The following is a 121,896-nucleotide window of genomic DNA, read 5'->3' as shown; positions in this document are numbered from 1 at the left end:
TTTGAATTCAAGATTAAGGATGCATTATTTGCATCAAAATTAAAAATTAAATGTCAAATATACCATTATCATTTTCATTTTCATCTTCAAGACTGCAATCTGTGTGACATAATTCAAATTAAAATGAAAAAGGGTTGTTTGCATTTTAATTTTCAAGAAATTGTCCAGTTTATTCATGACACAATTTGAATGAAAATGCAAACATGAAAATGAAAATGCAATACTGACTTGACATATACATTTCAGGATCAAAGGTGCGCTAAGTGTGACAAAACTCAAATGAAAATTCAAATGACTCCTTGGTTGTACATCCTATTCAACACTAGGGGGCAGTGTGTACATATGGCACTGTCATCAAGTAGCCTACCAAAAGAGGAGAAAAGGAAGCGCCAAGTTCTACCGCGAGCGGAAAGAGGACAGGCAGAGAGATGGCAAGCCAGCAGCAAAATTTAGCGGTGGGAATGGAGAGATCGGTGGTCGAGCTGCTCAGGGAGGCTGCGGCTGCTCTGGAGCAGCAGCATCAACAACAACAGCGGAATTGCCCGACACCTACGGTTTGCCCGACACCTACGGTTGTCACACCCAGTTCTTCCTCAACTCCAACAGCTCCTGACCGCCGCACCAGTACGCGGGGTAAGATATTATCTTTTCGGCTATGGTTGCATGAAAAGAAGGAGATTGGTGGTACCATGGACGGTTACAATCAATTATCAATCAATTATTCGAGTAAAAAAATAATTAATGTGATCTTGTAACGTTCGGAATGCTCTCTGCTGCTTCAGTAGTTTTTTTTTTTAAGTCCACATGTGTATGATATGTATGTATTAACGCTACTGGTTATATTTGCAGGGGTGTATGGGCTGAACAGCTTCATAACCTTGGCTGGTGAAGACATGAAAAGAAAAGAAAATAATTAATGATCAGATTCATTTTGATTAAACATACATTTTATTATTCAAAAAGTAATGGTACAATGAGCAACGGCAACAGGAAAATGTGTCTCACATTTCCACTAGGCTCATTCTAAATTAATAATGTAATGTGTAATGACATTGCAGGACACAAATCAGGAAGCAGTCATGTTTTGGTGCATATTTCAGAGAAAAACGTTTCACACAAGAATATTTTGATAGAATACTCAAAATCACAACTAAAAGTATCAGAAAAATAGATAAAACTACAATAAATTAGCAAAAAAAAAAAGAAGTAAATACAGCCCACTAATACTACTGGTACAAACTACAATGGATTAATGAACTGTCCTCCCTCTAACTCAGTGTGGATGAGCTTGTATGAGTGTCTGTGTACTGTGAACCATAGGGGTGAACTCAGGGAGACAGAAAAAGCAAACAGCTCCCAACGAATCGCGTTTCGGATCACATCGTTCATGTTAATAAGTTGTTCAAAAGATTCGATTTGAATCGTGAACGTCACATCACTGCTGCAAGGCTACCTCACTTAGCAACCTGACGTCCATTTTTTCTTGCGATGGTGTCGCATTTTGAGCAAGCCTTGAGTATGGTATAACCAGTAGTGGTAATACATACATATCATATACATGTGGACTTACAAAACAAAAACTACTGAAGCAGCAGAGGGCATTCCGAACGTTATGAGATTACATTAATTAAAATGCAAACACCCTTTTTCATTTTAATTTGAATTATGTCACACAGTTTGCAGTCTTGAAGATGAAAATGAAAATGATAATGGTATATTTGACATTTAATTTTCATTTTGACTCAAATAATGCACCTTTGATCCTGAAATGTAAATGTTAAGTTACTATTGCATTTTCATTTTCATGTTTGCATTTTCATTTGAATTACCGTAAAATACCAAATAAACGCCGGGTTCCAATTAAACGCCGGGTTCCAAATAAACGCTGGGTGTAGCAGCACATTTAGCAAAATAAACGCCCGTTCCAAATAAACGCCGGGGGTATGGTATGTTACTCGGCGCAGCCTACGAGCCGCAGTCAATTTCTTTTGTTTTTTTTTTCATTCCACGTTCGTAGTTACAGAACACACATGCAAACGCTGAGCTCACAACTGACAGTTGACTCTTGAAAACTGTTGTAAAAGAAACATAATCAGACCGTACCTTATTAGTCCATATGGTTTATTTTTCTCAATGAACATCCTGCCGGCTTCTCCTCCCTCTGCATGTCAATACGTGTTGTTGTGTGACCGTGCAGTTACACACGTCGATCATAGAGGCCCCTAGAGAGCTGAAAGCTGGACTCTGGGGCTTTGGAGAGTCAAAGAAGAAGACGTTACCACTCCCGCTTAATGTTATTTTCCCCTTTCACGTTTTTACGTGCTTTTTAAAAAGAAGGGGGCAAGACATCAGTTAACGTAGCTGTACTTTGCTGCTGTTCGCCATGGCGCCAGTACAAAGAAAAAAATACGACCTCAACTTTAAATTGTCTGTCGTCAACTATGCCTATCAACACTCTGGACAAGCAGCAGCTTGATACTTTTCTGTTGACCCCAAGAGAATAAGAGATTGGCGAAAATACAAAAGGGAACTTCAGCACCTCTCTGAGGAGAACAGCAAGAGGAGAAGGCTACGTGGTGGAGGTAGGAAGAAGGCTAGTGAGGAGCTGGAGATAAACATGCGTGAATGGATCCTCAGCAATCGGGCGCTCCACGAGAGAGTGTCCCGAAAAATGATCAGGACGAAGGCCAGAGACATGTACGCCACCGTGGGTAACAGCAGAGACGGGAGATTTGAAGCTAGTGCTGGCTGGCTAAACCGTTTCCTTCGCCGGAACAACTTTACTTGCAGAAGACGTACAACTGTTGCCCAGAAGGACGCCAGAGAGTTCACAGAAAAGTTGGTGAAGTTTGTGAGATTTTCTTCACGGATCATTCAAACAAAGAAGATACCAGAGAGGGGCATCATAGCCATGGATGAAACGGCCGTCTGGTTTGACATGGTGGGGTCAACTACTGTGGAGATGCGGGGGATGCGCAGTGTTCCCCTGAAAACAACCAGTCATGAGAAGAGTCACTTGACTGTGGTGCTGACGGCAAAAGCAGACGGGACTAAACTTAAGCCTTATGTGGTTTTCAAAGGAGGTGTCAGGGAAGTAAAAGCGATGCAAAACATCAGTGGAGTTGTAATAGCATCCTCTCAAAATGGTTGGATGAATGACGACCTGACTGCAGACTGGCTGCAGAAAGTTGTGGGGAAATTCAACTTTGGTCCTCGCCTCCTCGTCTGAGATTCATACCGATGTCACATCAGCCAGGCCACCAAAAAGGAGCGTCAGCGGGGCTACAAAATAACTACAGCTGTGATACCGGGAGGATGTATAAAATATATCCAGGCACCAGACGTTGTGTGGAATCAGCCGTTCAAAGCCAGTCTGCATGAATCATATGACAATTGGATGGCTGACGATGTGGACAAGACCTACACCGCTGGAGGAAATCTGAGAGCCCCAGCTCGTTGCTTGCTGGTTGACTGGGTCCTAAAAGCTTGGGAGGTGTTGGATATGGAGCTGGTCAAGAAATCATTTAAGGTGACTGTGTGTGTGCATGTGTGTGATTTCATCATGTTTTATAGTGTGTGTGAATTAGAGCCCGACCGATATGGGATTTTTGGGGCCGATGCCGATACCGATACTGAGGGCAAAAAAAGGCCGATATCCGATATATCGGCCGATATCTGATATATAGACCAATATCCGATATAATGGCTGATATATATAATAAATTCATTGATATACACAGGATATATACTGTATATAAACACAAATTATTATAATACCCATATGATTCAAGACAGAGACAAAACACTATTAAATTAAGACAAGGAACTTTAATTAAAAAACTGTCAACGTAAGAACTGTAGTTTAAACAAATGATAAATAAGAACAAGCTGTAAACACAATAATAAATAAATAAGTCAAACTTTAAACACAATAATGAATTAAAAAAAAAAGTCAAACTTTAAACACAATAATGAATTAAAAAAAAAGTCAAACTTTTAACACACAATGATTAATAGGAAAAATTAAACTGTAAACACACAATGATAAATAAGGCAATAAGGCAAGTTTGTGCGAACAAACTAGTGCAAACTGTATTTTAAGAGTACAATGAAAATAAATATTCAAAAATAAAGTTTTCAAACTGTAAACATGTAGACAGTGGCATAATGCATATATCATTTCACAAAGATGCAACTTACACTACGTTAAAAGGTCGTATTATACTCTTACATTAGATAATGGTGGGTGTGTGAATTAACACTAGCATTTATCTCTCTTTATCTCACAGAAAAACAACCTACACGACGTTAAAACGCCATGTTATACTCTTGTATTAGATAATGGTGGAGGTATGAATTAACAGTTCCAATTATCTCTGTTTATCTCACGAAAAAAAAAAACTTACACGACGTTAAAACGCCGTATTATACTCTTACATTAGATAATGGTGGACGTGTGAATTAACAGTAGCATTTGTCTCTGTTTATCTCACAGAAAAACAACTTACACAACGTTAAAACGCCGTTCTATAGTCTTACTGTAGATTATGGTGAACGTGTGAATTAACAGTAGCATTTATCTCTGTTCATCTCACAAAAGATACAACTTACATGGCGTTAAACATTGTTACACACTCTTTAAAACTTGCGTGAAAAAACCTTGAATGCTCTTCCTGGCATGTCTTAACAGTGTGTTTTTGTCAAGGAGCACTAAAGTGTAGAGTTACATTATTTTGAAAAGTCACAGCTGACGATGGAGTAATTAAAGTTATTGCCGTCCTCTCCCGTAGCAGAGTGAGTGGGGGAGACGAGCGGCTGCAAAGCATGGTCTGCGTGTGAGGGGGAGGGGCCGGGCACTCGGGCAGCGTGCAGCCCAACACACAGACTCACAGGAGCAGGAGCGGCAGAATTTCCGCGGAGCAAAATTTTTTTTATAATCGGCTACGTTTGGGCCGATGTTGATTATTCTGTGACAGGCTCGGTCGGGCTCTAGTATTTTGTGTTTCTTTTTATTTTTTTTTTATTACGGAGACGTCCACTGTCGCGGGCGGTAAGGAAGCAACAAGGAGTGTTTCGTATTTTTGTTAATAATGATTTGTGGTTATTGTATTTCGTTATTTAAAAAAAACGGGAGGGGTTATAGGGTTATTTTCAAAGTTTGTAAAAATAAATCGGAGATTATCTAACTCTATCATCGCCCCAACGAGTCCCCCTTTTTCGATGTAATGCAAGGACATAGGCTGAGCGTTACAAGAGGAGGAAGCACTGACCCTATATCATGAGCTCATGTCTGTATGTGCTAAAGGAGGATTCTGTTTGACAAAGTGGCTGAGTAACAGATCTGAAGTGCTCAAGGTCATCCCAGAGCCACACAGAGCTAAAAATGTGAGGCAGTTGGACCTGGAGTAGGAGTTTGTGCCTGTTGAAAGAGTGCTGGTTGTGGAGTGGTGTATCAAGTCAGACACCTTTAAATTCAAAATCCTGTGGAAAGACAGACCACTCAACCACAGAGGCATTCTTTCTGTGGTGAGCTCCATTTATGATCCTCTGGGTATGCTAAGTCCCCTTGTTCTGTCCACATAAAAAGATCTTGAGGAATTTGTGCAGAATAAGAGTTGGTTGGGATGACCCCATACCAGAGATTGTCTCCAAAGAGTGGCTTAAGTGGGTGCAAGGGCTCCACCTGCTGGACAACTTTGAGCTACACAGGTGTTTGAAACCTTTGGAATTTGGAGATCTCATTACTGCCCAACTACACCATTGCAATGCTGCAATGCTATTGAGGAAGGCTATGGTACAGTCACTTACCTGCTGCTACAGAATGAGCACCTCCAAATGCACAGTGCTTTCATAATGGGAAAAGCTTGTGTTGCCCCACTGAAAACAGTTACAATTCCAAGAATGGAACTGATTGCAGCAACAATGGATTTCCTGTGGAAGAAGGAGCTACACACGAGTCTTCGGGAATCTGTGTTTTGGACATATAGTGCCTCTGTGCTGAAATACATCAACAGCGAAGGCTCCAGATTCAAGGTGTTTGTTGCCAATCATGTTTCAGAGATATTGAAATCATCTCACCCTGCTCAGTAGAGGTATGTGGATACAGCTCCAAACCCAGCAGACACAGCATCCATTTTTGAATGACAGTCTCTGGTTAACAGGACCTCTTTTTTCTTTGCCAACCTGAAACAGAGTGGCCTGTGAACTCTGTGTCTGTGAGCCGTCTCTCTCAAGACAATCCAGAGGTGCTGTTGTCAATGCTGTACAAACCTGAAACATTATTCCTCATGGATCCGATTAAAGAAAGCTATGGCATGGTGGCTGAAATTCAAGGGATGGTTGTTGTCTTGCAGCAGGGAGAAGAAAAGACAAGCAGCCGATCAGAGTGAAGAGAGCATGCAGCAACAGAGAACAGAGGTGCAGGAAAGGTGCACATCTAAAAGTGCAGCTGTCCTGGGAGTTCTCACTGTGGAGGACATTGACAGGGCTGAACTGGCCATAGTTCAATTTTGCCAGAGGAGAACATTTTCAGAGGAGCTTTTGTGTCTGGAAAAGGGACAAAATGCCAAGAAAAGTAGTCACCTATACACCTTGTGTCCTAGGCTGGAGGATGGAGTCTTGCTTGTGGGAGGACAGCGCAGTAAGGCAGCACTACCTTTGGAGTCTAAGCATCCTATCATTCTGTCAAAAGACCTTCATATTTCTACCCTGCTGCTGAGGAATATACATCAAGAGGTAGGACACAGCTGCCGCAACCACATGTTGTCCAAGCTCAGGGAGGAATACTAGATGACAGGAGTAAGCACTGCCATTAGGTCAGTTTTGTCTAAGTGCACCATCTGCAGAAGACTTAACGCCACTCCAGTTTACCAGCAGATGGCAGACTTGCCCACAGATAGACTCAAGTCTGATGAACCTCCTGTCACTTGTGTGGGAGTTGATTATTTTGGACCCTTTGAAGTGAGGAGCAGGAGGAGTACAGTGAAAAGGTATGGTGTCATATTTACCTGTCTTGCATTGAGAGCTATTCACATGGAGGTGGCACCTTCCCTGGATACTGATTCCTTCATAAATGCACTGAGGCATTTTATATCCTGAAGAGGACAGGTCCAGATCTGACAACGGGACAAATTTTGTGGGAGCAGAACGTGAGCTAAAAACAGCAATTGCACAGTGGAACCAGGCACAGGTGCAGGATGTGTTACTTCAAAAGGGCATCATTCAACCCCCCTGCTGGTTCACATCATGGAGGAGCATGGGAAAGGCTGATCAGATGGGTGAGGAAAGTCCTGAACTCCACCCTCAGAGTACAACGCTTGGATGAGGAGGGACTTTACACAGTTCTCTGTGAAATGTGAGCCATTATTAACAGCAGGCCCATCACCAAGGCCTCCACCAGGGGCTGACTGGTCATCTGGATGTTCTGGAGAATTCCAGAATGGCCGACGGCCGGTGCTGTCAGGGGAGGGGGCCCAGGGGACATGTCCTGTTGTTGTGGGCTGGGCAGAGTCAAAGTCCAGGGCTGCTTTTCAGTTCCTGTCCGCCACTTGCCTCCACAGATCCTAACAAACTGGAAGCACTGATACCAAATCATCTCTTACTGCTTAAAAACCAGCCTGGAGAGTTAACATACTCAATTTTCAATCACTAATCACTGTACAGTGTCATATATCTCCTGTTTCTTTAACTCAAGTGTAACTATCTATACTGCTTTTAAAATTAATGATGAACTTTAATTTGAGGCATTAAAACATTAAACATTATGTGTTAGTATTAAACAATCATGTTACACAAACTTCGATTGGTTTTTAATTTAAATGAAATTGGTCTTAGTCAGCAAAATGTCAACCCTTGTAAAAGATGTTCATTTCACGTCCGCAAGCCATTGGCAACATACTAACTAAAACATTCACCTCGATCATAGACAAAACGACAGAAAACAGCTACAGCCACAGCAGTTTGGAACTCTTTGGCAGCAACTTCAGACACGTGAAACTCAAAAAATCATGAATAGAAAGCAATATTTCTTCCCCAGAAAACATCTCCAACTGCACTCTTGACTACATCGTGGTCACATTTGCAACAGGATTAGCTGCAGTGAATGTTAAATCCAGCGTGCAACGCTTGTCCACTGAAAAAAAAAAAAAGCACATGGCACATAGACAAGGCGCCCCCTAGCGGCTGTTTTATCTCAAAACGAAATCTTTAAAATAAATTCAGACATTAAAATTGAAATCACAAATCATATTCACAGGTGCACAAATCCAGTTCTACAAGTCACATATTTTAACACTGACACGCTTACATTTGCCCCTATTGTTGCAGCGCACAAGGTGCAAAACATACTTGTGCACCTGTATCGTATGAAGTGAAGTTGTGGTGAGAATTTGAATCTGTGCATATCTGAATGTGAACTTGTGCAATAAGTATGTGAAATAATTTACCACGAGATAGCTGTGTCCTCCAACACAGGAACACAGATTGCTACTTACAACCTCTCGAATCCTCCCCACAAGTCCCACATTGGCTGTTTCTCAATTCAGGGGTTGCAGCCTCCGTAGGCTGTAGCCTTCAGAGGACCCGGCCTTTGTAGCCTGTGTAGCCTCAAAGGATGAACTGAATTGAGATGGTCTGGCCCACGAAGCATTTCCTGTTTGTCACCCTCAATGTCAAACAACCCTGCCCTTATCTGTCAGGCTTACATTACTTTTTAAACACACATAAACCTCATTTTTAAAATGGGATGATTTTTACTTTTTTTTTTTTTTTTTTTAACGGGCGCGCCCCCGCAAAGTCTGTGAAGGCTTAGGGCTGTCCCTCTGTCATATCATAAAGTGCGAGAGGGATCTCTTGCTGACTTTATGAGCCCTTACTGCACCCTTCCCGTGAGTCACCAGGGTTGCAGAGTTACAGTGAAGGAATTACCCAGAATTCATTTTAATTTGACGGGAAACCATAAACATGGCAGGTTAAGCTAACGCATAATATGGAAATTGAAGAAAGAGAGATGGCAAACAAGAACCACAGAAATTAGACCAATGTAGATGCTTCATGAATATAAGTTTACCTGTCTTTGAGAATAAATAAATAAAACTGCTGTTATCTTCCAAAATATTTATATCTGTACACAAACGGTATGTGCAGTTCAATGAATTAATTCTGATTTTGCATATTCATATTCTTTCAGTTTGGTGGATAAACTGTATTGACTTATGGGAGCATACAGATAAAATATCTGTTTTAATTTAAAGCTTGTTTAATAACAGTTCATACTGCTGCTCAGGTGAGCTACATTATGACATGCAAGTTGTGTGAGTAGTGGCAAAGTGCTATCCAAATCTGAGACACCATATTGAGCCCTTGTAGACTCACGCACTCGAACACTTTTCAGGTGATCTTAATTAAGGCTGTATTCAGACCAGAAAAGTCCTTTGGTCCACTTGTTTGGTCCGGACCAAAAGCGGATTTTATTTTTTTCGTTTGGTGCGGTTCGTATTCAGATTGTACTTTTTGCAAGTGGACTATATTCTGTAAACACATCCACATGTGTGACAGTCAGTGCTCTCATTGGACAGCACTGACAAAGGCGGTACACAGAATACAGACTCGGAAATGGAGGTAAACATGTGAGTTTGTGCTCTTATTAGAGCTGCAAAATCATTTTCAGTTTCAAGAGCAGCTCCTTCAAAGAAGGCTTAACAAGACTGTTTCAAATTTTGGAACAGCGAAGACGAATGCGCTCAGCAAGGAGACGCTATGCTCTGCGTGTCCTGACCCACAACATGCCAGCAACAGCGTGGCTAAACAGAAGACAGAGGATCAGGTATGAACCAAAGACTGTCAGGTTACGGTGGCTTTACAGGCCAAAAAGGCTCATGTATCCTGTAGTTAGTTCGGATGGACCTTGGTTTGTATTCAGACCTGCACCAGAGAACCACGAACCGCACCAGAGTTCGTTTGGAAGCGGACCGAGACCACCTCAAAAAGTGGGTCTTGGTCCGGTTGTTTGGTCCGCACCAGGGTTCGTTTGTGTCTATTCACACCTGCATGAAAAGTCCGCACCAGCGTGGGAAACGAACCCTGGTCCGTTTAAAGTGGACCAAACAGTCCAGGTCTGAATACGCCCCAAGTCTGTAAGGGCCAGTGGCGGCTGCTGGTCAGTCAAGGAGGGGAAGCTCTTTTTTTTCGGTCTACATCATAAATTTATTTATTTATTTAAATGTAAATCCTACCCTCTGTGTCAGCTTGTTCCCTATAACGATGGATGGAAGGACAGGTCCATGTTGTCACTTCTTAGCTCACACATGAGAACCATCATGTCGTCCTCACCTCCTTCTCTTCACCCTGTGGGAAGACAACAGGCCTTACACCAGTTAGCATTGACATTCTACAGGCTGCTAACTGCTGAGTTCACATGTAAACAATAGTGCCGAGGTTACATGTAGGATCTCCAGACAAACACAAGAGGCAAAAGTAGTAAAAATATCGCTGAAGCCACAAAAGGTTTGGTGTCCATAACCAACAAATGAGCAATAGAAAGTAATGACCCACTCCAAATACAGAGATAACGAAAAAGAGACAAAAAATTACAAGAAACGGACAAAGAAGAGAGAGCTGCTGCAAAAGGCAGCCATAGCCACCAGGGTGATGCCTAGCATCATGTAAATAATGGCATACATTGACATATAAATGAATGAATAACGTGTTAATTGTTTTTATTTATTTATTCTTTCAATAGGGACAGCGCACATTAATATACATCTATTCAAAGAACAATAGATGTAAATATGCCGGATTACAGCATCAGTGCTGATTTACGTTCGTAGTTCCTAGGCAGGTAACACTTAAACATTATGGCACTAAGACACCACACACACAAAAGCAGGACATAGAAAAGGACAATAGATCATAATAAGAGCACAATACAACAAAGTTCATTTCTAAAACCCTGGATGTTCATGGTTACAGAACTGGTTTGCTTTGCTTAACATGTATTTTAAAAGTTTGTAATGTGGGGCACTCCCTTATGGCGAGTGGGAGACTGTTTCAGATCTCACTGGCTTTTACAGAAGTAGAGTTTCGTCCAAAAGCTGTTTTTCTGTAAGGCACCTCGCAGTCCCCTCTCGATGAGGCCCTGGAGTTGAGGCCGCTGTGAACCCTTATTTTGAAAAAGTCAGACATATATATATATATATAAATATATATATGTGGGTGTATAAATATATATGTATATATATATATATATATATATATATATATATATATATATATATATGTGTGTATATATATATATATATATATATATATATATATATATATATATATATATAACAACTATTCTTTCACAGAATCAGAAGTGATGAACAGGATGCTGAAGCCTCCACCTTGAATTCAACTGATGAAGCTGCATCGCATCTCAGTGTCAGAGAAACTAACCATGGTAAGAGTTTAACAAAGGGTGTTTTCACTATTTTTTTGTCATTACTGTTGGCATGTGCTGAGGAAGTACTCAAAGAAAAACAGGTCTAATTTGTTTTTCATATGACCCCATTCTGCTGCATCAAAACAAATGTGCTGTAGTTGATAGTCTTTTGAGCACATGACAGAGAAATCACACCACCGCATGCCTATGAGTCCCAACTGTCCTGTTATTTAGTAGTGATATGTGTGGCTCTCCTTTAGCTTGTAGCTACCATCTACATGCTTCACAAGAAAAGGACAATCTTTGCAGCTCTCCTTTGATGGACACTTGATCTCCAAAAGGCCGTGACTTCTTATGTCCCCTAGCTCTATGACCTTCCTGTCAGGTGAAGTGCCAAGGTGAGGAGCATGAGGATTTCCCACAAATCCACATGAGAGCACTGCATTTCTTGTGACCACACAGTAATACTTTTCTACAGTGGGCTCAAGATGTACCCCTCTTTTCATAGTGCTTGTCTGTCAGTGGTTGTGCTCTAATAGTGGCTGCAAGACTTTCATAGTTTGATTTTCTTGCGCAAATTCTTTTAAAAGGAGACATAAGCCGAGCAGACCGCGCAAGGTGCCAGACATTGTTTGTCTCCTGTTGTCTGGTCTCATGCTCCAGGGTGATGGATTGTGGCAAAGTGATGGAGATCTTTGTTTCATGTTTATTCATTACTGTAGTGAAATTTGATGATTGAGCTGGTAAGGGGGGAATCTGGGAATTCACAAGCTTGCTTTGCTGGTGGTGACGGTACCACAGTGTAGAGCTCATACACAGTCTTGTTTCTTCCCTGCATCTTGAGATTCAGTTCGTTCAGGTGCTGCGTAATGTCACATAGGAACGCAACAGACAGCACCTACTCTTTATCATCCAAAAAGGAAAACCGGGAAGTCTCCCCTTGGCCGACAATGAAGGATTTCAGGGGTTCAAGCAGGCCCATGAAATGTGCAAGCATGCGTCCTTTAGACAGCCATCTGATCTCGGTGTGTAACACCAAATCTCCATAGTGAGTGTCAAACTCCTCACACAGCAGTTTAAAATTTAGGTGGTTTCTTGCACCACTTCGATTACATTTGCCATCACTTCATTCAGACATTTGAACTTGGCAAACAAAGCTTGTTGATGCACAATACAATGGTATGAGAAAATATCCTCAGCAGCAACCCCGCCATGCATCAGCGTTTCTTTCAGCAAAGCCACGGCTCTGTTCCTCTTACCAAGCATCGCCGGTGCCCCATCTGTTGTGAATGCTGTGATTTTTTCTGGTCCAATGTTAAACTTTTTGATTGTTTCCATCACAGCGTTTTTTATTTCAAAGCCCGTTGTTCCATCTTCCATTGAAACCATGTCAAGCAGTTCTTCTGTAATGTCAAACTTGCTGTTGATTGCTCGGATAAAGATGAGTAATTGCGGCGTGTCATTAATATCCAAGCTTTTGTCCAATGCAAGGCTGACAAATTCAGCGGATGACAGTTTGTCCTTGAGAGTATGTGCAATGTTCTCTGAAATGTCTGATGCCCTCCTAGCTACAGTAGAATCCGACAGTTGATTTTTTTTTACCTCTCGTTCAAGGTCTTTTTTCTCAGGAAACAACGTTGAACAAGCTAGCAATATGCAATCCTTCACCATTTCTCCATCAGTATATGGCTTCATCTTTTTCATCAGTTCATGTGTGATTTTGTAGGATGCCTCTGTCGCTCTTTCGATTGTATTAACGTGGAATACGTTCGTTTGAGCAGTTTGGTTCTGTTTGAGCCTCGCTAGCTTTTCCGCCCTTAGCTCTCCACCCTTTGGAAAGTCGGTAACGAACTTTGGGTGTTTAGTGTCGTGATGGTGCTGCAAATTGGACAGTTTAAATTGAGAAATGACGTCACAAAGCAGGCAAATGCATTTTCCCGAGCCGGTGGAGACGAAGAAAAACTCAAGTTCCCAGTCCTCTTTAAATGTCCGATATTCCTCTTCATATTTTCGTTTTCTGTATTCCTTCGCCATTTTTGCATGGTGCTGTAAGCTAGTGATTTGTGATTGGTTGTTCAGAGGGATGGGGGGCGGTGGTTTAATAGACTGATGTGTGTGATGACTGACGTGTGACTTTTGAGTGAGAACGAAAGGTTGATGAAATCTGCTGACTTTGTTTTTTCGTTTTAAATTTTTTTTTTTTTTTAAGTGGGACTTAAAAGAGCCGCAACTAGTCTTAAAAAAGCCGCATGCGGCTCAAGAGCCGCGGGTTGAGTACAGCTGTCTAGTGTTTTTGACTAGAGCAAGCTGTGATAGAGAACATTATGTCATGAACTGACTGTTTTTTTCATATATGCATTTACAGAGGCAGACAACAACACACTAAGGCCACTAAGACGAGAAGCTGAAAACTGTAAAGGAGAGACTTGAATGACAAAAGAAGGAAATGATAAATTTGAAGACGGTACTTGAAGAAAAAAACGGCCAGCTTAAGTTACTTGAAGGGAAGTTTAAAAATGCACTGAAATTAACTCCAGAGTCTGTGAACCAATGTCATGTGCCTGGTTATTTCCAGTACTGCACTGGTTTCACATATGAACAGTTTAACAGCATGCCACATGACCCCAATGCACCACAAACACATAAAGTGGTAGACATCGAGGCCCAAAACATGCCTTTGTGGAGATTCATCCAGTTCTTTGGTTATGCACTTCTCAAGAATCACCCAAAGAGGAACTATTTCTCAGTTTAGCACTTAGTCTGATCACAAGTAAAGTGTACTGCGCTGGTCCCAAAAGAATGCGCCTCGATATCCCAGAGCAATACAATTTTATAACAATCATTGCTATGCCTTTCCAGAAGTTGAGTTAAACTAAACACCCGAGAGTAATTGGCCAAAAAAACATGACTGACACCACTGTCTCAACTCACAGTTGGTGTCAGGTTTCGGAGTGATGTGCTATCAAAGTGTGTGACTGTTGAATCAGAGTATGCAGCTACGAGACTGGGTGAAAGTTTACACAGGGTCAAGGAGACCTCACAGACACACAGCTAAAGACAGAAGCTATCCTTCTATCTGCCAGATAAGCATACATCAACCCTGAACATAGCATGTGACTAGAATAAAATGCTAAATTATGTCAATTATTATAAAAAATATATAACAATCCCCCTCTTGACTTTATTTCATTAACTCAATCAAAAAGTGAGAAAAGACTCCTGATTGGCACGTGTCAGGCCTAGCTATTGATCTGGGGATCAATGATTGTTTTGTTTTCTTCTGTACTTGTTTTACCTTTTCTCACCCTTCCAGGGATGCGTCTCAATGTACTAACTTCATGTCTCCTCCGTCCTATCTCCTCCACAGCACCGTAAGTACTTTCCCAGTCGCCATTTGAAGACTGTCCCAAAGCGATAATTTTGCTCGAAGGAGAGAGGAGAGAGGATGGAGGAGACTGATCGGAGGAGCTATGATCGCGGAAACACGGGAGCTGGATTTGTGGAAGTCTTTTCACTGACAGACACGCCCCCATATGGAATATCACTCTCTGATTGGACGCTGCAACGGCTCAGACTTCATATGAAACTTCACAAACACAAGAGAGGTTAATGAGAGAAAAGATAAGCTTAGGACAGGCACAGAGGATGGTTCAGAAACTGATCATAAATCTGATAACAAAGGTTTTGTTGTGAGTTTAAAACATAAAATACTGAACACAGCCATCATCACATCAATATTATGGAGGATTAATACAGAAAACTGATATCTGATAAATAATATCTTCCTGAGACACAACAAACTAGGTTATATTAATAAGTTTCAGAGTTCACGATTAGATTCGCTCTAGATAAAGGCTAAATAATTCATGAATAATCTCACAATCACGCATTTTACCGGTAAAGTGATCCGTGTGCTTCTAAACTGCACACAGGATAAACAGAGAGCTTGTTTTCTTCATGGTAAAGTGTTTGTTAAACAGGTTAAAAGAACAGACAAACCTCTGTTACTGTTTATGTTTTATCAGAGTTATTACAGCGCATATGTGCAGACACACATACAGCTGTCAGAGCTGACTGACAAATGATCCAGAGGTGATCAGATGATGCCGTCATCGCTGAAACACGTCGCTTTGTGTGACACTCCGGAGGAGAGGATGTCCCATTGCTCTCTAAAACGAATCTCTTCCATCCTCTGTCCTCTCTACTTTTCCTTGCGTCTCAGGTGGAGGAAGGAAGGATGGAACTTTGGAGCTTAGAGACGCACCCCAGGTCACTTCACTCCTGTCTGCTCCTTCTCACACCTGCTTGATTGCTTCAGCGCCTCCCCTCCCACCACCTGTGGCTTGTTAGCAATCACCACCCTGTGTATTTAAACCCCTGTCTCTTTGTGTTTTGTGCCACATTGTCTTCGTCCCTAGTGAAAGTTTTGTTCCTCGAGTGACTCAGTGTTTTTTGACCCTTCCTTCTGCCTAGTGTAGGATACCTCTGCTTGTTTTTTGGCCTGCCTGTTTTTTTGGACAGTTTCTGGCTGACCTTATCTTCTGCCTGTTCCTTGTTGATATCTCTGCATGCTTGTTGCTAATAAAAACTGGACTTGGTATCTATGCTAGACTGTGCCGTGCTATTGGGTTCTTTTACCAGGTTCCTGACATGTCTACCCTTCCAGTTACAGTCACATGAATCGGATACCTGGGCCCCAGTGGCATATCCAGGACAATTTCACTGGGGTAGCCAGAATGGGACACAAAGTTGGTCTGGGGTGGCCATGGTATCACGGAATTAGACCCTTTCTCACACACACACACACACCACACACATACATTTTATATATATATATATATATATATATATATATATATATATATATATATATATATATATATATATATATATATATATTCTACAAATTAAAGGTGTTCATGGGGCCCTGGGACCCTTTAAATAACAACTTTGACTTCATTTAAAAAACTTCAAAAAGCAAGGAAGTGTCAACAATGTGTATAATTATGTTTTTTACTCTTAATAGCACAATAAACACACATTGTATCTCTAACATTTGTGGCATTTGAATGCAAGTTGAACTGCCTATTGTCTAAAACGTGAGCTGTGAAAATGAGCTAAGTCCTTAATCCCCAAGAGAAAAAATTCTCTAAACAGCATTTAAAACACAGAAAATACAGTGCTGGATAAAGTGCTGAGACAACCTTAACCCTTAAAAGGCCAATTTCATAGATTATAGCCAGAAAATTCGTATTTTTTGGAGCTGAAATGTTAGTTTCACTTTCTGCTAAAACACTAAAATTATCAAAGTGTCAATAAATTTCAACATATAGATTTGTCGAGTGATTTGTTGTCTCATTAGGTGTTTTTGGCAACTGATAATCCATTAGAGGACATTTTTATCTTTTATCTGATTGAATACAGATGGGATTTTTTTGTAATTGGTTGATCATATTGAGTAGATAGAGGTATTAGTTAGTAATAGTAGAGAGATTAGTTAGTAATAAAAAAAAATTGCAATTGAAGACCTAAGAATGATTTTTAATGCAATATTTTAAACTGTATGGTGTCCCGATTGTCCCCCCCCCAGCACTGCAAATAAGCCCTTTTGCTGTTAACTTCATGACTGTGATATTTAATTTCATACACTGGTTAGTGAAAAATAAAACATCAGCTTTAGATATTGTGTGGTGATTCCTTGGCTGTGTGGAGTTGTTCCTCCTCTCTCTCCTCCCCTCTCTGAAGCTGCTGCACGAGGTCCTGGCACACCTGCGCCGCATGAGCAATCAGCCGCTCCTGCTCTTAAGCTCTGGCTTGAGTGAAGACCGGTGCCAGAGTATTGAAGCTTCGACCGCGGTACCAGTGCTGAACCTATCTAAGTATAGCTTGAGATTGTTTGATCTTTTGTATGCCTGCTTACCAGTCCCTAACGCCTGCTCTCCCTCTTTTCCTTTCAGTGCCTCCTCTTCAACCTGCAGCAGCCCTGAAAACATTCACACAGCCTCAACTCTCTGACAAAGGAACTCTGGATTTGGACTCACCTTTTCATCTACAACTCTCAATAAAAACTCATCTACTGTCTCTACTGCCTCCGCCTGCTTTTGGGTCACTTAAAAACACATCGGTTCCTCTGAACCATAACATATTGAACATACACATCAGCAAAATAACTCCGGTCTTCAGTCTAGAACCAATTCAAATTCAGTTTATCCTGTTAACAACAACAAAAAAGCAACTGATGTTAATACCAACTTGGTTTGCAGGATGCTGCTACATTAGCTTACTTTTTGCAGTATCTCATCTTTTAGCTGCTGCTACTTATATAAAATTTGCTAAATAAAGTTTTCCTACACATTCAGAACAAATCACAACAAAATTAAACATTAAATACCATACCTCTTAATTGTCTTCATCCGTTTTTCATCCGCATTCATTTCAGTGGATACTAAAATGAATGCTTTTGTCTCTGTCCTGCCTCGTTGTAGCTGCAGGTGACAGGAGATGCAGTGTGCTCATCTCATGGCTCTACTGACCCCAGATCTGCATGGTGACTGGAAAAACCTCCGCTGATCAGAAATCAGCTCTCTGCAGCCTCAGTCCGACCATATCGTGGTACTTTAAAAGTGTTAAACTGACCCTAAATTCGTCAGTCGGCCATCCCCATTGATTGACAGCATTTCTCTTGTTTCTTGTGTTGACGAACTTGACCAACTACCTATCGGATCTGGGGTGGCAACAGGGGTGGCCGGTGAGATTTCAGGGGTGGCACCTGCCACCCGGGCCACCCCCTAAAACCGCCACAGCTGGGCCCCCCTCAAACCTGGTACACTTCATCAGGAACTATTGTAGGAGAGCAGAGATGCTGACCTATATGTGATGCATGTAAGCTGGTCATCATTGCAACTACAGCACAAGAGTTCTTTATCTCCAAGTCACTACACATTTAAACAGTAAACAGTAAATATAGTAGATAGAAAGAATTAGCAAATTAATATTCTGAGTCAAAAACAATTTAAATCTTCCCATTATACTATGATTACAGCTTAGAGTCACGTGCTCCTAAGTGTGTGCAAGAGGGATAGAAAAGAGAGGAAAGCAGCTATATATGGTTATGTGGTATCATTAGCATAGCAGGTGTATTTACAATGGGGTGGGGAAGAAATATATGGTATTCAGGATTCTCTTCATCCTTGGAAGTCTGGCAACCTGTCAAAGGAATCATTTCAGGTGCATGCTGTATTACTTGATAAGATGATAACGCTGCAAATTTATCTTTGGTGGTAAGGTATTTGAGCCATAGGTGTCTTATGCAGGGAATACAGCAACAACAACAAAGGGTCAATAGGGCCACTGCAGATATTAGAGAGATCACTACTGAGGTAATTAACGATTTCCATTTACCAAATATTTTATCTAACCAGTCAGACAAAAGGATTAGCTATGCCTGAGTTTTGGGTTAATTCTTCTGATAGTGCTTGCAGGCCATTCGGAGTGGTATTGTTTGGAATAAAAACACAACAATCTTATTGGAATAGTGCACAGATGCCCCCTGTCACAGCCGATAAGAAATCTAGAGCCAATCAGTTTTGATAAGACATGAGAGAAGTTGTTGCAAATTGTTCATAGATTTCCAGTGAGTGCATCTCTTGTCATGTTACTGAGTCTCTGAATATTAAAATGGGTGTAATCAATTCTATCTACATTTTTGGGTAGCACTTTAGATTGCAGCCCGCGTCTTACAGTGTAGTTTCCCGTCTCTTACATTGCAGTTTCCTCAACTGTTGGGGTAACTCTCACACATGTACCATGACATTTTGCGGTATCTATGGGGTAGTTACGCTCGCATCTTACAGTGTAAGTCCTGGAGTCTTACAGTGTAGTAGTTTGCTGTGCAAACCTTGATGTGCCACTTCCTCTTAAGAATCAGTATGGATACGGATAATTTAGACCAGTGATGAACTTAAACACTGTAATGTATTGATGAGTATGTGTTTCACACAATAATGGCAAGACACGCTGACGTATAAAATATCTTTATTTTTTAAACACACAGAGACCCGGAATAGTAATTCACCTTTTGAGTAACCCAGCCATTAAGTTTAAACTTGTCTTTGCTTACTGTCTAACTGTCCAGTAGTTTCACTGAGTAACTACCAAGCACTTTACCTGTAACTACTGGTCAACATCTGGAACCAGTCTGGATTATAAAGTGCGCACTTGTTGGCTTTACTTACCGGGTAACTAACCACTACTTTACCTGTAACTACTAGTCAACTTCTGGAACCGGGCTGGATTATAAAGTGCACACTTGTTGGCTTTACTTACCAGGTAACTACCCAGCACTTTACCTGTAACTACTGGTCAACATCTGGAACCAGGCTGGATTATAAAGTTAACATTTGTCTGCTTTACTTACCAGGTAACTACCCACTACTTTACCTGTAACTATTGGTCAACATCTGGAACCAGGCTGGATTATAAAGTGCACACTTGTTGGCTTTACTTACCGGGTAACTACCCACTACTTTACCTGTAACTACTAGTCAACATCTGGAACCGGGCTGGATTATAAAGTGCACATTTGTCGGCTTTACTTACCAGGTAACTACCCACTACTTTACCTGTAACTACTGGTCAACATCTGGAACCAGGCTGGATTATAAAGTGCACACTTGTCGGCTTTACTTACCGGGTAACTACCCACTACTTTACCTGTAACTACTGGTCAACATCTGGAACCAGGCTGGATTATAAAGTTAACATTTGTCGGCTTTACTTACCAGGTAACTACCCACTACTTAACCTGTAACTACTGGTCAACATCTGGAACCGGGCTGGATTATAAAGTGCACACTTGTTGGCTTTACTTACTGGGAAACTACCCACTACTTTACCTGTAACTACTGGTCAACATCTGGAACCGGGCTGGATTATAAAGTGCACATTTGTCGGCTTTACTTACCAGGTAACTACCCACTACTTTACCTGTAACTACTAGTCGACATCTGGAACCAGTCTGGATTATAAAGTGCACATTTGTCGGCTTTACTTACCGGGTAACAACCCACTACTTTACCTGTAACTACTGGTCAACAACTGGAACGGGGCTGGATTATAAAGTGCACACTTGTCGGCTTTACTTACTGGATAACCTATAAGTACCCCGCACTTCCCCTGCAACTTTTTGTGTTCAAACTATGGACCAAAGTCTAGCTGTTTGAATCTTTAAAAAACAAACACCATGCAAAACATTACTATGGATTGCATCGAGAAAGAATACTCACTCTGATTAAAACATTTTAATTTAAAAAAACAACACAATTATTTTGCATTTCTAACAACAGCAAAGTAACTTGAAAGAACAGAAACAATATTTCTTAACTCAGAAAATAATTTAAGAACTTTAAATGAACATCATTACTATTTTCTATACTTTTTCTTTCTTTCTTTCTTTCTTTCTTTCTGTTTCTTTCCCTTGGTCTTCTTCTTGTTTTTCTTCCGTCGTTCCTCTGACGAGGAACTGGCGGATGAATATTGACGTGTAACTTCAAGGTCTTTCTTTTTTGCTGTTGCTAGTAATGAAGAAAAAAACAAAATATTTTAATAAAAAACTGTGTGCTAACACTCAACACTGCTTCCAAGTTATTAATGTATTACAGCTTGATCAAGTACCATATCACATGCTTAAGGCTTACAAGCATAGACATTACATACAGACGCCTCATTACATGCTTGAGTGTGATGCACTGCACCGCCAGGATGGGTCTCTTTATTGCAGTCCAGCATCAGAAACAACTTGAGTGAAAGCATCTACACCTGTATTCTGAGCAGCCTAAAGTTACAGTTAACGGCGCTGTATTGAAAGCAGATGACGTGTCTTAGTTTAATTCTACCACAACTGAGTAAAAATCTTATTTAAACTTTAATACGCATGTCAACAGGATTAATATGAGATGTCTTGTTTGTGCGTGCAAGCGCACATACATGTGCCAGTGTCTGAAATAGTTACACTGAATAAACTCACAGTACAAAAAAAATCAAAAAAAAAAATCTTGTTTTAATGGTGTCTTAACAAGGGTCATGATTGTGTGTGTATATGTTTGTGTGACAGAGAGATAAATTCAATCGCTAACATACTACAATGACAGCGATGATGATTTACAAAATAAAGTAAAATAAGATTTACAGAATTACTATTAAGTTATTTGTACTGTTATTATTAGTAATATTATTACTACCTATAACTATAATATTATCAACATTGTTGGCATTACTATTACCATTACTATCATTGCAATTATTACTCACTCATCTGACTTTCTCATCTATTTGTTTATTTTCCTGATCCACTTCTTATATTATTGTTAATATTATCAACATACCTTCCCTTTTTTCTACTATTAATATATAATTTATTCTTTCTGTTGTTCTTTCTATCCATATTTAACTATATTACTATATTTTATTTATTCACCCTACTTATTTACTGCCTCCTTTACATCTTCTTCTCTCCCTACAACCAATGCTACACCATTGGCAAACCCCCCCTTCCCCGACCGTCTACCTATCTTCCTGGTAATGCTGTTGCTATTCTCCTCTCATTTAAACTCCACCCGATGTTTATTGCTGTGAATGCAGCAATGCATTCACAGCATATGTTCTTCTGTGACAAAAAAATGTATTCTTCTTCTTCTTCTTCTTCTTCTTCTTCTTCTTCTTCTTCTTCTTCTTCATTCTTCCACCCGCTTTTTTGGACCGCTAAAACTCTGACAAACTTCAACCGATTTTCACCGTTCAAACTTCAAAACGTGTGTTTCAGTGGGGACAAGGGGGCTATGACTCTTCAGAAACTTTTCACAAATACTTTCCGACATATTTAAAGATTTATGAAATTTCGGTCCCATAGAGATGAATGCGAAATTTTCAAAATTTCCTCTCTTCAGGACATTTTTTCCGCCTGCTTCAAACCCTTCTCATTCAGTCATACATTCAGCTACAAACTCCATTCGAACTTCAAAATATTCAGCTATCTTTTGGCTTCATTCAGTGGGTTTCAAATGTTTCCTAGCATTCATAGGTTCTTCACAATGACCCTTCAAAGGTCATGATGCATTTCAGCTCTTTGAGCCGTTTAACATTGGTGTGTATTGGACGGAATGTTTTGGCTTAGAGTGGGAGATTCAAACGACAGAGCAGGGAGAGGGGGAAACAAGACCTGGAAAAATTCTGGGTAAACTGCTCTTTTGGTCACAATTTTCGCTCCACATAGGCATATCATATGTCAAAATGGAGGAGGGCTTGTCCTGCTTCTGACAAAGTGGTTTTTAAAGCAAAAGGATGGAGCACTTTTTCACAAAATGGCCAACTGTCATGAGAAGTTAAAAAAAATCCTCATATACCTCCATGTTAATTCCTGAGGGGTTTTCTCAGAGATCAGTAAATTTTCCCTCATCTATCTATCGCTCTCGTGGGTTCGTTTCTTGACCTTCATGCATGAAATTTAGACGGACAGCTTCCTCTGGGTCTCAGGATTCCTACGGTGTGTTCATTTTTATTCTAGCCCTCATGGTTTTGGCAAGGTGACAGGAGATTCGGACTCTTGCTTTGCCACAAAATCTTCAGAAGATTACAGTAACAAGGGCAAAGTTGTGCACCTGCACCTGCTGCCCTTGACGAGCTGGTCACCGTGGAAACCTTTGATCTCATGCAGCTGTTTATAGTAACTCATCAAAACATCCAGGACCAATGACAAGCGAGTGTGTTAATTTATCATTGATCACTAATGCAAAATCTGGCTTCAGAAAAGCCTCAGCAGACAGGTTTACATGATTGAACACACACACACACACACACACACACACACACACACACACACACACACACACACACACACACACACACAGGGAAGAAAGTATCACACTTTAACAGCATTTGACTTCCATTTCCCTGAGTCAGCTCCTTATTTTCCTAGATTTTTTTCTTTAAATTTAAATCCCTTCCTTTAATTCCTGAATTGATTCAGCCATTCAAACTTTTAAATCCAATTTTAGATTACACTGATTCATGCTTCATCATCATTCTTTTTGTCAGAATTGCAAGCACCTTTACACCCTGATTTCAAAGGGAATGTGTTGGGAATCAACAGACTCCACCAGCTCTCTGATGGCAGTTGGTAAACAATGATCACCATGGCAACATCTGGCTTCAGATGGGCCTCAGCCTACAGGCTTACATGGTTAAAAAACTCACACACAGGACACACAGGATTACATTTTAACAGGGTTTAAGATAGCCAACTTACATTTACCCTCAGTCAGGTCATTATGTCCATCAATTTTCTTTAAAATTTCATACATTCCTTTAATTTTTGAATAGACGCAACTATTTCAACTTTAAATTCATTCATCCATTCAATTTATTGTCCATTTATTTCCTTTCATCCAAGAGTTCATGGCAGGCTAATTCAGCATTCTGCATTAGCAGTTGAGCGCAAGCTTTTACAGGAGTTCTTTAAACAATTTTCAGACATATCCTCAGTCATTCATGATCAGCATTCTGCATCAGCAGTTGAGCACAAGCTTTTCAAGACTTCATTCAACCATTTCAGACACATCTTCAGTCATTCATGTTCAGCTTCTGCTTTAGCATTTCAGCGCGAGTTATTAAAGACTTCATTCAGCCATTTTCAGACACATCTTCAGTCATTCCTGGTCAGCATTCTGCATTAGCAGTTCAGCGCAAGCTGCTTCAGCATTCTGCATTCACAGCGCAATTTCTTCAGAAATTGCTTTTCTAGTTTTTATTACTCTTTTATTCTCTCTTTTCTTGATGTCTTTACTACAATTTATTTATGTATTACCATTACCACCCCTATTACTGCAGCTAAGCTATCCTTCTCCCTATTATAAGAAACTTTTCACATTATTATGGTTCTAGTGATTATTGATTTTTTTTTAAACCTGTTATTTACATAAGCATCCATATTAAAATTTAATCTAATTTAACAATTATTGTGGCTGATATTGCCATTGTTATTATTATTATTTTTTAATTTATACAACAATAATAATAATAGTATCATTTAGATGTGTTAAGTTGGCAATGTCAGTTACTTATTTGTGTGTGTGTGTGTGTGTGTGTGTGTGTGTGTGTGTGTGTGTGTGTGTGTGTGTGTTTATATATATATATATATATATATATATATATATATATATATATAAAGAGATAGATAGATAGATAGATAGATAGATAGATAGATAGATAGATAGATAGATAGATAGATATGAGTTACACCCTACACACACACACACACACGTAGAATGCACCAACCTTTGTCCACTTGCTCTTGGAGAAACGTGCATTCCTCCTTGAGCTACGCAATCTCCACTTTAATATTTGAAATCTCGATTTTAGCTGAAATTTTTTATAGAAAACAAACAACAAAAAAACAGTAAAATAATGTCAGTATATTCCAACACTCTCCAAAAATTGTAATTGCATTTCAAAACTTACTTCTTACCTAAACTGTCTGTCAAAGGTTAGTTGATGGCAACAGCAACATAAAAAAACCCTGACATGCTATAAAAAAACGTTGTTTTTGGCCATTCCTGCTACTTATTGCTCATTTTGTGAGCTGAAGTAGTTAAGGCACAGTTTAAGAGTTATGTTCATTGATTTGAATTCAAAGGGCAACTCTGTTTTTTGGGGCGTCAGTGGCACAGTTGGAGAATGCGCTTGTGGTGATCAGAAGGTTGCAGGTTCAAGCCCAGCTCTGGGCGACACATGGCGATGTGTCCTTGGGCAAGACACTTAACCCCTAGTTGCTCCCACTGCTGTGTCAGTGGTGTGTGAATGGGTATGAAAAGGCGTGACTGTGTTAGACCTACTGATGGATAGCTATCATAGTAACGATCGGATCCATCAGTGTGTGAATGTGGGCGCGAATGGGTGTGAATGGGTAAGTGTGACCTGTGGTGTAAAGCTGCTTTGAGTAGTCCATGACTAGAAAAGCGCTATATAAGCTCAAGTCCATTTACCATTTAACATTTACACCTGGACCTTATTTATAGGTGTGTGCATGCTCATATACTCACTCAGACAAGCATCGTGCAGCTCGGAGTCCTTCAGAAGTTATTTGTTATTTGTCTGAAGACGGTACACGAACTGACTTTATGATAACACTGGCGATGGATGAAAAAATATAGCCGAAATGAGCGATTTTGCAAAGATTATGTCCTGTGCTGAAGCTCCCTTGCCATGGCCCCGCTAAGTGCGGCTAAAATCGGTTGGATCTAAACAACTTCTGAAGGACTCCGAGCTGCACAATGTTTGTCTGAGTGAGTATATAAGCATGCACACACCTATAAATAAGGTCCAGGTGTCAAAAAAACGGAGTTGCCCTTTAACAGACCACACTCAAAATTTTTACAGTCCATCCCAAAAGAAACGTGGCATCTATTATTACAATCAAGTAATTATAAGTAGTTAATGTAGACATTCAGTAAGATACATATGTACATATAAGATACATAAGATACATATAAGCAAACTATGGCTGTCTTACCTGTCCCCAGACCTGTTTCCTTGTCATTTTCCTTTCCGTCGTTGTACCTTTGGGGCACACATTTTCTTCTTTTCGGTCTTGACATGACTTCAATAAGGGAAAAGGCAGAAAAATTTACATTTTATCATTATAATGGGACATAACTTTAAGAATCATCATACCACCGTGATATTTATGTCGTAATTGTAATTAGCATTTATGTTCGACAACCTACCTCAATGCAAACTGCTCCCAAAAATGGATGCCTGCATCTCCTTCGCTTGAACCATGACATTGCATTGCGCCAACTACTGGACTGGAGTCAGCATTTTCAAGACGTATTGTCGTAATCAATTGTTCAAAAGATTAGACCACATTGACGTTTTTTGAAGTATAGAATATGCTGTAATAATGCCAAAGACCGAAAACTTAATATGTTTTAAGTTAAAAATGTCTAATAATTGTCATATTGATAGATGAAGTTATCTCTGTGATGAATTGGTTTTGTCTGAGTTTTGTTGTCTTTGGGCACTTCCTGTTTTGGCGAGGAGCTTGTTGCACGTGGCATCTCATTACATCAGTACAACACCGGCAACAATTGGTTTTCTTTCGTTCGTCCTTCCCCTGCTGTACAGGTAATAAAAAAAGTGTGTTTTAATTAATCTACAAGATTTTAAATGGCAGTCTAAAGTGTTATTGTGCATGTGTAAGTTTTATGTTCAATGAATTCATTACATTACTGAATGAAAGCCAGCAACAAGCGTGTTTTCTTTTGTTCGTCTGGTGTAACAGTTGCCATTGTGCCACGTTCATGCTCAAATTCCGGAGATTGACTGTAAGGATCTTTTCATCATTAGACATCTATTAAAGTGATACTCCGGGATGGAACAAGTTGGGTCCTATCACAAGGTTTAGGGCAGAAATTACCCCTACAGCAGTGTTTTTGTGCAGCAGAAGACCAGAACACTCACACCAAAGACCCCTGGCCCTGCTCGTCAGCCGGTTTCCTCTGCACTCAGATGGGGCCATTTTTTACTTGACCAAAAACACAAATAAACAGTCCCACCAAAAAAAATTCTGATATCGGTCTGCATTTAAGCTTTATTTAGAGAATTTTCAGCATGTTACTTTCACACAAAACACCGCTAAATAAGGCTCTGGTTCTCATCGTGTCTCTTCGTCCTGGCAGACTACCTGAACCAACTACCTGAACTAGAGCCTTATTTAGCGGTGTTTTTGTGTGAAAGTGATGCGCTGAAAATTCTCTAAATAAAGCGTGAATGCAGACCGATATCAGATTTTTTTTTGGTGGGAGTCCGTTTATTTGTGTTTTTGGTCAAGTAAAATATAGCCTTGTCTGAATGCATAGGAAACCGGCTGACGAGCAGGGAGGGGGTGTTGGGTGCGAGCGCTCTAGTCTTCTGCTGCACAAAAACACTGCTGTAGGGGTAATTTCTGCCCTAAACCCTGTGATAGGACCCAACTTGTTCCATCCCGGAGTATTATTTTAAAGGTCTTGTATACATGTCTAAAAGGCTTTCATTTCTTTGCCACTGGTTGATTGATTGTAGACCAGACGTCAATCAGACGTCTAATAGACCTTAAAAATAAGCTCAGTGTTTTGTCAATATTTTAATTTAAAAAGTCACATTAGACGGTTAATATCACTTGTTGACGTTATTTACACTGTTTTATGAATGATTTGAATTAAAGTACTGCTCTGTATCTCTTAGACGTGGCCAAGCTCGTGAGAGAGTTGCTTCGGAAAGCAGCTGTAGGAGACCCATACCCTTAGCTTTAAGTCCATACAGTGGAAGTATTTAGAGAGAAATAGCTCCACTCTTCATTATTCTCATATTTAATTATTTTTATAAGTCATTTCCTAATGTTTTTTTTCTAAGTAAAACTTAAAAATATAGCTAGCAAAGGAAAACAGGGAGAAAAAATCGATAATCTTTGAAGAAGTTCATTTCTAACAGAGAAGTACAACATAGATGACAATATGGTTTAGGACAAAAGTGTATTATATCTGTCTAACCTGTGTAATCCTTTATTTCAAATGTGTCTCTCCAGTTTTGCCCAAGGTATCAGGAGGAGGCATGTCGATCTTATTGAAGATGGCATTTGTGGAAGCAGCACATCCATAACAAAAGTTTATGACTGCCTCCGTGAGGCCTGCGTCCAGAGGCGTCGCCTGGCCCAGGCATCTGGGGCTTCAGCCCCGGATGTTTTTTCCTCAGCCCCGGATAATTCAACTTCAGAATGAACATTGAGCCATCAAAGAAGTTGTAGTTTCCGTTTTCATGAACGCAACACAGGATGACGTCTTGTTGATGCCAAGACCAATCAGAGAGGGGTTGCGTGAAGGATCCGTTTTCTATTGGCTAACGACGCGCTGGATTCAGCGAGGCATTAAAAAAACTGCACCTGACAGCCACAGAAAAAATGGACATAAGTAGATTTTTTAAACAGAGCGAGGCTGAGGCTCACGTCTCCTGGAAGAATTCAACGGACGAAGGTAAATCCATCCATCCATCCATTTTCTATACCGCTTATCCTGTTTAGGGTCGCGGGTGGCTGGAGCCTATCCCAGCAATCATTGGGCGAGAGGCAGGGTACACCCTGGACTGGTCGTCAGTCAATCGCAGGGCTGACATATAGACAGACAACCACGCACGCTCACACTCACACCTAGGGACAATTTTGGTGTGACCAATTAACCTGGTAAGCATGTTTTTGGACTGTGGGAGGAAGCCGGAGTACCCGGAGAGAACCCACGCATGCACGGGGAGAACATGCAAACTCCACACAGAAAGACCCACCGGCCGAGGTGGGGATTTGAACCGGTGACCTTCTTGCTGTGAGGCTGCAGCGCTAACCGTTGCACCACCGTGCAGCCCGACGAAGGTAAATGAAAAATTTAATTTTCATTTGTGATCACGCTCCAATTACATTAACATTAGATACAGGCAATGACAAACATTTCAAATACTGGAGACTTAATGTCTCACTACTGTCTGATGATAAGGTGCTAAATGAGCTGAAATTACAAATGAGGGAATATTTTGATATAAATGACACTGGGGAGGTGTCCCCTTCAGTTTTATGGGAAGGGGCGAAAGCTGTATTAAGGGGGAAAATAATCGAAATATCTTGTAGACTTAGAAGAGCTCGATTGGAACAGCAACAGAGACTGGAAGGTAAATTAAAGGAATTAGAACTAAATCATAAGAGAACAACAGATAAGATGATACTCCTTGAAATGAAAAAATGTAAAAAGGAACTTGAAGAACTACTTACATACAAGGCTGAAGGGGCTCTGCGTTATTTAAATCAAAAATACTATGAAATGGGCAACAGAGCTAGCAGATTGTTGGCATTTCAGCTCAGAAAAGCACAATCAAACAGGACGGTTACAAAAATTATCCACCCTATCTCTAAACAAAAGATGACAAAACCCACAGAAATAGCTGAAGCATTTGCAGAATATTACAAATCACTATACTATGATTCAGACTCTAAAGATATAGGAGATAAAACACAAACATTTTTGAACAATTTACAGTTACCATCATTAACAAAGGAAGATGCCTCAGAAATTACCCAATTAATTTCAATACAGGAAATATCAGATACGATTAAAAAGCTAAAAAGCAATAAATCTCCTGGCGTAGATGGCTTCCCGGGAGAATTTTATAAATGTTTCAGGGAAGAAATTACACCAGTACTGTTTAAAGTTTTTAATTATGTCTTATCCTCAGGAATTCCACCAGCAACATGGTCAGAAGCCATTATTTCAGTATTACACAAAGAAGGGAAAGGTCCAGTGTTGTGTGAGAACTATAGACCTGTTAGCTTACTATGTACTGATTTAAAAATACTGACAAGCATCTTAGCACAGAGAATACAGAAACATATTAAAAAAATAATTAAACCTGACCAAACGGGATTTATTCCTGGGAGGCAGGGGGCTAATAATATCAGACGAACACTAAATCTTATTTCATGTGCTACTAAACAAAACAAAGGAAGTAATATGCTGCTTAGTTTAGATGCACATAAGGCATTTGATAGTGTGAAATGGCATTTTCTGTATAACACACTGGGAAAATTTGGGTTCAATAATACATTCATAGACTGGATAAAAATTGTTTATAGGAATCCAAAATCAAGGATAAGAGTAAACGGTTGTTGCTCTGATTTCTTCCCTTTGAGAAGAGGTGTCAGACAAGGAGATTGTCTTAGTCCCTTATTATTCGCCATAAGCATCGAACCATTGGCAGAATCAATAAGAATAAATGAGAAAATTAAAGGAATTCTAGATCAGGGAGGTATAGAACATAAGCTGTCTTTGTTCGCGGATGATATACTCGTGTACATATGCAAACCAGTATCATCTATTCCAGCATTACTGCAAAACCTTGAAGAATATGGAGAAATATCAGGATATGTAGTTAATGAATCTAAATCTGTTTCCATGATGCTTTCGGGGACATTTCCGGTAGAATTGGAGGAAATAGTGAAATTTAAATGGTCCAATAATGGATTTAGATATCTAGGTGTCATTATTACTCCATTCATCTCACAACTTTTTGAAGCAAATTATGGAAAATTGATCAATGAATTTTATAGGGATATAGCCAGATGGGATATTTTGCCACTAACTTTGATGGGAAGAATTGAAGTAGTGAGAATGAATATATTACCTAGACTGCTATTTTTGTTTCAATCACTACCTATTAAAGTACCAAACAATTTCTTTAAAATATTAGACAAAAATATATCAAAATTTGTGTGGCAAAATAAAAGGGCAAGAATTAAATATAATATCCTTCAATGCCCTTAAGAGAAAGGAGGGTTGAATTTACCAAACTTAAAAAACTATTACTGGGCAGCTCAACCTAGAGCAATTGTTTTGTGGATAACTAAGGATACAGAATCTATATGGGTAGAAATGGAAAACAGCTCTTGTCCAAATTTTCCTTTGGAATGCCTCCCATTTTTAAGTAAAAAAACACTGCATGGGGTGAAAATTACAAATGAGTGCATCAGGGAAACAAAGAAGGTTTGGTCCATTGTTAGGAAGAAGCTAGGTCTTTCAAACTCCATCTGTAGAATTACTAAAATAGCAATAAATCCAGAGTTCATACCCTCCACTATGGAAATGGGTTATAACAGGTGGGCAGAAAAGGGTCTGATATACATTGCTCAAGTGTTTTTAGAACAGAACATGAAATCATTTGAACAACTCAGAAGAGAGTTCAATTTATCAACTCAAGATTTCTACAAGTATTTACAACTAAGGAGCTATCTTCAGAAACATGAAGAATGGATTAACATAAGCAAGACACCATCTAAACTTGAAGAAGTATTAAGGGCATTTACAGAAACAGAAACAAAAAAGGGAGTTGTCTCTAAGCTTTATAGGGCAATACAAAGTGAATCTGGAGTTAATAACTTGAATGTGAAGGAAAAATGGGAATTGGAAGCGAATATTACTATAACAGATGAACAGTGGGAGGACTCTTTCAAGGAGGGCCATAAATTAACAAATAGCCCAGTGTGGAGGGAGTTTGACTGGAAAGTAAAGATGCGTTATTTTAACACTCCTTTCATTACTTCGAAATTTAGTAAAACATCTGAGTTGTGCTGGAGTGGCTGTGGAAAAGTCGGAGATTTTACACATATATTCTGGGATTGTCCCAAAATTACAAATTTTTGGAAAAATATTCAAAATGAAATCAATATAATTTTGGGCATTAATTTTGCTTTAGACCCGTCACTTTTTATACTAGGTATAGCATCCGAAGAATGTACAAATACAGATTTAATTTACTCGTTGAGAGTTTTACTTCTAATTGCAAAAAAAACAATAACAGCATCCTGGCTGAAACCACAGCCTCCTAGCATAGCGGAATGGAGAGAAAGACTAAGGAATGTTTTGACTATGGAGAAAATTACAGCAAAGCTACAGGGGAAAACAGAAAGGTTTTATGACAAATGGTCTTCAGTAATTCAAACAACATATGGATTCTAGATACCTCTATAACTTAAAAATTTTTTTTTTTTTTTTTTTTTTCCTTTCTCCCTTTTTTTTTCTTTTTTTTTCCCCCTTAATTTTAGTTTATGTATGTATTTATTTTCAAGTATTATCTCATTCATCTTCATTTACTGACATTAGTCTTAAATACACTTGTCCAGAATGGGATGACTACTTAGGTTCATCATGTAATGAAATGAACATTAAGCAAGTTAAATTGAGATCTGTAAGATGAACTTCTGGAAAAAAAAAAAAACAACTAAGGAATAATATGGAAAATGTAGAAATGATATTGATTGTCTGTATTATTGCTGTTGAATGTGAAAGCATCTTCTAAATGATATTTGTGTATGTAAATATAGATGTCAAATAAAAATTAAGTTAAAAAAAAAAAGAAGACAGAGCGCCGTCGCGTACGCGAAGCGTCTGTTTACATGAAGCGCGGTCTCATCAGAGTCAGCAAAATGAGACACAGAGAGCACTGCTACAACTTTAGAGACTTTTAGACTTATGGTAAGTTGTTTTCAGCCAACACAGCCCTCTAACAACCCCGCTTTGATTTAAACGATCGTCGGGAGATGCACTCGAGGTGATCTTAAGTCATGGATCACATGCACTGTCCGCGTGCTTGTGCTCGTGCATGAAGCAAGCCGTGCTGAAGTCCACCTCACTGAAGTCTGCTAAAGCAGAGAAGTGAATTGTGCTTAAGCACGACACGGTTGCGGTCACACTGGCCATTCAAAGCATGCTTAGGGGTTGAAACCTGCTTAAAACCCTTAAAATCCCAAGCACTCTCTGAGCGTTTTTTGCTTCTGTCATATTTTACTCACTGTGGTCTCATTTTTCTCTGTGAAGTAAAGTGCAGCACCTCTATAGACTCAGGACAACCGTGGCTATAGGCTGATGTAACTCAATTATGTCTATATGCAGTGTAACGAAATTCAAAAGCTGTAATTCATTAGAAAAAAAGCGATATGAAAAAAATGTTTTTTTTCTGATTTAATTTTTTCTAATAAGGTGGGTGTTTATACAACACACTTTTAGGTACCCCGAGTCATAAGGAACGCAGGAAAAACGTGTTGTGGTTCCATCTTTACAGAATCTACACATTCTGGTACCTAAGATAAGTTGATTTGAATTTAAGGCCGGTTTTTGCTTCTGTCACATTTTTACTCACTGTGGACTCATTTTTCACTCACTCACTCACTCACTCACTCACTCGCTCACTCACAGTTTGTGAGTTCAATGCTCAAGTTCTTTCTTGCATCCTGCTCAAAATGAATTGTATTATTAATAAAACAAAAAAAATAATAAGGAAATGCAACTAATCCTGTTGTAATGGCCAGTTGTTCCCTTAAATTATTGCTTTTTGATAACACCTATTGTGATAAAATGAATCTGCTGTTATATTCTGTTTACAGATGACATTGACACTACAGGAAAGGAGAATAAAAAGGAAGATCCAAAGCAAAGGGAGGTAGAAGGAGACTAAGAAGACAATCATTACACTGAGGTCAGTGATTTGGGAACAGCAGAAACAGGGCCAAGACGCATAAAGCATCACTGCTTTCCCTCCAGCATGTTTGGCAAGCAAAAAAGATCATTTCAATCAAGTTGGTTTGAAACATTTGAATGGCTGGAGTACTCAGAAGCTGCCGCCGCAGCGTTCTGCTTTGCTTGTAGATTGTACGGAAAACAAAAACAGACAAGGGATCAAAAGGATTCACTCAACACAAAAGGACACATTAACTAGAAGAGAGCATTAGACTCTTTTAGAGAGCATGAAAAATCCAACCTGCATAACGCCTCAATGATTCAGTGGAAGAGCTTTAAAGCGACACAGGTCCACGGGGACATCACAGAGCAACTACAAGCCGCACATTTTGGATCGCAGGGAGTATCTGAAACGTATAGCAGCAGTGACAGCCTTTCTCGGGAAGCAGGGCATTGCTTTTAGAGGGCACAATGAATCACTAGAGAGTAGCAATAAGGGGAATTTTATTGAATGCATGCAGCTTCTTGAGAAATTTGACCCTTTTCTGCAAAAGTATAAACCAGCTTCATGTGCAACTTACCTTTCACCCTCATCCCAGAATGAGATGATCCAAAGCACCTCTGAGCTTATTATTTCAAGGATCATCTCTGAAATCAAAGAGGCAGAAATGTTCGCGATAATGGTGGATGAAGCAAGGGATCATCGGTCAGAGCAGCTTGCGTTGTGTGTGCGGTATGTTTCTCCACAAGGCATTGTGAAAGAGAGATTCCTTGGATTTTCCCAGCTTGACTCATTTGATGCAAGGTCTATAGCTGACACCATAGAGCAGCAGCTTGAGAAACATGGACTAGGACACCTAAAATGTGTTGCTCAGTTCTATGATGGTGCTGCGGTTATGAGCAGAGCAGTGAGTGGTGTACAAACCAGATTCAGAGAGAAGCATCCAGAGGCATTATACATTCACTGCCATGCCCATGAGCTTAATCTTGTTCTCTGTGCCAGCTGTAAAGCCATCCCAGAGGCACGCGACCTCTTCAATCTCCTGGAATGTCTCTACTCTTTCTTTTCCACATCTCCTCTTCATCATCACAAGTTGCAAGAATTTCAGAGGCAACTTGGGTTGGACATTAGGGAACTTGTTCAGTTGTCTACAACTCGCTGGGCATGTCGGGTTGAGAGTGTGAAAGCCACTCTACAAAACCTTCCTGCTTTGATTCAGGCTTTCGGGAGCATTTCAGCACCTGTAGCTAAGGGGCTGGAAAGCAAGCTTTGCCAATTCAGTACCATCTACATGCTAGTCATGTTTGACACACTGCTCTCAGTAACTCAGGGTCTGCACAAATACTTGCAGAAAGAGACAATCGACTTGGTGCAAGCAATGGAATATAAAACAGCTGTTCAGAACACAGTCAAAAGCTACAGGTGCGATGAGAAAGCAGATGAAATCTTTGACAAGACCAAGACCCTGTGCGACGATCTTGAGATTCATTCAACTGAGACAAAGAGGAAGAAGAGAAAAAACATGGACGACTTTATAGTTGAGACATTTTGCGGTGCAATCTTGACAGGTTTGCAGGCATGTCAACCTGCTTCAGAGCATTTCTTGGAGGCAGAGGCACTCAAACATCTGGCTGAACACTACAGCATCCCCTTGAAACCTGAAGAAATTGTTGTTGCCAAAAATTACCTTGAAAAAAAAAAGGCAAACTCACCATTGAGAGTGTGTTTTCCCTTTTGGACAAGGATATGTTCCCCTCTCTACAGGCCATCTTTCAAGGTGCCTTGACAATCCCAGTCACCAGCTGCAGTTGTGAAAGATCTTTCAGTGCCCTCCGACGACTACACACATGGCTGAGAAATACTATGGGTCAAGAGCGTTTAAGTAATTTGGCTATAATGTCAATTGAGAAGGAGGTTCTGCAGGCTCATGTTGACCATGAGGAGGTCATAGATAGATTTGCAAAGCTACAACCAAGGCGTTTCAGCCTTACACTTCCACCTTCAAAGCACTAACAAGAGAGACTACGGTGGATGATGGAGAAGGAGAAAAGATAACAGCAAATGAGAGGCAGAGAGAAGAAATGTCTGACAAATGTTATGTATTTTTAGTTTTAACACAATATGAAGCATCCTGTTCAAGTGCAAACACTAACACAAAAATGTGAAAGAAGAGAAGACAAAAACAAAGAGAGAAAAAAAATGAAGGAAAGAAGCAAGTGAATGAAGGAAAAAAGCAAGTGAATGAAAAAAAAGCAAGTGAAAGAGCAAGTGAAGGGTGGAAAGCAGCAAGAGAACAAAGGAAAAAAGGAAGTGAATGAAGGAAAAAAGCAAGTTAAAGATCAAAGGAGCAAGAAAATAGGGGAAACAAGTAAAAGCTGAAAGAAGGAGAAAGTAAATGGAGGAAAGAAGCAAGTGAATGAAGGAAAGAAGCAAGTGAATGATGAAAAAAGCAAGTAAAAGAGGGAAAAGAGCTAGTGACTGGAGAAAAGAAGCAAGTAAATGAAGGAAGAAGCAAGTGACTGAAGGAAAAAAGCAAGTAAAACAGGGAAAGAGCAAGTGATGAATGGAAAAAAGCAAGTGAAAGAGAAAAAAGAGCAAGTGAATGGTGGAAAGAAGCAAGTGAATGAAGAAAAGAAGCAAGTAAATGAAGGAAAAAAGCAAGTGAATGAAGGAAAAAAGCAAGTGAATGAAGGAAAGAAGCAAGTGAATGGAGGAAAAAAGCAAGTGAATAAAAGAAAAAAGCAAGTAAACGAAGGAAAGAAGCAAGTGAATGAAGGAAAGAAGCAAGTGAATAAAGGAAAGAATCAAGTGAAGGAAGGAAAAAAGCAAGTGAATGAAGGAAAGAAGCAAGAGAAGGGAGAAAAGGAGCAAGAGAATAGAGGAAACAAGTAAAAGCTGAAAGGAAGAAATTAAATGGAGGAAACAAGCAAGTGAATAAAGGAAAGAAGCAGGTGAATGAAGGAAAAAGCAAGTGAATGGTGGAAAGAAGCAAGTGGATGAAGAAAAAAGCAAGTAAAAGAGGGAAAGAGCAAGTGAATGAAGGAAAAAAGCAAGTGAATAAAGGAAAGAAGCAAGTGAATGAAGGAAAGAAGCAACTGAATGAAGGAAAAAAGCAAGTGAATAAAGGAAAAAAGCAAGTGAATGATGAAAAAAGCAAGTGAAAGAGGGAAAAGAGCTAGTGAATGAAGGAAAGAAGCAAGTGACTGAAGGAAAAAAGCAAGTAAAACAGGGAAAGAGCAAGTGATGAATGGAAAAAAGCTAGTGAAAGAGAAAAAAGAGCAAGTGAATGGTGGAAAGAAGCAAGTGAATGAAGAAAAAAAGCAAGTGATTGAAGGAAAGAAGCAAGTGAACGGAGGAAAAAAGCAAGTGAATGAAGGAAAAAAGCAAGTGAATGAAAAAAAGCAAGTGAAAGAGCAAGTGAAGGGTGGAAAGCAGCAAGAGAACAAAGGAAAAAAGGAAGTGAATGAAGGAAAAAAGCAAGTTAAAGATCAAAGGAGCAAGAAAATAGGGGAAACAAGTAAAAGCTGAAAGAAGGAGAAAGTAAATGGAGGAAACATGCAAGTGAATGAAGGAAAGAAGCAAGTGAATGATGAAAAAAGCAAGTAAAAGAGGGAAAAGAGTGACTGGAGAAAAGAAGCAAGTAAACGAAGGAAGAAGCAAGTGACTGAAGGAAAAAAGCAAGTAAAACAGGGAAAGAGCAAGTGATGAATGGAAAAAAGCAAGTGAAAGAGAAAAAAGAGCAAGTGAATGAAGGAAAGAAGCAGGTGAATGAAGGAAAAACCAAGTGAATGGTGGAAAGAAGCAAGTGGATGAAGAAAAAAGCAAGTAAAAGAGGGAAAGAGCAAGTGAATGAAGGAAAAAAGCAAGTGAATAAAGGAAAGGAGCAAGTGAATGAAGGAAAGAAGCAAGTGAATGAAGGTAAAAAGCAAGTGAATAAAGGAAAAAAGCAAGTGAATGATGAAAAAAGCAAGTGAAAGAGGGAAAAGAGCTAGTGAATGAAGGAAAGAAGCAAGTGACTGAAGGAAAAAAGCAAGTAAAACAGGGAAAGAGCAAGTGATGAATGGAAAAAAGCAAGTGAAAGAGAAAAAAGAGCAAGTGAATGGTGGAAAGAAGCAAGTGAATGAAGAAAAAAAGCAAGTGATTGAATGAAAGAAGCAAGTGATCGGAGGGAAAAAGCAAGTGAATGAAGGAAAAAAGCAAGTGAATGAAAAAAAAGCAAGTGAAAGAGCAAGTGAAGGGTGGAAAGCAGCAAGAGAACAAAGGAAAAAAGGAAGTGAATGAAGGAAAAAAGCAAGTTAAAGATCAAAGGAGCAAGTAAATAGGGGAAACAAGTAAGAGCTGAAAGAAGGAGAAAGTAAATGGAGGAAACATGCAAGTGAATGAAGGAAGAAGCAAGTGACTGAAGGAAAAAAGCAAGTAAAACAGGGAAAGAGCAAGTGATGAATGGAAAAAAGCAAGTGAAAGAGAAAAAAGAGCAAGTGAATGGTGGAAAGAAGCAAGTGAATGAAGGAAAGAAGCAAGTGAATGGTGGAAAGAAGCAAGTGAATGAAGGAAAGAAGCAAGTGAATGAAGGAAAAAAGGAAGTGAATGAAGGAAAAAAGCAAGTGAATGAAGGAAAGAAGCAAGTGAATGGAGGAAAAAAGCAAGTGAATAAAAGAAAAAAGCAAGTAAACGAAGGAAAGAAGCAAGTGAATGAAGGAAAGAAGCAAGTGAATAAAGGAAAGAATCAAGTGAAGGAAGGAAAAAAGCAAGTGAATGAAGGAAAGAAGCAAGGGAAGGGAGAAAAGGAGCAAGAGAATAGAGGAAACAAGTAAAAGCTGAAAGGAAGAAAGTAAATGGAGGAAACAAGCAAGTGAATGAAGGAAAGAAGCAGGTGAATGAAGGAAAAAGCAAGTGAATGGTGGAAAGAAGCAAGTGGATGAAGAAAAAAGCAAGTAAAAGAGGGAAAGAGCAAGTGAATGAAGGAAAAAAGCAAGTGAATAAAGGAAAGAAGCAAGTGAATGAAGGAAAGAAGCAACTGAATGAAGGAAAAAAGCAAGTGAATAAAGGAAAAAAGCAAGTGAATGATGAAAAAAGCAAGTGAAAGAGGGAAAAGAGCTAGTGAATGAAGGAAAGAAGCAAGTGAATGGTGGAAAGAAGCAAGTGAATGAAGAAAAAAGCAAGTCAAAGAGGGAAAGAGCAAGTGAATGAAGGAAAGAAGCAAGAGAATAGAGGAAACAAGTAAAAGCTGAAAGGAAGAAAGTAAATGGAGGAAATAAGCAAGTGAATGAAGGAATCAAGCAAGTGAATGTAGAGCAGCAATTGATTGGGCAATAGAGAAGAGAGGATCAGATGGAGAGGTAAAACATACAGCAAGGTGAGTTAGCTTCATCTGAAATGGCATGTGACTAAAATCAGTTTATGTTTTCTTTTTTCAGAGATGTGTGACAGAGACAATCAAGTCATTGAGGGAAATGAAAGTGGTCTGGAAAAGTGAAAGGTACACAATCACAGAATGACATTTATCTTGAATTTTTTTTTTAGTAATAAAAATATTTTAAATATTTTATTGCTGTGAATGCAGCAATGCATTCACAGCATATGTTCTTCTGTGACAAAAAAATGTATTCTTCTTCTTCTTTTTCTTCTTCTTCTTCATTCTTCCGCCCGCTTTTTTGGACCGCTAAAACTCTGACAAACTTCAACCGATTTTCACCGTTCAAACTTCAAAACGTGTGTTTCAGTCGGGACAAGGGGGCTATGACTCTTCAGAAACTTTTCACAAATACTTTTCGAGATATTTCAGAATTTGTGCGTTTTTTGGTCTCATAGAGATGAATGAGGAATTTTCAAAATTTTCTCCTTTCAGGACATTTTTTCAGCCTGCTTCAAACGCTCCTCATTTAGTCATACATTCAGCTACAAACTCCATTCAAACTTTAAAATATTAAGCTACCTTTTGGCTTCATTCAGTTGGTTTCAAATGTTTCCTAGCATTCATAGTTTCTTCACAATGACCCTTCAAAGGTCATGATGCATTTCAGCTCTTCGAGCCGTTTAACATTGGTGTGTATTGGACGGAATGTTTTGGCTTAGAGTGGGAGATTCAAACGACAGAGCAGGGAGAGGAGGAAACAAGACCTGGAAAAATTCTGGGTAAACTGCTCTTTTGGTCACAATTTTCGCTCCACATAGGCATATTATATGTCAAAATGGAGGAGGGCTTGTCCTGCTTCTGACAAAGTGGTTTTTAAAGCAAAAGGATGGAGCACTTTTTCACAAAATGGCCAACTGTCATGAGAAGTTAAAAAAAAAACCCATATACCTCCATGTTAATTCCTGAGCGGTTTTCTCAGAGATCAGTAAAATTTCCCTCATCTATCTATCGCTCTCGTGGGTTCGTTTCTTGACCTTCATGCATGAAACTTAGATTGACAGCTTCCTCTGGGTCTCAGGATTCCCACGGTGTGTTCATTTTTATTCTAGACCTCACGGTTTTGGCAAGGTGACAGGACATTCGGACTCTTGCTTTGCCACAAAATCTTCAGAAGATTACAGTAACAAGGGCAAAGTTGTGCACCTGCACCTGCTGCCCTTAACGAGCAGGGAGCTGGTCACCGTGGAAACCTTTGATCTCATGCAGCTGTTTAGAGTAACTCATCAAAACATTCAGGAACAATGACAAGCATGTGTGTGTTAATTTATCAGTGATCACCAATGCAAAATCTGGCTTCAGAAAAGCCTCAGCAGACAGGTTTACATGATTGAACACACACACACACACACACACACACACACACACACACACACACACACACACACACACACACACACACACACACAGGGCAGAAAGTATCACACTTTAACAGCATTTGACTTCCATTTCCCTGAGTCAGCTCCTTATTTTCCTAGATTTTTTTCTTTAAATTGAAATTCCTTCCTTTAATTCCTGAATTGATTCAGCCATTCAAACTTTTAAATCCAATTTTAGATTACACTGATTCATGCTTCATCATCATTCTTTTTGTCAGAATTGCAAGCACCTTTACACCCTGATTTCAAAGGGAATGTGTTGGGAATCAACAGACTCCACCAGCTCTCTGATGGCAGTTGGTAAACAATGATCACCATGGCAACATCTGGCTTCAGATGGGCCTCAGCCTACAGGCTTACATGGTTAAAATACTCACACACAGGACACACAGGATTACATTTTAACAGAATTAAGATAGCCGACTTACATTTACCCTCAGTCAGGTCATTATTTCCATCAATGTTCTTAAAAATTTGATTCATTCCTTTAATTTTTGAATGGACACAACCATTTCAACTTTAAAGTCCTTCATCCATTCCATTTATTCGTCCATTCATTTCCTTTCATCCAAGAGTTCATGGCAGGCTAATTCAGCATTCTGCATTAGCAGTTGAGCGCAAGCTTTTACAGGAGTTTTTAAAACAATTTTCAGACATATCCTCAGTCATTTTATGATCAGCATTCTACATCAGCAGTTGAGCACAAGCTTTTAAAGACTTCATTCAACCATTTTAAGACAAATCTTCAGTCATTATTGTTCAGCGTTCTGCATTAGCATTTCAGTGCAAGCCTTGCATGACTTCATTCAACCATTTTCAGACACATCTTCAGTCATTCATGTTTAGCTTCTGCTGTAGCATTTCAGCCCGAGTTATTTAAGACTTCATTTAGCCATTTTCAGACATATCTTCAGTCATCCATGTTCAGCATTCTGCATTAGCAGTTCAGCGCAAGCTGCTTCAGCATTCTGCATTCACAGCGCAATTTCTTCAGAAATTGCTTTTCTAGTTTGATATGTTCTAGTGTCATTCATTATACATTTCTTTTTTTCCTGGTTGAGGAATATGGAAGTAATGAGCAGATGGACAGATCAGAGAACAAGTGAAAGAGTAAGAGCAGAAAGTGATGGAGAATCACATGATGGAGAGGTAAAGCATACAGCATATTGAGTTAGCTTCATCTAAAAATAGTGTGCAACTGAAAAGTTTGTTTATCTGTGTTTTTCCAGATGAGTGACAGAGCAACTCCTTGAGAGAAACAGCAGAGCAGCAGTCTAGAAAAGTGAAAGGTACATAGTCACTTAATGACATTTTTCTGAGAAATTGTTTAAGTGAAGGAAGAAATAAAAAAAAAATCATTTTATATGTTCTGTTGTCATTGAATATCCATTTCTTTGTTTTTCTGGCAGCAGATTCAAAGGATGGAAGGAATGAGCAGATGGAGAGAAAAGGGCAGCTGAGACAGAGGTGCAACACAACACAATAGGGGTGGAAAGAAAAATTAAGTTCATGTTAAAATGGCTCAACAGTAATATACTTAATAAATCTTAAATAAATATACACATGTGTTGTGCTTTTTGGGGGGAAATATGACTCCTGATATTGTCTGTGGGCATCATCACTCAACATTTTTTTCATGGTCTGGTGTGTGAAACAAAACAAAACAAAACAAAAGCAAACTATAAATCACAAATCATGTAACCTCTAACACTTAAAAAAATGAGGGGGAATATGACGAGGCTTCAGTCAAAATATTTATTCAAAAAAAATATTTTTGGCTTTAAGTCCTGTATTATCTATACGTGCATCATCCTGATCTATCAGTACAATATAATTTACTTTTGACACATTCTCAAGTAGGCTACATGTTGGCAGTACCAGGCTGTAGCAAAGACGTAACAGGGCGAAAGAAAGCATAGAGATGGACCATACATCCCGGGTAGGATCCCCTAAACCTCCCTATAGGATCTGGGCTCAGCCCCCAATGTTCTCAGTCCCAAGAAAAGCCCCTGCCTGCGTCCCAGCAGTGAAGCGCCATGAGAGGGAGAGAAAACTGAGGGTCGGAGGACAACATGCTTTTGTGGTTATAGACGAAAGCAAATTCTGCCACAAACGAAAGGTAGTGCAGTATTCAATGTACAAGCTGAAAATGTTTAGTTTTTAATGCTGTGTGAGTGTGTGTGGCATAGCAGCCATGTTTGACATCTATGGGAAAATATGCCTACTACTTTTCCCTGTCTATTTTTACTTAGTACAACCGTGGAAGGTTCGGAAGAACTTGGAGGGGAAGATCCTGGGTTTTTGGGATGCTGGAAGTGGCAGAGGAACGTCGACGGCCCATTTTGAAGCTTTTCAGGCGGCGTACCAGAAGGTGATTAGAACATTTTATCACTAAATATGTTAGGTCCGGAAGTGAAGTGATAAGCGACTGCTGGCGGGCCTACAACAACATCCAACAGCAAGGCCACATCCATTATCAGGTTAACCACCGGCGGTATTTTATCCATCCACAAACAGGGGCACACACTCAACACCTTGAGCGTGCATGGCGTACGTACAAAGGCCTTGTTTTTAGGTACAGGGGGTAACCTGTCAGAGCAGTCTCTCAAGAGAATGCTGAAGTTTATTGAGTGGAACTACTGGCTGGGAAAATCACACCGACATGGAGCAATTGGCCGCCTCCTCCATGACATAAGGAAAATGCACAAGGTGTGAAAGGTTCATAAGAAATGTTTACAGTATGACAATCAATGTGTGCCTGTGTTCGAACCACTTAAGCTGTTAATGTGTGTCATTTGAACAATATGAGAACATCTGGATGCTTAGGCTCTAAACAATAATTCAGTCAATGTTTGAGGAGTCTGTGTTGTGGTTCTAGACCTGGATCTGGTCTTATGTGGTCTGGATGAGAAGAAAATCAGTGGAATGTGCCTTTTTTTGCATTTTCACAACTAGAATAAAGGTTTCACAAATCAGAGAATGTATTTTTATAGACGTTAAGGCTCTGAAGATTAATTCAGTTTAGGTTTGAAGTCTTTTTTTCTTGTGGTTTTATATCAGGACCTGGTCCTGTGAAAATGTGATGTAGATCAGAAAAAGACACGGAAACACACAGGAAAACAACTGAATATATATTTGACGTTTGGCAGGCGATTTGACATTTTTAAGGTGGACAGGAAAGTTATTATCCAATGCCAGCTTATTGGATCACCTAAATGAGGGTAAATTTGTGCCATCAGAAACTGAATTTGAATTAAAATATTGAATTTGAAAAAGCATGATGTGAAATGAAATTTATTTTTTTAAAATTGAATTATTATTAATTGAATTACTTTTTTTTAATTGAACTTGAATTTGTATTTTGCAAATACAATTCAACTCTTTTTATACTTGAATTAAACTTTTTTTTTCTTTTTAACTTAAACATTTAAAAACACAGAATTCAATTTCGATTTACAAAAAGCAGATTCAGTTTTAAAATTCAATTTCAATTCAGAGTGGCACGACCATTACGTCATCTCGTGTAGAACACTTGGTGTTTTAGCTCACAAGTACTATAGTGCAGTGTAGTGTGGTGTACTTCATAGAGTTTTAAGTTGGCCCTACGTGAGCAATGACATGCTAACGCTAGCTAATATAACGTGGCCACCACATGCAAGTACCGTGTTTAAGTTAGTTTGATGTTCGACATTCACATTCAACGTTTCGTATTCCAGGAGAAAAACTGAGTATAAATCTATTGTTCTCCCTGATCATTTGACTTATTCATGTCAAACCAACTGTGCACCATAGATACTCATATTTCTCACAAGACACAAGACACTTTTTTTTTTAATGTATCCTTTATCCATAGATACTGATATCTTTTATGAATTTGATTTTTTTTTAAGTAAACGGCTATTTATACGAGGGGTTTCCCCCTGGAATGTGAAACAATGAATTTGAATGTTCATCAAACTAACTTAACCTCGGTTTTGTAGGGCCCTTTAGCATTTTTGACCAAACAACAAACAACTTAAGTGCTGTTTAACTAAATATGCTGTCATTACAGTTGCTTCCGAGTCTTCAGAGCCTGCACAAACAGAACGGTTTGTGTTTGCTTTTTCCCTTACTGACTTAACAAGTTATTGGTTATTTGTCTAAAATGCTATATATATACGAAAATGAACTCAGTAACCACGTTGTAATGGGCTTTTAGCTGTTGTCAATTCTGTGGTTGTTGGATATGTTTGTGCTATTGTACTAGGTATAAGTAAAATGCCATTACATTATGCAACGATGTTTTCAACGTACTGATGTAAAACTATAAACTGATCTACAAAAAGACCTGAAACTAAAAGATCTAGTGTCACTACAGACACTTTAAGACAATGTTGAGCAATTTGGAGTCAGACTATTGTGGCTGCAGATGTTCTGTCCAACACACTCCATCCTTCTTGTGTGGACAATCCAAGCAAAATTGGCTGTCAGAAATTGTGATTTTTCTTTCTTAATGCATTTAATTTGTGTTTTGTGTGTTTGATGACTACATGTGTTTGTGTATAAATGTTTAATAAGCTGCTGTCTTGGCCAGGACACTCTTGAAAAAGTGTAAATTTCTGATCTCAAAAAGGTTTTCCTGGTTGAAAAAAAAAAAAAAAAAGGTTATTTAAACCCCCCCCCCCCCCCCCCCCCCCCCCTAAATTACAGTTTAATTTAGTCATGGCATGTTCTTTTTCTGTCTCAAGCTTACCTAAAGACCAATAATGCTGCATCTACACTAAGTTGGTCCTTTGATCAATCAAGTATTTTTAAATGAACCATCTAACCTACAGGTGTATTTGTTGTAATTCATTTCCTTTTGCAGTGCTTCAAATATTCAAATGGAGATTGTGCTTAGTGACGAGACTGACAGTCAAGCTGGAAACGAGCCTTAAGGTTAGTGCTCCAAATTAAGTCAACAGCACAGGCAGTCAGTAAGCTTTGTTAGAGATAATATTATTATTCTCAGATGCTAAAAATATTCAAATCATATTGTATTTACAATGGGTGTGCCAAAAGTGGATTCACATAATGATCGCAATTCTTATTTGCTAAGATTTAGAATCAAGTTCAAATTTCCCAAAATCAATTTAAAAAAAATCCACTGGTTGTCTGCCTCCATTTTTTAACTACATGGGACACCCTGATGTCACCATGCAGCTGATTCTGAAAAGCATGCATGGAAAGCACCAAAACAAAGAGGAAACAACAAAGATGAAGAAGGAAATCCAACCGGCTTCGTCTTCAGTGGACTTTAATGTCTCCATTGGTCATTCTGTCTTACAAAGCAGATGGGAGTAGATTATGATCAGAAATCAGATCAAAAATCATTCTTAATAAAAACATTTTGAATCACAAATCAATTTTCAATCAAATTGTGGCCCCAAAAATTGTAATTGAATTGAATCGAATTGCCAGATAGTAAAAGATTCCCACCCCTTGTATGTACACTATGAGGCCTATACAACAGATGACAGGCCCATCACTATGATTACTTTCCCAGATTGTGTTGTTTAACAGAAGAAAACCTCTAATGTCCTTCAAATACAACAAAATGATAGACATAAAGATTATCATACTGCCTGCTTTTTGGATGAACTAATGTGAGACATTTTTTTTTCTTTCTTTGGAGATTGAAATACAAATGATTACTGAAACTGCTAGTAAACATCAAGCTGTAGTTTAAGTATGCAGAGAATGCAGTATCTTACTTTTGGTACAGTAAAATCTGTTTTTAAGCATTTCTTCCAAATACAGTAAACAGCAAACAGAGTCAAGACAAACAGCTGTAGGAGAGGTGACATTCCAGCTACTGACCAACAAGTTCAGCTGAGGGACAGAGCCATCGCTGCTGCTCGAATTTCTTCAGCACTGTCTTGCTTCTACAGATGCTACAGTTATGAATGTGGTACAACCTGAGCAGGTCCCTAGTTTATCACGCGGCAAACACAAATAAAATTTTAGGGCCAGTTTAGGATTGCCAATCAATCTATTCCACGTATGTATCTCTTTAGAGATGGGGCTAAGTCGGAAGTATACTGTAAACTACAAATAACATCTCTGGGCTCTAATTTCGTAGACCAGGCGCAGGCGCACCTGCCCTGCGCCGGCCTTCGCCGTGCGCACAGGGCGTGACCGGCGCACTTTGCAAGTTTCCTGTAGTGCCAAGAGAGGCGCAGTACAGGCGCACATGAGCGCAGAGATGCGCGTCCACGCCTCCCTCCGCGCAAATGGCAGAGAGGGAGGAGAAAAGCCGTGAGTGGGTTTAACACAGCCGAGCGCTGTGGGCCAGCTCCCGGGACAGATTTAATCTGTTCCTTTGTCTTTATCCAGAGTAAAAAATTAAGAGGCAGTTACACAGATGGCTTATCCATTCAGAATACTTTTGATCCACCTGCACTCCTGGTTTGTCATCGCCAAGCAGAGCCTTTGGTGATAGACTGTATACTCTCCCAGTGTCTCCACCTCATCCTCCTTACAACAATGTACACCATCTTTGTAGATCACATTAAAAATAAAGACTAAAACAGAGAAATATGGGAAATCACGGGTAAATCCTGAGTGACATACATTTATTTTGTCTGTTTTTTTCTTCGTCTTTTCTCTCCCTCTTTTCTTTGAATTAAATGAAATGAGAGAACCAGATATACTCAGTATAAGATGTTAAGGCTGTTTATTATTTAATTGTAAGATTTGTATCAAACTTCCAGCTGCCGTCAGGTTAACTTTCCATTATGCATGTGAGGGCAGCCTGCGCTCTTACTGGGCCCCGTCTCTATGAAGCCTGGCTCACACTACAGGATTCTCGCCCCGATTTAACCCGGATTCGGTCCTCCCGACAATCGGGGAAGAAATCGGGTCGGGTACTAAATCGGGCCCGACGTTCGGGCAAGATTATCTTCTAGGGCTCTTATTTCGTGGCGCAGCGCAGGGGGCACAAGCCTGGCGCAGCCTGCGCAGTGCTAATTTCGTGCAGCGCACCTCCGTGCGCTGCCAATTTGACAGTTTGGTAGATTGTCTGCGCAGAGATGGGTGTGACGGCGCGCCTGGGGGAGTTGACGGCGCACCAGGGGGAGGTGTCAGCAGATTCATGTTGGTGCAGTGACAATTTTGTGCCAAAAAAGTGCGCTGAAAGCTCGCCAGCTCCAACCTGGTCTATCCTCGGCGCAAGGCGGAGCGCACCCCACGCAGCTGTAATTTGGTGACAGGCGCACATGTGCGCACATGTCATCAAAGCCTCAGAGGCAGGTTTCCAGAGTGTCAGGCACATTTTGATGCAGTAAACAATCACAGCAATCACTGTTTAATGTAACTGTCTGAACCAGCACATACATTTGTATCTATATTAACTGTCCCGTCACATCTGATGTCTGTTTAAAGCCGTTTGTCAAAATGGAAAGTTAACCTGACGGCAGCTGGAAGTTTGATGCACATCTTACAATTGAACAATAAACAGCCTTAACATCTGATACAGAGTATATCTGGTTCTCTCATTTCATTTAATTCAAAGAAAAGAGGGAGAGAAAAGCCGAAGAAAAAAGAGACTAAATAAATTTATGTCACTCAGGATTTACCCGTTATTTCCCATATTTCTCTGTTCTAGTCTTTATTTTTAACATGATCTTAAAAGATGGAGTACATTATTGTGAGGAGGATGAGGTGGAGACACTGGGAGAGTATACAGTCTATCACCAAAGGCTCTGCTTGGCGATGACAAACCAGGAGTGCAGGTGGATCAAAAGTATTCTGAATGGATAAGCCAGCTGTGTAACTGCCTCTTAATTTTTTACTCCGGACAAAGGAACAGATTAAATCTGTCCAGGGAGCTGGCCCACATGGTGACGCGCTTCGTGTCCTCCGATGTGCCCTGCTGTCCATTGTCCTGCTGCAGGCACAGCGGCTCTGACCGTCTCCGCTACCAGCACTCTGGTGCTGAGGATCACTCAGTCCAATCAGATGCTGCGCCTCGGTAGCAGGGCATTTAAAGGCGAGGAGAGGCACTCATTCGATTGGTGAAAACAGCGCTCGGCTGTGTTAAACCCACTCACGGCTTTTCTCCTCCCTCTCTCCCATTTGCGTGGAGGGAGGCGTGGACACGCAGTTCTGCGCTCATTTGCGCTGATGTGCGCCTGTACTGCGCCTCTCTTGGCACTGCAGGAAACTTGCAAAGTGCGCCGGTCACGCCCTGTGCGCACGGCGAAGGCCTGCGCAGGGCAGGTGCGCCTGCGCGTGCGCCTGGTCTACGTAATTAGAGCCCCTAGTGTGAGCGGTTGACAGATGAATCTTTAGCCCCACGATCGTCTCACAGACTCGTCGGAGCCGCCCCCATAATTTTCAAACATGATTGATATTATCTGGATGATCACAACATTCATGCTCACTGAGGATGACAACAGACAATTAGAAAGAGCCCCAGAGACCAGACAACAGACAGACGAAGGCTGAAAGTGAAACTGAAAGGCTCCGGGTCAGCTGACTGCGCGCTCCACTGGCCCACTCGAGCCAGTTCAATAATGCCTTTAGAAATAACACATAACCACGCCATTTTCAGTAGCAAACTGTTGTTTTATCAGTGATCGGTGTGAGATTATGCCATAATTGGCTGCGCGTAATGGATGAAAGGCACCGCTGCAGATGTAAAAGCCCTGGAAAAAGGGAGTTTGAATGAATAAAAGACACACGATGCGCTCCTCAGCTTGTATGTTTTTTACTGACTGAGACACCGTCATAGACTTACAGTTACGGCTAGCATGCTAAGTGCTACGCACAACACGGTCATGAGGCAGTTAAACTTCTAACTTTGAGGAAATCACAGAATACTAAATAACCCTCCTGACAACATTATAACCGCTCAAGACAAGACACACAACACTTATCACAAGTCTGTACCTGGAAAAGGGGAGTTTGAATGAATAAAAGACACACGATGCGCTCCTCAGCTTGTATGTATTTTACTGACTGAGGATGCGCGGTGTCAGCCCCCATCATTCTTTTGCAAATGAAATGCGCCCCCTGCTGGTGTCCTCCGAAAGCCACTCTCCCACCACTACATTCACAAGACCACAAACATAAAACAAAATACCGAACACAGCAATGAACAAATCTAATGTCTTACTGTTTTTCAACTATTACACAGACAGCTCCACTTCTCTCTCCTCCTGTCCCACCAGTGCACTAAAAACCTCAGATCAAACAACTGAGCACATGTGGTCTATCATGCATTATTTATTCATTATTTCTTTTAAAGTTTACAGTTTGTGGGACCATGGTATAAGCGGATTAAACATCTTGGAAGCGTGCATTAGACCGTTCTAAGGCACTCCGCGGAGTAACACCACACCGCTGCGCGTCGTGGTGTTCCCACTCCACATCGTGCCTTAGAACGGTCTAATGCACGCTCCCTCGTTGTTTAATCCTTACTTAATTAATTTGTTTTTTAACAGAAAAAAGAAAGCGGCCCCGGACACCCTCATCAGAATCATCTTCATCGTCAACCATAACATCATCCTTCACATCGTTGTCATCTTCATCCACGTCTTCTTCATCAGAGAAGGGAAAAAAAAGAAAAAAAAAGAAGAAGTCCAAGTCAAAGGGGAGACTTTTTTTCTAAAGGAGTAAGTTTTACAATATAAGTTTGTAGAAACATTATTAGTAAGTAGGTCACCTCTGCAGGCCATGTGCACCTGTGTGCCACTGTGTGAAGTAGTGAGTAATCTAATTAGCACCTTCACAATTAAAAATTCTTCTGGATTAAAAAAATCACAATTTAGGAATTTTCTAAAGCTTGTCAGATAGGTATTGACTCAACACAGGTTATTATTGAGGCTATATTAGTTGTGAAAAAAAATTAAAAAATAAGGAATTTTCAATTAACCATTCAGCCAAAGACAAGTAGCAAATTGATCTTGAATGGACTGTACTGTCACATTGTTATTTAAATAATATGAAATTGTTGGTTAATATAAACACAGATGATTAATACCTCAGACATTTAGAAAAAATAATTCTCTCATACTCATAGCTTTCTTGTAATTGCAAGGTTTCATATTTTTGGCAGGTGTGTATCTGGAAGCAACAATAAGTATTTTGCTCATTGGACACTGAAAGGTGCAGGGTAAACCCAAAGCATCTCATAGAAAAGAAACTTTTTTTAATTTAATGTGACTGTTGTGGGCTGTGAGTAGAATTATGTTCAGTTACATGTGCAAAAGTTATAAGTATGGGGATGATATTTAACACTTATGTATGTATATATCCCTGTCATTTGCAGTGACCACACCAGAACAGGTCCACATCCGGTACAAACATGTCCTGAAGACATACAAGGCCACGCTGAGTCTTGGACAGGCTTTAAAGCGGCATGGGATCCCCAAAAACACAATGGCTCTGACAAACATCATCGCAGAGGTACAATGTACAGTGCATGAGAACATAAATATTGTTTGTGTTGCCACTATGACTGTCTTTAGGTCTTATTTAGTAGTATAAATGATAACAGAAAAACTATTGAAGTGGGCAGGGGGATAATGAATGGTCTTTTTTTAACATGTATAATACTGCCATATAGTAATACAAATACATATTTGAAATTGTAGGTTCAAATTGCTTCTGAAGGAGAGGAGTTCAATGTTCCCTCCTACCAAGCAGGGACAACAGTAAAGGAACATGTGCTTCAGCTGAAGGCGTATGTTGATTCCTGCCCTGTACTACAGGAGAAAATCGACAAAATGAAGAACAACCAACTCCTGCCACTGAAATGGCGTTTCAGGTTTTAAGTATACAAATACTTGGTTAATTGTTGTTGTATTGCTGCTTCTTTTCTTTCAAGTTACTTTGCTGTTGTTTAAAATACAAAATAATTGTGTTGTTTTTTAAAATTAAAATGTTTTAATCAGAGTGAGTATTCTTTCTCAATGCATGTTAGAAAAAAATCCATAGTAATGTTTTGCATGGTGTTTGTTTTTTAAAGATTCAAACCGCTAGACTTTGGTCCATAGTTTGAACACAAAAAGTTGCAGGGGAAGTGCTGGGTACTTACAGGTAAAGAAGTGGGTAGTTACCCGGTAAGTAAAGCCAACAAGTGGGCACTTTATAATCCAGCCCCGTTCCAGATGTTGACCAGTAGTTACAGGTAAAGTAGTGGGTAGTTACCCAGTGAAACTACTGGACAGTTAGACAGTAAGCAAAGACAAGTTTAAACTTAATGGCTGGGTTACTTAAAAGGTGAATTACTATGTGGGGTTTCTGTGTGTTTAAAAAATAAAGATATTTTATACGTCAGCGTGTCTTGCCATTATTGTGTGAAACACATACTCATCAATACATTACAGTGTTTAAGTTCATCACTGGTCTACATTATCTGTATCCATACTGATTCTTATGGGGAAGTGGCACATCAAGGTTTGCACAGCAAAAGCGTGTGTTACAGTCCTGATAAGTTCAAGGTAAGACACGAGAAACTACACTGTAAAACTCCAGGACTTACACTGTGCGTGTACACTTACACGAGCGTAATGTTGGAAATGAGGTGAGGTGTATGACATACATCTAAGTGTTACTTCTACTGTTTTCCCACACTGCCTTGCAGGGTACCTCTAACTGGGTGCTCAGTAATCTTCCCACACTGCTATCCTGACAGAGCTACTTTTCCCACGCTGCCTTACAGGGTACCTTTAACCGTGCACTAAGTCATGTTCCCACACTGCTATCCTGACAGGGTACATTTTCACACTGCCTTACAGGGTACCTTTTACTGTTCACCTCAGTCAGTTTCCCACACTGCGATCCTGACAGGGTACCTCACAGATAGTTTGTCCCTCAAAATGATGTCTTAGCTCTAAATTTCTCAAATACTTAAACTACTTCTTATTGTAGATGTGATGCTATCAATCTGACCAAAATACCTTAAAACTATTAATCCGACTCCATTCTCCTCTCACCTCTTTCCGCGCAGTTCGTTTATGGGAAAGGATCAGGAGGCGTCCTGGTTCTCAGTTGAACACAAATTTATTAACAATATGTCAAGAATATGCATTTACAGAGATCTCTGGTGCAGCCTCATTTCCCTGTTCCCTACATGTTGCAGAGACAGTTCATGAGACTCACCCTGACTCTCTCTCTCAGCACCAATATGTAGTCACTAACAGAGTTTCTCTAAGGAATGTAGGTTGAGTCGTCTTCTTATTGGCTCTCCAGGTGTTCTCCCCCTCTTATTGGCTGCTGGCCGGTCTTCTGTCTCTGTCTGTGACTGGCGGGTGATCAAGTGGGTGATCAGCCCCCCTTCACTTATCTGTAGAGAAACTGTTAAAAACACATCCCTTGCTTCCTTCCTTCCTTTAATTGTTTACCTTCCTCACTTTGACTGAAACACCTCAACTCTAAAAAAGTAATTGCTGACTTGCGTTATTAGTGTTACACAGTTACTTCTTTTTATTATTGGGTATAAACATTAACTTCACTTGTGGTCACTCTCTACTCTGGGTGCTCCATAAAATCCCAGGAATACCCAGCCCCCCTCAAGTGTCCTGCAATTCATACCAACAACAATGAGCACATGTGTACAACCAAGTTAGTTAAAGCACATCTGTATAGTATTGTTAATAAAAACATGTCTACATGGGCTATATATTCTTTCAGTAACTACCCCATAGATACCGCAAAATGTCATGGTACATGTGTGAGAGTTACTCCAACAGTTGAGGAAACTACACTGTAAGAGAAGGGAAAGTACTCTGTAAGACGCAAGCGTAACTACCCCATAGATACCGCAAAATGTCATGGTACATGTGTGAGAGTTACCCGTACAGTTGAGAAAACTGCACTGTAAGAGACGGGAAACAACACTGTAAGACGCGGGCTGTAATCTAAAGTGCTACCCATTTTTGTTGATTGTTACCCACCAAAACAGATAATTCAAATCCAGCTTCTATTTGATTTGCCAAGTTGCACATCCACTGGGACTCCTCTTGAAATACCTATGGAGTCTATATAAGCTGATGAGTCTTTGTAGACATCAAAATCCCTTTTATATCTAAAATTTTGGTTCTGGCAAGGAACATATCGCTCAGCAACCTTCTCTAACTCAGAAGCAGAGGCTTTAATGACCTTAATTGGGGCAATTGAGGGCAGGATAGTACAAGTACCTGCCCAATCTGAGGGGAGCACATCATCAAGAATTTCACCTCCACAATACCAGTAAATATCAGCTCTTGCATAAATCAATCTTGTTACATTTTCCCACTTAGTTTACCTTGTGGATAATAGTACACTAATCTGGGGTAGTATGGCCTACAAACATTGCTGGTGTGGTGTATCTAGTCAGACAGGTATGATTGTTTTTAACTGATGTGAAAATTGGAGGTACACTCTGTTTTGGTACCTGTGGGTATGATTGTTCAAGGTGTCTACATTTGGCAGCTGGGTTTTCTGTCATATGCAACTGCATCATGCAGTAGGTCTCATTACATGAGAAGGGCGATGGTACAGTTAGCAGCATTTATCTAGCCTTGGCACAGACCACACATTCTTGCTGCTGTCTCTACAAACTCTTTCCAATAATTTTTCTGGGAGAAACAGGTTTCATATTGAATATTTTTTTGGGCCCGTCAGGTTCTTGAGGTAGGGGACAATGTTGGCGAGAGTACTGCTTGATTCAGGGGCATTTACAGTAATATTCAAAAAGCCAACAGGATCGAGGATACCTGATACGTAGGCCCCCAGGGGAAATATGCCAGAATCAGTGAGGGCAGCGTTTCGAATGGTGAGCAACATGTGATTGCGGTCAGGACGAACATTTCGTTTAATTAAAGTTAGCCTATTTTTTAGTGCTGTTGGACTTTTACAATTGTTATACAAGTAATACCCCAATCCACATTTCCTGTGTTTGCTCTGGTGGACTCCCAGGAAGAACGGACATCCAAGGAATGTACAAAGCCATCTGAATTTACAGATTCTGCCTTGTAAGTCGAGGCTGTAGGTCCTGATACACAGAGGTATATTATATATAATAATCTTAAAGCTTTAAGTCACAGGATAAGACAGAACAAGTGTCAAATTTGGCAGTTGAGGTTTCTCCCAGAGTGAATTGTGACTGGAGAATTTTACTTTTTTCTAACTGAATAGAGAGTGCAGGTCTCTGAAGGAGTGCCACCCAAAAAAGGAAGTACTGTCAATACGCCAATCATGACTAGAATTGCAGTGGTGGCCCCGAGGCCACATCCTGCACCAGGTTTCATCATTTCCTTAGAGTCAACAGGTCTTATTTTAGTCTACAGCCGGCTGTTTAGTCAAACTGTTGAGTTCAGAGTCAAAGTCCAGCTTAGTGTCTCTCAGGTCAGTCCCGACATGGTTAAGAGTTCTCTCACCTGGGTCAGCTGTGATCGTACAGTGGGTTTGGGTTTTTAACTACTTAGTCTGTTGTTAGTCAACCACACCTTGACACATTGTGAGGTGGCTTCTGCAACTTTGTAGGGACCATGCCTCCTGGGTTCTGACCAGTTGAATTTGTTATCCTTCCTCTGAATCCAGCTTCCTGGTTCAACTGGAGTAGGATCCTTTTCAGTCTCCTTGGTCAGGATCTCTGTCACCTGCTAAGAGATATTCATCACCGCGTTGTTCTGTCGAGTGATACACTCTGTCATGTCTAAGTGTTGGACAACTACGGATGAGGTATCGCTGGGTGCAGTTGTTAAAGGGCAGGGCATTTTCCTGCCTGTGAGCACCTCATGTGGACTCACATTGAGTGTGGTGTTGGGTGCGGATCTGATGTTGAATAGTACAAAGGGCAAAGCTTTTACCCAGGAGAGATTGGTATCAGCTATCTTTACCAAGTCATTTTTTTTAAAGTTCCATGTGCTCTTTCCACCAGTCCCTGTGATGCAGGATGGTAAACTGCACCAAATTTGTGTTTGATGCCAAAAAAACTCTTCAACTTGTTCCAAATCTCAAAGGACTGTACAAAGTATTTGGTAATATCTTTCAGATACGGGTGCCACCAGTGTTGTGACAAGAATACTGTCACCTTAGAACTTGCACAATGTCCCCTGCTGTGTGCTTCTGGGCACAACGTATTTAGTAGTCCAGCTGGAGCTATTATTATCCCTTCATGACTCCTTCAGAGCCCTGTGGAGTCTTATGAGGCACTTTTGTCCTTCCAAGCCTGCTTCCCCATAGGTGTAGCTGCCTCCTTCTGCTCTCTGATGGCCTGAGTGTTCAACTTTGTCTGATGCTTGTCCACATGTGGCTTCTGCATCATCTGGTTATGTGCAACATAACCTGCTGTAGCTTTAGCTGCTGCATGGGCAGCACTGTTACCCCTGCTTACCCAACCGTGCCCCTTTTTATGTCCTCTGCATTCAATTATTGCTACTTGTTTTGGTTCCTGCAATGCATAATATAGCTCCAACAAGGGCTGTACATTTTTTACTACTTTTGCTCTAACTGTGTCCTTGCGCTTCTTTACAATGCTGGGCTTGCTCAAACTGTGTCGTTATATATATATATTATAATGCTGCTTGCGCAGATTACCTGCGCTCACACTCTTCCTCTTGCGCTGAGGGAATTTCTGCTCACAGATCTCTGTCTGCTGTCAAATTGTTATTTTTAATTAGACCGACTAGTATTGACCAATCAGATTATCCCTGTTTGTTTACTGGGGTGTTCGCTGGGCAGCATGCGTGGGTTTGTTAATTGGCCTGAGATCCTGAACCACTGTATAGTCTGGTTTGTTTAGGCTTAGAAACAGGATTGATGGGAGTGTTTCACTGAGATTTCGTCGGGATCAGAACTTTGGACTTAAGAAGCCCATCAATGGTACCTCTGTCTGCTCAGCTCCTAGGGGATACTGGGGCCTGTAGATTGGGATGGCATCTGGTTTCAGTTTAATCGACACGGGGGAACATTTCAGAGTCTGACATCTATAGGACCTGGGCAATCGGTGGAGATTAGAAAATAGTGACTGAAATGAAGACAGTTTCATTGGCATGGGACAAAGACTGAGAGAGGCCACGTCTCTGTGTTTCCCGAGAATCTAATAACAGGCATGGTGCTCTTACAAAATGGAAGTGGAGTGTTTAATTTTGAATACCTTGTTCCTGTATCCAGCATGCAAATATATTCCTTCCCATTGACGGTTATTGAAACGGATGTTTCTTAATATGTGGGCTCTAGACACAGGGAGTCGCCTGTCATAAATTCTGGGCAGCCCTAGTGTGGCAACTGACCATCTGAGGGCGCCTGATGCTGTTGTTGCTGTGTACGTGCCAGGGTCTATTGCTGTGAAGGCATATCACCTTGCTGATGCACCTGCGGTGGATGTACTGAGCACTGGCATTTGGCACACCGCCCAAGAGTAGGGATGTGAGAAAGGCAAAGAGGGATTGAACTGGTTGTTATGCTGATAAGCTGAAGGACATTGACGTGCCCAGTGGGCAATGCCAACGCACTGAAAACACCTGTAACCTCATTGTCTGCCCCTTGAACGCCTTTATCTATTTTGACGTTGTCTTTGACGATTATATCTTGGGGGCACAGATACAAACTGTATCCTGAAGGTGGCTGAAACGCTGCTAGCTGTTGCGGATATAAATTATATCCTGTAGGTTGTTGATACACCGCTGGCTGCTGTGGATGTAAATTGTATTCTGAAGGTTATTGATAAACCAACTGCTGCGGAACACTGTCAGTGTTGGAGAGGGGCCTGGGCCTGGTTGTTTTGAGACTACTATAACATTTGCTTATCTCTTTTGTTTTGGTTAATGTTGTCCCCTTTGAGTTGGGCTCTTGTCAACTGAGCCTGGAGTTCAGTGATTTCTCTTTCTTCATTTAACCATTTTTCTGTTTCATTATCAAGATGCACTCAAATATGTTCTTCCCAAACATCATAATAAATAGCATTTAACCTCACTGTGCTTTTTAGCTTTTCTTGCACTGATTTGGGGTGAGAAGTTTGTCAATTGCGTCATCCATTACTGGCTCCTAACCCGTCCTGGTTGTCCAAAGCTCCCTCACTCTCATGAGATAAGAGGCTGCCTTTTCTCCCCTCTTGGGTGGAATGTCACAGAGCTCTGCAGACTTTGTATTCAGGGGATAAAATCTTTTCACACAGGGCCATAGGTCATCTACTCAAGTAGTGTGTAGCGCAACTGTGTCCAAAAGATCTTTTGTGCCTGCATCGCATTTCTATCTCAGTCAAAGTACTGTATGGGGAGCAGGCTGTGAAAACCCTCTGGAAGTCACCAAGGGCTGGGACCATACCTGCACAAGCCCCTACAAATGCCTTATTCCACAGATATGTGACCAAGCCCATTAGGCGGCGGTGGAGTTACTACTACTACCTCAGACCCATCAAATCCAAATACCGCATTCGGATACTGGTCTCAATTAATGCACAATAGCGACCATATGCAACAAAGAGCTCATTGTGCAGTTTCTCATCATTCTAAATATGATCCTACCTGCTTCCTTTGTAGCAGCAATCTACGGATCTCTGCCAACACTCACATCTGGCTTTGACGACAACAACAGATGAGATTGGTACTGCATTAATGTTGCAACCCCTTGGTTTGTGCCACTGTTGTGGCAAACTTGTGCAAGATATTGCTGGGAAAACTTGTGCCTTAACTAGATCAAGTTTATAGATCAGTCCCTCTATATCTGAGCAGTATCCTGGCGCGCTGTAAACAATCGCAAATTTAGTTTAGCAAGAAGAGGGCAAACACATGATAATGACAGCTGGCATAAAATTAATTTTAATGTATTTAATACATATCGGCTTACTCTGCTGTACAAGAACATTGTTGTTTTTGTATATAATTGTTTTTGGCGTTAAGTGACAGTGCATGGGGTGTTTGGCGATTACACTTAGATCTGTGCACTTTTCTCTCTATTTTAGCATATTGAAGACCCTTCTGCCTGCCTCTCTCTGATATTGCTGTAGAAAATGTCTAGAAAGTTGCACATATCTCCTGAGAAATATCACTCACCAGTACCGCAAAAAACTAGTAACTTAGGGGTCGGGGCTTAGCGATGGGTCAATTGGCTGTGGGATGAAAATGACAACCTCGGATTGAATAAAATTCTGATTGGCTGGGCGGACAAAGCTTCCCTCTGACTGGCCAACAAAGTCTGTCAATCTCAGAGCAGGACTGCCTTCTGCTCATAGAATTTAGTACTTTGTCCTGTAGTTAAGTACTTTTGCACCGAATATCTCAGCGGAACTGGAAGTATGATTTCTGGTTTTCACTTGTAGAAAACAGAGAACATGTGACTTGTGGGAAGGATTTGAGTGGTTGTAAGTAGCAATTTATGTTCATATGTTACAGGACACAGCTATTTTTGTGGTAAATTATCTCACATACTTATTGCACAAGTTCACATTCAGATTTGCACATATTCAAATTCTCACGGCAACTTCACTTCATACGGTACAGGTGCACAAGTATGTTTGCACCTAGTGTGCTGCAACAATAGGGGCAAAATGTGAGCGTGTCAGTGTTGAAATATGCGACTTGTAGAAAAGGATTTGTGCACCTGTAAATATAATTTGTGCACCTGTAAATATGATTTGTGCACCTGTAAATGTGATTTGTGCACCTGGAACTACGATTTTCTGAATGTGTAATTTTGTGTGAAGAAGAAAAGCCGACACATACAAGACATTATTTTACAAGCACACAACTCATAGAGTGTGGGAATTCAGATTTATTGGTACACATACAAATCAATTTGCACAGCTACAAATTCGATGTTACAGGTGCTGAAACATCTTGCACCCAAAATACCTTCATAGTAAACGCTTCAAAAAAACTCTCACAAAACTGAGTATCTTACATAAGCAATGAGACTAAAGAAGCAGGCAGCTAAGGCTCGAGGCTAAAGGTTGGCCGTGCCCATTTGTGCAGAGTATTGTCATGTTGCCTGATTGTGTTAGTCCAATACATAAAAACCCATTTCCCCGAGTAAATAAAATGACAAGTTTAGATAAATAAATGAATAAAAATAAAAATGGGGTAGGTCACATTAATGATTAAGTAACTCATAAGTAACGTAAAATATTTTTGCTAGACTTGACTTTATTACTAAGTCAGTGCACCATCCAAAAGCATGTGCAGGGCAAATGTGTTTCCTAAGTGATAATATCACCATATCAGCAGTTTGTTGACATGGCTAATTATGCTAATGTTGCAAATGATAAACTAAAAGTGATTTCAAAACGTGTTTTGGGCCACAACTTTATTTGATCTCTCTTGCATTTCATTTCAGGCGTCTTTGAGCCTAGGGAAGTGTAAGTCCAATCAGTTGTTATCACTACAGTCAAAACACAGCTTGTAAAAGTTAACATCATGCAGCACGACTTTTATCCCCCATGAAGCATCATAATAATGTGAAATGTAAATGGTGGTTTGATAAAATAATTTTGTGATGCAAACAGAACGTGTTTCTGTAACTACTGTAATGGTAATTTTATTGTCTTTGTTTTCACTGCTTGAGATGCCCCATATCCTGCTTCCTTGAGACACCTCATCTCCTGATTCTTCAATAAGCATCCAGACCCTTTTGTCTTCTGTCTAGACTTCTAACACCTTCAGCCCAACTTCTAGGCCTCTGATCTCAATGTGATTTCCTGTAGCAGACAGAGGGGTGTGATCAGTACCTTTTGGGGCGTTTCTCTCAAGCATAAATGTTGAGCTCGAACTAGGTTCGGGGTCTTTCTTCACTTTGACCGCTCGCGTGTTGACTGACCTTTTTCTTTGCAAAGGAAAATAAAACCTTGCTGGCCGGCAGAAGTCTCTATTTCATTCTTCACCAGAAACAGGAAAATTTCCACAACACTACACAACTTTGTTTGTAGTTTTATTCATGTAAAATTACAGCTCAAATGTTTCTATGTTCCCATTATTGACCTGAGCACAACATTCACCCAGAGCACAGTCATGTTGTACAAAACAAAGCAGCTCTGTTCATTCTCAGACAGGTCAACCACGCTACATCAGTGACATGTCTTTGGTTCAGATCAATGAGTTTTACTGGAATTTATGTAGAAGTGATAGTACTATCAAAGCATAGCTTAATTACACATGTAGGTCTAATATATGGGAAAACACTTAATTGTATGAGAGACGTGGGTGAAATGAGAAACTCAGATGAGCAACTGCCAATTTAAAAATTTAGAAGCTCAACTTCGAAAATAAGAGTGGTATTTGCAACAATCTATTATGAGGATAATAACAGATAGGGATATCCTGATTAAGTTCTTTGAAAGGGTGAAAACTCCAGTACAATGTTTAATACAAATACAAATACAGCGATGGACAAATGAACCTACAGATGCTTCAGTATGTTTTGTTTCATTCAGCTGATATCATCATTAAACTGAAAATCTTTGGCTGAGATGAGCCCACCATTACAAAGCATGACAAACACTGTCTCTTTATGTGTTAGCGTTTTCTTATTTCTCAGCGTAAATCTGTGGCTAAATCAGTAATTTTTCTCACAATAACAGCTTTTGTTTCAGCCCTATAGATGTTAAGAGTATGTTTAAAAAGGCATAATAAATAAATGCAAGGAGGCAAGAAATAACAACAGTTCACTGATGACTTTCAACATATAGAGGTTTATTTAGGATCTTCCTGGGAGCATCAAGACAACACCAGTGTTCAAGCTGCAAATGAAGAGAAAAAGATAAATGAGCCACATTATAATTCCTTCTTATTTAAACCTGGGTCAAATTAATAATAAAGTTGGTTCTTAATGAATAACTTGGGAAAGGTATGATAATGTATACACCATACTGCAATAAGTCTACCAGATACATTTCCAGATGTTGCAAAATGTACTTTAATTCATGTGGTGTAGCCAAGAGATAGCTGATCCAAGGAGCTTTGTGAAGTGATCTGCTCTCTCGAAAACTGTTACCTGCACAGGGGTATGTGTACTGAGTCTCAGCCTGGTCATCTAGGGAGAAAGAAGAGAAACAGATGTTAAAGAGGAGAAAACCTGACTGTGTCAGAGCAGTAAGTCTCACTGAGAATGGAGGACACAGGTAAAGTTTGCCAGCTCTATTCAGTTTACTGTGGTTTGTGTCTGGAGCAGAGCTGTGAGCATTTACAGTGGATTTCATGTCAAACACAAAGCTTTACAGCCTGTGTCGGTCAGATTGTCTTATTTACTCGGCTGGTAGTAGTCATAGATGTGGACCACAGCTGGCTTCAGGTTCTCCACTGGCAGCTCCTGTATGAGCTCCAGCTGGTGATTCACGGGTATATCCTTGGGCAGCTGATGGGAGAGATGATATTATCAAATTCACATCTGCTCATCTGTGCACCATCTTTGTCCTCTCAGTGTGATCTCTCTCACCTCAGTGAAATACACCATAACATGACCTTTTGTCTCTTCAACACGATCCACCAGCAGGGCACCTTTGAGCTGTGAAAAGACCACAGGCAGTTGAGTCATCCCTACCTTCCCTGTGACATGAAAGAGCACCTGGATTAAAGTTACTCACCCTCTTCAAAGACTCAGTGTCTGGGATAAATCCAGAGAGCAATTTGACATCCAGGATCACCATGTTTGTAGTCCTCTCTTCACCAAAGTAGCTGAAACACAACATTAAAGATGAGTCACTCACTGCTTATCCTGAATGCCACAAACTGTTACTTCCTGCAAGAGACAGTCTAGACCAAGCAATCTGAATGGGCGAAAGACACTCCACTGGTAGAAAGCAAACACCACTGGGACAATGAATGTGTTAACAGTGACTGCATAAAGTGGTGGATGAAAAGACGGCTCCAAGAAAAAGAAGCCAAAACATTTAGAGCTCCCCCTACTGACTGGCTGCAGTGTATGGCACAAAGTCCAGCTCCATGTTCATAGATTAGACTTGAGCTTTCTAAATCAATTATTACTTTTTCAGCAGTGTCAGGTGTGTTTTCACCAGTGATGCCAGTAATGCTGAGCAGTTTTTCTGTAATGACGAATCTAACGTGTTACTCAAACCAGTAATCAGACATAAGTTAACTGTCCAAGTCACTGTTTTTTACAATTGTTTTCATTTTTCATTAAGGTTTATTGTACACTCTGTGCTGCCAATATGCTTAAGATCCTTTACTGAAATATTTAGGAATCTATTAGAGAAAGATCAGCACACTACGGCCATAAATGCTGGAGAAGTTGTTTGACTTTTACCTGGGGAAAAAGTCAGCCCTGTTTTACACTGTTACTCCCTCTGTTCCACCAGCTTAACCCTTCAGTTAGCATTAATTCTTCTGTCGATGAGCACAGCATAATGTAAGCTAAAACAAGGCACCTAGTGACAAGCCGAAGCATGCCTTAACTTTTTAGACAGGGGTGCCCTGAGCAGGGTACTGATGATTATGTGAGCAGACTCTCTAATAATATTTATCTTTGTTTATTTCTATTACAGATAAGGGATCAACAGGCTACAGCTTTAACAAAAAATTAAACTAATAAAAACCAAACTACAACAAAACAAAGTGTTAAAAATCAAATCTATTATTTAACCGAACAGTGCTGTAGAGCATCAAAAATAGAACCGTAAAACCTTTCGCTGTTTTTTTAAAAAAAAATTAAAATGTATAAAATGAATATTTTTGTTTTTAATTGTAAAGTATACACAATGCAACTACCAATGCCTGCATATTCCTTTGAAACAAAACATGTCAACTCATATTATTATCTATTGTAAACGCAATCGCACAATTTTACCAAATCATGCAGCTGCAGGTGTTGTCGGCAGCTGCTGAATATAACTTATAAAGTAACTTGTAATCTAACTAAGTCACTTTTAAAATTGAGTAATCAGTAAAGTAACTAAGTTGTTTTTTTAAACAAGTATCATCATATCAGTAATCAGTAATCAGACTACTTTTTCAGCACTACTGTGGCAACACTGGTTTTCTCTGATGCTCCCTCTGTTCTGTATCCTCAGGGTCTTTGCTGCTGCTCTGTCTGCTTTAGCTTTCCATGTGAGCACATGACACATAAGCACATGGAAGGGCAGGGAGCTTCAAGATTGTTCTTGCCAAACCCACAAATTTAACATCTTGTATCTAAAAACCTTATTCTTTTGATAAGAGTGGTCCTATTTTTCAATTGTGGCTTGAGTGGTAGGGGTTGGTTGATACCGGGTGACTTTTCTCCTGGTGTTTTAAGAGGTTTATTTTTGTTGGGGTATAATGCTATGATTGACAGTTTTGTTTCCAAAAGCAGCGCAGAGGATGACTTGCAGTTTAAAGGACCAGTGTTCCTGACTCAAACTCACAGGGACTTGGTCTTCAGAGTAACCCTGCGTCTCCCTGTACCTCCACAGAGGGCTTCTGGTTGGACCTCCACTCTGAGCGTGGTGCCATCAGTCGGTGTGGGGATGTTGTAGTGAAGAGAAACCTGTAAAACAGGGTGATTACGATGACATAAAAATTCCCTCACCTGTGACTTAGACATAAGCGGGCCCTCGCTTGTCAGCACATGTAGCAGCCATTATATGGGGAGCAAGATCAGCACCTGAATTCATGTCTTTAGCAGTTGAGATTTTAAATGTGATTTCATAAAAACACTAAACAAATTGGACGCTACATGTATACTATTGTGCATTTCAAGAGGGTGGCACTATTTCACAAGCAGGTTATTTGATTTGAGGTTATTGATGTGTTGAGAGATAGACCTTGATGGTGTGTTTGAAATTTGAAGGAGACTGGACTTAATATGACAGAGGCTTCCTGGTTCATGGCAAGATTTCTGAGTTTGAGGTGGTACCATAGACACACCTACAGGGCATGACCTGATCAGTGATACTCTTTGAAGGCTTGATAGAGATTTCTGAGCATAATGAAAAAGAAAATGTCAAAAAAGGGAGGACCTTTTTTATCACAGATTAAAACTCATGACTTCCTGTTGATGGTATGGGGCACCGTACTGTAACCTGAAAAGAAGCCTATAGATGCACTAAGGCTGTGACACTTAACATATGTGTGCATTTTCATCCTGATCCAATATTGTACAAGAGATCCATTAAGGTTTTCCTGAAAGCAAAAAATGGTCAACTTTGTGGCCATTTATGGTCATGCCTATTGAGTTACCAAAAACCGCCAATGTGTGCAGTATACACAAGCCAAGTTTGGAGTTGATCAGAGAAAAAACCTAGGAGTAGTTCCTTGAAATATGTATCCTCTAAACGTCATGACTTCCTGTTACCATTTGGGGGTACTGTACTTTCCGGTCAAAATAATGACATAGCTGTGGTTGGTTCATAAACTGAACATGTATCTGTTTTCAACATAGTTGAAAAAACACAGAACTTTGAGCCCTTGTCTTGGCCATGCCCATTGAGTAATGTTTGGATTGGATCCGAGAAAAAAAAAGGACTAGCTCATCATAAATAGGTAGTCTATAAATTGTCAAAATCCTAACTTAATGTCCATTTTCCAAACTTCGTGTTCAGAATTTAGTATGGTCATGGGGGACTTTTTCAAAGGTCTAGGCATGATAGTTGCGTACAAAATATTTCAGGCCTGTAGCTCAAGTAGCTGCCCCTAGGGGGCAGTATGGAACATAAATTTTGCACAAGCACTGGATTAATAAATATTTTGTTATCAGTGAATTTTGTGGCTAGGTCTTTTCACATATAGGTCATGCTGAAGGCATGCAATTTGGGGTTAAAGTGGCATTTGAAAGAAAGCAAGAAAGAAAGAAAGAAAGAAAGAAAGAAAGAAAGAAAGAAAGAAAAAATAATCCTAAGGGTTTCAATAGGGCCTTCGGCCTGGTTTTTGGGCTCAGGCCCTAATAATCTTTCATATAGTATGATAGGATTTGATCAGGACCAGGGGAGCATGGTATGCAGCACCACACAGGTCCTACAAGCTAAGCTTTGGAAGCAAAACATGCTCAGACACCATACAGATGACTCAGTGTGAGTGACCTCTTTGTGAAAAACAAGTGCTCTTAAATATTTTACCCATGAGGACCTCCAAAAATCACACCTTTCTGATCATTTCATTTCACATGTGAAGATCAGAAGACCATGTACTGACTACAGAGAAGTCTATGCCAACCAAAAGGAGCCCCCCGAGAACAGCCCTTGGAAAGAGCCTGGTCCCCAGTGACAGGAAGAACATGTTCACTGACCTGAACTGAAGCACATCTTGTTCCTTTCACCTCCAGGCTGTACTTTCCTGTCCCGTCCTTCAGCAGCTCCTCCTGGTAGAGCAGCTTGTTGTCCTGGTTCACATCAAACGTCAGTTGACCACCAGTAGACTGGACCGTCACTGTGCTAGAACCTTCTGGACTGAACACATGAGTGGAGTAGAGGGCCAGAGCATGAAGAGCCACCACTGTGTCCTAAAACATGTCAACAGAAATGCATGAAATGTAAGACTGGATTAGAGTTGTTTTATGGTTTATGGCAGAAGGGAACCCTCTGGGCCTTCAAGGTATTCAGTGAAGGCCTAATAAAAAATATTGAAAGAATTTTTGTACTCCTGAATAATCATTTTATTTCTTAATTTTGTTTTATTTATTTATTTTACTCAATGAAATCATAGCAATGAGTTTTATGTTATTTTTATAAACTTGTCCTGGCAAACAATGGGTTAATATAACTAAATGGAAAATGGACCAATCACAATTTTCCTTTTGATGGTATCTGGGTAACTCAGCGACACATTCTGGCAGGCAGGGCCTTCAGTAACTGCAACGAATGTCTTAAGCGAATGTGGACACAATTTGACAATGACAGCTGTCTTAGCCAATCATATTTTCTTAAGTTGTGGGCGGGATCATTTCCTGTCATCTTCCGGGGATTCGCAAATACTTACCAAACAACCCCCCCCCCCGCTCCTCTGCTCTCAGACAGGGCCATATTTTACTTGACCAAAAACACAAATAAACGGACTCCCATCGAAAAAATCTGATATCGGTCTGCATTCACGCTTTATTTAGAGAATTTTCAGCGCGTTACTTTCACACAAAAACACCGCTAAATAAGGCTCTAGTTCTCATCGTGTCGTAAAACGGCGCTACCTCCACTGCAGAGGGACAGCTTGCTACGAGGCGCTCGCCGCTTAGTGTATCAGTCTGCGCGCGACGTGCCTGATATAAACAAATGCAGGTAGTCTGCCAGGACGAAGAGACACTATGAGAACTAGAGCCTTATTTAGCGGTGTTTTGTGTGAAAGTAACGCGCTGAAAATTCTCTGAATAAAGCGTGAATGCAGACCGATATCACATTTTTTCGGTGGGAGTCCGTTTATTCGTGTTTTTGGTCAAGTAAAAAATGGTCCCGTCTGAGTGCAGAGGAAACCGGCAGAGCAGCAGGGAGGGGGTGTTTGGTGCGAGCGCCCTGGGCTTCTGCTGCACAAAAACACTGCTTTAGGGGTAATTTCTGCCATATACCTTGTGATAGGACCCAGGATAGGGTTGTTCCATCCTGGAGTATCACTTTAATGGATAAGCGCCTAACTGTAGCTGTGAGTGAGTGAGGAGAAAAGAGAAGATCTAGTTGGCAGAACGTGAAGAGAAATGGCGGAAAGTAATGGAGAAGACTGTGTGGTTGCTGGATAACTTGACACTCCTTTTTTTTTTTTTTCAATTTTATATCTTAATTTTTTAATTGTTTGAAGTTGTGTAGGTGTTGCAATGTTCAGGGACATGATGAATTTGTAATCCCACAAAACTATCAATATACTGAACTTCCATGTCACATGATTCTAGCTATTGTTTTTTTTCTTTGTTTGATTGTTTATTGACACGTGTGGTCCCATGGTCCTACTGAAGGCCCAGTGGCTGGGGCCACGGTTCGCTACTGGTTTATGTTAATCCTCTTTTGCTGTGTTTGCATCGTCATAGTCCCAAACTTTGTCCACTTTGTTTGAGGTGTACCTGAGTGGATGAAAAGCCTCCGTAATAGTTCTGCTGGGTGGTCAGCCACCTGACGATGGGGGTGGAGTAACCCAGTTCCTCAGCAGAGGGAGGGACACTGAGCATGGCCAGCAGCACATATGAGCTGATCTCAACAGACAGAGAGCTGGAGGTGTCTGTGGCTGTCTGAGACCAGTGGACGAAACCCCCTAAAACCAGCCATAAACACAGCGACAGGCTTGAAGTCAAAGACATTAACAGAGATGAAGCAGAACAATGTTTCCAAAGCTCACATGAACTGAGGATTGTGTTGATTTTGAAGCCCCTTGTGGACAAAAGGACACTAGTATTAACTTCAGTCTGTTTCACAATCAGCTGTGAGAAGATGACCAACCTGTGCGTATCGCAACCGTAGAAAGGTGCCTCAGGAGTTGGCCTCGGGTCTCCATGTCTCCTGCCAGGGTGAAGACGTACGCCATCAGAGCTGTAGCATAGGTGTTGCTGAGGTCATCCAAGGACGCTCTGAGGCAAGACAGGCCGTTGTTCACCACTGGGTTCTACGATCAGCCCATTAAATAATAATAATAAAAAAAGGGCTTATTACTGTGTCAGAGCTTAAATATATATTTTAATCACTGTGTTGACTTATGTACCTTAAAAATTGATAAATACTTGATTTAAATGTAGATAAATTCATGTTCATTGTGACATGTTTGGCTACAAAATGTTAGGTTCTGAACACAAACAAGACATCCAGGAAACAATTATGGTATACAAATTTGTCCCATGATGAATGTGTTAAGAAAATGAACACAGTCCAAAAACGGTATGCACACAGCCCTACAGCCTCTTTTAACTGCATGAGCCTTGGAGAGACATTTACCTGTCTCAGACGTTAAACAGTTCTGCAGCAGCAGCACACAGAAAAGGTGATGATTGAGTCTACTCACACTGACAGATGAGTTCATCTCCAGGAAGCCAGCAATGATGTATGCAGTGAGGGTGACTTCATCGGACACGCCGCCCTGCAGAGAGTTTAAACAGGCGTGTATCATTAGTGGAGCACCATTATCAGGACTCAAACCCTTCTAAATACAGCCTTCTCTGATTTGTATAATCAGAAGATTATGAAAAACAGACCTTTCAAGGACTTGACTCTAAGAGCTGTTACATCATTAACCAGATTGTTTTTCTCACGTTGTGTTTTTAGCTGTACTGTTTCTGCTCACCTTCATTCTGTTGTTGAAAAGTTTTCCCGACTTTTCGAAACATCCGTTTTCCCGCTGCTTGCTCTCCAGCCAGGACTTTGATTCTTGGATCTTTTCTTGGTCAATGAAGACAAAGGACTGTGCCTTGGCGAAGGATCTCACCACGAAAGCTGTCAGCCTGACGATAACACACATAAGCATCAAACTCTGTGTATCTGCATTGACCAGCTGTATATTCCATCTCCGCCAGTGTCTCCACTCTGTTCTTTCTTGTAACAACTCTTAAAAGTTTGTTTACTAAGGAGTTTCGTTTTTAATTTGTGGTTTGCTTTAAAAAGGCGTCATGAGTGACAGGTCTTTTGACATATGGGGCTCCTGTGGCTTGGCATGCTCAGCCAAGACACTACTTTTATTACAGCCTTGACTTTTTCTTTTGTTTGTACTCATGGCCTCAAATGGTCTGCAGCAGGAAGTCAAAGGGCTTTGTAAAAAAGGCCATTAATCTGAACTGAGATCTATAGAACGAGGCCCTACTTTTCAGGTGCACCTAAACGTATAACTGCTCAGTCATACGGATTCGCTGCCCGGACTAACGCAGCCTTTAACGGGGCTGGACCTTTTCCGGAGTAGTGGCCCTTTTTAAGACTTTTCCTCATCTGCTGGAAAGTTTGTGGACTGAGCTGGGTGTGCATGCATATTACAGTAAGTTGAACAAGAAGATTGGAAGAATATGTGGGACTTGTTAGGCATGTGAGTTAAGTTGAATTCTAGAACAGTGGTATTGTGTTTCACTCACTGTATTGTGTGGATATATAACAAACGTTCCAAGTTTCTGTTGTTATTTGTTGTTATTTGGTGGAAATGTTACTGAAACCTGTTTTTATGTCTCAATATCCACGTTGGCTAATGGTAAGTTTTATCTTTCAGCGCTGCCGTCGCTGCCCGGCTTTAATTAGATGCAGACATAGTGGCGCCAGTCACGTGCGGCACACGTGTAGAAATTAAGACTATTTTCCCACCTCTGCCAACAGATGGCAGCATTAGTCCAGTCTTTTCTCTCTGGCAGCAGAGAGGACTTGCAGATTGCATTTGTTACTGTTGTGGTAATTGTTGTATTGTAATTGGAGTTGAGAATTGTTTAGGAGCCTTTTATGCTGGTTGATGGCGACTGTATTTGGATATAATGTTTTTATTATGGAAGCTAATTTACAAGTAAGTTGTATGTACCTAAAAGAAAAATTTAAATTGTATTTCTAAGTTCTGCTTTGGTTATATTCACTTTTCGTTTCGGAACCACACATAACCAGTCTGTCACAAGTCATGGAAATGAGCGTGTGTTGAAATAAAGACCCACTGAGGAATAAAGTGAGATGTAGTTGTTCTTGCCGGACAATCTTCATTGGACCTGGATTTTCTCCTAGATACAGTTTCATTACACAGGTAGCACTATGGCGTCCCCGTTTCTTTCAGGCTTATTGTCGATCACGGCACATATAGAACATGGAAATGGAACTCGGAAATGGAACTCAGAAATGCTCTCACCAGGTGTTTCCGGATCCTGTCCCAAAAGTGCTGTAAGCTCCTCCAATGTGCTTGTAGTTCAGCTGTCTCTGGTAGCCTGTGTAACAAGAAGAAATACTTATGATGCAGTAGTTTAATTTAGCTTCATTAACTATTCAAGCATCACAAGGATGTACAGAAGCCCTGATGGGGAAGGACAGAAATCTCCTACCATGTGTGAGCCCAACGGTCCCCTTGGTATGTTTAGGACTCAAGAAAAGAAAAGTTTATCATTTTAACTTTCTTGACCATGACCCCGAGGCCCTTAGAGCTCATGCACTTCCTGTTTCTTTCTTTCAGACAGAGACGCTCAACATCAACACATTAACACTGACCCTAAGCTGAACCCTAACATTTTTAGGTAGACGCCATGAGTTCAAAAAAATACACACCACTGTTTAGGAATTTGGCTGCCTTATCCATGATTTTTGGGGTCAGTTGCTGGGTGTTTTTCAGGTACTGAAGGATGTAGATGTTGGGGGCCAGAAGCGCCATGTTCTGCTCTCCACACCCGTACGGCATCTGTAGCAGCCCGTCCAGGTTCTTCAGAGCTCGGCCCAGGATGTCACCTGCACAGAAGCATGTGCTTATTTATGGCTCAAAGTGGAATAAAAAAAAAAAAAAAAAAAAAAATTGACTGAAAATTATTCTTTGTGTTGGTGATGGTAGTAGGGGGTCAGGGGCTACATTACCTCCTAAGCCCCTACTTGTAATAAATTTTCATAATCTATTAATATATAAAGATATAAATCACAAAACTTCAATTTTTTACTATTTCAGAAACAATGGTTTAATAACAATAATGTAGCACAAAAGAAAGAGAAAAAAGAAAAGAATTAGAAATTAATTAGAAAATAGGGCCTTACAGACTATTTAATCTCAGCCTCTCTTCAATACTGCTGCAGATTATTGCTTAATTGCTCCAATCTGCTAGACCAGGGGTCGGCAAACGTTTGTATGATAAGAGCCATTTTGCCCTCTATTCCACTGTGAAGAAGTCATGTGGAGGGGTGTTTACGTGCCCGCGGATCGTCACAGCTGGCTTTGCGAGCCGTTATGCGGCAAAGAACTGGCACCCACAGGCTCGTACTGTAAGCACAGATAATAAAAGATGAAGACAACGTGGCACTCCCTCTGCTACATCACTGGCATGGAGTGACACTGAGCTAAAGAGCCGCATCTGACACGCATGCGGCCCTGGAGTTCAGACTGTAAATGAGGCTGCTCTTCGTTGTCCATTAAAGTCCGTTAATATCACAAACAGTGATAGCCCCCCCCCCCCCCCCCCCCCCCCCCACACACACACACACACACACACACACACCAAACACACACACACACACACGCACACACACGCACACACACACACACACACACACACACACACACACACACACATACACACACACCAAACACACACACACACACACACACACACGCACACACCAAACACACACACACACACGCACACACCAAACACACACACACACACGCACACACCAAACACACACACACACACACACACACACACACACATGCACACTCACACACACTCACACACACACACTCACACACACATACACACACACACACAGACACACACACACACACACAAACTTTCTCCGCCTGGTTGACAGAAATCTGTCACAGCGACGGAGAACTTAAATCCATGCTTATTTAGAGCATGTGGTACATCTTCAGCTGCAAAGGTTGCACCTGCTGCAGAAACGCCTTTAGGTACAGATGTAAAAGAGATTAGGAAGTTGATGGAGCCCCCTGCTGTTTATAAAAAGTCATCAATATTCACATTTTACCTCAAAGAACTCAACTGTCACTTATTTGTTCGCATTTTCCACGCACTGCCAGACTTATTTACTGATCATTACTGATTACATCCTAAGTTTGTCAGAAGCACTATCAGGTCACGCAGTACCAAAACATGAGTTTACCCAGGACTGAAACGAGAGCACGGGCAGATCCATCAATCACGTTATCAGGGAGCTGAATGTCTATTTCCTCCTGCAGAGCCTCATCTGTGAACAGAGAACAGTCATTCAGAGAGGTCAAAGCAGAACTCAGGTGTAGCAGTAACTTTACATAATGCAATTCTGGTTAAATAAAGTTTAAAAAATAAAATGCAGTGCTGATGGATCTTTTACATAGAGCACTCTGACCTTTGGGACACAGCAGCCAGTTGTGGGCCTTGGTCACCTCAGTGCCTTCAGCCTGAGAGAAGAGAAAATTAAGTCTGAATGCTACAGACTACACTGTTGGATTTTAGAGCTCCTGTGAGGGACTTTTGATTTCTGACCATTTCGGTGCCCCCTGTGGACAAAGTGATGCACCTACCCAGAGGGGGCGGTTACAGAAATCAAAAACTTAGAGATATTTGCAAAAATACATTCAAATGTTTGATGTGAGCATAGGCGCAAATCCCGGGGGGGACGCAGGGGTCATGTCCCCCCCTTCCATAAAGTTGTCCCCCCTAAAAAAATCCAGTTGTAATTGATTTTCTAATAGTAACGTTTTCTTTTTCAATGGTGTAATACAAGTCATGCTACTTAAAACACAAAGATTGTTGAGTTTAACTATGAAAGATCACACACACCCCTCCCCGCGTGATCCTCGCAGTGGTTTGATCCAATCTATTTCTCCCTGCACGGATGCTGCAGCTGCGCACACACACGCACACAAATAAAAGCATACAGACAGAGCGGAGGGTCGCGGTCAAGTAAGTAGCTTTCACTGAAAGACTTATCAATCATAACTTCACTTGTTAAACAGACACAGAGAAAATGAAAAGCAAATGTCAACTCCTTTTTCTGAAGTCTGACGGTATGCTTTTTTTTTTTTTTTTTTTTTAAAAAAGGCGCTAATTAAGCCTCCATCCGATGTGGTGCGCACACACAGACACAGACTACAGAGCGCCAAGGATCGCGATTAAGTGCATTAAAACACTGAACAATTTATAAGTTAATTATCACACCGTTTGGCAAACAGCCTCTGCTCTATGATGCAAAGAAGGCTGTGACAGATAAGACAGACAGGTGACATGCTGACATCCTCGTCCTCTCATTTATGACACAAATATTAAAAATATTTAGGATGCCTCTAGTGAGATAGAGGCATCTCTAGTGAGATTTATGAATTCATAGATGAAGCCATTATTTGTTAAAGTCTTATTATGCTCTATTCTAGATGTATTGATTTAAAAATAAAGTAGTTATGACTTTGACTTAGATCTTGAATGGATCCAGTTTCTAATCCCATTCTGACTGTTAATTTTCACCCCTTATTGTCCTCCAATTAAAATCAACACTTTTTTCATTAATTTGGATATAAAATACTAATTATTGAGTTCATAGTGTCGCTTCCACATTCATGCCAAAACATTTTTTCATGAACTAAAGGAAAATTAAATCTAGGCTAATTATCCATAGTTGGGACTAGTCACTGTTTAATATCACAATATAAAACAACACAGCAAAAATTATAGCATTTATTTTTATGTCCCCCCCTAGGAATCAGTCTCTGAAATTTTACTGTTTATTGTCCCCCCCAACAATGAAACGGGATTTTCGCCCCTGGATGTGAGAGTTCCCGATTAATAAATTGATAAATTGATTGATTTCTTATACATAAATCATGGCTAGTGTATGTCAAAGCTCTGCCTGTGTCATCAGGCAGCCAATCAACAGTTAGTGTTTCACTGAACCAACCTTTACGATGAGGGACTTTGTGACCACGTCCACACGACCTCTCTCTGGAACGTTCACAATCTCATTGTTGCAGGTAGCATGGGACGCCACAGCCTCAGCAGTCACAGACACATTTACAACCCCTAAAACAAACACATAAACAATAAAACACACACATAAACAAACAAGCACACAAACAAACATATAAACACACACAAACACACAAGCACAGCATGTAACATGCTGTTCAAGTCTGGTCTTGCCCCAAGCTTTATCCCCCTAGGGAAGGAGAGGTAGTTAAACCAAGTAGTTAAAACAATAGGCCTTTGCTAGAGTGTTTTTTTTTCGTCGTGTTTTCGCCGTCCATTCATTTGATGTTTATGTGGTAAATTTTGTGACTTTTGGTAGACACCTAGCAGACATGAGAAACTCTACAGACATCCCTCTTTCCAGGAGAGGCTGTTGTTCCTGACAGTCTCTCCATCTTGCATCTTTATCTGGAAAAGTGAAGAGAGGAAGAAGGAATGCAGAGGAGCATAAAACTTTACGAGGGGGGTGGACACTCTGGGTCTCTTTGTTTCCTCCTGTCTTCTCTGCGCTGCTCTGCGCATCTATCTGCGGTCCTTCTGCATTACTTCCTTTGTTGTCATCCGTCTGCTCTCAGCGCATCTCTGCACCCTGTCTGCGCTCCTGGCCCGCAACTGACACATCACAGGGTCCAGACTCTGCAAGCTAAAACGCACACCACTTCAACACGGCCATTTCAGCCATTCACTGGTGCCTTCGTCTCTCTGAAGCAAACTGGTCTGCTGGGATTCCCTCGTGTTCTGATGTCAAGAGATGAGCGCTGATCACGGCTTCCCTGCTGTGATTCTTCTCTGGAACTTTGCCAAGGTTTTGATCCGACAACCGGCATCATCGCCACTGTTCCAGCTGTCACTGCTGCTGTTGGAATCGATGCTACAGAGACTCACCCCACCAGAGATCATCCCTGCTCACTCTGCTGACCTGTAGCAGGCCTTCTTTCTGTGACTGCAGCTTCTCCATTATCCCTCTCACCAATTCCCAGGGACGAGGGATGTATTACATTTTCACTTCAGATACAATACCGATACTGCAGCATTGAGTATTAGCCGATACCGATATTAATCCCATACGATATCAGCATCAAACATGCATACTTTTATAACTTATTTTGTAGTGAGTCATGTTAGAAAAGGCTTGATTAAGTGATATTATTCAAACAAAGAACAGTAATCAGTAACAGTAGGTATGAGGAAAAACTGACCCATTTATTATCAACCAATGGGTAACAGAAATTTTAACATTAAAAATAAAAAATACTAGTAATTGAATAAAATAAAGAATAAATTAGAAAACCCAGAAAATAACCTAAATAAATCAAATAAAAACAGCAGGAGCGGAGTCTGGAATGGACTGCTTATATCGGAGATTTTAGATGCATTCCGATACGATACCGATATTTGTTTTTTTTGCTTATATCGGACCGATATCCGATATTAATATCGGACTGGGACACCTCTACCAGGGACACAAATAAGATCTAAGTTGGCATTCTTTTGTGTATCGTGGTCATTGCCTCAGAGACGTAAGTGGTGGGTTAATTAGTTAGTAAGCAGCTTGGTTTTTTATTTATTCCCTTCTACCAGCTTTATTACAATCAGTATCACTCCTTATTCATCGCTGCCTTCATCCTTTCGTATCCTTCACCTGTTCATTTATCCATGCTTATATTCCTTCTTTTAGTCAGTAAATAAACTTAGTTAGTAAATAAACTAATTTAATATATAGAGACCTTGTTTCTGTGTTGTGTGGTTTAAAATTAAAAGCCTCCGTACACCGGTCAAAAGAATTCAGTTCAAGTTGCTGTAGCAGCCTTTTGATATTGAGATGTGATAATTAAATTAATTCAATGAATTATTAAACCACAGGTATCTTATATCAAACATTTCTAAAATTTCCCTGTTTTCTCCAACATTGGGTGGTGCCCCGATTTCAATTCAAACTCACATACTGTAAGTTCTGGGAAAAAAACAATTAGACATTATTAGACACCGATTTATGTCACATATAAACACACACACACAGTTAAAGGCATAAACACAGGCAAACACACGCACAAACACACAAATACACAAACAAAAACACAAACAATAAATCAAACCAACATACACATGCACACACTCAAACAGACACCCACACAAAAAATCACATCATAGACCTTAAAGGGATAGTTCAGTTTTTTTTGAAGTGGGGTTGTATGAGCTCTATGTGACCATTAAGGACATTAGATACAGTAGAAAGTTGTGTCCTCTCCCTCAGTAAGACACAAACTTTAATCGATGGTGACGAGGAAATAGACGCCAACAGGGACAGATGGTACCAAATTCAAAGGCTATTTTCTCTGCCTACAAGAACTAAAATCAAAAAGTAATACCACAGTTTAAGAGTACGATACATAAAATTTTTTTTTAAGTGCATTAAGTCTTCGGAAATATAAACATTTATCTGGACCTAACTAACTCATGTGTCCTTACGCGCAGCGCTAGTGCGCTCCACTGTCCTGACATCTCTGAAAACCAGTCAAGTGTGCTGTGGCTCTTAATTAACATGATTTCTAACATTATAATTCCACACTCAAAAAGAAGAAAAAGGAGCACGGAGGAGGTTTTTTTTTTTGATTATTGCTGAAATCTGTGAATTATTTAAGAGCTTTGTAGCCATTCGTTTACAAATATTTTGTGGACCATAAACCTGCAGGAGTTTTGCATTCCAGACCTCTTACTCTACATGGTACAGGAGGGGACAAACCTGACCCCCACCTAAGGCTGAGGGATCCAAGATCCAGCTGAGGGTCTTGCGCTCATTGCCACACAAACAGGATGTGTACTGGTCTCCAGAGAGAGGGGTGAGGGTGTAGTCCAAGGAGGGGGTTGGAGTCACAGTGACCTGTTCAAAAGTAACAAGGATGTGTTTTATATGAGATTCAAATGCCGTTTATTAGTTCATTTAAAAAAGGATTGAAGGAAGGTTTTTAAAATAACACTAAAAAAGAGTTGGAGTTCAGCTGTGAATATGCAGCCCACTCAGCGTTTCCCCTACCATTATATGGGGAAGGCAGCTCGCCCCCTTGGAAGTCAAGTTAATTTTATATTTTATACAGCACCAGACCACAGCAGAAGTTATTTACAGTTAACTCTCTCATCGGGTCTATAACTTTTATTTATATATATATATATATATATATATATATATATATATATATATATATATATATATATATATATATATATATATATATATAACAGAACTTATTTGTACATCCTTGCACTTGCATTTCTCCTTAGGCTCTCTTACACACGGTGAAGGTCCACAGACACAAACACGTGCGCGCATACAGTACGTACACAGACAAGCACACTCTGTATAGTGGACAGAGTGCTGTGTAAACCACACGAAACCTCTCCCAACGCATTCTCTGTGAGTGACAACACACATATATATTTAGAAGGGAGACTTTTTCAAGATCACTTAGAAACTCCTCACAGCCCCATTAACAGTGAACCTCTGTATTCTGATACACTACATTTATGACCTGGTGAAAAAAAATTATTAATGGATCCAAACTTCTGGGAAAACACTGGAGATTAGCTATGTTCTTAAAAGGCGCGTTAGTCAGAAGGCATGTCAGTCAGAAAATTAATTTGGATTTAGTTGATATTCTGAAATCCAAAAAAATTTGCGGGCTAACAGGCCTCCTGCATTCCTGACTAATGGGCCTTCTGACAAGGGGGCCTTCTGATTTTGGAACTACCTGGCCTTTTAATGTCTGCCTAACAAGCCTTCTGATTTTCTGACTAATGGCCCTCCTGATTTTCTGACTAATGACCCTCCTGATATCTGATTAATGGGCCTCCTGATATTCTGCCTCCTGATTTCTAACTAAAAGGCATTCTGAACTACTGACTAATGGGCCTTTAAATACTGTAACCCCATAAAAATACCTTTATGTGTTTTATACTGGTATGTTGGTCCAACCAACTTTTTGTGTAAACACAGAACAAAGCATGCATGTTAACTGCAACTCAGTTCCTTCGTCTATCTGCTGTTCTGAATCTTTGACCAGCAGTTTATAACATGTTTCCCCACTAAAGGCAAAGGTAATAAAAAAGGTGTGCAAAGAGCGGTCATTACCATGATGCAGCTGGACAGGTAGTTGAAGACAGTGGCCTTCAACTCAAAGTTCTCCCTCGGATAATGGAGTACGGCAGACTGAGCTCCAGGAAGAAGGGCTGGAAGACAGTGAGCTCTTTACGAGGAGCCAAGCCCAAACCCAGAGCAGACAAACAGAAAGCCTCTGTCTCCCACGTGGTGATGGTGTCAGGGACAGTGAGGGGCATTTCTTTAGTTCCAGACACTCTGGATCAGCAGGGACATAGAGAAACACAGACCTCTGCTGTGAAACAGACAGACTTACAGACTTACTGAAGTGATACAGATGATATACACTCAACAAAAATATAAACGCAACACTTTTGTTTTTGCTCCTATTCCCTTCGTTGCTAGGCGCTGCCCAAGTAGCTGCCTGTTGCAGTAGCTCTCTCTTCTTTGTCTGTTTCTTGTAATTTTTTCATCTCTTTTTCGCCATCTTTGTATTTGGAGTGGATCATTACTTTGTATGTTTCATTGTTGGTCATGGACACCAAACTTTATGTGTCTTCAGCAATATTTTTACTACTTTTCTCCTGTTTTTGTCTGGAGATCCTACATGTAACCATGGCTGCATTGTTTACATGTGAAATTAGCTGTTAGCAGCCTGTAGCATGTCAATGCTAACTAGTGTAGGGCTTGATGATTTCCCTCGAGGTGAGAAGAAGGAGGTGAGGACGATGTGCTGGTTCTCGGGTGTGAGCTGGGAGGTGACAACGTGGACCTGTCCTTCCAGCCATCGTTGTTGGGAACGTAGGATCTATCTCCGGTGGGATGGACGAGCTAGCCGTGCTAGCCCAGCGGCAGAGGGGCAGCCGGAGGGCAGAGTGGCATCGTGCTGTTCACGGACATGGCTGACGGAGCTGACATCGGACGCCGACGCCACATTGGAGGGGCTTCGCCCACTGTGGGCAGACAGAATCCAGGAGACAGAGACTGAACAGACTGCTGGGGAGGCTCAGTCCTGGACCCCGTGGAGGTGGAGACTGGCTGGGCTGGAGAGTGGTGGACGGGATGTCGTCATCCATTTTCTTATGGACCTTTTTGCACTTTCTTACTTTTGTTTTCTTAATTGCTGCTGTGACTCCTGAATTTCCCCTCAGGGATAAATAAAGTATTTTCTATTCTATTCTATTCTATTCTATTTTTCATGAGATGGACTCAAAGATCTAAAATTCATTCCAGATACACAATATTACCATTTCTTTCAAATGTTGTTCACAAATCTGTCTAAATGTTTGATAGTGAGCACTTCTGCTTTGCTGAGATAATCCATCCCACCTCACAGGTGTGCCACATCAAGATGCTGATCTGACATCATGATTAGTGGTGTACCTCATACTGCCCACAATAAAAGGCAACTCTGAAATGTGCGGTTTTGTCTCACAGCAAAATGCCACAGATGTCCCAAGCATTGAGGGAGCGTGCAATTGGCATGCTGTCAGCAGGAATGTCAACCAGACCTGTTGCTCATGTATTGAGTGTTCATTTCTCCACCATAAGCCGTCTCCAAAGGCGTTTCAGAGAATATGGCAGTACATCCAACCAGCCTCACAACAGCAGACCACGTGTAACCACACCAGCCCAGGACCTCCACATCCAGCAGGTTCACCTCCAAGATCGTCTGAGACCAGCCACTCAGACAGCTGCTGAAACAATTGGTTTGCATAACCAAAGAATTTCTGCACAAACTGTCAGGAACCATCTCAGGGAAGCTCAACTACATGCACCTCATCGAGGTCTTAACCTAACTCCAGATTGTCGCAGTAACAGACTTGAGTGGGCAAATGCTCACATTCAATGGAGTCTGGCACGTTGGAGAGGCGTTCTCTTCACGGATGAATCTCGGTTTACATTGTTCAGGGCAGATGGCAAACAGTGTGTGTGGCGTCGTGTGGGTGAGTGCTTTGCTGATGTCAGTGTTGTGGATCGAGTGGCCCATGGTGGTGGTGGGGTTATGGTATGGGCAGGCATCTGTTATGTACGAAGAACACAGGTGCATTTTGTTGATGGCATTTTGAATGCACAGAGAGGCCGTGATGAGATCCTGAGGCCCATTGTTGTGCCATACATCAATGAACAACACCTCATGTTTCAGCAAGATAATGCATGGCCCCATGTTGCAAGGATCTGTACACAATTCATGGAAGCTGAAAATGTCCCAGTTCTTACATTGCCAGCACACTCACCAGACATGTCACCCATTGAGCATGTTTGGGATGTGCTTGACCGGCGTATAAAACAGCATGTACCAGTTCCCACTAATATCCAGCAACTTCACACAGCCATTGAAGAGGAGTAGACCAACATTCCACAGGCCACAATTGACAATCTGATAAACTCTATGCGAAGATGTGTTGCACTGCATGAGGCAAATGGTGGTCACACCAGATATGGACTGGTTCTGAGTCCCCAGACCCCCAGTAAAGCAAAAAAAAAAAGCACATTTCAGGGTGGCCTTTTATTGTGGACAGTCTAAGGCACACCTGTACACTAATCATGGTGTCTGATGATCTTGATGTGGCACACCTGTGAGGTGGGATGGATTATCTCAGTAAAGTAGAAGTGCTCACTTTCACACATTTGGACAGATTTGTGAACAATGTTTGAGAGAAATGGTAATATTGTGTATCCTGAATGAATTTTAGATCTTTAAGTCCATATCATGAAAAATGGGAGCAAAAACAAAAGTGTTGTGTTTATATTTTTGTTGAGTACTCTAAAAACAGTTCACTAGACAAATTATCTCACTAAAAAAAATCTTTGATGAGGGTTGCTGTCACATGATAGAAGCTTACCCAACTTCCACCAAGTCCCATATCCAGGTCTCAGGGAAAAAACTGCGGACTGTCTCAATTGGTGTAGCCTCCATATTGCCCTCTGGACCCATTGGACCAGCCATGCCCATTCTGGCCAGAGTTGGAGCTGAGTCGTAATAAACTCCAGGATAACCTTCAGAGAAAACAGGAAATAATTCATCAGAACATGAGAGTAAAAATAATAGCAGACAGGTTGGCATGAGTCATGCAAGGAGCTCTTACCGCCGTAGTTTCGGTGGTACTCCTCTCCTCTGTATATGAGGCAGGCCGGAGTACGAATGAACAAGTTAGTTGCCATCTTTAGCCCGACATTCTGGAAAATCAAAAAATAGAAATTATAAAAAGGATCACATTAAAGTTTGGTCAACACAACAATTAAAACTTCAGCAGTGGAAATAATGGGTCATAATAACCTGAAAAACGTTGTAAGCGTCATCTGAGGAGCGGCGTGGAGGGTAGGGGGCGATATATCTTTTTGATCTAACTTGGAGGCACTCAAGGGAGTCTTCAGCTTCGTATGGAATATATGTTGCTTTTCTGACAGGCAACAGATTAAAAATCTGTAGAGGAAAGAATGGGTAGAAAGGCAGGGTGAACATGAGTGGGTGAAACTTTGATGTACCACTTATAACCAGTATGAAAACACCAGTACTGCCCTTCAGCAGCATGAAGGATGAGCTCCACAAGAGGAGACCTTCAGCATTCAAATAATGAAGCTTATGGGACATTGGGCAAAAAATGCACTTCCTTGAGTGTCCATTAGAGGATCAAGAGGCATTGGAGGTGCACTTCTGCCTTTACCTTGTCTGCGTCCAAAATTTTTCCGGGCTCCTTGATGAGGACACTCTGATCAACAGCGCTCAGACCACACAGAGAGTCAGGGTTGGCGGTCAGCTGCAGAGTGTTTTCCTCACCTGGGACAGCTGAGGATGGAGAAAACTCCAGAGACACCTTACACAAAGATAAACCAACTTGTTTTATGTCACTCAGCTGTGTAGTGTTGTACCTCCAGTATCATTTAACCCCTGCCCACACACTGACCTTGTGGCTGAAGCATTTCTCTGTGGTAAAGTCAGCACTATGGGCGATCACCGTCTCACTGGGGAGGACGGCGTAAATCACCACCTGGACATCTGGAGCCATCTCTGGAGACACTCTCAGTTTAAAGGACATGTGGCCCTCAGTCACTAAAACAGAAAGAATGAACAATGAGCGGATGAATGGAGGGAAAAAGGTAACACATCCATCTACTCTATGTAACCCTGGCACAAGTCAGTGCCTCAGTTGGAATACTGAAGTCTGATTAATCTATGGATTATGAAATATTCTAATGAGATACATCTACAGAGTAAAGAAAAAAACAACTTCTCTGGTTCCACCAATCACAACATGTTTTCAGTCAGTATTTGATAAAATAACAGGACAGACCACCCCTCTGGTGTCCTTTACACCTCCTTGGCTCTCGGATCAATTACATATGATTCTTTTCCTTCCTCCCTTGTTTGCAAGGGGACCTTCAGAGTCTTTGAAAGTCACCCATAGACAGAGGATGTGAGTGGCAAGTATTTCTGCTTCTCTCTACCCAAGGTGCCTGCCTCCGTCGCTCCCTGTTTCAAGTTCCACCATGCTGCTCCACTTATCACCGCTCAGCGCTCAACCAAGATTTTGTCTTCGCTCCACACTCGCTCCACGCTTGCACCACACTTGCTTCAAAAATATGTGCATGCATATTTCACAAATCTTTAATTGAAGCCTCAGACCCCAAATAGGTGGGAGGTAATTAAATATTTGTACTCCAATTGAATAGAATAGAATAGAATAGAATAGAATAGAATAGAATTGAATTGAATTGAATAAACTTTATTCCCATGGGGAAATTCAGGAATCATGGCAGGAATCACGAAAACCAAAGTAAGGTATAGAAAGTGCAAAAAGGTCCATAAAAAAATAGATGGCCATCCTTCACCAGTCAGCTAGCCAGCCTCCACCTCCACCTCCACAGGGTCCAGAACTGAGCTTCTTCAGCAGTCTGTTCTTTTCTCTGTCTCCTGTATTTATCTTAGCTAAAGGACCTCTTTCACGATACATGTAATTTTGCCCACAGCCCATTTTTTTGTTTATTGTGTGGTATTTGTAGTACACCCAGAGACTCCCAAGAAAATACCTTTAGAAAATCCAAAAGTCATCCACTATGACCTATTTTATGATCATTGCCATTGGTGTGAGCCAGGGTGCACACTTTACCCCAAAACTTACTCAAACACAAAAAATAAATCATCAAATTGGGTCAAATCACATTCACTGAAGTCTGTTGCATCTTTTGAAATCAAATGTAAAGCTAAATATTACAAGTGAAAGAAGTTATTGAATTTTAACTGGAAAAAAAAAAAAAAAAATTCATGACTTTTTTCAACAAATTCAATTCTTTAGAGATGTGTCTGACCAACTTACAGTTGGTGTACACCTAAAATACTTACAAATTATTTGGCCACATATATATTCTCAAAGTGGGAAAAAAAATCATCAAATTCTGAAACCGGTAAAGTTGTTCAATTAACAGGTTGGGTTACTGTTGTAGAATCAGGATACTGTTTCATATCTTGTATATCAGGGAACCTTTAAAGATTTGTTCCGAATTCATCCTTTAAGTATGATTTCTTTTAGAATTCGGATGCTAGATTCAAAACATACATTTCACATGATATGTTATTCATTTTAATATTGAACAGCCACAAAGGGCCTGTATATTATGCCTTTGTGATGAGATAATAATGAGTCATTGATTCCAATAAAAAATGATGCATTTTAGGATTGTTGTAATCAGATGGTATATATCTACAATGACAGCAATACATAAACATTACTTCTGTCAATTTTTGTTTCTAGTACTTATGAATACATGTAATCTGTTTTACGGCCTTCATGTCTTTTTGCATAGCAATGGCTTGGACAATTTTAATTTGTAGACTGGAACTATAGTAAGGGAAAGGGGATCTGAGAAATCCATAAGATGTATGATTGGCTGGTTATTTCATAGAATGGAGTCTTTGAATTTGCTTGTGTATGGTTGGAGGGGTTTCTGATTTTGAAAATGTTCATAATATCCCAAATAATAGATTGCAGATACAACATGTGCACACATGCCAGAGGTTCTCTTTCCAGCAGGACAGAGACAATAATATCCCTTCACAGGATCATCTGATGCATTTTTGTCAAATTGAATCCAAACATTGTATTTTATTTGAGATCCGTGACGAGAATGAATCTGTCCCCTAATGAGATCAGCATCATGCTGGTAAACCCAAATATGAAATAACCAGCCAATCATGCATCTTATGGATATAAGTATAAATATTTGGCTACACTAATTATTTGAAATGTAAACTAAATGTTTAGAAACATATCTAAACAGTACAGTGCATCAGGACATTCATTTATAAAACTCATCTTTAACATTTAAAACTTATATGTAGGCCTAAAATTTAGATAAACAATTAACATTTATATAAACATAATATTTGATGAATATATTTTATAAATATTTCTTCAAATCTGCATAAAAAGTGATGTTTTAGGGCTAAATGTGGAGAAACATTCTTATTTGTAGTGTGTGCAACCTTACAATTAGCACCCCATACTTACTTGTATTATGCAAGTAATACTGTATTTCTAGTATTACTGGTATTATACTTGTATTATTATGTATCACTTATTATATTTTGCCAGTTCAACCACATACTGCAGCTTCATCTCCACTTTCAACATCAGCACTGAAAAACTTTGGGCTGCCAGTTTGGACATAACTCTCAAAGAAACTCCATTACCATGAGGGTAAAGTTCTTGGAAAAGGTGGCCCAGGTTTGATTCCCTTTGGCATCCTTTGGACCCACCTCCTTTCTCCAAGTTTCTCACACCAAACCATCATCCTATCCTTTCAACAAAGGCATAAAACCCGGCAATGGGATAAAAAATAACAAAACAGCAACAACTGCAAAACCTGTTATGCTAAAAGTTACCATCCGTCTTCTGTGTTGATTTCCTTCCAGGTAGTAGAGAAATAACTTTTAAGCGGAGCTGCAGCCCCAGCTGCTAAACAGGAGGTGGTACAACTGCTGCTTAACAGGAGGTGGTACAACAGCTGAGACACAATCTGTGACTGAAGTTTTGTGAATCAAGTAGACAAACCTCTCTACTCTACACTGTAAAAGTTTCCAGATTTTTCATGAGAAGGTTTTTGAAATGATCAAAACTTCCCTTAGATAGTTTGTGCTGCTTACCAAAATGTGCCTGGGACGCTGTATTACATAAACCACAGAGTCTGTTTGACTTTGGTTTCCAGTGGCTTTAAAGCAAAGTTCAGTCTATGTTAACAGAGTGATAACCTCTGGGATTTAAACCCTGCCTCCCTCCAATGAGGGAGTATAAATTTCAATAAATAAAATGATCTTTGACCTGGGAGGTATGATGTTCACACAGCAGCATTAGACAATCATCCCTGAATTCATGATGAAATCAGTCTTTTCTTACCTGGTGTGTTTTCGACTTTCACCTGCTGAAATCCTTGATCCATGATGGCTCCTCTGGATAGGACCTGAAGAGTTTCAAAGATCCAATGAAAAGCAGTCTTCCTGACTGGGACACCTCTTTCTCTCTTTGAAGTTTTTAACTGAGAAATATTCCACGCACCAGGTACATGACATCTGCAGTGCCCTGAGCTTCCCCAACAACAAAATATTTGATGTGGACATCTACTTCTGAGTTGCAGGCCAGTGGTTTATCTGTCTTCTGCACCTCCAGAGAACTGATTGTTTTGGTGTCTTGAGTAAGAGCTTGGAGAGGAGATATGGTCTGTTCCCCCTGTTGGTAGTATGGAGCCCGATGTCCATCATACCTCGTATCAGGTTTGCTGCTTGCCTGGAAAGAGGAGTAACCCTTGTAGAAATTAACCTGTGTCTGCTGAGCTACAACCATCCAGGAGTCATTTAGTACTGTAGAATAAAGTTTGTGTTAAAGTCAGGCACAGTGGGGGTTCATGTGATCCCACAGGGATCAGTGTGATTTCTCACCAGGAGATGGATGTCTCTTTTAAACTCAGCTGTGCTCATGGTGAAAGTGGCTATACCCTCGCTGTTAGTTGTGAGATTCTGCAGCAGACGAGCCGACCACCTCTCACCCTCGAACAGGTGCACCGGCATGTTAGCGATGGGTGTATCATCATAACGAACAGCTTTGATCTGTGGACAGCACAGAGTTTGATGAGTCTGTGTTGAAAAGGTGTACTGGACCTGAGTAGGAAGTGTTAGCACTCACTTTCCCCTCCATGTTTGATCCCTGCTCGTAAACCTTGGGTGTGTCCATGAAGACGATTTTTCCAATAACGTAGCTTATCTCTAACCTCTTCTGGCTTTGGTGGGAAATACCTGGATTAGAAGACTCAATGTTAAAACACTTAGTGAACCACCAGAGATTCAACATCTCATTGTGCTAAATATTTTATCCTGATAGGCCAAGACCCCCCAACACTGGAGATTAATGCTCGACATCAAGCATCAGAGCACAGCCTCCCTCTGCTGTTGACTCTGTGGTAAGAACATCAGTTCTTTCTCAAGCTGGACTCAGAGAGGAGGAATACTGACAGCAGCAAACATCTCTGATAGAGGAAGGTGGAAAGCATCATCCCGTCATGCAATCCTGACACCAACAGCATAGCATCTCTCAGCTGCTGACTGACTTAATACAGGCCTTTCTGCCCTCGCAGAATCTTCACAGTATTTAAATCTCAAAATAAATCTCAGTGCTCTGCCTCTGGTGTTTTCATCAGTGTGAACCCTTATTTCAGCCTCTATCTCTTTGGTTTCTTTTTCTTTTCTTTTTCTTTTTTTTTTTTTTTTTTGGGGGGGGGGGGGGGGGGGGGCTTTTAGTGCCTATAATTGGATAGAGGAGGATAGTGGATAGAGCAGAAAACAGGGGGAGAGTGGGGAGGCCACATGCTAGATTCGAACCCATGCCACCTGCACAAGGGTGAACCTAATGGAGCACGACCTACTAGGCCATCATTGCCCCGACTCTTTAAGCAATTGTCTCTTGCTTCACAAACTCCCTTCACTCTGATTGGCCAGCCTCCTCAGGGGCTGTCAGGGGTGGAGCTATGGGCAGACCTTAGTGTTTGAGGCCCATCCTTTAAATGTGTCATGAACCAGCTGGGAGATCCTTATGTGGTGACTACATCTCATCAATTCTCATAAAGGTCTTACAAGATGTCTTTAAGATCAGGTGCCGATCTGATGTTACCTTCAGAACAGAATGTTTTGATCAGTTTACAGACAGATTCAGGGATTTTTACAACATATGGGTGTGTAGAGGATTGAAAATCTGCACACTCTTCGGGGATTTTATCCTCGAGGATAAATAAAGTATTTTCTATTCTATTCTATTCTTGGTCTGAACATCCAGGACTGGTACTTTATAATCATGTTTAAAACATAGGAAAGCAGAATAGCTCCTTTCTTACACCAAACTGGATGAAGAATAAAGCCAGTGACATTTTTTCATTGGTCCTTTCAATTTTTAAACTAACACAATCATCTATATACCATGTTTTTGCTGACATAATGTCTTTAATCAGTGGCTGGATAACAATCAGGATAATGTATAGTGAACAGGTGGTTATGGAAATTATAAACCCTTCCAATTGCATGTCCTGTCATCATTCTGATGATCATAAGCACCTGTTCACTAAAGATAATTCTCCTTTAGGAGTCAAGGACTTGCCTGTCCCTTCCTCCTCCACACTGGCCTTCAGCTGCAGCTGGTCTCGTAGCACTTTCTGGTCCAGTTTTGTGAAAGTAGACATCTTGATGACGAAACTTGCACAGCCTTTCTTATCTGCCTGTAAACATGAATTATCGATAAATAAGAAAGATTTGATATGAGACATCTATGAAGCTAACCAAAGGCTGTTCATCTGTTCATCTAGCTTTACCTGTTTGATCTCTGAGAAGGACGGGGGGGTTATCTCAGGGGTGCCTCCTGGATTATCAGGGGTAACTTCAAAAGTCCTGTGGTAGTAGCGGCTCAAAGGACGATGCAGCTCTATTTTGATGTTTCCAGGCACAGGCTGCCCATATGTATATCTGAACAGATGGAGAAAGAAAAATTAGATCTTTTTTTTTACCTGAAACTGACACTAATCAGATCACCCAACTTTACTCATCCCTCTGAGTTTGAAGCAGCTGGTACAGAGGACAAACAGAAACAGATGACTAAAATGTGTGGAGAGAATTTTAGTGGACTGATGGATCCAAATCAAGTAAAATTATTATCTATCTAGTCTTATCTATGATTTATAAAGCGTAGGGATTGAGAGAGTCTGGACTTACGTTGCACATATTTCAGCTCTGATTTCTTCTTGCCCAATACTAACTTTCTCAGAGGTTTCTATTTTCACCTCAAATCTCGGCAACACTGCAGAAAAGAAAAACATGTTTTTACACTACTGTTTGCTACAGACTCATTAAAACTAAAAATCTTAAGCCTTAAAGTAACTCACCATATTTCTCCACCTTAAAACTGTGATAAATCTTCTCTTCACCAATTTGCACAATGACGTTGTAAACACCTTGACGGGCCTCAGAGTTCAGCGAGTACGACAGCTGCAGTATTTTACCGGTGGAGTTTTTCATCAACCACTGTCCGACCCTGTTATTGGCTGAATCCTGTTTTGAAAACAAACATTTGAGAATGTGTTAAATACTGATGCTTGTCAAAGAGATGTACAGCTTTTTTAATCTATTTCTTTGTCTAAACATGCTTTACAAAAGCTGCATCAGAAATCAGTTTAAAGGTGCACAGAATTAAACAAATGAAGTGTTGTCTTACCTCAACTTCAATGACATTGTACTGAAAAAAGAAACATGAAAGATGTGTTAACGGAAGTTCATGTTTTGTGTCAAAACTGTCTACTTTTTTAAGCTCTTTTGTTCGTGTTATCTTTGGCGCCCCCTGTGGACAAAATGTTTGCTATTTTGTTTTGGCTGATTTATTCCTGTTTAAGTGTTTGCCATGTTCGTACAGCAGTTTGTATGTTCATCACATACAGCCTGCCAGGGATTTTAGACATTTAGGGCTCTAATTTCGTAGACCAGGCGCAGGCGCAGGTGCAGGCGCACCTGCCCTGCGCTGGCCTTCGCCGTGCACACAGGGCGTGACCGGCGCACTTTGCAAGTTTCCTGCAGTGCCAAGAGAGGCGCAGTCCAGGCGCAGAGCTGCACGTCCACGCCTCCCTCCGTGCAAATGGCAAAGAGGGAGGAGAAAAGCCGTGAGTGGGTTTAACACAGCCGAGCGCTGTTTTCACCAATCAAATGAGCGCCTCTCCTCGCCTTTAAATGCCCTGCGGCCGAGGCGCAGCGTCTGATTGGTCTGAGTGATCTACAGCACCGCGGAGAGAGTGCTGGTAGCGGAGACGGTCAGAGCCGCTGTGCCTGCAGCAGGTCAATGGACAGCGGGGCACATCGGAGGACACGACGCGCATCACTGTGTGGGCCAGCTCCCGGGACAGATGTAATCTGTTCCTTTGTCATTAATAGGAGTAAAAAATTAAGAGACAGTTACACAGCTGGCTTATCCATTCAGAATACTTTTGATCCACCTGCACTCCTGGTTTGTTATCGGCAAATAGCAGAACCTTTGGTGATATACTGTATACTCTCCCAGTGTCTCCACCTCATCCTCCTTACAACAATGTACTCCATCTTTTTAGATCAGGTTAAAAATAAAGACTAAAACAGAGAAATATAGGAAATCACGGGTAAATCCTGAGTGACATACATTTATTTCGTCTCTTTTTTCTTTGTCATTTCTCTCCCTCTTTTCTTTGAATTAAATGAAATAAGAGAACCAGATATACTCAGTATCAGATGTTAAGGCTGTTTATTGTTTAATTGTAAGATGTGCATCAAATTTCCAGCTGCCGTCAGGTTAACTTTCCATTATGATAAACGGCTTTAATCTGACATTGGATGTGACAGGACAGTTAATATAGATATAAATGTATATGCTGGTTCAGACGGTTACATTAAATAGCGATTGCTGTGATTGTTTATTGTATTAAAATGTGCCTGACACTCTGGAAACCTGCCTCTGAGGCTTTGATGACATGTGCGCACATGTGCGCCTGTCACCAAATTACAGCTGCGTGGGGTTTTGCTTCCCATCCTTAATTCATCCTTTATAAGAATGAAAAAGGAAAGAAGAGGATGTTGATTACTCACCAACAGATGGGCAGGTCTCAACTTGCTGTCCAGTGAGATGACTCTGAAGTGCACTGAGAGATAAACAGAGGGCTTACTCGCACCTTCCCAGGGTTACTTACTGTCTGCTGTATTCATGTTTTGATGAACTTTGAGTCTGAATGGTTCATTTCTCTATCAGCACACACTAAACAGGGGATGATTTTATTAAACTTACGAGTCACTCATTGTTAATATTTCCTTTGAAATTTTAAGAAGCCTTTTCCTCCATCTTGTTATCAGTCCTCTTATCTGTCACCTTCCTGTTTTAGCAGTTGTCACAAACTCTCATATGGATTGTTGAAAACAGAACCCAGCTGTTGTCACAGATAATCAGATCATTGTTACCTGTTTGCCCTGGGAGGTAGATGGGTTTATCTGTTTGGACGAATGTGCTGGGTTGGTAGGATTTGATCATGACTCTTCGGACTTCTTTTGAGTAAAACGTTTGTCCTCGCACCTCCACCTCCAACTTTCGAACCTCCTTCACAAGAGGCACCTGTGAAAGAATCAACATAAAAATAATTCAAACTCAGCAAAAACTGGATCGGTTTTTAAATGTTTATGACTTAGTTTTATTTGAAACTGTTTTATAAGACTAAATATGAGCCACATTCATCTGACAAGGAAAATGTTAAATTTCAACATATTAAGAGACAAAAATGAGGCCTGAATTGATTTAAAAGAGTAAAAAAAAATCCTCTGGGAGGTAAGAAAATGCACCTGCTTTGTCTCCTTTTATTAAGATAGAGTTATTCTTATTTTAATAAACTGAAGCAGTAACTCTTTTGACCCTTTGGCAGATTCTTTCATGCAGTTTAGACCTCATTTTTGTCTAATAACATCTTGAAATAAGACATTTCTCTTGCCCTGTCAGGTGAATATGGCTCATATTAACTCTGATAAGTCAATCTATATTTAAAGAAAGGTCATAGATACTTGAAAAGGTTTCAGTTTTTGATGTGAAACTAGAATATTTTATGTGAATTAATTCTTTATTTCAGTTAATAAAGTAAAAAATAAATTTAAAAAAAAAAGATAAAATATATATTCTTTTTTAAAGATTACATACCTGTAGGCTCACACTGTCAGTTTGTAAGTAGTTTAGTGGCCGTTTATATTTAGTGCAGCTAGCAGCATGTCCGTAACGAGTAACGTTAGTGAATCCTGGATAGCTGTGTCCTGCCAGTCATCTATCAAGCAGAGCTAACGCAACCTCACTCTTCATTTTACTGATAGACTCAAGTTTGAACAGAGCACTGCAGAATAACTGCTGCATGTGGGTTGGAATAGACATTATCACAAACAGCTTAGCCCCTGTGTTATAGCGTGATATAGCCCTAACTTAAGGCTAATTAACCTCAGCTCAGGCTGTATGACACAAACCAAATTTGGAGTTGATCCAATACAAAACCTCAGACAAGTTGGCATGATAAACCTGGCCAAAAAATTTCAGGCCTCTAGTGCAAAGTAGCCCGAGGAGCTGCAATTTTCAGCCACTGTGGGGCGCTATGAAACATCTTTTTTTGTGCAAATACTGGATTCATAAATTTTTCGCTGTGAGCGAATTTTGTGGCTGGGTGCATTCGCGTTTATTTCAAGTGAAAGGCACGCAATTTGGGGTTAAATGCCCAGGAAGAAAAATAAACTTGAAGGTTTCAAGAGGGCCTTAGTCGCACCTGCAGTTAGCGGGCTCGGGCCCTAATAACCTCTTAATTATTAGGCGCTGATAATCTCTTTTTAAAGGGGCTGTAAGGAGTTTAAAAAGTGATCTTGAAAAAAAGCTCCCTTCTTGATATATGCCTGATCGTAATTCACACTATAAAATTATATTATCTATGTTTTTTTCTGCTGAAAACTTTTTCTGTGATTAATTTTGTAGTGATGGTGGACAAAGGAGCCTAGGTATCAGACAGAAAAAGGATAGTAGAGCAAAAAAAGAAGCTTAATGAGAGAACCCGAGCTAAAGGCTTATGTGATCCCTTACCTCAAATTAAAAAAATCAAAACCCTAAATTTTATGGAAAATCTGAAAGCTCTATCAGAAGTTAGCACATTAATTCCTTTCTTTGGCAGTCAATATGAAACATTGCTTATTTCTGAGTGAAGCATAAAGCAATAGAAATTCATTAAAATACAACAACCTTTTTACGCCATAGATTTTGTTCTTTGAGGAACAAAACTGATTTTTTTTTTTCTAACACATACTGAGTCTTTCACCGTGTAATAAATTACTGATGTATGAATAACTTTCCAACCTTTGGATTCTGATCTCAATAAGTCAGTTGGGTGGAGGGGACAACTTCACCATAGTCACCATTTTGTTGTGGATTAAAAAATGGTAAGTTTTATTTCAAATGAATATAAAAAAAAAACATCTAAAGACAGATTTTTTTTAATTTTATGCATTGTCTTTTTTTTGTTTTTGATTTGTTTTTTACGTTTACCCCCTGTGCCAGTGACATGATCTGAGTAGCTAGCTAAACTAAGTGCTTCAGACAGGAAATCTGTTGACTGAATGTGAGGGATCACAGTCACATTAGGGGTGAAGTTACTGCTGGTTAAGGTTGAGAATCCCTGATTTAGGGAGCCAAACTCAAGGACTCAGCTTAGCTTTCAGAACCCCCCCCTCCCGAAAAAGAAAACGACAACAACAACAACAACAAAACACTTCACTGACCTGGAACTTGATGCATTTGTGAAACTCCATACTGGACATCTCCTCCATCAGGGTAATATTCTGCTCCTTGGACCTTAAAGTGACGGTTATGACCAAAGTCTCGTTGGGCTTCATGAGACTAAAACAGAAAGTTGTTTCAGCTCCGGCTTCGATGACCGCAGGGATGGCTACCATGTAGTGCCTACACAGGTTAGAAAACACACAGTAAAAATTTGATACACCAACAATCAGTTTTCAAGACCTCCCCCAGCTGTTTTTTTCTCTTTGCGTTTCTTAGACATGTTACGAGAAACATCTGAATTTGACTTACGGCCCTGGGGCTGCCTGAGCTACACACACCAAACCCAGGCTGACAAACAATGTCCATATCCACATCTGAACCCCAGGACGACCCATGGCTGACTGTGATGAGTCTCAAAGACAGTTTGTGTTAAATAAACTCTGCCAAAAATCAATAGACCTCCCCCCACATCACACAGACCCACTCATCATTTCTGGGTAGCTTTTGAGTCAATCATTCACAGTAAAGACAAAGTCCTCATTTAGGTCAAAGTCAGGCCTCAATCAAGAATTCAAGAGAAAAATCTCATCACACTTTTTCATTTTAGTCAAGTTTTGACACAGTGGAGCTGAAACGTTGAGCTGATAGGGAAAAACAACATTTCCACAAGATTCCACCAGAGGCTGGCTCCAACTGCAGGTCAGCATCCACTAGACTCCATTTAAAACTGATCAGTGACCAGTGTTGAAATGAAGCCAACATGAAAGTGAAAAAGAAAAAAACTGCAGATCCCCTGGTTTCCACTTGCAAAGAGCTTTCTTTAACTCACTCATTTACAAATATTGAGACCGACGGAAACGCGCTACTTACACTCAACAAAAATATAAACGCAACACTTTTTTTTTGGCTCCCATTTTTCATGAGATGGACTCAAAGATCTAAAATTCATTTCAGATACACAATGTTACTATTTCTTTCAAATGTTGTTCACAAATCTGTCTAAATGTTTGAAAGTGAGCACTTCTGCTTTGCTGAGATAATCCATCCCACCTCATGGGTGTGCCACATCAAAATGCTGATCTGACATCATGATAAGTGCCCTGGTGTGCCTCATACTGCCCACAATAAAAGGCCACTCTGAAATGTGCAGTTTTGTCTCACAGCGAAATGCCACAGATGTCCCAAGCATTGAAGGAGCGTGCAATTGGCATGCTTACAGCAGGAATGTCAACCAGATCTGTAGCTTGTGCATTGAGTGTTCATTTCCCCACCATAAGCCGTCTCCAAAGGCGTTTCAGAGAATATGGTAGTACATCCAAACGGCCTCACAACCGCAGACCAGTTGGGTTGTGTAACATTGAGTGACAATATCATCAGCCAATCAAATTTTGATGTGTTTTCTAAAGAATGCCTCAGGCAAGCGAGGTTTCTAGTGCTGGTCTGGGCGTTGCCATTCAAACAAGGGCGTAGGTTTGCATAGGGACGGTAGGGACATAACACTACCAACTTTTCAGGAGGCACAAATTGTCCCCACCAACTTTTAAGCAACTTTTTGCATTATATAATGAGTTCAGTTGTATAGGGAATTTAGATTGTCTTTCCATATGTTGTAAGGATAGAATTGACCCTACCGTTATTAAGTGAACTATTTTCATAATGTTCAGACTTAAATTTACCCTTTTTCACTCGCTGAATGAGCCGGTCCATATTTTTTTCCTCAAACGCACGTTAGATTGGCTAATGACTCCCCCCCACCGACACACACACACGCACACGCACACTCACTCAGCCACGACAGAAATACACGTCGGCAACATGCCGCCTCCTACGCAGAGGAGGGATATTAAAAGTTTTTTTCGGCCAGCAGCAGCCACTGTAAGTAATGTAAAAAGACGTCAATGAGGAGGTGGGGAACACACCACTAAATTTGATACTGAAAGTCCGACCTGCATCAGTTAGCAAACTGCGCATGTGCAGTACTCTCTAGAGAGCTGATTCCTTTCTTTGAGGGGCATGCGTAAACAAAGTCTTCGTCAGTTCAGAGGTCATTACAGCCACACAGCGCTATCTGGAGTGACACAGACTTCAGCAGATCATCCATATCTAACCCAGAGTGGACTATGATGGAATGTTGGTGAAAAACATGAGTTTTTGAACGATTAATGCAGTTAGGAGGAGCTAGGAGCGGTGCTGTCTATGAGTTTGGCTGTGCTTGTGGACAAAAGCAGTAGTGTTTTACCTGAAGGAAGGCTCCATTTTTATTTATTTTTGTTATTCTCTAAGACGTTTTTTCAGTTATATTTAATTTATTTATAGGACCGACAATGTTGAGTGGTCTTAAGACAAATGTTTATTTTTGGATTCAGTTAAGAGATTATTAACAAGTTTTTACTGTGTATGTTAATATATTTTAAGTTGTGTTCAAATATTGCAATTTAGATTCAATTAATTAGGTTCATATTTGTGAGAAATGTAGCCCTGACCCCCGTTCACCCAATCTGTTTGGTCTTATCAATGTCCCGTCTCCAGCAAAAAGTGTACATGCAGGTTATGCTGTTATATTGTCCCTACCAATGTTGAGACCAAACCTACGCCCTTGCATTCAAATGAGCTTGACTGGTTGGCCCATGGTCTGGGGTCCATTTCAAAAACAATAAACTCAAATTCTGAACTCTGAGTTGATCTACTTTGAGATAGAAAACTCTCAGTTTTCGGTTTTAGAACAGCTGATTTTAATTAGTTCAATCAACTGTTGAGTTAAGCGTGTGCAGTCCAACCATAAAAAGACAGCATCAATGGAGCCCTGATTCACTGACGAACCATGGCAACAGAAAGGAGAAGGGACATGTTTTTCACCCCAATTCAATCAAAAATTTTAATGCGCTCACAGGAAGAGTTTGATGTTATACAAAAAAAACTTGTTTGCACAGAAACGCAGTGTAACATACAGTATCTGCTGGGAAGTGAGCGCATGACTGTGAGCAGTAACGTTTCAAATGTAAGGACGGATTGAGTTGTGTATGTAAATGATTTAGGTGTGTAATGGTACCGCTTGAAAAGGTAATTGTCTGAAATTGCGAGCACATCAATGCGCGGTCTGATGATCAACTCCTGACTTCTCCGCACAGTAATGCTACACCTTCATCCATGGGATTGTTCACAAAAGGATGTCAGTAAAAAAGGTTGGTAGCAGGCACTGTGCCTGATAAACTACTGACTCTGATTTTTTTAAATGATTTTTTATGGATGTGCTAACTAAAAACAACAAAGACTTTGGGACTGCTGGCCCTGACTGAAACACCACCGTGTACTACTGTAAATAAATAAATAAATCTAAAATTTAACTGAGCAGTGTAGTAGAGCACCAAAAATTGTACTGTAAAGCTTTCTTATTCAGTAATTTGACATTCAGAATGTAAATAATGAATATTTTTGTTTTAAAACAGAATAGAACTTTATTTATATGCAACAAGTGCAAGACATTGCAAAATTTTAATTATATAGTCCACATTACAACACTACCAATGTCTGCATATTCCTTTAAAACAAAACATGTAGACTTATATTAGTATTCGTTGTTATTGAAATCGTATAATTTTGTCAAATCATACAGCTGCAGGTGTTGTCGGCAGCTGCTTAATGTAACTAATGAAGTAACTTGTAATCTAACTTAGTTACTTTTGAAATTGAGTAATCAGTAAAGTAACTAAGTTACTTTTTAAAGGAGTAATCAGTAATCAGCAATCAGATTACTTTTTCAAGGTAACTGTGGCAGCACTGGCCCCTAGTGGACTCCTGTGGTATGTTACATTTGCTTTGGAACTGGGAGGTGGGGAGTGGAAATGACATCATCTCCCACTTAAAAGTGTTCCAGTTGCCAAGCTGGAAAACCTTGCCATAATAGCAATACTTCCATATATAAACATAGAATAAAACTATGTATACAGCTGATTTAGTGCAATAAACACTGGTCAAAAATGCCAAAATAAACACAGTATAACAGGAGCTTAATTACTGTTGACACCTCGGGCAGCCATCTTTGATTGTGAACTTGGAGGCGGTGTGGATCCACCAACTTCCTAGTTGAAAATTTTAATCCAGGGGGTCCAGTAGAAATTTCCCACTCAGAACTTGTAAATTCCGACTTCCTGGAGGATGAGTACAGGTAGTGGTGGAGAGGCAAATTGCTACATCGTTTGGTATTTTTTTCCATCAAAGAAAAGAAAGCATGTCTCATTCTAATGTAAGTAAATTCACTTAACCACATTAGGAGTAAATGAAAACAGAAGATATTTAGTGCACCAAGCAGTTATGATAGCACGTACTTTTGTGTTTTTCTGATCGGTAGATAATAAATGACATATTTGTCATTACCTGGCTAACAACTCCTGCTAGCTAGAGAGCTGAAAACAACCATCAGACGTAAAGTAACTGTGATGGTTTGTGCTAAACCAACTGTAATTTTAACAGGACCCAGAAGTGAGGCGGAGGCAGAGGAAGCAGTTTGAGGGAATTTATTAAATCAGAGAGATATGTGGATGAATCCAGAGTCCCAGCTTGAGAGGCAGTGATCCAGAGAGTGAAGGTGAGAGACTGAGAGAAACTGTCCAAATCCCAGAGAGTTGAGGCTGTGTGGCTGAGGTTGGGCTGCAGGAGGTTTGCTCGTGGAGGCACTGGAAAAATAGACAAACAGGGGATTAGAAAAGGGGACATAAGCTTAGAGCATAAACTAGAAATCTTTGAAATATTCAATTCACGAAGATGGCCACTGAATGAGCAGGAATACTCTGGCGCCGGGCCCCACTCCAGCCAGAGCTTAAGAGCTGGAGCTGCTGATTGGGATGAGATGCAGGTGTGTAAGAGCAGCCCAACAGAGAGGGGAGGAGGGAGACTGGGAGCAGTCCACCAAAGCAGCACACATGAATCACCACAGTAACGTTCGGTTCTCTGCAAGAACCCTATGCTGACGGGGATCGTTAGGTCTCCTGGTTCTTCTTTTTGGCAGCCCCCCTGTAGCTGACAGCCTTCTACAAAGAAAAATCATTTGCATTGATTTCCTCTTCATCCAGCCCCAGTGAGGACCTACTGCAAAGAAAAAACAAACAAACTGTGAGAGTTTGGTTAACCAGCAGGTTTTTAGGAACACAAGAGGAGGCAGGGGCAAAACAGGTCTGAGGGTTTTTATTGAAAAAGGTTTATTTGAGTGAGGGAGAGAGTGTGACTGTAGGTGAGTGGCTGTAGGTGAGTGGCTGCAGGAGCGATCACAGAGGCACTGGAAAAAAACAGAGAGACATAAAAAGCATTATTCTAAAGGGGGATCCACAAAAAGACACACAGGCACAAAACACTAAGATACTTAAATTTGGCCTGATTACCACAGTGAGAGCAGGAATCAACTGGCGCCGACCCATCCCTCCAGCAGAGCTTAAGAGCCGGCACTCCTAATCACCAACTCAATGAGGGTGTGCGAGGTGCAGCCGCGGTGAAAACCTGAACAGCTGCTCAGGGAGGGGAGGGGGGAGAAGAGAGAGCAGGCTCACTGCAGCCAGGATCACCATACAAACAAAAGATGTATGACATAACATAAATAAAGTGCAAGAATAAAGAGTGTTTATATTGCTAACATGAGAAACATTTGAACACGGTATGTCAATAAACTTTAAAATCCTTGCATCCAACTGTTGAACAGCTGCCTCTGGAACACTGTTGCTCTTCAACTCCACTATTCCGGCTGGAGAGAAATCATCATCTCTGTGAAATAGACAAGAAGTATAAGACAAACTTTTTAAATTCCACTCATGACCACTCTGCAAACAAAAGTTGATCTACAATACCAAGTAGATAAGGTTACTACTAAGGATACTACTAAGGTGTGGTTAATACCTACAGTTATGTGTACTGTACCCAAATTATTACTATTATTATTATTATTATTATAATTATTATTATTATCATTATCATTATCATTATCATTATTATTCATTCATTCATTTATTCATTTTCCGAACTGCCTATATTGTTCAGGGTTACGGGTGGTTGGAGCCTTTCCCAGCTGTCATTGGGCGAGAGGCGGGGTACACCCTGGACTGGTCGCCAGTCAATCACAAAGCTGACACACAGAGACAGACAACCATTCACACACACACTCACACCTACAGACCTTTTAGGCCCCGTTTACACAACGCCGAAAACGGTCGATTCCGCAAACATTTCGTTGCGTTTTGGCCTTCCGTTTAGACGAGACCACGTTGCGTTTTCAGTGAAAACGCAAACTTATGAAAACGCTCCCCAGAGTGGAAAGATCTGAATCCGCTCCTCCATCCAGCTTCGTGTAAACACAGAGCGGAGCGTCTCAGGGTGAAACGCTGACGTCACCGCATGCGCACTCGCAGTTTTAGGTGAAGGCTCCGCGCTCAGCCACATTTCCAGTTGAGCCAGTAGTTGGCGGTAATGCGCATTATGGTTGGATTGCCGACCGTCTCACACAACAAAACGGCAGAAAAAGAAAGAACAGAAGAGGAGACTTCTCCTCCTGGAGTCGTATGAACGCGGATCGTTTTCACACCATCCTCATGTAAACGCGGGTGGCTTTTGAAAACGCAAAGGAAGAATTGTTGCGGGAGTCTCCGTGTAAACGGGGCCTTAGAGTGGTCAATTAACCTAATGAGCATTTTTTTTGACTGTTGGGGGAAGCCAGAGAACCCAGAGAGAACCCACACATGCAACAAGACAACATGCAAACTTCACATAGAAGGGCCCACTGGCCAAGCTGGGAATCGAACCGGTGACCTTCTTGCTTTAAGGCTGCAGCGCTGACAGTTGCGTCACTGTGTATAGCCCTATTGTTATTATTATTACTATTATTATTGTTATAATTATTACTACTGCATCTTCATTACTATCTCATATTTTTTTAGTGAATATGTTGTTGATGTCCTTTACTTGTACTTCTCATTTGTCCCCCATTGTGATTTTATGATATCTACAATATTTATGGTCATCTCTTCAAACGTTGATCTCAAATAGCAGGCTAAAACACGACTAATATCACAATAACAAGAAGCAGGCCGGTTGAGTGGTGCTAAGAACTCCAGCTGCTTTTTCATTGTTTTCTAAATAGACTGAGTGGTGTCCAAAGACTGAATAACACCCAGTTGTTTCATTCAACTCTCTCAGTGAAAGCTTACGGTCATGCGCATGGCGCAGCATCACACCTCTTCTGGGTTCTTGTCCAATCATTAATTTCGGAACAAAATATATGATTGAGCGTATTCATTGCTGCCCAGCCGCTGATACAGACCACGGACATTTCTCATCACAGTGTCAGTGGACTATGTGGATGACTTGCTATCAGTGTATGGATGACTTTTTGACAGCTATTTACAAAAATGCTTAAAAAAATATGACCTACCCTACCTTTAAAGAAGTGCAGTTTTTAGCACTTCAAGCATTTTTCCACTGGAGGTTGCAGCTTGGTTGGTACTCAGTTAATGGTTGTTAATATAAAACTCTAGAACTAAATAAAAAACTATCAGGTCATAAAATCACCCTGTGCAAAATGTGTGGGCACAAATGAATGAGCAGAACAGAACAGACTGGAGCCAGGCAGTAAACAAACTCTTTTAAGGCTTCTTTTTCAATGAGCATGTATGTGGCTTCTGGGTCTTTTGCAGTTCGACTCAAGTGGACACTTAAAGAACTGCAGGTATAGCACTTCTTATTTGTTTGTCTGTTTGCCTTCCACACTAGGAAGCCAAAAGTAAAACATACAGGAAATAAATATTATGAGTCACACTTTTCAGCTTGTATAAGTGTGGAAAGAAAAGTGAATGAGAAAAGAAAAAAAGCACATTGGATGACCTTTAAAGGTGGGCTGGAAATTTTTCAACCAGAAACTGTGAAGAGCTATACCAAACTCTTGAACCTGTGTCTTCACAATAAAATGTGGAAAAATCATAAAAGTGACTTAAAAATTAAAGCTTGGATGATTTATTTCAAAACAGCTGCAAAGAGACCTGTTGCTGCAGCTGGTAGGAACTATTTCTTTTGAAAAAGTTTTTTTTCTTTTTTTTTTCAGTGATAAAAAAGGGTTTTTTTTGTTGAGTTGTTTAAACTTTGTTATTAAGTAGAATGATTTTCTGGGTTGCGATGAAAGAAAGTAAGGTCCCTGGACTCTGTCAGGATTTCTGTCTGCTCTGACAGCTTTCACTGTACATGATCCCTACCAGAGCTGTGACCTTTGTCTGTTAATTCAGTCCATCTGTGTTTGGACTGGTTATGAATGCATCCCAAACTTATACGATCCACCTCTAAGGTGTTCCATCGTAAAAGCTGTATCTCTTGACTTGCAACAGGCGCCCTTTGACCTGTGTGGGATGCTCCACAGTAAGCAAACCTTTGCGGGTTTCAACACAGCAAAGTTAAACACCCACCCATTTTTGCCTGAAATAAGAGCTGAGCTTTCAGAGCAGCAAAGTCCAACATGTAAACTGGAACACAGCGGGCAGAGAGAGCTGGGAGGAAAAGAGAGGAAGACTAACTCTTCACCACTTCATCAGGATTGACTGCAGATAGGATGCAGTTGCTCTGTTACCAGATCTGGCCTGGAAATAACCCAATATGGTCCAAGGTGTCAGCACCATGTGGTCTCACTGGTTTCAGGTTAATACTCCTGTCAGAAAACAAACAGAGGCTGCTCTTTGTGTCATTACATGAAAGTCTGTGATAGCAGGCAGGAGCCACCTTTACAGTGTGGTGAAAGAACTGTTGTCATTGAATGTCAACACAGTTACTGTTAAGGTTATGGGTCGTTTGTTAATTTTTAACAGAACCATTGCCTAATTGATCCACAAAACCCCAACCTTTTGAGTGGGTCACAAGAAAACAGATCGAGGATCAGTGACTAAAGTCTGAAGTCCAAATTTTGTGGTTTGGTGGTAACTTACAGAAAGAGCTGATCTCTTAAGCTTCCCCACATGATAATTCAATATAATGATAATGTCATGAAGTGATTCAAAGATGAAAAAGGGGGAAAACCACAACATTAAATAATAAAAAAAAAGCATTATAAGAAAAATAAAAACATTACAACATGAAAGCAAACGTGAGAGCACTAAGCAGCAAATCAAAAATAGAAGTTTTAAGGCAAATTTAAAAACATTAAAATGTTAAAAAAAAAATCATTAAATTAAAAATACGAGTCAAGTCTTGGATTTTGCACATGTACCAGGGCTGTTTAAAGTGTGAACTTTGATAGTTGAGCAGAGAAAATTTGTTTTAATTGTGCCTACTACTGTGCTTGATGAGCCAACCCCCTTTAGAACAGCTATATTTAAAAATCTTGGCTGTTTCCCAGACCCCCAACTACACTTGCAGTGCCTACTATTCTGACCAAAATTCAGTATGTAGTAGACAGTATGCAAAACGTTGCTAAATCTGCCAAAAATCCCCAGATGCACTACTGATCTAGGAAAATTTCTCAATATGCAACAGACCAATCTACGTGCCACAATGCATGGCACTATCACTGTTTGCAGGTGGCAGATTTTGGAGAATAACCACCATCTACTGGAATGAGTCAGCATTCTAACTACAATACAAAAACACTAACCTGAGACATGCTGTGAGATAGAAGTGGAGTGATGCGAAAGAAACACTGGTAAATCCCATCAGTTATAGTCTTAAAGGGGTAATTACTTCTATAAATTGATTGAAGCTCATATAAACCAATAATTCACTAATTCACTTAAACCGTACATGGATTACATGGAAAAGGTTTTTCCATCAGCTGTAAGAAATAAAAAATCAATCCCTTCCAGATTTATGTTGAATAAATGATCAAATTTCTGGTGCAAGGTCAGACAACAAATATGGTAAATCTGCTATGATATGATTAACAAAATAACTAAGATGCCAAGGTAAAAATATATATATATTATATATAAATATAAAATCCATCAGCTGAAGCTATCCAAAATTAAAAACCAGAGGAGTATACTACTATAATACAGACCCAAGAGAACAGTCAGACTACATACTACATGCAAAAGCAGCAGGCAGTATGCGGTGCCTACTACATACTACATTCACATGTAGTATCAATCAGTCAGTCTTTATTTGTATAGCACCAAATCATAACTGACATGGCATGAGTACAGCACTTTGCAGCATTAGCAAGCTAACATGTAAAGGAACAACTTCCCTTTAACAGGCAGAAACCTAGGACAGAACCAGACTCATGTTACACAGACATCTGAAGAGACTGGAATGGGGTAAGAGAGAGATGGAGGAGGGAAGGAAACAGGATCCATGTGTGTCAGTTTCTCCCCGACAGTCTAAACCAGGGGTCACTAATGTGGTGCCCATGGGCACCTGGGTACCTGCAAGAACCACTTAAGGTGCCCGCGAGGCATGTACGAAAAAACAGCACTGATCACAATGGAGCTCCTTAATACCATCATTGTTCTGTAAATCATTTATAATAATTGTGAAATAATAAACATTGACCTGCGAGCAGTCTCTTCACACAGTATTACCACTTCTACTATGATTTATATTATTAAAAAGTGATCTGTGCAACTTTGTTCAGAAAGTTTTATCATACAAGTAGCCCTTTGTGCTATTCATTTCCCATGAGGTAGACCTCAGTCTTAAAAAGGTTAGGGCCCCTAGTCTAAACCTATAGCAGCAGAACTAAGAGCTGGTTCAGACCTGATCCAGCTCTAACTATAAGCTGTATCAAAAAGGAAAGTTTGAAGTTTGCATCCCTGTCCCTCCTTTTCTAGTGCCTCTTTGTCAACTTGCAGCAGCCAAACCAACATTCACGCAGCCACAACTTTCTCCCTCAGGACTCTGGACTGTAACTCATTCACCCATCTACCTGTTGTCAATAAAACCCCTCAAAACTGCCATCTCTGCTTCCACCTGCTTCTGGGCCATTTACAAAAGGTTTGGTTCCCCTGAACCATCACAGAATACACTGGCCCACATGGAACCAACACCCGAGGCTATTAAGGAAGCTCTCACTAACCAAGGTATACTAATCAAACGCCACAACAAGATGCTCTACGGCACAATAGAGTTACTATAGTCCCTTCACCAGCAGCAGAATCACCTTTCAGGCCAGATTCCTCTTGCGGAGGCTCAGACCAGTGATAACAGTGTGCCCTCTGCCGTGAGTAATTCTCCTGGGCCTGTTGGCCACCTTCAGTCACCAGCTCCTGGTAAAGAGCCTTTTATTCCCCCACCTGAGCTGTACTCCAAAGATTCAGGTTCTTGCAGTCAGTTTATTTTAAGTTGTTCACTAGTTTTTGATCTACAGCCTTTAAGTTACCCTTCGAACAAAGGTAAGATAGATTTTATGGTTAATATGCTGCATGGTCATGCCGCCAAGTGGTCCACTACTTTGTGGAACAGCTCTTCTCCTGTGTTTTCTTCTTTTGAGATGTTTATTGCTGAGCTTTGCAGTGTTTTTAATCACCGGTCAGGGAGAGGGAGGCTACCCGCTGCCTTTTATCTGTTTAAAGCGGCTCAAGTCTAACCACCCACAACACAATGGACCAAGGCCCTTTTAGCTCTGGTCTAGCTCTGCTGGCCATTGAGAGAACACCGGTAAAATCCCTGGAAAAAACACCTGGTTGTGACGACAGGGTCACAGATCATTTTCTTGAGAAGAATGGAGGGTAGACGCTACGTTCAAATATATAATCGAATTTATGATGAAGGCTGGAAAAAAATGAGCTTCCCCTCCTTGACTGACCAGCAATCAATTTTACTGTAGAATAACAGAGATTTTCAAAGTAAAAATCTTAGATCCTAAAATAAAGGAGTAATAGCTGTAATGTATTGGTGGCTTTCATATTTTTTGTTACCCATAGTTCTGACTATTCTTGGTCTGTAGACTATGTTCTTACTACCACTCTGACTACTCACAGACATAATATTTTCAAAGTTTTAAATTCCTACACTATAAAATGAAGGAGAAATATGTCTGATGTTTTGGTGGCTGTCAGTTTTTATGTTAGCCATATGTTCTGACAATTGTTGGTATGTATGTTTTCACTACAACTCTGACTACTCACAGACAAAAAATGTCAAGCAATATTACTGAAAAATAACAGAGTTTTTTTTTTTTTTTTTTAAGTTCAAGTCTTACACTATAAAATGAAAGAGTAATATCTCTGATGATTTGGTGGCTTTCAATTTTTTTGTTAGCCTTAGTTCTGACAATTCTTGGTCTGTACATTTTCAGTACCACTCTGACTTCTCACATAATATAGCAAGCAATTTTCTGTAGAATAAAAGAAATTTTAAAGTTAAATCTTAGATCCTAAAATAAAAGAGAAATAGCTGGGATGTTTTGGTGGCTTTCATTTTTTTTTTTTTTTTTTTTCCAAAAGTTCCTACAATTCTTGGTCTGTTTCTTTTCAGTACCACTCTGACTTCTCAAACACAAGACATCAAGCAATTATTGTGGAGAAACAGAGATTTTTAATGTTAAAATCTGGGATCCTCAAATAAAATAGTTATGTCTCTGATGTTGTAGTGGCTTTTAAATTTTTTTTTTTGTTATCCATAAGTTCCCACAAGTTTTGTTCTGAATGTTTTTGGTACCAGTCCGAGTACTTACAAAAAAAATCAAGAAATTTTATTTTAGAAAACAGAGATTTTCAAAGTTTAAAGTCTTACACTATAGAATGAAGGAGTAAAATCTCTGATGATTTGGTGGCTTTCAATTTTTTTGTTATCCATTGTTCTGACAATTCTTGGTCTGTATGATTTCAGTACCACTCTGACTTCTCATAGATTCAATCAATTTTACTGAAGAAAAACAGAGATTTTCGAAGTTTCAAGTCCTACATTTTAAAATGGAGTAATATCTCTGATGTTTTGGTGGCTTTTATTTATTTATTTATTTTTTGTTTGTTATCCATAAGTTTCTACAATTCTTGGTCTGTATGTTTTCAGTGCCACTATGACTTCTCACCATAGAATAGAATTTATTGTCATTGTAACAAGTACAACAAAATTGAAGTCACAGCAGCAATCAAGAAAACAAAAGTAAGAAAGTGCAAAAAGGTCCATAAGAAAAAAGATGATGACAGCTTGTCTATCATTCTCCAGTTCAGCCAGCCTCCACCTCCACAGGGTCAGGGCTGAGCTTCTTTCAGTCATGCTCCATCTCTGTCTTCTGTATCCTGTCTACTCACAGCAGGTGAAGCTCTTCTAACATGGCGTTGGTGTCTGATGTTAGGTCCGTTAGCCATGTCTGTGAATAGCATGATGCTACTCTGCCCTCTGGTATTCCCTCTGTTGCTGGGTTAGCGTGGATAGCTTATCTATATTGGAGATAGATCTTACGTATCCAATAAAGATGGATCCAACAGGTCTAGGTCTCTAATAGGTCCATGTCATCACTTCTTAGTTCACACCTGAGAACCATCATGTCGTCCTCACCTCCTACTTCTCACCTTGTGGGAAGACATCAGGCCTTACACCAGTTAGCGTTGACATGCTACAGGCTGCAAACAGCTGAGTTCACATGTAAACAATGCAGCCATGGTTACATGTAGGATCTCCAGACAAACACAGGAGAAAAAGTAGTAAAAATATCACTAAGCCACAAAAAGTTTGGAGTCCATGACCAACAAATGAGCTACACAAAGTAATGATACAAATACATAATTTGTAACATATATAATAACAAATACAAAGATTACAAAAAGAGACGAAAAAATTACTAGAAACGGACAGAAAAGAGGGATGGGCTGTAAAGGCAGCCATAACCAACAGAGCGGCGCCCAGCAATATGTTGTACTTTGTTATCTATATGTAGCTTATTTGTGTTAACTGAAACATATGTACAACAATATATTTCTTTATTACTGCTCTGGGTGCTCCATAAAACCCTATTCAGTGCCACTACAAGCTTAATCTTTATGATTAGACTTTTAAGACTTTAATCTGACACGTGAACTGCAGGTGTCTTGCCGCCCTGCTCTTGCACTCCATGAACACTGCTCAAACAGGGTGTATACAAGCGCATCAGTACAGCACGCACAGTGCAACCTTTTCTCAGAACAGTACTCAATTTGTTAATTGATCAAGGGCGCCATCTAGCGACCATATTTAACTCATACACATATCTAACAGCAAACAGGAAAAGGTAAAAATCAGTGTCATCTTATAATGCTTTTAATATTTTGTCATACATAAGTTCGTTTCGCTCTAAAAATTATTTTGGTTCAAACAAACACTGTGATTCAGGTTATAGCCTCATAGTTTTAAATTGTGATTTTAAATTATTGGTAATTTCTAGGTGTTTCTCGCTCTGCAAAGCGTTTTGGTACATTTACCACGACTCTGCGATGCAGCCAGGTACAAGAGAACTGTGAATTCATTATGCTTCTATGAAATAATAACTGAAATGGGCAAATCAGAGTAAAAATCCATGTAATCACGTTTCCTGAACCTTATCGGTGTAGTTTTGCCATCCAAGTTTCGTGGCTACAGTGGTCACTGCACAATTCTGCTTTCTCTGTCCTCCTTGGCTTTTCCTGCAAAGTTTAAATTTGTCGCCAAACACATGAGTTACATTCAAATTCAGGAAAATATACTTCAAAATGTAAGAATCATAGTTTTAAATTGTGATTTTAATGTATTTGTCATTAATAGGTGTTACTCGCCCTGCAAAGCGTCTTGGTTCATTACCGAGAGTTTCTGATGCAGGTACTAGAAAGACTTTGGAATCATTATGCTTTCAAGACACTATTTCTGAAATGAGCAAATCAGAGTACAAATCCATGTAATTCGGTGTCCTGAGCCTTTTCGGTGCTGTTTTGGCATCCAGCATGTTATTGTTTTAGCTTTCTTTGATCATTGCACCTTTCTGCATTCTCTGTCCTCTTTAGATTTTTTCTGCAAAAGCTGTGATAGTTGACCCCCAAAAACGTGAGAAGCTTTCAAATTGAAGGGAAGACAATTGTGAATGAGTTTACATAGAGTTTAAATTATGATTTAAATAATATGTCATCAATAGGTTTTTCTCGCTAAAGCAAAGCGTTTTTGGTGCTTAACCACGACTCTTTAATGTGGGTACATGGGAACTTTGCAATCACAATGCTTGTGTGACACCCTTACTGAAATAAGTAAATCAGAGTACTTTTCCGCTGTCCTGAGCCAGCTCGGTGTTGTTTTGTCATACAGCATGTTGTCGTGTCGTTCAGCTTTTTCCTGCTTTTTGCAAAGCGTTTTGGTTCATTACCGAGAGGTTCTGATGCAGGTACAAGAAAGACTTTGGACTTATTATGCTTTCGAGACACTATTTCTGAATTGAGCAAATCAGTACAAATCCATGTTATTCCGTGTCCTGAGCCTTTTCGGTGTTGTTTTGGCATCCAGCATGTTATTGTTTAGCTTTCTTTGATCATTGCACCTTTCTGCATTCTCTGTCCTCTTTAGATTTTTTCTGCAAAAGCTGTGATAGTTGACCCACAAAACGCGAGAAGCTTTCAAATTCATTGGAAGACAATCGCGAATGAGTGTACCTACAGCTTAAAGTATGATTTAAATATATGTCAATTTGTATTTCTCGCAAAAGCAAAGCGTTGTTGGTGACTTTTTGATGCAGGTATATGGGAACTGTGCAATCATAATGCTCGTGTGACATACTTACTGAAATGAGTAAATCAGAGTACTTTTCCCATGTCCTGAGCCTTTTCGGTGTTGTTTTGTAATACAGCATGTTCTCGTGTCTTTTTGGTATTTCTCGCTCCGCAAAGCGTTTTGGTTAACACAACGACTCTCTGATTGCGGGTTCAAGAAAGACTGCGGAAATATTATGCTTTTGTGACACACTTACTGAAATGAAAAAAATTACAAATCCATGTAATTCCGTGTCCTAAACCCTTTCGGTGCTGTTTTGGCATCCAGCATGTTATTGTTGTGCTCTCTATGATCATTGCACCTTTCTACTTTCCCCCTCCTTTTTAGCTTTTCATATTTGACATAGAACACACACGAGTTATATCAATATTCCTTGATACAGCCCAAAATGTGTTCAAAGAACGATTTAAAATGTTTTTTCATTTTCATTTTGACTTGCAAGGATCTTTTCGCTCACTAACATGCCTAATCAGGTCCATTGGTATTGCCGTCCCCACTACTGTATGACTTAATCACTGCTTTGTGATCTATGTTGTACAAAAATCCATCTTATTTACTGTTGTGCATTTTCAGTGCTGTTTTGGCATCCGCTATTGTATTGTTGTGGTTAGTGTCATCATTTCACATTTCTGCTATCTCTGCCCTCTTTCCTGTGTTGCGTTCATCTCCAGGAGAAAACATCAGAAAAAGGTGTGTTCAAGGGTGATTTGAATGATGAACAAAAAGCTTTCAAAATCAAACATCAGTCGCTTGAGTTACCTACAAAAAGCTGACAGAAGCAATAAAGATGTCTTCAGCATCTTAAATCATATAATGAATCATTCCATGGTGTATTTTGCTCAGTTGCTGTTTGTACTTTCTGTTCCCGGCAGTAAGGGGGGAGAGATATGATTCACACACACACACACACACACACACACACACACACACACACACACACACACACACACACGCACGCGCACACACACACACACACGTACACTTCTAACCAAAATGTGTCTCTTTATAAGCGCTGTCTGCCTCTGTATTCTTCAGTGCAGTGTCGTGCTCCACAGTGCAGTATCGTGCACCACACTCTGTGCTTGTTGTACGGCCTGTACTCCTTGCAAGTAAAACTATTGGAAAACTTTTTTTCTTGACTCGAGTTCTTATTTGAATGAAAGTCAATTTGAATCTGACAGTGACAAATGCACACATGCACATGTTTGGAGGGTATGGGGCCTATATGTGGCCTATTTGTGAAAAGGATGCATCTGCCTAAAAAAAAAAGAAAACCGAAAGAGTGCTGCCATCAACTCAACCACAGCAGCCCGCAAGACCTGAGAGCTGTGACGAAAAGAACGGCATCTGTGACGATGACGGCTTCACCTGTCAGGAATGTGTCTAAATTCGTGTTTTAAGTAGCAGTTTTTGATAAATCCCATTTAAAGGCCTAGTAGGTTGCAGTTTTTATTGTATTTATCAATGTGTTTTATGCCAAAGCTCACATTGCCATTTGTGATGAGCATATCATTGGTGTTTATTTATTCATTCATTTATTCATCATTTACTATGTAAGTAATTGTCCTGATAATATGACATTGTTCTAATAAATTATGTTGCCATATTGTCAGTTGTTTTACAATAAAAATCAATGACTATCCCTTTGCAGCTGGACTGGCCCAACTTACCTGAGAAGCGTCTCATTCTACCTGATCGGCTGGCCCATTTTACCTGAACTCTGCTTGTGTAAAAAAGTTGGCACAGCTGACCTATCAAGGCCTAAAAAATAAATTTACTGCATAATTCCAACACAAAATGTAAAGAAAACAACCATTATTAGCCATAAGACCACATAGATACACATTTAATAGAATGCATTGTTTTTTTGTAACTGCCTCAAGCTTTTTACCAAAAAGTGGCCCAATTTAGCTGATGTCGCCCTACATTGTGACCACAAGATGGCAGCATGTGACTACAAGTGAAATCACTGCAAAAACAATTTCGTCTTCAGTATTCAGGCTGAACAATATTGAATTAGGCAAAAGATACAACACCCACCCACCAAACCTAGTTATGAAATTAATGCTACAGGCGTCGTTTTAGTTTGTTCTGTCTGATGTGCGCGCTGCACAGGATCTCATGTGTTCACCTCTGCTTTATTGTTCGAACGGTGGCACAGCAGCAGCCTTTGGTTTTCTCTTCCAGACAGTCCTCCTCACTAGAGGTGGGCGATACTGGAACTTTTGGTATTGATCCGATACCAAGTAAATACAGGGCCAGTATGGCAGACACAGATACAAATACGGATACAGATACGGATACAGATACAGATACTGATACAACAGACCCTAAGGTGTTTTTGTGATTTTTTCTTTTGATTAGCCTATGTTATTAAAACCTAGGACAGAATTTCGGCAAAGTTTGAAGGTGACTACAAATTAATTTAGTGTCATTATAAATTATATGTTCAGAAACAATACAACAGTAACAAAACAAATCTTACCCAAGACATTGGGATTTTTTTTTTTTTTAAGGAAAATAAAGTGCAAAAAATTATCACTTTAAGGTAAAATGAAAACAAAATCTTCTTTAGGGTACAGAGTTAAAGACTACAATACAAAAAATAAGTAAATAGGAAATAAAATGTTCCCCCATTATTGCACTCATTTTTTAAAAGAATAAAGTATAAAGAAATACCACACCAGAATAAATGTTGTAAAAAAAATTGGAACAAACCCCTTTTTTTGGAGTCTGCTTTTTTGTTTTCCTGGTGTGTCTGAGCCACGTGACAGTTTATCATCAAAAATCAGGAGAGTGTGGGGATGGGGCGCCGTGACACAGTCAGGTCTCCACTTTTATAAAACTGCAGCAGTTAGTGCATGCAGGAGAAAAAAAATAAACCACAGTATTGATCTTTTTACACTGGTATCATTTAATATCGATACCAACGTTGGCCCACCTCTACTCCTCACTCACAGTACTCTCCTCCTGCATTCAAATGAATCACGCGAGTGTGTGTCTCATTATGATCACTTGTTTTGTCCTCGGCCCAGATTAAGGAAGAGGGTTGATATTTAGACATTAAAAAAAAAAAATTAATAAACAAACGAAAATGGATGGAAGACAGTTAATTTGTAGTTGTTGTAATTTTGTAGTTGATTATGATGTTAAGTTTTACCTGCTTTCTGTCTCTTCCACGTTATTTCTCTGCCCTACAAAGTCCATGACAATTACATGCACATGGACTATTCTGCAAATTAGACAGCAGCGCCATTTAGTGACTTCTTGGACAGTCAATACTGACTTTCCTTACTGAGGAGTTGGCATGTTGAAACTGGCAATGTTTCACTCAGCTTTAATTATGTTTGAAATGGTAAACGGTCTCATTCTTCCAGGTATTTCATACGTGATATAATCGATTAAAAATAATCTGTTAATAGTGGATTATTTGGGTATATGGTAATCTGGGGTGTTAAAAACAACAACAATTTACACCGAACTGAACCGAAAACCGTGAATACAAAACCGTGATAAGAACAGAACCATGGATTTTGTGAACCGTTTCATCCCTACTTCACACACTTCAGTTAGAGCATCCTGTCTCCTGTATCTTGTCTGCTCACAGCAGGTGAAGCTCTTCCAACATGGCGTTGGTGTCTGATGTTAGCTTCATTAGCCATGTTTGTGAATAGCATGATGCTACTCTAATTTTTTGCTTATTTATTGAACATGTTTACATGCCATAACAAGCGGCGCTTACTCGTGGGTAGCAGATAAAGCAACATCAACCAACTGCTTTGTATAAATTACACACAATTTCTACAGATTTTGCAAATGTTTACCCCAGATGAATCTTTGAGTACGCCATTGGCGTAACTCAACTTTGTCTCCTCTTTTTAGGACAACGCACACATAGTCAATGCTAGTCATCGCCCCCTGCGGTCACATATTCCGATGGTCACAGATTTCAGCGCAACACTGTTCAGACATCTAGCTGCATGTAATTGTTTATTTCGTCCACTAGATGTCACAGTTGTGCGGTGTAGCACCGCTGAAGGAACTGAACCGAAAACCGTGACTACAAAGGAAGTAACAAAGGAACAGAGGTACAAGGGAAACTTAAGGGGACAATTTATGTGTTTTACTGTCTTCTTACAGTGAATAAATGCTGGAGGAACTGTGAATATGCCAGCTCCCTCCATGTGCCAATCATCACAAGTGTCGCAGACCTTCAAAATATTTTATTGCTCCATTTATCCCTTGTGGCAAGTGTTTGCAAGTTTAAATTAAGATAAACTACCGGGATATATTACCTATAAACTGCAGTGCGCATGTTTTGTTTCAACATAAAGTTGTCCTCTTTTTGCTCCTTTTAAGTTCTAGAGTTAATTTGATGAAAGAAAAAGAAGCATTGAGCCATTTTCTTCTAGGAGGAACTCAAAACGGGAATTTCTTTAGAGGCTTCTAATCAAACTTTCTCAAGTCACACAAAAATTGCCCCTCGATTTGGACTATTTCCAGTTTGTTGTCAACCAGGAGATGCAATTTTTTAGAACATTGTCCAGCCAGGTTGAGATGCCGGAAAATATCACCCATGCTTATACTGAGCTGTTAGCGCTGCACAAAGTCTGATCAGTGAGACCAAGGAGTTAAAAATGCTGACATAGCAAGATGCATGTTCACAATAAGGGGGTATGGCAGGGGCAGTTTCCTGTCAGGAAAGAGAATTTTTGCATTTATACAAAATTTTCAGAAAAAAAATCATCTTTGGTAAAAAAACTAACAAACAAATGCACTGTGAGAATTTGAAGTTAATTGTACTTTTTCTCTAATAGAATAGAACGTCTGTGGTGAGACGCAAGGATGGCTGTAACAAATGTGCACTATGAGACTCTTCACAGCCTTGAAGATGAAGGTCTTCTATCCCTCTGATAGCATCCACCTCTTCTGTGTCCTGCATGTTTTCCTTCCACATCTGCAAAGGGACCTTGATGTCTCTTGGGTGGGTTGGGATAATCACTCCCCAAGAGCAGAAAAACTGTGGACAGTGGGACTCCTCCAGAATCCCACCGATACACTGAACTTGGCACTGGTACAAAGTAGGTACAATTTCCAGGAGCACCTTGTACTGTGTGTTGTAGTTCTGAGTAGCATTGCTCCAGGTATATCTCCAAAAAGGAGAATGTCATGAAAAAGATAGATTTTTTGGTCACTCATTTCTAAATTGTAAATCTATTTATGGCACATAGCGCGAAATTTTTTGAAGAATTTATTTTTTGAAAAGTTGATTATTATGGCTCACAAATAAGACCCGCACCGTCCCCGCATCAGCATTGGGTGCTGTTTGGTGTTATTTGGCCACCGTCGCTCCCGAGCTTCAAAGCTAACCTCCTCTCTGCTCTCTCTGACTGTGATCTGGTGCCTGGGTTAGAGTCGCTCTGGTTGTGTGACACGGCAGCAGCGCTGCAGGTAAATTAATAGTTTCTGTTTTAGTTTAGAAGTCTGATTTCTTTTATGCGAGGTTTACTGTTTCCTGGGCTCATTTACAGCACTGTGCTTTCGGCTGCAGCAGCGCAGGGGACATCATCATTCTGATCTTCAGGGCTGCTACTGGCGCTGCTAACTAATGCTAAGCAGGGGGCTTGTTCTCCTCTTCTCCACACGTGATCTGGTGCGCTGATCAGGACCTCTGGGTCGCATAACGCAATAGAAACACTGCTGCTTTGCTGGGAAATGCTTCACTAACAAATGCGTTATTTGGAACTGCTCTACTGAGCCCTGCTTGACAGGCTTTGCTATACTGGGATCTGTTTTGTTGGGTTTTGTTTTGTTAAGACTTAACTTGTTACTTTACTGTAACTATTGATTTACAATTGATTTATTGTTGTGTTTTGCCGTACTCTGATGTATTTCAAGTTTATTTTTATTTTATTTTTTTTTAGGTTTCTTTGTTTCATTTTGTCTATTCTGTTGTTTTGTTTCGTTTTCCTTTTTTCTATTACTGGTTATGCTACCCTGTCACCGTCTAACACAGGAATTGAAAACAGTGAGTGTTAAAATTCTTAAGTTGGGTTATACTTTAGAATTGTGCACAATTCAATTTTGGTAAATTGATTAACTGTTGATTAACTGTTTTCTTTGCAAGTCTAAATTTTGGTAATTAGTTTATTTTCCTTTATTTCTCGTGTTTTTCTTAAGTAGCTTGGGATTATTTATGCTTTGCTTTTTGTTGTGTCAATCCCGCTAATTCTTCCCTCTCCTTTCAGGGCTGAAGCTCACGGTGGTGGTCCTGGTTCCCTGGTGGTGGGCTCCCTTCCCTGTGTGCTGTGAAACCTGCGGGTTTTGATTTTTATTTTTTGGTTCTTTTCTTCACCATTGTGTGTGCGTGTGTATCACAATCCCGGGTACTCTTCTTTGGGGGGTCTCCCTCCCCTTTGTGGTCCCGGACCATCCAACCTTCCACTGGTAAGCCTCAGCCCTGTTAGGCTCCCTTCCCTTGCCTTCCGGAATGAATAGTGTTTTAAAGAAAAACTGATTTTATTATTCTGGGTTAAAAATAAAGTATATTTTTGTATTGGAACCACGTCTCCTGCTCCATCTGTGAAACGAACCTGTGAGTCCTTCAGAGGGTACATCTAATTTCTCCGGGTGAAAATCCCGGAGTGGCATTGCCTGGCTTTAAGTGATCAAAAATTAAAAAGGTATTGCATCACCTTTTGGTGGATGTGTGTTTAACTAAAAACAGATCAAAACCTCACTACCCGCTCGCCCGCCACATATCCACTTGTCACAGAGTGGATCAGAGACTCAAATGCAGGACAACAGAGAGACACAGCAGACCAGAAAATTTCTCTACTCACTTTTATACAGTGAATTAGATGTAGTGGACTATATAGTCCACTACATCAGCTAAATTAAAACAACATTTCCGACACTACTTATTCACTCACCAGCCACTAACAGTGACGTAATTACACTTGCGTCGCTCATGGACGGCTGGGGATTTACAGTTATTAATTTTCTCAAACATTGCGAAACGTTTTTATTTCAGTGATAACTAATGTTATACTTGGCGTATTTTCCGCAACAGCCAAATATAATAGAATAACTTATTACACATTATTTATAAAATTCATAAACCATATATTTGCACAGTAACTTATGCCGTATTTGGGAATAACAAAGTCCGGTGAATGCATCACTCGCAATGAACGATTTAGCGGCTAACGCAGGCTTCTCCAACCGGTAGCTCGCGAGCCACCGGTCGCTCACAGCCTAGTTTAAGGTAGCTCGCGGAAATATTTCTGAATCTTCACTAATTTTAACAGTAAATTTTGACTCCACCTTAAAAAATACACCTTAAGTGTCGCATACATATATCCAATCAAAAAGCATTGATATCCCACGACTCCCGCCCCGTTCACCAATACAAAACTGCCAATTTGCCTATTAGCCGTCAATCAAACTGCGCTGCTGCAACTAAGATTATGTATCACTGGACCACGACGGGAGGTCGCTACAAATATGAGTGCTGCTAAAAAGCGAAAATTGTACAATTTTCATCAAGAATGGGAAACTGAATTTTGCTTCACAAACATCAACGACAAGTGCGTTTGTCTGATCTGTGGGGCCAGTGCGTCTGTTGGCAAGCGATGCAATGTGGAGCGCCATTTTACCATGATCCATGGTAACTTTTCCAAGGACTTTCCCACGGGTACAAACTTTGCGAAAGGAGAAGATAAAGGAGCTAAAATCAGCCCTTCAGCGACAACAATCTTTGTTTACCAAACCCACGAAGAGGGCAAATGCTGCAACCGAGGCATCTTTTAAGGTTAGCGAAGCACAAAAAGCCCTTTACCGATGGTGCTGTTGTTAAGGAGGCTATGACAGCGGTAGCCGAGTCTCTGTTCGGGGATCATAAAAGTAAGACAGAAATTTTGTCGGCTATCTGTGATGTACAACTGGGAGCAAATACTGTAGCCAGGAGAGTGACTGCGCTGTCTGAGGATGCCGTGAAACAACTGGATTCGGACATTAAAAGGTGCAAATGGTATTCCATTCAATGCGATGAGTCAGTGGACTCAAGTGACACAGCCCAGCTCGCGGTTTTCATCTGCATTGTTTTTGAGGACTTTTCAACCAAGGAAGAGTTTCTTGCTCTACTTCCCCTTAAAACTACCACCAGAGGAGTGGACATTTACAGTGTCATCAAGGACTTTTTTTTGAAGACAAAAAACTAGGAAAAGCTGGTGTCTATAACCACAGACGGGGCGCCAGCTATGATAGGTCGTCATTCTGGGTTTATTGCACACTGTAAAAACGACCCGGACTTTCCCAAGATTCTGTCCTATCATTGCATCAACAAGCAATATGCGCCAAAGTTCTTGATTTTGACCATGTCATGGGACCAGTCGTTAAGATTATCAACTCCATTCGGGCAAAGGCAAAGCAGCACAGGAGCTTCAAGTTGTTTCTGGAAGAATGCGCAGCGGAGCATGGGGATCTCCTCCTTCACACGGACGTCAGGTAGCTAAGTCGCGGTAAGATACTGCAGCGCTTTCTTTCCTTGCTTGATGAAATCAAGACCTTCATGGAAAGCAGAGGAGAGGACACAGCTCTTTTAACTGATGCAGAGTGGCTTCTTGATCTTGCATTTCTGACTGATGTGACTGAGAAAATCAATCAGCTAAACACACAATTGCAAGGCAAGGATAAACGTGTTTCTGACATGATCAGTGCTGTCAGGGCATTCAGTGCAAACTCTCATTGTACATTCAGCAAGTGAGAAACCAAAAATTGCAGCATTTCCCCTCTGTGTCAAAGATGTGTGAGACTCATACAGGTGCAACCAGTGTTTTAAATGTCTCCAAATACTGTGACCTACTGGCAAGGATTGGACAGGAGTTTTCTGACAGGTTTGCTGATTTTGACAAAGTTGAGCCTTGTGTGAAATTTATGGCAAATCTATACATGGATGTGGACTTAAGTGAGCTATCAGGTCAGATGGCTGAACTTTTCTGTGTTGATCCAGTGGAGACTGAAATTGAGATTTTTAACATTCAAAATAATGTGCAGCTTAAGTCTCAACAGCAGTCCTCTCATTTCTGGAGCCTTGTAGAGCCAGACAACTATAAGAATCTTAACCAGGTCGCTCTAAAAATGTCTGCTTTGTTTGGGTCTACTTACCTGTGTGAGTCAGCTTTTTCTGAAATGAATGTCATCAAGTCAAAGTTCAGGACAAGACTGACAGATGAACACTTATCTGACTGTATCAGGGTGAACTTAAGGTCTCGTTCACACCAGCCTTGCTTAGTTCACTTGAACCGAACCCTGGAGCGTTTACCCCCTTAGTACGGTTCGTTTTGATTGATGTGAACGCTGGTCTCGAACTCGGGTGCGGACCAGTCAGCCGCTCTCGAGTCCGCTTGGTAGGGGTGGTCTCGGACCACTACCAAGTGAACCCTGGAGCGGTTTACTTCTGGTGTGAACCCCAGACGCACCAATCACAGGAAGCGCACCGTTTTACACGTCATATCCTGTTTTGATCAGCGGTAAAGTTAGCAAAGTACGGCTAACAAAATGTCTGGAAGGGGACAAACGTGGAGTTACGAAGAAGTGAGGTGCCTTTTGGATATATGGAGCGAGGAAAATATTTCACAATTATTGGAGAAGGTTCACAAGAACACCGAGGTATTCAAAATATTCAGCGAAAAAATGAAAGAGAACGGGTTCACCCGAACAGTTGAACAGTGTCGAGTGAAAGTTAAGAAACTACGTCAACAATATATCAAAGTACGAGACGCCTTGCAGAAAAGTGGCAGCTCTTCAGATGTAAAAGACAAATTTGTGTGGTTCGACGACCTCGATAAGATCCTGAATACAAGACCCGTGGTGAGCCCTGTTGATATTGTGGAGTCGTACGAGGAGGGAGCCAAGAGCGCGGCATGCACCAGTGTGTCACCGAACCAGGAGAGCACGTCTTCGGTCGATACAGAGATGGATAGCCGCAGCTCCTCGGTTGATGAGGAGGACTCTGATAAAAGTGGTAAGTTTATGTTTAACTGATATTTGCTACACACACTGTTCTGTGAACACAATCACTGTAAACACAATCACCAGTTGTTGGTGATGTCTGCAAACGTGATGTTGTAAAATATCATGAAAATGCTTACACAGCTACTAATATATCACGAATAAAACAACATGAATATGCTTACACAGCTAATAATAAAACAATATGAATATGCTTACACAGCTAATAAAATATCACAAATAAAAGAGTATGTGGGGGTAGGACATGAAAAGCTTTTGCTTTTTTCTACTCCTTTTCGGACATAATGCTTTATTTAGTATTTAAGCAACTGGGGTATTATGGACTGTTATGGATTGTTTTATTTTCAACTTTTTTTTTTCTTTTGTCCTAAATAAACTTAAACTGAATATGAATATGCATAAAATATCATGAATATGCTTACACAGCTTACAAAACATCATGAGTTACACAGCTATATGTGTTTTATATATATATATATATATATACATATATACACACACACACACATATATATAATATGTCAAAAAACTCCTGATCCCATTAACATTACATCTTAACCACCTGCCCACCTCCTAATCTACTGCTGAATTGCTGCTCATAATATATCACTGTCATGTAGGCCATAACTATATCATATGTGTTACAAACAGGTGATCCAGCTGCAGGTCTCAACAAAGACTATGGTCAGCCTCGTCAGAATGACACAGACCAGTCTCAGCAGACAGGAAAGAGATGGGCCATTCCTGGAGCTGCAAACAGGAAAAAAAGGCCAAAGACTTGTCTGGACAGCAGACTGAAAGAGTATATGTCTGAGCAAAAGAAACAGCTGGATGCCATGATCGAAGCTGAGCAGAGCCACCTGCGGCATGAGACGGCAACCTTTGAGAGTTTCCTGCGGGTACAGCAAGAAGCTGAGGAGCGGCGATTCAAGGCCTTACAGGAGCAAAATAGAGAAAATAATAGAATGTTCATGCAGCTTATTGGAAGTGTTATGAATGCAGTGTCAAGCCAAACATCACGCCCACCTCAGCCTGACTGGATGTCACTGCAACCTCAGACAGCATACTCCATGCCTCACCTGCCCACCCAATCAGCCATGTTCTCTCCACCTTTCATTCGCACCCCACTGTTCATGCCCACTCCACCAGCTATACAAACTCCGTCTGCCATTCCCTCGACACCAAGCAGTTCCCCCTCATCTCTGTCCACAGCATCACCCAGGTCAACTCCATCTGTGAACCAAGAGCCAGAATGCCAACAGCCCATACCTCTGACTGTGACCCTTGAGGAAAAAAATGCTGGTCCAACTATTTCCTTTAGTTAGTGACTGAGCAAGACAACAAAGGAAACACATCACAGTTTGCACCCAATGTTTGGCTAAATGTTCTGCTGAGTTCAAAAGCTGGTGCTAGAAAATGTTGAAAATGTTCAATTTTCAGGTACAGACGTCATCACGTTTAATTGTTCTGCCTTACTTTACTAGCTCGAAGTAATGAAGCTTGAGTTGAATGTTAAAACCCTCCTTTAAAGTTCTGCCATTTTCTTTAAATAGATAAGGATGGCAATATTTTTGCACTGTGTCTTACCTCAAAAAAGTAGCTTTTTGTATTTTTCCTTGATGAATGTTTGATATTGTGGTACATCATTTTTGATTTCATAGTTCGGCAATTGTTTGTACACAGCACATTTTTGCACTTACCTTCAAAGCTGTTACAAGGAAAGGGTTGAAATATTTTGGTACAGCAACTATGTTTAATTTGCCTGTTTTATTTTACTACCTCTCAAAGCATTGAAGCTTGAATTACATTTCAAAGCACTAATTAAAGCTTTCCAATTTTATTTTAATGGTAGAATGCTACATTGGTTTTGATTTTATACTGTAGCAATTGTTTGTACACTGTACCAGATTTAATATTTTTGCACTTTAAAAATAAACATGTATGTTTTGTAAGCATTGTGCATAGTATATTGAAAATTGACAGCAAATTACTCAAAAACACACTTTCTTTAATGTTGTAAAATCAGTAGTAATCATAACATGACATAAATGAGCCAGTGAAAATTCATCAGTGATCAAACAGTATCCTGTCATCCAAGCATAGTGCAACAGCAACAGTTCTAGACAGTCACAAACACAATCAAAATTTAAAAAAGTTGAGAATGCAATCTGGAAACAGTAGAGGATTATGTGCTGCACTTAATTAATAACAGTTATAAAAAAAAAAAAAAACATTTTATTACATTGTATTAACTAATGTGATCAGGGGTGCTCTGTCCCTCCTTCTCTCTCCTCTCACCTGGTTCCTCTTCTCTCTCCTCTCCTGTCCTCTCTCCTCAACTCTCCTTTTCTCCCGAATTAAGTCCATGGGTTGCACCCCCCCCCCCCCCCAAAAGAACTACTATTTTAACAGATCACACTTGAAAAAGGAACTTGGATGTAGCTCATCACTGCGCTTAAACCCTGGAGAAATAGGCACACAGGGCATTTCTTATATCACAGCCAGCATTGGGCTGGTTCCTCTGTGCTGCTGCATCATCCTCACCTTCACCCTGACCACCCTCCCCACCTCTACCAAAAAATGCCTGCTCTTCATCAAAACATTCATTATGTAGTTCGCAAAAGTTGTGAAGTACACAACAGGCCATTATTACTCTGCTGACAAAAGTGATGTGGGTGTCATTTCTCTTGAGTAGGCACCTCCACCTTCCTTTGAGCCTCCCAAATGCTCTCTCCACTGTCATTCTGGCCTGACTGAGACGATGATTGAATTGTATTTGTTGTGGTGTAACTCCTCTTCCCTCAGGAAAGGGTTTCATGAGCCATGGGAGGAGAGGGTAAGCAGAATCCCCCAGGATGATGAGAGGCACATCCACTCCTTCGAATGTCTCTGTCCATCCAGGCAACAGGGTTCCAGCTTGGCCACGGTGGAAGAGTGAGGAATTAGCAAAGACTCTTGCATCATGGACTTTACCTGAGTAGCCTATGTTTATGTCCCAGAACATCATGCGATGATCCACCACACCCTGCAGCAGTATAGAGAAGAAGCCTTTACGGTTGAAGTAGTCAGCAGGAGTGTCATTCGGAGCCTGGATACAAATATGTGTCCCATCAATTGCTCCTGCAACTTGTGGGAAATGCCATTTGTCCCGGAAGGCTTGCATGGTGGCTCTAAGCTCAGCTGCAGAAGGGGGTTTAATATAGTCCTGCCTCATTGTGTTGTTGATGGCTGTGATTACCTCTTGGGTGATCATGCAGGCTGTGGACTTTCCTACCCCAAACAGGTGAGAGAGGGACCTGAACTCAAGGTTGGTGGCTAGCCTCCACAGAGTAATGGCCACCCGCAGCTCAACAGGGACAGGCTGGCGGTAGTGGGTGTTGCTTCTGGTGAGACTTGGCCGTAGGAGGTCGCATAAGTGCATGAAGGTACCCCTTCTCATGCGGAAGTTTTGCTGCCATTGCTGGTCAGTCCATGTCTCACTCACATCCTGCCACCACTGAGCGGTTCTTGGATGAACCCACGAGCTCCTGTGACAG

The 121,896-nt window shown here is 40.4% G+C and overlaps 4 protein-coding genes and 1 long non-coding RNA gene across 9 annotated transcripts; 4 read left to right on the top strand and 1 right to left on the bottom strand.

Annotated features, from left to right (window-relative positions):
* The first annotated feature begins 372 nt into the window (after positions 1-372).
* Positions 373-114,802, top strand: LOC141798106 (coiled-coil domain-containing protein 106-like). Of its 5 annotated transcripts, XR_012599128.1 has the most exons (4): positions 43,759-44,379; positions 45,138-45,208; positions 50,583-50,719; positions 50,908-51,546. XR_012599128.1 is itself a non-coding variant. In XM_074679897.1 (3 exons), the coding sequence occupies exons 1-3, from the start codon at positions 429-431 to the stop codon at positions 51,085-51,087; spliced, it is 522 nt and encodes a 173-aa protein (XP_074535998.1). In that variant the 5' UTR covers positions 373-428; the 3' UTR covers positions 51,088-51,546. The 5 variants fall into 5 exon arrangements, 1 of the variants encoding a protein (XP_074535998.1); XR_012599129.1 differs by lacking the exons at positions 43,759-44,379; positions 45,138-45,208; positions 50,583-50,719; positions 50,908-51,546 and adding exons at positions 373-633; positions 11,349-11,440; positions 114,574-114,802; XR_012599127.1 differs by lacking the exons at positions 43,759-44,379; positions 45,138-45,208; positions 50,583-50,719; positions 50,908-51,546 and adding exons at positions 373-633; positions 11,349-11,440; positions 15,645-15,942.
* Positions 28,061-42,524, top strand: LOC141798107 (uncharacterized). The gene is made up of 3 exons (XR_012599130.1): positions 28,061-28,482; positions 33,426-33,517; positions 41,704-42,524. It is a non-coding gene; the product is annotated as an uncharacterized LOC141798107 (long non-coding RNA).
* LOC141797778 (zinc finger MYM-type protein 1-like) lies at positions 33,584-41,837 on the top strand. The gene is given in 6 exon segments (XM_074679462.1): positions 33,584-33,594; positions 33,824-35,280; positions 35,283-38,978; positions 41,353-41,440; positions 41,521-41,580; positions 41,701-41,837. Coding segments are annotated over 3 exon segments (1,698 nt in total). The 3' UTR covers positions 35,513-38,978; positions 41,353-41,440; positions 41,521-41,580; positions 41,701-41,837.
* On the bottom strand, positions 61,472-93,057 carry LOC141797666 (alpha-2-macroglobulin-like). Its single transcript, XM_074679264.1, is given in 35 exon segments — positions 61,472-61,585; positions 61,667-61,735; positions 61,815-61,905; positions 63,591-63,712; positions 65,450-65,662; positions 67,202-67,389; positions 67,575-67,737; positions 68,131-68,205; positions 68,410-68,566; positions 69,931-70,006; positions 70,341-70,517; positions 71,898-71,981; positions 72,123-72,174; positions 73,668-73,789; positions 76,490-76,616; positions 77,862-77,914; positions 77,917-78,086; positions 80,675-80,828; positions 80,918-81,008; positions 81,109-81,255; positions 81,497-81,646; positions 81,737-81,882; positions 85,223-85,286; positions 85,382-85,609; positions 85,762-85,929; positions 86,006-86,115; positions 87,467-87,584; positions 87,678-87,828; positions 88,075-88,159; positions 88,245-88,410; positions 88,574-88,594; positions 89,965-90,017; positions 90,331-90,481; positions 92,662-92,842; positions 92,972-93,057. Coding segments are annotated over 35 exon segments (4,323 nt in total).
* A 2,792-nt stretch (positions 114,803-117,594) lies between the features above and the next one.
* Positions 117,595-120,072, top strand: LOC141798294 (uncharacterized). The gene is made up of 2 exons (XM_074680166.1): positions 117,595-118,352; positions 119,012-120,072. Exons 1-2 carry the CDS (start codon positions 117,887-117,889, stop codon positions 119,683-119,685), a joined length of 1,140 nt encoding a protein of 379 aa, XP_074536267.1. The 5' UTR covers positions 117,595-117,886; the 3' UTR covers positions 119,686-120,072.
* The last annotated feature ends 1,824 nt before the right edge of the window (positions 120,073-121,896 follow it).

This window comes from Halichoeres trimaculatus, unplaced genomic scaffold, assembly GCF_033239565.1.
Source record: "Halichoeres trimaculatus isolate MK-OKI-2021-1 unplaced genomic scaffold, fHalTri1.1 fHalTri1_scaffold_9, whole genome shotgun sequence".
NCBI lineage: Eukaryota > Metazoa > Chordata > Actinopteri > Labriformes > Labridae > Halichoeres > Halichoeres trimaculatus.
The sequence above is the reverse complement of the archived record's forward strand: the minus strand, read 5'-3'. Positions and strand labels throughout refer to the sequence as shown.

Excerpts from the sequence above, each read along its gene's own strand:
- LOC141798106 (XM_074679897.1), top strand. The coding sequence starts at position 429 with ATGGCAAGCCAGCAGCAAAATTTAGCGGTGGGAATGGAGAGATCGGTG. Across the intron at positions 634-50,582 it reads CCGCCGCACCAGTACGCGGG|TGACCACACCAGAACAGGTC; the intron begins GTAAGATATTAT and ends TGTCATTTGCAG. Across the intron at positions 50,720-50,907 it reads TGACAAACATCATCGCAGAG|GTTCAAATTGCTTCTGAAGG; the intron begins GTACAATGTACA and ends TTGAAATTGTAG.
- LOC141798294 (XM_074680166.1), top strand. The coding sequence starts at position 117,887 with ATGTCTGGAAGGGGACAAACGTGGAGTTACGAAGAAGTGAGGTGCCTT. Across the intron at positions 118,353-119,011 it reads GGAGGACTCTGATAAAAGTG|GTGATCCAGCTGCAGGTCTC; the intron begins GTAAGTTTATGT and ends TGTTACAAACAG.